Here is a 136,345-nt window from a genome sequence, read left to right as displayed (position 1 = left end):
ATACCTAAACCACACAAAGACCCAACAAAGAAAGAAAGTTGCTCTCCATTTAGTTTAATGTTAGCTATTGGGTTGCTGTATATTGCTTTTACTGTTTTTAGTTATGGGCCTTGAATTCCTATTCTTTCCAGGACTTTTATCATGAAGGGGTGTTGAATTTTGTCAAATGCTTTCTCAGCATCTAATGAAATGATCATGTGGTTTTGTTCTTTTAGTTTGTTTATATAATGGATCATGTTGATGGTTTTCCGTACATTAAACCATCCCTGCATGCCTGGGATGAAGCCTACGTGATCATGGTGGATGATTGTTTTGATGTGCTCTTGGATTCGGTTTGCCAGAACTTTATTGAGTATTTTTGCGGCGATATTCATAAGGGAAATTGGTCTGAAGTTCTCTTTCTTTGTTGGGCCTTTTTGTGGTTTAGGTATAAGAGCAATTGTGGCTTCATAGAAGGAATTCAGTAGTGCTCCAACTGTTTCAATTTTGTGGAATAGTTTGGATAGTATTGGTATGAGGTCTTCTATGAAGGTCTGATACAATTCTGTACTAAACCTGTCTGGACCTGGGCTCTTTTTGGTTGGCAGACATTTAATGACTGCATCTATTTCATTAGGACTTATGGGGTTGTTTAAATGGTTTATCTGTTCCTGATTTAACTTCGGTACCTGGTATCTGTCTAGGAAATTGTCCATTTCCTGCAGATTTTCAAATTTTGTTGAATATAGGCTTTTGTAGTAAGATCTGATGATTTTTTGAATGTCCTCTGATTCTGTAGTTATGTCTCCCTTTTCATTTCTGATTTTGTTAATTTCGACACACTCTCTGTGTCCTCTCATTAGTCTGGCTAAGGTTTTACCTATCTTGTTGATTTTCTCAATGAACCAACTTTTGTTTCTGTTGATTCTTTCTATGGTCCTTTTAGTTTCTACTTGGTTGAGTTCAGCTCTGACTTTGATTATTTCCTGCCTTCTACTCCTGCTGGGTGTATTTTCTTCTTTTTGTTCTAGAGCTTTTAGTTGTGCTGTCAAGCAGGTGACACATGCTCTCTCCTGTTTCTTTCTGCAGGCACTCAGAACTATGTGTTTTCCTCTTAGCACAGCTTTCATTGTGTCCAATAATTTTGGGTATGTTCTACCTTCATTTTCATTAAATTCTAAGAAATATTTAATTTCATTGATAAGTGGTTATTAGCCAAATGCTTGAATTACCCTAGATGCACAGAACACATGAAACTCAAGACAGATGATCAAAATGTGAATGCTTCACTCCTACTTTAAAAGGGGAACAAGAATACCCTTGGCAGGGAATAGGGAGGCAAAGATTAAAACAGAGGCACAAGGAACACCCATTCAGAGCCTGCCCCACATGTGGCCCATACATATAAAGCCACCCAATTAGACGAGATGGATGAAGCAAAGAACTGCAGGCCAACAGGAACCAGATGTAGATCCCTCCTGAGAGACACAGCCAGAATACAGCAAATACATAGGCGAATGCTAGCAGCAAACCACTGAACTGAGAATGGGATCCCCACTGAAGGAATCAGTGAAAGGACTGAAAGAGCTTGAACGGGCTGGAGACCCCATGTGAACAATAATGCCAAGCAACCAGAGCTTCCAGGGACTAAGCCACTACCCAAAGACTATACAAAGACTGACCCTGGACTCTAACCTCATACATAGCAATGAAAAATAGCCTAGTAAGAGCCCCAGTGGAAGGGGAAGCCCTTGGTCCTGCTAAGACTGAACCCCCAGTGAACATGATTGTTGGGGGGAGGGCGGTAATGGGGGAGGATGGGGAGGGTAACACCCATATAGAAGGGGAGGGGGAGGTTTTAGGGGGATGTTGGCCTGGAAACTGGGAAATGAAATAACATTGGAAATGTAAATAAGATATACTCAAGTTAATAAAGAAAAAAAGGGGAAAAAATGGAGTTCAGAGCTAAACAAAGAATTCACAGCTGAGGAATGCCCAATGGCTGAGAAACACCTAATGAAATGTTCAACATCTTTACTCATAAGGGAAATGCAAATCAAAACAACCGTGACATTTCACCTTAAACCAGTGAGAATGGCTAAGATCAAAAACTCAGGGGACAGCAAATGCTGGCAAGGATGTGGAGAAAGAGGAACACTCTTCCATTGTTGGTGGGATTGCAGACTGGTACAACCATTCTGCAAATCAGTCTGGAGGTTCCTCAGAAAATTGGACATTGAACTGCCTGAGGATCCAGCTATACCTCTCTTGGGCATATACCCAAAAGATGCCCCCACATAGAACAAAGACACATGCTCCACTATATTCATAACAGCCTTATTTATAATAGCCAGAAGCTGGAAAGAACCCAGATGCCGTTCAACAGAGGAATGGATACAGAAAATGTGGTACATTTACACAATGGAATATTACTCAGCTATCAAAAACAATGACCTTATGAAATTCATAGGCAAATGGATGGAACTGGAAAATATCATCCTGAGTGAGGTAACCCAATCACAGAAAAACACACATGGTATGCACTCATTGATAAGTGGCTATTAGCCCAAATGCTTGAAAGGCCCTAGATGCCAGAACACATGAAACTCAAGAGGAATGACCAAAATGTGAATGCTTCACTCCTTCTTTAAAAGGGGAACAAGAATACCCTTGGCAGGGAATATGGAGGCAAAATTTAAAACAGAGGCACAAGGAACACCCATTCAGAGGCTGCCCCACATGTGGTCCATACTAATACAGCCACCAAACTAGATAGGATGGATGAAGCAAAGAAGTGCAGGCCGACAGGAACTGGATGTAGATCTCTCCTGAGAGACACAGCCAGAATACAGCAAATACATAGGCGAATGCCAGCAGCAAACCACTGAACTGAGAACGTGATCCCCATTGAAGGAATCAGCGAAAGGACTGAAAGAGCTTGAAGGGGCTGGAGACCCCATGTGAACAACAATGCCAACCAACTGGAGCTTCCAGGGACTAAGCCACTATCCAAAGACTATACATGGACTGACCCTGGGCTTCAACCTCATAGGTAGCAATGAATAGCCTAGTAAGAGCTCCAAAGGAAGGGGAATCCCTTGGTCTGCCATGACTGAACCCCCAGTGAACTTGATTATTGTGGGGAGGGTGCTAATGGGGGAAGGATCGGGGGAAGCCCATATAGAAGGGGAGGGGAGGATTTAGGGGGATGTTGGCCCAGAAACCCGGAGGGGGAATCACAATCAAAATGTAAATAAGGAATACTCAAGTTAATAAAGATAAAATAAAAAAAACAAAAACAAAACAACAACAAAAAAAAAAACCCGCCAACTTCTGTCTCCAGCACCCATGTGGGCGGCTCAGAGCCTGTCCAGGATTCCTAAGGAATCCTGCACCATCTCCTGGTTTTTATGAGGCTACACCTACGCACAGGCACATAGTCATGCCTAACTTTTTAAAGATGACTTTGTTTCTTGTAAATGTGAACACTATCCAGCTCTCTCTTGTCTATATTTCCTGTTTTTCAGCTCCACATACCACTTTCTCCATCTGAATATAAGCCTCCAGCTTCCCAAGGAGGAACCCTGATGCTACCCCACCTTCTTGCCTCTCCCTTCCCTCCTGGCTTCATCTCAATCTGTCCCCAAACCACTTCTGTGCAATTCTTCCTTGAGTCCCTCCTCCCTCTCCCCACAGCATGGAAGGGTTTTATTTGGCACCATTTCTGACTTTTTCAGATAACCTGGATTTGTTCATTAAAACATATATATATATATATATATATATGTATATATATATATATATATGATAATAGATTGTTAGTGTCAGGGGGAAGTATTCAGAACATATTTTAAGGTTGAATGGAAAAAGGCATGCAAACATCATTATCCAATTTGCCAAAGAAAGAATATTGGCAAAGGAAAAGGTATAAGTGAATAAATGAATAAGTATACACATATGGACAAAACGGAGAGGGGTTCTATAATCAATTTTATGGGTTGTTTTGTGTGTTTTTCCCCAGAATTTTCTCCTATGGCTATATAATCTTTTGCATATGATAAGAACTAGAAACGAAGCTGGGAATTGTGGTACAACCTAAAAATCCTAGTATTCAAAAGACTGAGGCAGAAGGATCACAAGTTGAAGGTCTGTTCAGGCAGCATAGTGAACTACATCTCAAAATAATTTAAAATGGGGCAGGGAGAATTGTTCAGTTGTTAAAGTACGTGCCACGCAAGTATAAGGAACTGAGTCCTTGGTCCCAGCACACACATAAACCACCAGGTGTCACACATAGGTCTGGAATTGTAGAACTTGGTAGAGTAGACAGGAGGATCCTGGGAGCTCCCTAGTCAGTCAACCCAGCAAGACTGGTAAGTTCTACTTTCAGTTAAAGACTCCACTTCATGAAGTATAATAGAGAGTGAGAAAGACACTCAAGGTTGACCTCTGACCTTGACATGCACATGAATACAACATGCATGCTTAGCCACACATTTGCACACACACACACACACACACACACACACACACACACACACACTACACACAGAGAAGAAAAACACCTAAGGAATGTTATTGGTGACTTGTCCCATTAAGCTTGTGCTCCTATTGCTTTCTAAAGGTGACAGGGTTTCCACCATACTTCCTCTTACCAGACAGGACTTTCCAGTCCCAGGTTCTGCCTTCTCTCTTTTTCTCTCTCATCTCACAATGTGGAAATATCCTTGACTATGCTATTCATGAGGGCTCCTTCCACAGGTCTCTAGGAAATAAAAATTATTTCTGCATACTTCAACCACCATTTTCTGTGTACTTAATACAGATGCAATCTAAGTATTAATCCTACTCCTTTCCTGAGAAAACTACTCGGGAGCACAACATCACCATTCATACTTCCTCATAACCCTATCCCTCTGCTAATCTTCTCCTATGGCCCCATGGAATCACCCTCCCCTGGTCACATGGTAATTAAGACCTTTACCTATGTGTTTGCCTACATTCCATTTCTCCTTTACAAAGTGTACCCTATTCTTGTTCCCACTTCACTCTCAGTTTAAGTCCTTCTCTGTACTTAGCTGAAGGAGCCCCCTTGCAGTCCCCAAGACTACTACTACAGAAAACAAGCTGATCCCTTCCAGGTGACTGACATTTCCTGAATACAGAAGCTGGAGTTATTTGCTGTGGCATCACCTGACATCAGGTTAAGGGTAAACAATCCTGGATTCCACTGGACTGAACCTGTGACAAAAGCCTCTCCATTTTTATAACCCTGACAGTTGACACCTTTGTCGCTGGCTTTCAAGAACCCTGCCTTATGGGCACCAAAATGGCCACTCTCCTCAAGGTCTTTTCCTTTCTAGACACACCCTCCAGGCTTAGAGTCACTCTCCAGTCTGTTTCAACCCAGCTCACAGGCTCTCATCTCTCACCAATCACCTCTTACAAGTTTCCTCTCGTCTCCGTGTTTAATATTCTATTTCTCACTCTCAGAACTTGCCAGCCTTCTCCAGATAGATTGTAATTGCCTGAGCAAGGACTTAATTTGCTTTCTCTCATATACCTGGATGAGTGATAAATGTTTATAGATCAAATATATTGGTTCAATACTTTCTGGGCTGAAATTCATTAAACTGTTTTCACATTTAAAAAAAAAAGAATAGGGTAATAGTGGGGTTTAGTCCATCACTCAAGGAGATGAATAGCAGGAAAGATTTTGAGCTAAATAGAAAAGAAGATATTCCATAAGAAAATAATTGAACAATTTTTTCCTAATCTAGAGGATACTATAGAGTTTAAACGCAGACATAGTAACTAAACCCAAGATTACAAAAGACATAGATAATTCCATACTAGCAAAACCAAGGAAGTGAAGCAAGTACACAAACACACACACACACACACACACACACACACACACACACACACACGTGTGTGTGTGCATGCCCTTCATCAACATAACAGGAATTAATAACTATTTGCCATTAATGCCTCTCAATATCAGTGGGTTAAATTAACTAATAAAAAGAAACAGGTTAACAGAATGTATACTTTAAGGAAATTCACCACTTTGCTTGAATCAAGAAACACTCTTTAGAAACAGAGATAGATACTACCTCAGAGAAAAGAGCTAGAAAATGTCTTTGCAAGGAAATGGACACTAAAAACAAGCTGGAGTATCCATTCTAATATCTAATAAAATAGACTTTCAACCAAAAGTAGTCAAAAGATATGAGGAAATAGACTTCACATTCATCAAAGGAAAAAAATTCACTAAGACACTATTTCTTTTTTGTTGTTATTGTTTTTTATTGGATGTTTTGTATATTACATTTCAAATGTTATCCCCTTTCCCAGCTTCCCCTCTTGAACTCCCTCTCTAATCCCCCATTCCCCTGTTTCTATGAAGGTGATCCCCCTCCCACCAATCAACTGTCACCTCCCTGCCCTTGCATTTCCCTGCACTGGGGAGATGGAGTCCACACAGAACCAAGGGCTTCTCCTCCTATTGATGACAGACAATGCCAAGTTCTGCTACATATGCATCTGGAGCCAAGGGTCCTCCATGTATACTCTTTGGTTGGCAGTTTAGTCCCTGGGAGTTCTAGGGGATCTGACAGGTTGATATTGTTGTTCTTCCATATGGAGTTGCAAAAATCTCAGCTCCTTCAATCCTTTGTCTAACTTCTCCATTGTTGTGCTTAGTCCAATGGTTGTCTGTTAGCCTCCAAATCTGTATTTATCAGGCTTTGGCAGAGCCTCTCATGAGACAGCTACAACAGGCTCCTGTCACCAAGCCCTTCTTGAAATTTGCAATAGTGTCTTGGTTGCGTGTTTGTATATGGGATGGATCCTCAGGTGGTACAGTTTCTGGATGGCCTTTCATTCAGTCTCTGCTCCACACTTTGTCCCCATATTTCCTTTAGACAGGAGCCTTTCTGGGTTAAGAATTTGGAGATGAGTGTTTGGTCCCATGCCCCAACCAGGAACCTTGCCTAGCCTCTAAATATGGCCTCTAAAGATTCTCCTTCCCCTTTGTGGGGCACTTCACCTAAACTTATCCCTGTTGAGGCTTGGGAGCCTATTGCTTTGCTGACATCTGGGACCTGCTGGTGGATACCACCAGTTCCCCATCCCCTATTGCTACACAACTCTGTTCAAATTCCTGATCCTTTGTATATCAATCCCACCTCCTCCCATACCTAAACCTGTCCCACTTTTCCTACTCCCCCTCCATTCTTTCTCCCAAGTCCCCTACACCCTCTACCTCCTGTGAATAATTTGTTCCCCCTTCTAAGAAGGACTGAAGCATCCACATTTTGGTCTTCCTTCTTCTTGAATGAACTGTAAATTGTATCTTGTGTATTGTGGGCTTTGAAGACAATTTTTCAATTATGGATATCTATGCCCCAAAGCAAACACAAAGCATATGTATAAAGGAAACAGTAGGAGAACTTAAATCACATATGAAACCCATGCAATAAAAGTAGAAGACTTCTGTATGGTATTGGTACAGAGACAGGCAGGTAGATCAGTGGAATAGAATTGAAGACCCAGAAATGAACCCACACACCTATGGTCACTTGAATTTCGACGAAGAAGCTAAAACCATACAATGGGGAAAAAAGAGTATTTTCAACAAATGGTGCTTGTTCAACTGGAGGTCAGCATGTAGAAGAATGCAAATCAATCCATTCTTTTTTTAAAGGCTGGAAAAAAGTCATCTTTAACTGATTTGTGTACATTGCACATTTCATACATTGTATTAATATAGAAATACATATTCCCTCTAAAAGATTTATGTTTACAGAAAAAACAACCAAAAAATGCAACCCTGACACATGTCACACTCAAGGATGCTGAGATGCATGAATCAGCTTCACACTGCTGCTGTTTCCTCAGGAGACTTGCTTCCAGAATAACAACAGAGAGGGTTGCTGATCCCAGATGACTTTGGATCATCCAGCCTTTAAAATCAATCCATTCTTATCACCCGGTACAAAACTTAAGTCCAAGTGGCTCAAGGACCTCCACATCAAACCAGACACACTCAAACTAATCTTTAAAAAAAGTGGGGAAGATTTTTTGATCACATGGAGCATAGGGGAAATTTTCCTGAACAAAACACCAATGACTCATGCTCTAAGATCACGAATCAACAAATGGGACCTCATAAAACTGCAGGGTTTTTGTAAAGCAAAGACACTGTCATTAGGACAAAATGGCACCAACTAATTGGGAAAAGATCTTTACCAGTCCTACATCCAATAGAGGGCTAATATCCAAAATATACAAAGAACCCAAGAACTTAGACTCCAGAGAGCCAAATAACCCTATTAAAAAATGGGCTACAGAGCTAAACAAAACATTCTCAGCTGAGGATTTTCGAATGGCCAAAAAGTACCTAAAGAAATGTTCAATGTCCTTAGGCATCAGGGAAATGCAAGTCAAAACAACCCTGAGATTTCATCTCACACCAGTGAGAATGGCCAAGATCGAAAATTCAGGTGACACCAAATGCTGGTGAGGATGTGGAGAAAGAAGAAGACTTCTCCATTGTTGCTAAAATTGCAGACTGGTACAACCACTCTGGAAATCAGTCTGGAGGGTTCTCAGAAAATTGGACATTCTACTACCTGAGGACCCAGCTATATTTCTCTTGGGCATATACCCAAAAGATGCTCCAACATACAACAACGACACATGCTCCACTATGTTCATAGCAGCCTTATTTATAATAGCCAGAAACTGGAAAGAACCAAGATGCCCTTCAACAGGAGAATGGATTCAAAAAACGTGGTACATCTACACAATGGAGTACTACTCAGCTATAAAAAACAATGACTTCATGAAATTCATAGGCAAATGGATTCAAATAGAAAATATCATCCTGAGTGACTTAACACAACTACAAAAAAACCACATAATATGCACTCACTAATAAGTGGACATTTGCCCAAAAGGTCAAATTACCCAAGACACACTTCATAGACCACATGAAGCTCAAGAAGGTTGACCAAAGTAAGGACTCTTACTCCTTCTTAATAGGGGAAACAAACATATTCATAGGAGGGGATATGGAGGCAAAGTTTGAAGCAGAGACTGAAGGAACAACCATTCAGAGCCTGACCCACATGTGGCATATATATATATATATATATATATATACAGCCACCAAAACTAGATAAGATTGATAAAGCTAAGAAGTGCATGCTGACGGGAGCCTGATATAGATATCTCCTGAGAGACACAGCCAGAGCATGTCTAATACAGAGGCGAATGCTAGCAGCAAACCATTGAACTGAGAACAGGACCTCCATTACAGGAACTAGAGAAAGGATTGAAAGAGTTGAAGGGGCTTGAAAACCCATAGAGCAACAATGCCAACCAACCAGAGCACCCAGGGACTAATCCACTACCCAAAGACTATACATGGACTGACCCATGGCTCCAGCTGTATATGTAGCAGAGGATGGCCTTCTTGGGCACAAATGGAAAGAGAAGCCCTTGGTCCTCCAAATTTGGACACCCAATGTAGTGGAATGGTGGGGGGGCAAGAAGGAGGAGTGGATGAGGAAGGGAATACCATTATAAATGAAGGGGGGATGCGATAGGGGGTTTATATCTGGGAAAGGGAATAATATTTTGAATATAAATAAAAAATATTCTATAAAAAAGAAATTTAATTAATTATTTTTTTAAAAAAATAGAAGATTTTAACAACCTGTGCTCACCAATGGACAGGTCATCAAAACAGAAACTAAACACAAACACAGTGAAACTAAGAGAAGTTAAGGATGAATTGAATTGAACAAATATCTAAAGACCAAAACAATCTTTGCCTTTTTCTTATTATCTTCCATAACCTTCTCAAGTTCTGTGAATATAATCAGTCAAAAATAAGCCTAAACAGATAAAAATTGACTGAAATAAAACCTTGCATTTTATCAGGTCACCAGGGACTAAGGCTGGACTTCAGTAAAAGAAAAGCCAAATAATTATAGAATCAGAAAAACTCTGTACATAATGACAACTTGGTCAGTGAAGAAAGGAAAAAAAGTCTTTGTAAATTTGAATGAAAATTAATGCACAACACACCAAAATATATGAGACACAATGAAAGCATGGCTAAGAGGAAAATTCAGATCACTGAGGGTCTTCATAAAGAAATTGGAGAGCTCATATACTATCTCTAGTGAGAAGTCTGGTGTAATTCTGATAGGTCTGCCTTTATATGTTACTTGACCTTTTTCCCTTACTGCTTTTAATATTGATTCGTTGTTTTGTGCATTTGGTGTTTTCACTATTATATGATGGGAGGAGTTTCTTTTCTGGTCCAATCTATTTGGAGTTCTATAGGCTTCTTGTGTGTTTATGGGGATCTCTTTCTTTAGGTTAGGGAAGTTTTCTTCTATGCTTTTGTTGAAGATATTTACTGGTCCTTTGAGCTGGGTGTCTTCACACTCTTCTATACCTATTATCCTTAGGTTTGATCTTCACGTTCTGTCCTGGATTTCCTGTATGTTTTGGGCCAGTATTTTTTCCGTTTTACATTATCTTTAACAGTTGTGTCAATAATTTCTATGTAATCTTCTGCTCCTGAGATTCTCTCCTCTATCTCTTGCATTCTGTTGGTGATGCTTGTATCTATGGCTCCTTGTCTCTTCCTTTGGTTTTCTATATCCAGGGTTGTCTCCCTTTGTGCTTTCTTCATTGCTTCTATTTCCATTTTTAATTCCTTCAACTGTTTGATTGTGTTTTCCTGTAATTCTTTCAGGAAGTTTTGCATTTCCTCTCTATAGGCTTCTGCTTGTTTATTTGTGTTTTCCTGCATTTCTCTAAGGGAGTTCTTTATGTCTTTCTTGAAGTCCTCCAGCATCATGATCAAATATGATTTTAAATCTAGATTTTACTTTTCTGGGGTGTTTGGCTATTCAGTGTTTGCTTTGGTGGGAGAATTGGGCTCTGATGATGCCATGTAGTCTTGGTTTCTGTTGCTTGGGTTCCTGCGTTTGCCTCTCACCATCAGGTTGTCTCTGGTGTTACCTTGTTCTGCTATTTCTGACAGTGGCTAGACCATCCTACATGCCTGTGTGTCAGGAGTGCTGTAGACCTGTTTTCCTGTTTTCTTTCAGCCAGTTATGGGAACAGAGTGTTCTGCTTTCCAGCGTGTAGTCTTTCTTGTCTACTGATCTTCAGCTGTTCCTATGGGCATCTGTCCTGAATCCACCAGGCAGGTCACTTGAAGCAGAAAAGTTGGTCTTACCTCTGGTCTCAGGCCTGGAGTCGCTCCTCAGAGCCGGGTTTCAGCTCTCCATGAGGGCAGCAACCAGAAGGGCCTGCCCTGCCTTTGCTCGGGACCCTGTGCAGCTTAAAAAATTCTTTAATTAATATTATTACATACTATGTCAGCTACTTTTCTATTGTTATGATAAACACTGTAACAAGGCAATTTATAAACTAAAGCATTTGATTTTGGGATTCATGGTTTGAAGTGGAAACTTCTAGTTTCTTTGGAAAATTAGTTACACCTAATGATGTTCTGCTGAGGCACACAGGTGAAAGGATGTCTTGCTAAATCAAACATGTGAAAGGCTGTTTTCCTGAAGCAGACACAGGTGAAAGGATGTTTTGATATAGCAAACACATGAAAGGACACTTGATAAAGGAGTATAAATATAACTCCTGCCCCAGACTCTGGGAGATGAGTACAGAGCTGTTTGGTCTGTCTCACTACTCTTTGCAAACAACACTCATGTATCACTTAGCCTTACATAGTATCGACAAGCTCAACTTGTGGTAATGCTGCCATTGAGAGACACTTGCCCAAGAACTGCTGGTGAGGTTCCTATGGCAACTAGCTGTGAAAGCATCCTTGCCTTGGGCTGGTTAGCAAGCCTGGCAGTTTCTTCAAGGTTGTACTACAGCTATCTGGTGCCGGCTTGCTGAAAGAATTTGACTGTAGCTGCTGGTTCATGCCTGGTGTCTGCCTGCCTAGAGGACTAGTCTTCAGCTGCTGAATCATATTTGATGTTTGCTACAGGACTGAATTGCTGCCAATGACCAAGCTCACCTCCAAAGAACTACTGCTGAACAGGTCCACTTCCCCCTTATCCTAATAACTTTTCTCTTCCACTACCTCTGCTGGGTGATGAACTAGATGGGAGGATGAACCCTTATTAAAAGTAAGTTGCAAAATATGCTTACAGTCATTTCAGAAGGTTATAGTCTACCATCATAATAGTCCATGACAGCAGACAGTTAAGGATGGTATTTGAGCAGTAGCTGAGGGCTCATATTTGATCCCAAAACATGAAGTTGGAGCAGAGCTAAACTGGGAATGGTGTGATGCACTTCCTCTAAGGCCACATCTCTTCCAAAACTACACACCCTCATTCTTCCCAAATACATTCACCAACCAGAGGCCAAGGACTGAAATATATGAGCCTATGGGGGCCATTCTCATTCAAATAACCATACAGACAGATATATATATATATATATATATATATATATATACAATCTGCCTGATCCCATTGTGTGTGTGTGTGTGTGTGTGTGTGTGTGTGTGTGTGTGTGTGTGTGTGTTATGACTGACTGCTTGTAATGGCTTTTGTCTTATGTAAGAAGAAGTTTCTTTGATGAGGAGGCAAAAGCTGCACTTATCTGCAAGTGTAAGTGTATAAAATAAAATGCAGTTTGAAATCAGACAGATTTACAAAAGTTGTAGCAATAAGTTCTCCTTTAGGGCCCATTGACACACCAAACATTGATAGTCTCATAAGTGTATAATACCAGGCATGAATATTTTTTCTATTGAATGGAACTTAAGTCCATTAAGTTATCACAAGAATGTAAGTGTCATTATTAAATTCTGAGGGACATATAGAAGATAGCAATAAAACTATAGAATACCATAGGGTTGGGTAGGTGGTTCAGTGGTTAAGATATAATAAATCATTTTTTAAAAAGACTAGAGAATACCCTTTTTCCAGCTGGATGCAGACTTACTTGGGATAGTAAACAAGAACAAGAAATTTTTCAGCATCTGTAAGTCTTGCTAGTAGGAGAAAGGCCAGTGATCAAAGAAAGCAGTGATGTTTCTATAACTAGGTTTGGTCTGAGTCTCTTGGTTATGTAGCTTACAAATATAATTACAGGGTCTTGGTATGCACTTAGAGAAAACAATGTTGTAAAATGAAAGTAAATGACACTATTGTGAAAGAAAGAGAGAAAGAAAGAAAGAAAGAAAGGAAGGAAGAAAGAAAGATGGCCTACTAGGAAGATGAACAAGGTTTTGTAGACAAAAACAAGAACAAGTCTGCCACATTGTAACTGAAAACGGCTGCCAACCAGCAAAAAAAAAAAACTGGCTGAAATATACTTTTCTTGCTTAAACTTTATAAAACAATAATAAAAGAAATGTTGTGACACCGCCCGAACCTGAAGGGACCGAACGGATAAACAGTTCTCTGCACCCAAATCCCGTGGGAGGGAGAGCTAAACCTTCAGAGGCAGACACGCCTGGAAAACCAGAAGAGACTGCACTCTGCCCACATCTCTGACTCCAGAGGAAAACACCAAACACCATCTGGAATCCTGCTGCACGGAAGCTCCTGGAAAGGGTGGCACAGATCTTCCTGGTTGCTACCCACGCAGAGAGCTAGTAGGCAGCACCCCACGAGCAAACTTGAGCCTCAGGACCACAGTTAAGACAAATCTTCCTGCTCCAAGCGACCTGGCTGGGGAACTCAGGACACACAGAGGAAAAATTCTTCTAGGACCAGACACTTCCGGTATTTAGCTGGAGTCCCAAACCAACGGATCCCTGCCCACAGCAGCTCTCTGCTCCCAAACCCTGTGGGAGAGAGCCCTCACCGCCTGGACAGGTGGGCACTCCTAAGACTGCAGAGCGGAAGAGACCACCAACACTGCCCACCCCTGCCCACACCCCTGGTCCAAGAGGAAACTGTGTTCGGCCTCTGGGTTCCCTTGGATAAGGGCACAGGAGCAGCGGGTCCCCTGCATCTGAGACACTGCCAGAACCTGAAGGGGCCGACCAGATAAACAGTTCTATGCACCGAAATCCCGTGGGAGGGAGAGCTAAACCTTCAGAGAGGCAGACAAGCCTAGGAAATCAGAAGAGACTGCACACATTACTGATTCCAGAGGAAAACACCAAACGCCATCTGAGACCCTGGTGCACAGAAGCTCCCGGAAAGGACGGCGCAGATCTTCCTGGTTGCTGCTGCCGAGGAGAGCTCATAAGCAACACCCACGAGAAAACTTGAGCCTCAGGACCACAGGTAAGACCAACTTTTCTGCTGCAAGCGACCTGCCTGGTGAACTCAAGACACAGGCCCACAGGAACAGCTGAAGACCTGTAGACAGGAAAAAATACACGCCCGAAAGCAGAACACTCTGTCCCCATAACTGGCTGAAAGAAAACAGGAAAACAGGTCTACAGCACTCCTGACACACAGGCTTATAGGACAGTCTAGCCACTGTCAGAAATAGCAGAACAAAGTAACACTAGAGATAATCTGATGGCGAGAGGCAAGCGCAGGAACCCAAGCAACAGAAACCAAGACTACATGGCATCATCGGAGCCCAATTCTCCCACCCATGCAAACACGAAATATCCAAACACACCAGAAAAGCAAGATCTAGTTTCAAAATCATATTTGATCATGATGCTGGAAGACGTCAAGAAAGACATGAAGAACTCCCTTACAGAAATGCAGGAAAACATAAATAAACAAGTAGAAGCCCATAGAGAGGAATCACAAAAATCCCTGAAAGAACTCCAGGAAAACACAATCAAGCAGTTGAAGGAATTAAAAATGGAAATAGAAGCAATGAAGAAAGAACACAGGGAAACAACCCTGGATATAGAAAACCAAAGGAAGAGACAAGGAGCCGTAGATACAAGTATCATCAACAGAATACAAGAGATAGAAGAGAGAATCTCAGGAGCAGAAGATTTCATAGAAATCATCGACTCAACTGTCAAAGATAATGTAAAGCAGAAAAAGCTACTGGTCCAAAACATACAGGAAATCCAGGACTCAATGAGAAGATCAAACCTAAGGATAATAGGTATAGAAGACAGTGAAGACTCCCAGCTCAAAGGACCAGCAAATATCTTCAACAAAAGCATAGAAGAAAACTTCCCTAACCTAAAGAAAGAGATACCCATAAGCATACAAGAAGCCTACAGAACTCCAAATAGATTGGACCAGAAAAGAAACTCCTCCCATAACATAATAGTCAAAACACCAAATGCACAAAATGAAGAAAGAATATTAAAAGCAGTAAGGGAAGAAGGTCAAGTAACATATAAAGGCAGACCTATCAGAATCACACCAGACTTTTCGCCAGAAACTATGAAAGCCAGAAGATCCTGGACAGATGTCATACAGACCCTAAGAGAACACAAATGCCAGCCCAGGTTACTATAACCTGCAAAACTCTCAATTAACATAGATGGAGAAACCAAGATATTCCCTGACAAGACCAAATTTACACAATATCTTTCTACAAATCCAGCCGTACAAAGGATAATAAATGGTAAAGTCCACCACCAGGAAGCAAGCTACACCCTAGAAAAAGAAAGAAACTAATCTTTTTGCAGCAAAACAAAGAGAAGAGAAGCACACAAACATAACCTCACCTCCAAATATGAAGATAACAGGAAGCAACAATCACTCTTGCTTAATGTCTCTCAACATCAATGGACTCAATTACCCAATAAAAAGGCACAGATTAAAAAACTAGATACATAATTAGGACCCAGCATTCTGCTGCCTACAGGAAACACACCTCAGAGACAAAGACAGACACTACCTCAGAGTGAAAGGCTGGAAAACAACTTTCCAAGCAAATGGCCAGAAGAAGCAAGCTGGAGTAGCCATTCTAATATCAAATAAAATCAATTTTCAACTAAAAGTCATCAAAAAAGATAAGGAAGGATGCTTTGTATTCATGAAAGGAAACATCCACCAAGATGAACTCTCAATCCTAACTATCTATGCCCCAAATACAAGGGCACCTACATACGTAAAAGAAACCTTACTAAAGCTCAAAACACACATTGCACCTCACACAATAATAGTAGGAGATTTCAACACCCCACTCTCATCAATGGTCAGATCATGGAAACAGAAATTAAACAGAGACGTAGTAGACAGACTAAGAGAAGTCATGAGCCAAATGGACATAACAGATATTTATAGAACATTCTATCCTAAAGCAAAAGGATATACCATCTTCTCAACTCCTCATGATACTTTCTCCAAAATTGACCATATAATTGGTCAAAAAATGGGCCTCAACAGGTACAGAAAGATAGAAATAATCCCATGCATGCTATCAGACCACCACGACCTAAAGCTGGTCTTCAATAACAATAAGGGAAGAATGCCCACATATACGTGGAAATTGAACAATGCTCTACTCAATGATAACCTGGTCAAGGGAGAAATAAAGAAAGAAATTAAAGACTTTTTAGAATTTAATGAAAATGAAGGTACAACATACCCAAACTTATTGGACACAATGAAAGCTGTGCTAAGAGGAAAACTCATAGCTCTGAGTGCCTGCAGAGAGGAACAGGAGAGAGCATATGTCAGCAGCTTGACAGCACACCTAAAAGGTCTAGAACAAAAAGAAGCAAATACACCCAGGAGGAGTAGAAGGCAGGAAATAATCAAACTCAGAACTGAAATCAACCAAGTAAAATCAAAAAAGACCATAGAAAGAATCAACAGAAACAAAAGTTGGTTCTTTGAGAAAGTCAACAAGATAGATTAACCCTTAGCCAGACTAACGAGAGGACACAGACAGTGTGTCCAAATTAGCAAAATCAGAAATGAAAAGGGAGACACAACTACAGATTCAGAGGACATTCAAAAAATCATTAGATCCTACTACAAAGCCTATATTCAAGAAAACTTGAAAATCTGCAGGAAATGGACAATTTCCTACACAGATACCAGGTACCGAAGTTAAATCAGGAACAGATAAACCAGTTAAACAACCTCATAACTCCTAAGGAAATAGAAGCAGTCATTAAAGGTCTCCCAACCAAAAAGAGCCCAGGTCCAGACGGGTTTAGTGCAGAATTCTATCAAACCTTCATAGAAGACCTCATACCAACATTATCCAAACTATTCCACAAAATTGAAACAAATGGAGCACTACCGAATTCCTTCTATGAAGCCACAATTACTCTTATACCTAAACCACAAAAAGGCCCAACAAAGAAAGAGAACTTCAGACCAATTTCCCTTATGAATATCGACATAAAAATACTCAATAAAATTCTGGCAAACCGAATCCAAGAGCACATCAAAACAATCATCCACCATGATCAAGTAGGCTTCATCCCAGGCATGCAGGGATGGTTTAATATACGGAAAACCATCAACGTGATTCATTATATAAACAAACTGAAAGAACAAAACTACATGATCATTTCATTAGATGCTGAGAAAGCATTTGACAAAATTCAACACCCCTTCATGATAAAAGTCCTGGAAAGAATAGGAATTCAAGGCCCATACGTAAACATAGTAAAAGCCATATACAGCAAACCAGTTGCTAACATTAAACTAAATGGAGAGAAACTTGAAGCAATCCCACTAAAATCAGGGACTAGACAAGGCTGCCCACTCTCTCCCTACTTATTCAATATAGTTCTTGAAGTTCTAGCCAGAGCAATCAGACAACAAAAGGAGGTCAAGGGGATACAGATCAGAAAAGAAGTCAAAATATCACTATTTGCAGATGATATGATAGTATATTTATGTGATCCCAAAAGTTCCACCAGAGAACTACTAAAGCTGATAAACAACTTCAGCAAAGTGGCTGGGTATAAAATTAACTCAAATAAATCAGTAGCCTTCCTCTACACAAAAGAGAAACAAGCCGAGAAAGAAATTAGGGAAACGACACCCTTCATAAAAGTCCCAAATAATATAAAATACCTCAGTGTGAGTTTAACCAAGCAAGTAAAAGATGTGTACAATAAGAATTTCAAGACACTGAAGAAAGAAATTGAAGAAGACCTCAGAAGATGGAAAGATCTCCCATGCTCATGGATTAACTTAGTAAAAATGGCCATTTTACCAAAAGCGATCTACGGATTCAATGCGATCCTCATCAAAATACCAGTCTGCAATCCCACCAACAATGGAGGAGTGTTCCTCTTTCTCCACATCCTCGCCAGCATTTGCTGTCACCTGAGTTTTTGATCTTAGTTAGCCATTCTCACTGGTGTGAAGTGACATCTCAGGCTTGTTTTGATTTGCATTTCCCTTATGACTAAAGATGTTGAACATTTCTGTAGATGTTTCTCAGCCATTCGGCATTCCTCAGCTGTGAATTCTTTGTTTAGCTCTGAACCCCATTTTTCATTAGGGTTATTTGTCTCCCTCCAGTCTAACTTCTTGAGTTCTTTGTATATTTTGGATATAAGCCTTCTATCAGTTGTAGGATTGGTAAAGAACTTTTCCCAATCTTTTGCTTACCATTTTGTCCTAACAACAGTGTCCTTTGCTTACAGAAGCTTTGCAGTTTTATGAGATCCCATTTGTCGATCCTTGATCTTAGAGCATAAGCCATTGGTGTTTTGTTCAAGAAATTTTCTCCAGTGCCTATGTGTTCGAGATGCTTCCCCACCTTTTCTTCTATTAGATTGAGAGTATCTGGTTTGATGTGGAGGTCCTTGATCCACTTGGACTTAAGCTTTGTACAGGGTGATAAGCATGGATTGATCTGCATTCTTCTACATGTTGACCTCCAGTTGAACCAGCACCATTTGCTGAAAATGCTATTGTTTTTGCATTGGATGGTTTTGGCTCCTTTGTCCAAAATCAAGTGACCATATGTGTGTGGGTTCATTTCTGGGTCTTCAGTTCTAATCCACTGTCCCTCTACCAATACCATACAGTTTTTATCACTATTGCTCTGTAATACTGCTTGAGTTCAGAGTTGAGTTCTGATTCCCCCAGAAGTCCTTTTGCTGTTGAGGATAGTTTTAGCTATCCTGGGGTTTTTGTTATTCCAGATGAATTTGCAAATTGTTCTGTCTAGCTCTCTGAAGAATTGAATTGGTATTTTGATGGGGATTGCATTGATTATGTAGATGGCTTTTCGTAAAATGGCCATTTTTACTATATTAATCCTGCCAATCCATGAGCATGGGAGATCTTTCCATCTTCTGAGGACTTCGTCAATTTCTTTCTTCAGAGTCTTGAAGTTCTTATTGTACAAATCTTTTACTTGCTTGGTTCAAGTCACACCAAGGTACTTTATATTATTTGGGTCTATTATGAAGGGTGTCGTTTCCTTAATTTCTTTCTCGGTTTGTTTCTCTTTTGTGTAGAGGAAGGCTGTTGATTTATTTGAGTTAATTTTATACCCAGCCCCTTTGCTGAAGTTGTTTATCAGCTTTAGTAGTTCTCTGGTGGAACTTTTGGGATCACTTAAATATATTATCATATCATCTGCAAATAGTGATATTTTGACTTCTTCTTTTCCGATCTGTATCCCCTTGACCTCCTTTTGTTGTCTGATTGCTCTGGCTAGAACTTCAAGAACTATATTGAATAAGTAGGGAGAGAGTGGGTAGCCTTGTCCCTTATTTTAGTGGGATTGCTTCAACTTTGTCTCCATTTAGTTTAATATTAGCTACTGGTTAGCTATATATGGCTTTTACTATGTTTAGGTATGGGCCTTGAATCCAATTCTTTCCAGGACTTTTATCATGAAGGGGTGTTGAATTTTGTCAAATGATTTCTCAGCATCTAACGAAATGATCATATGGTTTTTATCTTTCAGTTTGTTTTATAGTGGATTACGTTGATGGTTTTCCATACATTAAACCATCCCTGCATCCCTGGAATGATACCTGCTTGATCATGATGGAGGATTGTTTTGATATGCTCTTGGATTCGGTGTGCAGGAATTTTACTGAGTATTTTTGCGTCGATATTCATAAGGGAAATTGGTCTGAAGTTCTCTTTCTTTGTTGGGTCTTTGTGAAGTTTTGGTATAAGAGTAATTGTGGCTTCATAGAAGGAATTCCTTAGTGCTCCATCTGTTTCAAACTTGTGAAATAGTTTGGATAATATTGCTATGAATGTCTGATTGAATTCTGCACTGAACCCATCTGGACGTGGGCTCATTTTGGTTGGGAGAGTTTTAATGATTGCTTCTATTTCACTAGGAGATATGGGGTGGTTTAAATGGTTTATCTGTTCCTGTTTTAACTTTGGTACCTGGTATCTATCTAGGAAATTGTCCATTTCCTCCAAATTTTCAGGTTTTGTTGAATATAGGCATTTGTAGTAGTATCTGATGATTTTTTTAATTTCCTCTGATTCTGTAGTTATATCTCCCTTTTCATTTCTGATTTTGTTAATTTGGAAACACTCTCTGTGTCCTCTGGTTAGTCTTGTTAAGGGTTTATCTATATTGTTGATTTTCTCAAAGAACCAACTTTTGGTTCTGTTGATTCTTTGTATAGTCCTTTTTATTTGTACTTGGTTGATTTCAGCTCTGATTTTGATTATTTCCTGCCTTCTACTCCTGGGTGTATTTGCTTCTTTTTGTCTAGAGCTGTTAGGTGTACTGTCAAGCTGCTCACATATGTTCTCTCCTGTTTCATTCTGCAGACACTCAGAGCTATGAGTTTTGCTCTTAGCACAGCTTTCATTGTGTCCAATAAGTTTGGATATGTTGTACCTTCATTTTCATTAAATTCTAAGAAGTCTTTAATTTCTTTCTTTATTTCTTCCTTGACCAGGTTATCACTGAGTGGAGCATTGTTCAACTTCCTTATATCTGTGGGCGTTCTTTCTTTATTGTTATTGAAGACAAGCTTTGGCCTGTACTAGTCTGATAGGATGCATGGGATTATTTCTAAGTTTCTGTATCTGCTGAGGCCTGTTTTTTGCCTGATTATATGGCAATTTTGGAGAAAGTACAATGAGGTGGTTAGAAGAAGGTATATCCTTTTGTTTTAGGATAGAATGTTCTATAAATATCTGTTAAGTCCATTTGGTTCATGACTTCCCTTAGTCTGTCTATGTCTCTGTTTTCTTTCTGTTTCCATGATCTGTCCATTGATGAGGGTGGGGTGTTGAAATCTCCTACTATTATTGTGGGAGGTGCAATGTGGGCTTTGAGCTTTAGTAGGATTTCTATTATATATGTAGGTGCCCTTGCATTTGGAGCATAGATATTTAGGATTGAGAGTTCATCTTGGTGGATTTTTCCTTTGATGAATATGAACTGTCCTTCCTTATCTTTTTTAATGACTTTTGGTTGAAAATCTATTTTCTTCGATATTGGAATGGCTACTCCAGCTTTCTTCTTCAGACCATTTCCTTGGAAATTTTTTTCCAGCCTTTTACTCTGAGGTAGTGTCTGTCTTTGTCTCTGAGGTGTGTTTGCTGTAGGCAGCAGAATGCTGGGTCCTCATTGAGTATCCAGGTTGTTAATCTGTGTCTTTTTATGGGGGAATTGAGTCCATTGATATTGAGAGATATTACGGAATAGTGATTGTTGCTTCCTTTTATATTCATATTTGGATATGAGGTTATGTTTGTGGGTTATGTTTGCTTTTCTTCTCTTTGTTTTGTTGCCAAGACGATTAGTTTCTTGTTTTTTCTGGGGTGCAGCTTGCCTTCTTATGTTGGGTGTTACCATTTATTATCCTTTGTAGGGCTGGATTTGTAGAAATATATTGTATAAATTTGGTTTTGTCATGGAATATCTTGGTTTCTCCATCTTTGTTAATTGAGAGTTTTGCTGGATACAGTAACCTGGGCTGGCACTTGTGTTCTCTTAGGGTCTGTATGACATCTGTCCCGGATTTTCTGGCTTTCATAGTCTCTGGTGACATATCTGTTGTAATTCTGATAGGTCTGCCTTTATATGTTACTTGACATTTTTCACTTACTGCTTTTAATATTGTTTTGTTGTTTTGTGCATTTGGTGTTTTCACTATTATGTTATGGGAGGAGTTTCTTTTCTGGTCCTATCTATTTGGAGTTTTACATGCTTCTTGTATGTTTATGGGCATCTCTTTCTTTAGGTTAAGGAAGTTTTCTTCTATGCTTTTGTTGAAGATAATTACTGGTCCTTTGACCTGGGTGTCTTCACACTCTTCTATACCTATTATCCTTAGGTTTGATCTTCACGTTCTGTCCTGGATTTCCTGTATGTTTTGGGCCAGTATTTTTTTTCTGTTTTACATTATCTTTAACAGTTGTGTCAATAATTTCTATGTAATCTTCTGCTCCTGAGATTCTCTCCTCTATCTCTTGCATTCTGTTGGTGATGTTTGTATCTATGACTCCTTGTCTCTTCCTTTGTGGTTGTCTCCCTTTGTGCTTTCTTTATTGCTTCTATTTCCATTTTAAATTCCTTCACCTATTTGATTGTGTTTTCCTGTAATTCTTTCAGGGATTTTGCATTTCCTCGCTATAGGCTTCTGCTTGTTTATTTGTGTTTTCCTGCATTTCTCTAAGGGAGTTCTTTATGTCTTTCTTGAAGTCCTCCAGCATCATGATCAAATATGATTTTGAATCTAGATCCTGTTTTTCTGGTGTGTTTGGATATTCAGTTTTTGCTTTGGTGGAAGAATTGAGCCCCGATGATTCCATGTAGTCTTGGTTTCTGTTGCTTGAGTTCCTGCGCTTGCTTCTCACCATCAGGTTCTCTCTGGTGTTACCTTGTTCTGCTATTTCTGACAGTGGCTAGACCATCCTACAGGCCTGTTTGTCAGGAGTGCTGTAGACCTGTTTTCTTTCAGCCAGTTATGGGAACAGAGTATTCTGCTTTCAGGCGTGTAGTCTTTCCTGTCTACTGGTCTTCAGCTGTTCCTGTGTGGTGTCTGTCCTGAGTCCCCCAGGCAGGTCACTTGGAGCAGAAAAGTTGGTCTTACCTCTTGTCCCGGGCCTGAAGTTGCTCCTCGGGGGCAGCATTTCAGCTATCCATGAGGACAGCAACCAGGATGGCCTGCCCTGCCTTTTATTGGGTCCCTGTGCACAGGGGTCCCAGATGGCATTAGGCACTTTCCTCTAGAGTCAGAAATATGGGCAGAGTGTAGTCTCTTCTGGCTTTCCAGGCACATCTGCCCCTCTTAATGTTTAGGTCTCCCTCCCATGGAATTATTGTGCAGGGAACTGTTTGACTGGATCCCTTCAGATCCATACAGTGTCTGGACCATAGGGGACCTGCAGCTTGAGTGCTCCTGTCTTCCTGTTCCCAGAGGCCCTATACAGTTTCCCCTTGGGCCAGGGATGTGGGCAAGTGTGGCCAGTACTGGCGGTCTTCCTGCCCTGCAGTCTCAGGAGTGCCCACCTGCCTGAGTGATGAGCTTTCTCTCCCATGGGGTTTGGGAGCAGGGATCTATGGGCTGGGATCAGTGAGGTTCGGCCTCCAGCTAGAAACTGGAAGTGTCCGGTCCCAGAGGAATTTTGCCTCTGTGTGTCCTGAGTCCACCAGGCAGGTCACTTGGAGCACAAAAGTTGGTCTTATATCTGGTCCCGGGCCTGATGTTGTTCCTCAGGGGCTACGTTTCAGCTCTTCCTGAGGGCAGCAACCAGAGGACCTGCCCTGCCTTTTCTTGGGTCCCTGGGCACAGGGGTCTCAGATGGTGCTAGGTGTTTTCCTCTAGAGTCAGAAATGTGGGCAGAGTGTAGTCTCTTCTTGCTTCCCAGGCATGTCTGCCCTTCTGAAGGTTTAGCTCTCCCCCTCCTCATGGGATTTGGGTGCAGGGAACTGTTTGACCGGGTCCCTTCAGATACGGACAGTGTTGGACCACAGGGAACCTGCAGCTTGAATGCCCCTATCTTCCTCATGAGTTCATTTCTTTCTGAGTAAAGACTACTTTTCTGAGAAGTATGTAAGGTATAAAAGAAAAAAATTAATTAAAAATTAGAGCTTATTTTATCCATAAGAGTCTTCATTTTGATGACTCCACATTTCCTCCTCAAACCCCTGACCTGCTGGAGCTGAACTGTGACAACAACAAAAAGCAAAATTCAGAGGAGTTTGTTTCAAGTACATCCTTTATAGTACATCATAAAGGAAGGAAAGACAGGCACCCAAAGCAGAACCTGGAAGCAAAAACTGAAGATGTCCTGGGGGAATGTTGCTTTCTAGCTTACTTTCAGACTTAGGTCTGTTAAACCTCCCAAGACAAGCTGCACACAAATGGCACTACTCACAATGGACTGGAGCCTCCCACATCTGAATCATTAATAATAAATATGACACATCAAGTTGCCTATATATCAGTCTTTTGAAGGAACTTTTTCAGTTGAAGTTTTCTCTTTCCAGATGACTCTAGGTTGTGTCAAGTAAACAAACAAACAAACCCAAAGCCATTCAGCTGGGTTATGATGATCAAACACACACACAAACACATGCATACACGCACAGGCACACGCACACCTTTAATCCCAGCAGATCTCTCTCAGTTAGAGATCAGGCTAGTCTACAGACTGAGTTCCATGACAGCTGAGCTACACAGAGAAATGCTGCTTCAAAAACAAAAACAAAAAAACAAAAACAAAAAAAAAACTAAGCAATTCAATTTTTCAATCCATTAATAATTTCAAAGACCAAAATCTTCATTTCATTATTTCTTTTTTTTAGATGTAACATCTTATATTTTTTCCTCCATCTTTATTAAATTGGATATTTCTTATTTACATTTCAATTGTTATTCCCTTTCCTGGTTTCCAGGTCAACATCCCCCTAGCCCTCCCCCTCACCTTCTATATAGGTGTTCCCCTCCCCATCATCCCCCCCATTACTGCCCTCCCCTCAACAATCTCATTCACTGAGGGTTCAGTCTTGGCAGGACTAAGAGCTTCCCCTTCCACTGGTGCCCTCACCAGGCTATTCATTGCTACCTATGTAGTTGGAGCGCAGGGTCAGTCCATGTATAGTCTTTGGGTAGTGGCTTAGTCCCCGGAAGCTCCGGTTGGTTGGCATTGTTGTTCATATGGGATCTCAAGCCCCTTCAAGCTCTTTCAGTCCTTTCTCTGAATCCTTCTCATAATTTCTTTGTATTAAATTTTTGTTATTGTTGAGCCTTTATGTCATCGATTTTATTAATGAAATGGCTTTGATTATGCCTTATAATTTGTCACTTTCAACTGTCATCTTGTTTTTCTAAGGCCTTCAGCTCCATTATTAAGTTATTAATTTGAGATGTCTCAAAGGTGATGGTGCAGGTGCTTAATCTTATAAACTATTTTAGGACTACCTCTACTGTCTCATTGATTTTCTTTTATGTATTGTGGGTTTTTTGCTCAGTTGATGGCATGTATTAATATATATTGTGGTTTGTTTCCATGAAATTTTAGGAGTTGTTAAGTTTTTGTTTCTTCTTATTAATATCATTCAGTAGTCTATTGTTTAATTTCAATATGTTTCCATATTTCTGTACTTTCTATTGCTGAAGATATCCAGCTTTATTCTTTTGTGGTCAGATAGAATGCTGATTATTGCTCCAATTTCTCTCTATTTGTTGATACTTTATGTCTTATATGTTGTTGATTTTGGGAAAAGACCCATGGACTACCAGGAACAATGTATATTCTTTCGCGTTTGAGTCCATTGTTCTGAAGATGTCTATTAGATCCATTTGGCTCATGATGTTATTAAATGCCAATATTTTATTTATATATTTTCCAAATTATGATTTCAATGCAAAATAACTGAAATTCAACTCGATTTCTTTTTTTTTTAATATTTATTTATTATACGTAAGTACACTGTAGCTGTCTTCAGACACACCAGAAGAGGGCATCAGATCTCATTACAGATGATTGTGAGCCACCATGTGGTTGCTGGGAATTGAACTCAGGACCTCTGGAAGAACAGCCAGTGCTCCTAACCGCTGAGCCATCTCTCCAGCCCTCAACTCGATGTCTTAAAGGCAAGCAAGTTAATGTCAAAATGTGAACATTTTGATCAGTTAATGCATCTAGTTTTTAAAAACTGAACATAGGCTCATGACATCAGTTTGGAAAGACTCATGAGGCGTGTTCTCAACAATCTACTACTGTAAATTTTTCTCCTAACCATCCAGAATGAATATCTTTTTTTTTTTTTTTTGGTTCTTTTTTTCGGAGCTGGGGACTGAACCCAGGGCCTTGCCCTTCCTAGGCAAGCGCTCTACCACTGAGCTAAATCCCCAACCCCCAGAATGAATATCTTTACATCTGGGTTTATTCCAGTGTTAGCTACAATTTGTCTCATATTTCTGACCAGTAGGTAGGTAGGTAGATAGACAGACAGACAGACAGACAGACAGACAGACAGACAGACGGACGGACGGATGGATAGACAGATAGACAGACAGACACATACATACATACATACATACATACATACATACATACATACATACATACATAGAGAAAGAGAATTTCTGTTCCTTGAATATGCTTCATCCATCTATAATTGAAGAGAAATCTATCCTTTTGTTCTCCATTTAGAGTCAATGTGTGTGTGTGTGTGTGTGTGTGTGTGTGTGTGTGTGTGTGATGCTTGTGCACATGTGGGCTTGCTTTACAGATGCCTTACATAAATGACAAGATACCTTCTTCAACTGTTTTTCTACCTTATTTTTTGAGACAGTGTCTCTCACTGAATCTGGAACTTGCTGCTGTGTCTACTCCTGGAATTATACTGTTTCTTTCTACTAATTCTAGAGTTATAGACATAGATGGACAATCAGATCAGGCCTTTTTACATGAATGGTAGGAACTCATAATCAGATCCTCATATTTATATATAGAATTGTATAATGTTATTATGAGATTGGCCCAGGCAAAATCTCATATTTGTCAGGAAAATAGTTATATAAAAATTCTATGCTATAAAACAGCTTGATTAACTTTTTAAAAATTATTTTATTTCTTTATATTCTAGCCATGGCCCCTCCTTCTAACTCCCTTCCACATTTCCTCATCACATTCCTACTCACCTTTGCCTCCAAGAGGGTGTTCGTGCAGCTTTCTTCCCTGGGGCCTCAAGTCTCTCATGGATTAGGAGCATCTTCTCCCACAAAGTCCAGACAAGGCAGTCCTCTGCTATACATGTTCTGTGACCCTAGGACCAACCTATGTATGCTGCCTGGTTGTTGGTTCAGTCTCTGGAATTTCCCAGGGGTTCAGGCTAGTTGAGACCTCTAGTCTTTCTATTGGGTTGCCCTTTCCTCAGCTTCTTCAATCCTTCCCCTAATTCAATCATAGGGGTCTCCAACTTCAGTCCAATTGTTGGTGTAAGCATTTGCATCTGTCTCAGTCATGTGCTGGTAGGGCCCCTTAGAAGACAGCCATGCTAGACTCCTTACTGTTGCACATCACAGTATCTGTATTAGTGTCAGGCTTCGGTGTTCCCCCATGAGATGGATCCCAAGTTGGGCTGGTCACTGGACAGCCTTTATTTCAGTCTCTTCTCTATTTTTGACCCTACAGTTCTTTTAGACAGTGTATTAGTCAGGGTTCTCTATAGTCAGAGAACTTAAAGGTAGTCTTTATATAGTAAGGGAATTTGTTATGATGACTTAGAGTTTGTAGTTCAACTTCCCAACAATGGTCAACTGTGAGTGAAAGTCCAAGGATCTAGCAGTTGCTCAGTCCCACAAGACAAGCAGGTGAAGAGAGAATCTTCCTTCTTTCAATGTTCTTATGTAGGTCTCCAGCAGAAGGTGTGGCCTAGATTAAAGGTGTGTAGCACCATGATTGGATATGGGACTTGCTTTGTCCTCAATAACCTTGAACTCAGAAATTTCCTTGCCTTAGTCTCCTGAAATTCATAGCCACTATGCCTCAAGATCTGGATCACAGGTGAGCCTTCCAATTCTGGATTGTAATTCATTCCAGATATGTCAAGTTGACAACCAGGAATAGCCATTATAATCCAGTCCTTATCAACTTGACCCAAATAATATCTCATGTCCATGTAAAACAATAGCAAGGTCATGAATATGCCTGACATAATATAACTATTCTTCATACAATCACAAACACCTTTGCAATGGGGCAAAGTTCCCTTGGGAACATTCTTTTAGTATCTCAACTTAAATACTAATTGATGTTAAAAAAAATTGGAAGAAAGGACAAATAGCTATACAAATGTTTTCTTAACAAAATAAAACAGAAGCACTCATATATTATTTTTAAAATCCTTGTTTCTGCAGCTGGTCATGAAGCTTTAGATGGAATTTTTAACTACCTTCCATTACTGCCCATTCTATATTTTCTCTACCTCTGCAAGCACCTCAGCAGGTCTTGGCTCTTTTCCTGGAAGAATGACCCATACCTTCATTCCTGATGGGTCTGTGTCCTTTGTCATCCTGCTTGGATTAGGCTGTTGCAGTTTCCCATTGACTTTAATCACAGGACCCAGTAATACTAAAAGACACCCTAAGGTATCTCCTGCACTCCAGACATAATCCTTCTTACCTCCTTTGTGGAGAGGTAATCTAATTTCCCATGGCAATCTAGATCTATCACCCCTCCTAAAACTGTTATTCCTTTCTTAGCCTGTTGGTTTAAGGGCATTAGGCCCAAAATGACCAGAGGGAAGTCTGAGTTTCCAGTTCAATTGAAAGCTTGTTGTGGCTCCTGGTAGGGGCACTCCTCTGGAACCAAAACTTCTAGGCCAGAAGAAATTTCTAGGGTTGTGGGGACAGGAAGCAAAATTTTTCCTAGAGGATCACTAGGAGTGACAGTAAGTAGAACTATTCCCTTTTTCACCCCTTGATTCCTAAACCAGTGGATCCTAGCTATGGGGGAAACTGTACCATATATTGGACACCTTCTGAAGAACTCTGCCCCAGCCCTCCATGCTGCTGCCACCTAATTGTCACTGTAACTGCGTCTTCAAATGGTCATTCCATCTTTCAATCAGACCAGCAGCTTCAGGATGATATAGAACATGGCAAGACCAGTGGATTCCATGACTGTTGGCCCACCGTCGCTTTTCTCTGGCTGTAAAATGGGTTCCTTGGTCAGAAGCAATACTGTATGGAATACCACAACAATGGATAAGGCATTCTGTAAGCCCATGGATGGTGGTTTTGGCAGAAGCATTATGTGTAGGAAATGCAAATTCATAACCAGAATAAGTATCTACTTCAGGAAGAACAAAACGTTGTCCTTTCCACAGAGGAAGTGGTTCAATGTAGTTAACCTGCCACGACTTTGCTGGCTGGTCACCTCGAGGAATGGTGCCGTATCTGGGGCTCAGTGTTGGTCTCAGCTGTTGACAGATCTGGCATTCAGCGGCAGCTGTGGCCAGATCAGCATTGGTGAGTGAAAGTCCATGTTGTTGAGTCCAAGCATAACCCCCATACCAATCACCGTGGCCACCTTGTTGATGTGTCCATTGAGCAATCCCAGGGCTGGCTGGGGAAAGAGACTGACTATCCCCAGAATGGATCATTTTATCCAGTTAATTATTGAACTCCTCCTCAGCTGAAGTCACCTTTTGATGGGCATTTACATGGGACACAAATGTCTTCACATCCTTTGGTTACGTGGAGAGATTTACCCACCTATTTCTTCCCCAGATGTCTTTCTCACCAATTTTCCAATCATGATCTTTCCAAGTCCCGAACCATCCAGCCAATCCATTGGCTACAGCCTATGAGTTAGTGCACAATTGTACATCTGGCCATTTCTTCTTCACACAAACTAATACCGTGGGTACTGCCTGAAGTTCTGTCCACTGTGAAGATTTTCCTTCACCTGTGTCTTTCACAGTTGTCCCACAAAGGGGTTGTAATACCACAGCTGTCCACTTCTGGGTGGTGCCTGTATAAAATGCAGAGCTGTCAGTAAACCAGGTCCTAGTCTTCTCTTCTTCAGTCAACCATAATTAACACCCCATGTGGCTATAGGCACATGCTTGGGAGCAGAGGACATTGTAACAGGAGCAGAAACCATAGGCATTTGAGCAACTTCTTCATGTAACTTGCTTGTGCCTTCAGAACCTGCTCAGTCACAATCACTATACACCACTTCCATTTGATAACAGACTGATGCTGTGCATGTCCTACTTTATGACTTGCAGGATCTGATAACACCCAGCTTCTGATGGCCAGTTCAGGTCACATAGTAACTTGGTGTCCTATTGTAAAACGTTCAGCTTCCATTAAGGTCCAATAGCAGGCCAAAAGCTGTTTTTCAAAGGGAAAATAATTGTCTGAAGAGGATGGTAGAGCTTTGCTCCAAAATCCCAAAAGTCTCTCTGTGATTCACCTACAGGGGACTGCCAGAGGTTCCAAATAGCATCTCTATCTGGACCAACTCCTCAAATACCATCAGGTCTTCTCAATCATATGGTCCAAGTGGTAAAGCAGCCTGAACAGCAGTCTGGAATTATTGAAGAACCTTTTCCTGTTCCAGGCCCTACACAAAGCTAGCAGCTTTCCAAGTCACTTGGTAAATGGGCATGAATAACACACCCAAATGAGGAATGTGCTGTCTCCAGAATCCAAATAGACCCACTAAATGTGTTTCTTTTGTGGTGGTATGAGGGGCCAGGTTCAATAACCTATCTTTCACCTTAGAAGGAATATCTGTGCAGGCCCCATACCATGGGACTCCTAAGAATTTCACTGAGGTGAAATTCCTTGAATTCTGCTTCGATTTATCTCCCATTCTCGGATACCCATATATGTTACCAATGAATCCAAAGTGGTTTCTACTTCCTACTCACTTGGTCCAATCAGCATAATGTCATCAATCTACTGCACCAATGTGATATTTTGTGGAAGAGACAGATGATCAAGATCTCTTCTAAGTTATGACACAGGGCAAGAGAGTTAATATATCCTTGAGGCAAAACCGTAAAGGTATACTGCTGGCCTTGCCAGTTGAAAGCAAACTGCTTCTGGTGGTCCTTATGGACAGGTACTGAGAAGGCATTTGCTAGATCAATAGCTATATATCAGATACCAGATGTGTTAATTTACACAAGTAACAAAACTACATCTGGTACACTGCAACTGCAGTCACACTTACTACCTGATACAGTTTTTGATAGTCAACTGTCATTCTCCATGATCCACCTGTTTTCTTCACTGGCCAGATAAGAGAGTTAAAGAGATATGTGGTGGGAACCACCACCCCTGCATCTTCCAAGTCCTTGATGGTGGCAGTAATTTCTACAATTCCTCCTGGAATACAATACTGGTTTTGATTCACTATTTTCTTTGGCAGAAGCAACTCTAAAGGCTTCCATTTAGCCTCTCCAACATAATAGTCCTCACTCCATAGGTCAGGGAACCAATGTGAAAATTCTGCCAATTTCTAAGTATATCTATCCCAATTATACATTCTGGAACTGGGGAAGTGACCACAGGATATGTTCAGGGACCTACTGGACCTACTGTGAGTCAGACATCATTCAAAACTTTATTAATCACATGTCCTCCATAAGCCCCACTTTAACGGGAAGGCCACAGTGTGTCTTGGGATCTCCTGGGATCAGCATCTATTCAGAAGCAGTATCTAATAAATCCTAGAAAGTCTCATTATTTCCTTTCCCCCAGTGTAAAAGGGCATATGTCCCTCTGGGGAAGCACTGGAGAAAGGCTAACAGCAAAACTTTTAGGATCTCATCAAGATCCTTTCTCAGGGGAACCTGGCTACCCTTTCATTCAAGGTATTCTGGGTCTGCAAACTGGCTCAAGCCTGGAAATTGATTCACTGACCTAGACTGCCTTTTGCCACCATCCAATGTTGCCTTTCTTTCATTTGTTTGAAATTTTTTCTGCTTATACAGATCAAACAGATATGCAGTAAATTTCCTGTCTATTTCATGCTTGGAAACACCATGACTGATTAGCCAGTACCAAAGGTCCAAACAAGTTATACCATTATAAATTTCACCTCTCCTATGCGACCATTATGGGCTATGCCATTAAAATGTTGCTTTGTCTATGCTGTCCATTATAACAACTTTGATCACCTTGTCTCTGGTGATTCAATGCTTCCACCTGGCCCTTGTTACCTTGGGGCCCATTTAAACCCATTGTATTGAGCAGCAGCATCTCCAACCCTAAGGTCCGACATAAGGTAAAGGGCAAGAACAAATTCTTCAAATGTGCTGGTGCCCCTCTCACCAGTTTGTGTCTTATAGGACTTTTGACGGGCATATCTTCTGGGCCTTCCCATTGTGGAGGATTAGGTTTTACACAACTTATCCACTGTAACATTGCAATTTCCCTGAGCCTTAAAATCCCTTCATCAACACTAAGCCAAGGGATATCAGGTATCTCTAAGTCCTTTTCAGTAGGCCATCTTTTGATAAACACTTCAACCAACCATTCAAACAAACTTCTGACACCTTTTTAAACTGTGCAAGCTTCCATATTAAACCTAGAATCTCCACTCAGAGGGCCCATGTCAATAACTCAGACTAATATAGTTTCATGTTATCTCATACCCTTAAAATCCATTCCCACACATATTCCTGAGAATTCTGCTTGAATGAATTAGAAAACTCATTAAGCTCCTTAGTAATATAGCATATTTCTTTGTGGATTACACTTTTTACCTCCCCTTTAGGGGCCTGTTTTACCTTGAGTCTGGTTATAGGTCTAGAAGAAATTATTGCTGGGCCTTGAGGAACATCAGTATTGTATTGTCTGGCATTTTCTTCAGAGAAAGTCACAGCTGCTTTATCAGACTCTGGGGGATTAGTTACCTCATGTGAAAAAGGCATTGTTTCAAGGGGTGGGGCTGAGGGTACTACTTCCTCAGGTGGGGTAAACCCTTGAGAATCTGAAGGTTCAAAGTTCTCAGCTTCAAGAGGGTCCTCCAACATAAGCCCATCTCAGGTTATAGGATCCCATTCTTTGCTAATTGATGCCCTTACTTAAACGACTGACACCCTCTGAAGCTGAGACTTGAATTTTCACTGTAATTCAGTCAACCCTATAATGAGGAATTCAGTTTAATTTTCTGTAGCTCAGTTCTATGGATGCTGCAGAGAAGATTCTCTTCAAGGGCACATTTAGGAACCTTTAGATTATTTATTTGCATCTGGAACTGTTCAATTTTATATAGCTCATTCTTTTCCTTCATCAATTTCTCCCAAGAAACTAAGAGCAACAAGCCAGCAAAATCATTTTCTGATTTTTCCCCTAACATATAGAAAATTTTGTACACCAGATTACATAATTCATCACCAGTTACAACTGATGAATCAAGAGAATCAAAAGCATTAGCTTCTTTGAGTTTGAAATATAGTTTCCATCACGGGCCTTCAATATTCTCCAAGTCTCCAGGAGAGAATCTGGAGAGGTCTTAATAGTTGAAGGGACTTGCAAATTATTAAACAAGCTCCAGATTCTTATTTTCACTTTTATTAGATATTTTCTTTATCTACATTTCAAATAATAGCCCCCTTCCATGTTTCCTCTCCAGAAACACCCTATCCCATACCCCAACACACAACCTCCATGAGAGTGCTCCCCCCCCACCTCCCCACAGTGTCATTCCCCTATACTGGGGCATCTAGCCTTCACAGGATCAAGGGCCTCTCTTCTCATTGATGTCCAACAAGACCCATCCTCTGCTACATATGCAGCTGAAGACCTGGGTTGTTCCATGTGTACTCTTTGGTTGGTGGTTCAGTCCCTGGGAGCTCTGTGGTGTCTGGTTGGTTGATATTGTTTTTCTTCCTATGGGGTTGCAAACCCCCTCAACTACCTCAGTCCTTTCTCTACCTCCTCCATTGAGGACCCAGTTCTCAGCCCAATGGTTGGCTGTGAGCATCTGCCTCTGTATTTGTCAGGCTCTAGCAGAGCCACTCAGGAGACAGCTATATCATGCTCCTGTCAGCACATACCGCTTGGCATCCCCAATAGTGACTGGGTTTGATGACTGCATATGGGATGGATCCCCATGTGTGGCAATCTCTAGATGGCCTTTCCTTGAATCTCTGCTCCACAGTTTGTTTCCTGTGAAATTGTGTTTCACCTCTGAAAAGGACTGAAGCATTCAGATTCTTAAAAGATTCATCCTTATAATTCTGCTCTATTTCTGGGTCAGAAATTTTGACTGTGGGTTGGTAACCCCATCCCTCCACTTGAAGCCCTGTCTATCTACTGGAGGTGGACTCTTTGTTTCCTCTCCCCACTATTGAACATTTTGGCTAAGGTCACCCCCATTGAATCCTGAGAGTGTCTCACCTCCCAGGCCTCTTGTACTTTCTAGAGGGTCCCCCTCACCTCCCACACCTAGAGGCTTCATATTTTCATTTATTCTCCTGGCCCTCTTGGCTTCTCTTCTGTTCCTTGCCCCATTTCTGTTCTTATTCCTCTTTTCCCCTCCCCACCCAGAGCCCTCCCTCCCTCTGCCTCCCATGATAATTTTGTTTTCCCTTCTAAGTGAGATTGAAGTATCCTCATTTGGGGCTGGCCTCCTGCTTGTTAAACTTATGATCTGTGGGCTGTACCCTAGATATTCTGTATATTTGGCTAATATCCACTTATATACCATGCATGTACTTTTGGGTCTGGGCTACCTGACTCAGGATGATATTTTCTAGTTCCATCCATTTGCCTACTAAATTCATGATGTTCTCAGTTTTAATAGCTGAATAGTATTCCATTGTGTAAATGAACCACATTTTCTGTATCAATTCCTCTATTGAAGGACATCTGGGTTGTTTTCAGCTTCTAGTTACTACAAATAAGGCTGTATGTACATAGTGGAGCATATGTTCTTGTGGTATGGTAGAGCATCTTTTGAGTATATGTCAAGGAGTAGTATAGCTGGGTCTTCAGGTAGAACTATTTCCAATTTTCTGAGGAACCACTAGATTGATTTCAGAGTGGTTGTACCAGCTTGTAATCCTACCAGCAATGGAGGAGTGTTCCTCTTTCTCTGTATCCTCACCAGCATGTGATGTCGTTTGAGTTTTTGATCTTAGCCATTCTTACTGGTGTGAGGTGGAATCTCAGGGTCATTTTGATTTGCATTTCCCTGATGACTAAGGACTTTGAACATTTCTTTAAGTGTTTCTCAGCCATTCAAGATTCTTCTGTTGTAAATTCTTGGCTTATCTCTATTCCCCATTTTCAATTGGGTTATTTCATTTTTTGGAGGTTAAATTCTTGACTTCTTTATATATTTTGGATATTAGCCCTCTGTTGGATGTAGAGTTAGTGGAATTTTTTCCCCAATCTTTAGGATGCTGATTTGTCCTATTGGTAGTATCTTTTTACCTTACAGAAGCTTTCCAATTTCATGAAGTCCCATTTATCAAGTGCTGATCTTAGAGCCTGAGCTATTGGTGTTCTGTTCAGAACAGTTCCTCCTGTACCAATGAGTTTGAGGCTATTTCCCGCTTTCTTTTCTATTAGATTCAGTATATGTGGTTTTATGTAGAGGTCCTTGATCCAATTTAGGGGAGGGGATCTCATTTTTCCCATCAATAAAAGAAACAGTTACCCTTAGTATATTTCTAAACAAGTCACCAATCTATGACAAATTTAAAGGATCTGCCCAATTCCCATAAGGTCTATGTAAAAATAGAAGAGAAAATTAGAATCAATGTGTCTAAGTACAGATTTGTGACCACAGATGGATGAATTGGAACAATTACATGGTAGCTCATAACCATCTGCAACTTTAGTTCCCAGGATTTCAACTCTCTATTCTGGCTTCAGTGTCCACTGCATGCTTGAGATGCAAAAACATACCTGCAGACAAACCATTCATACAGATTAAATAAATAAATAAATATTTTGAAATACTGTAATGATGAGAAGATTAAAACATAAAGGTGTTATACCATAAAGAAATACTCCCAGCAAAGCCTGCCCTCTTGGGTTGCCCCTATCTCTGTCTGCCAGAGATCCTGACATCCTGTAGTTTCTCTCCCTTTCTCTGTGATTCCCACCATTCAAGATATATCAGGGATCTGGAGAGATGGCTCAGTGGTTAAGAGCATTAATTACTCTTCCAGATGTTCTGAGTTCAATTCCCAGCAACCACATGGTGACTCACAACCATTTGTAATGGGATTCATTGCCCTTTTCTGGTATGTCTGAAGACAGTGACAGTGTACTCACATACATAAAATAAATAAATAAATCTTTTGCTTTAAAGAAAAAAAAAGACACATCAGAGTCCAGGTGCTTGGTAAAAACATAAACATTACCTTCTCTACTTCCTCAGCACAAACCAGTTGACACTGCCAGCAAGAACCTGTAACAAGCTCCTTGAAGAAACACTTCAAAAGCATCAGACTATAGATGACAACCAGAGCAGGTGAGACAGAAAACGCAGCACCAAACATCATACAGATAAAGGAAATACATGTTCTAAGCCTGCCAAGAATCAGTCCCATCCTAAACATTATAAATTCCCCCTACTGAAAAAAAAAGATGAATTGAACAACAACAAAGACACAAACAAAAACTAACTCTGCTTTTGCAATTCCTAAAGCATTAACAGAAACGTAAAACTGAAATATCATGCTTCCTCGAAAAAATTATATAATAATGGCCCCTACAGAAAATGACCTGGACAAAAGTCTCAAAATATTCAAAAGAATCATGATATCTATGGTCAGATAACGAAAAGAATAGAAAGACAAAAATGATGGGTAAGAAAGTCTCCCCAAGTACAGAAAATAAAGTAGTTTGGCTTTTTAAAGAAAAGTCAAACAGAAACCATGTAGAAAATGAAAATGTAATAGAATAACTTAAAATGTCAGTGGAAAGCCTCAACAGCAGAATTTTTCATATTGAAAAGTGTGAGAGTTGAGAATAGAAGATAAAGACAAGGAATTGGACCACTCAGTAAAGGTAATTAAGGTTTTTTTTTTAATTTGATTGGAATATTTGAGAGATTGGAACCAACATGAAAAGGCATCCCCTCAGAATTATGGGTATAGAAGAAAAATACTGTAATTAAGATAGAGAACATCTTCAGTAAAATATAGGAAAAATACTCAAACCTGGAGAAAGAAATGTCCAACCACATGCAAGAGGCCTACAGAATACCAAATAGACAAAATGAGAAAAGAAATGCTGTATGACATATTATAATTAAAATGTTAAAAAATGAGTAAAGGAATAATATTGAAAGCTTCAAAAGAAAAGGTCAAGCAATCTATTCATGCAGTCAACAAAGAAGAAGATGGCGGATAAATAGCACTAAACAGGAATAAATAGCACTAAAGGTGTTTGAACAGTTAATAAAAATCCTTATTTCATATTTATTTAAAATTGCATTTAATACATTTAAGTATATGCATATACATATCTATATAGTTTAAATGAAATTATGATACTTGATGTAATAATGACACATACACACGAATGTCATAGATTTTTAACCAAAATCCCAGTACAGATATGAGAAACCTCCTTTTGAGCTGCTAGTCATGGGAAACGAAGAGATTCCCAAAACAACATTATTGACAGAAAACTTTAATGCCAGAGCAGTCTGGAAAAATGTATGCCACACTAGAAATACCACAACTGGCAACTCAGAATATTATACCCAGGAAAACTGCCCATTAGTATAGAAGAAAGAAAAATATTCATGACGAAGGAATTTGTAATCAATAATTCAGATGTACAGAGAAATCTGAAAGGAATACTTCAGTCTGAAGGACAAACATACCCAAGAGGCCCGAAGGAATAAATAAACAATTGCACAACAGCTAGAACAAAGAAGTCTAACAAAACATCACAAAGTAATACACATTGCTCATTAATAACTTTTCATCTTAATGGTCTCTATTACAAATAAAGAAACACAGATTAGGAGGTTGCATTAAAAAACAAAGTCTAGGACACAGAACCCAGGAGCAGTCTGGGACAGGATCTCTCTGGTTTCTGCCTGCACCCAGAGCTGACCTGGTCCCATAGCTCACTGTATCCAAATCCCATGGGAGAAAGAGGTGGACTCTCAAAACTGCTGACAATCCTGAAAGCTCAGGGGAGACCACCACTTCTCACATTCTTGGCTGAGGAAGAACCCGACTAGAGCCCTCTGTGCTTTCTGCCTGTGTGCAAAGCTGAAAACCAGTCTCCAGGTCCTCTGACACACTTAAGAGCAGAGGTAAGATCACCACTTCTGCTCCAAGGGACATGCCTGGAGCCCTCAGGACACAGGAACCCAGGAGCAGTCTAGGACAGAATACTTCCGGCTTCCACCTGCACCTGGAGCTGACACTGTGATACAACTCTCTGTACCCAGATCCCAATGGGAGAAAGTCAGTCTCCAGGAGTGCTGACACACAGGCTTAAAGGAGGGTCAAGCCACAGTCAGAGACAGCAAGAATAGCTAATGCCAGAGACAACCAGATGTCGAGAGGCAAGCACAGGAATCTAAGCAACAGAAACCAAAACTACATGGCATCATCAGAGCCCAGTTCTCCCAACAGAGCAAATACTGGATATCCAAATACACTGGAAAAGCAAGATTTAGATTTAAAATCACGTCTTATGATGATGATAGACCACTTTAAGAAGGACATAAATAACTCCCTTAAAGAAATACAGGACAACACAGGTAAACAAGTAGAAGCTCTTAAAGAGGAAAGACAAAAATCCCTTAAACAATTATAGGAAAACACAAACAAACAGGTGAAGAAATTGAACAAAAACATCCAGGATCTAAAAATGCAAATAGAAACAATAAAGAAGTCACAAAGAGAGACAACCCTGGATATAGAAAACCTAGGAACGAGATCAGGAGTCGTAGACATAAGCATCACCAACAGAATACAAGAAATAAAAGAGAATCTCAGGAGCAGAAGATACCATAGAAAACACTAACACAGCCATCAAAGAAAATGTAAACTGCAAAAAGTTCTTAACCCAAAACATCCAGGAAATCCAGGACACAATGAGAAATCAAACCTAAGGATGATAGGTATAAAAGAGAGCAAAGACCCCAATTTAAACGGCCAGTAAATATTGTTAACAAAACTATAGAAGAAAACTTCCCTAACCTAAAGAAAGAGATGCCCATAAACATACAAGAAGCCTATAGAACTCCAAATAGATTGGACCAGAAAAGAAACTCCTCCCATCACATAATAGTCAAAACACCAAATGCACAAAGCAAAGAAAGAATATTAAAAGCAGTAAGGGAAAAAGGCCAAGTAACATATAAAGGCAGACCTATCAGAATTACACCAGACATCTCACCAGAGAGTATGAAAGCCAGAAGATCCTGGGCAAATATCATACAGACCCTAAGAAATGCCAGCCCCGGCTACTGTATCCAGAAAAACTCTCAATTAACATAGATGGAGAAACCAAGATATTCCATGATGAAACCAAATTTACACAATATCTCTGGTTCTTTTTTTTTTTTTCGGAGCTGGGGACCGAACCCAGGGCCTTGCGCTTCCTAGGTAAGCGCTCTACCACTGAGCTAAGTCCCCAGCCCCCAATATCTCTGTACAAATCCAGCCCTACAAAGGATAATAGATGGAAAACTCCAACACAAGCAGGGAGGAAACTACCCCTTAGAAAAAGCAAGAAAGTAATCTCCTTGCAACAAAATTAAAAAAAAGGGGGCGTGGGGGACACAACCATAATTCCACCTCTAACAACAACAACAGCAACAACAAAAACTAAAAAAACAGGAAACAACAATCACTATTCCTTAATATCCCTTAACATGAATAGACTCAATTCCCCAATAAAAAGACATAGACTAACAGACTGGATACATAGAGAGGACCCAGCATTTTGCTACATACATGAAACACAGTGACAAAGACAGACACTGCCTCAGAATAAAAGGCTGGAAAACAGTTTTTCAAGCAAATGGTCCCAAGAAACAAGCTGGAGTAGCCATTCTAATATCCAATAAAATCAACTTTCAACAAAAAGCTGCCAAAAAAGATAAAGAAGGTGTACTGGCTGGTTTTGTGTGTCAACTTGACACATGCTGAAGTTATCACAGAGAAAGGAGCTTCAGTTGAGGAAATGCCTCCATGAGACCCAGCTGTAAGGCATTTTCTCAAGTAGTGATCGAAGAGGGGAGGACCCATTGTGGGTGGTGCCATCGCTGGACTGGTAGTCTTGGGTTCTATAAGAAAGCAAGCTGAGCAAGGCAAAGGAAGCAAGCCAGTAAGTAACATCCCTCCATGGCCTCTGCATCAGCTCCTGCTTCCTGACCTGCTTGAGTTCTAGTCCTGACTTCCTTTGGTGATGAACAGCAATGTGGAAGTGTAAGCTGAATAAACCCTTTCCTCCCCAATTTGCTTATTGGTCATGATGTTTGTGCAGGACTAGAAACCCTGACTAAGACAGAAGAACACTTCATATTCATCAAAGCAAAATCCACCAAGATACTCTCAATCCTGAATATCTATGCTCCAAGAGCAAAGGCACCTACATTCATAAAAGGAACCTTTTAAAAGCTCAAGGCACACATTGCACCTCACATGATAATAATGGGAGACTTCAACAGCCCACGCTCACCAAGGAACAGATCATGGAAACAGAAACTAAACATAGACACCAAGAAACCAACAGAAGTTATCAAGCAGAGGAATTTAACGGATATCTATAGAACATTTTATTCTAAAATGAAAGAATATACATTCTTCTCAGCACCTCATGGTACCCTCCCCAAAATTGACCTTATAATCAGAAACAAAATAAACCTCAACAGATACAAGAAGATTGAAATAATCCCATGCATCCTATCATGGACAGACCCTTGGCTCCAGCTGTATATGTAACAGAGGATGCCCTTGTTGGGCACCAATGGGAAGAGAAGCCTTTGCTCCTGCCAAGGCTGGACACCCCCCTCAGTGTAGGGGAATTTCAGGGATGGGAGGCAGGAAGAGGGGTGGTTGGAGAGGAGGAACTCCATAGAAGAAGGCAGAGGGGCAATGGGATAGGAGGCTTATAAACTGCATTTGAAATGTAAATTTTAAAAATCCAATTAAAAAATTATCACTTAAAAACAAAAACAACAGAGAGCTCACATGTACATGAAGCTGAACAATGCTCTACTCAGTGACAACTTGGTCAAAGCAGAAATAGAGAAAGACACAAAAGTCTTCTCAGAATTTAATGAAAATGAAGGTACAAGATACCCAAACTTATGGGACACAATGAAAGTAGTGCTAAAAGGAAAAGGCATAGCTGTGAGTGCCTCCAAAAAGAAACTGGAGAGAGCATATGTCAACACCTTGACAGCACACCTGAAAGCTCTAGAAGGAAAAGAAGCAAATTCACCCAAGAGCTGTAGTCAGCAGAAAATAATCTAATGCAGGGCTGAAATCAACCAAATAGAAACAAGAAGAACTATATAAAAAATCAACAAAACCAGGAGCTGGTTTTTTTGAGAAAATCAACAAGATAGATAAACCCTTAGCCAGACTAACCAGAGGGCACAGAATATCCATATTAACAAAATCAGAAATGAAAAGGGAGACATAACAACAGAATCTGAGGAAAATTTTAAAAAAAAAATCATTAGATCCTACTACAAAATCCTATAGTCAAATGGAAAATCTGAAGGAAATGGACAATATTCTAGACAGATAAGAGGCACCAAAGTTAAATCAGGAACAGATAAACCATCTAAACCACCATATAACTCCTAAGGAAATAGAAGCAGTCATTAAAGGCTCCCAACCAATAAAAGCCCAGGACCAGATGAGTTTAGTGCAGAATTCTATCAGACCCTCATAGAAGAGCTCATACCAATACTGTCCAAACTATTCCACAAAATAGAAACAGACAGAACACTACTCAATTCCTTCTATGAAGCCACAACTATGCTTATACCCTAACCACACAAAGACCCAACAAAGAAAAAAAGAGAACTTCAGACCAATTTCCCTTATGAATATTGATGCAAAAATGCTCAATAAAATTCTCACAAACCAAATCCAAGAACACATCAAAACAATCATCCATCATGATCAAGTAGGCTTCATCCCAGGGATGCAGGAATGGTTCAATATATGGAAATCCATCAACGTAATCTACCATATAAACAAACTCAAAGGAAAAAACCATATGATTATCTCATTAGATGCTGAGGAAGCATTTGACAATATTCAACACTCCTTCATTTGAAATGTAAATAAAAAATCTTTCTCAGCAATCCACGGAACTCTCCCTCAAATCAACCTCCATAGTAAAACAATGCAAATCTCAATAAATATAGGTTAATTGAAACAACCAGAATTTTGTCTTTCTTAGTGTTCTATTGCTGTGAAAAGACACCATAAACATGGCAACATATATGAAGAAAAGCATTTACTGGGGCTAGAGAAACAGGGTCTCAAACAACCAAAAACTACGACAAAGAAGAGGAAGTGCAGGAAGAAGAGGAAAGAACTGAAACGGAAACAACCTAAATATCCTTCCAGGAATGATGGATAACCAAAATGTGGTACATATATAAAATGGAACCGTATTTAGCTGTAAAGAAAAGCGAAATATTGAAATTTTCAGGTAAATGGACAGAACTAAAAGATATTATATTAAATAAGATAACCCAGACCCAAAAGGGACATATGCCATAATGTTCTCTCTCCTCTCTAGCTCCTACCTCCAAATAATGTGATATAGATGTGAATAGATTACCTGATGCAACTTTAGAAACAAGGAAAATAAAAAGAAACCGTAAGAGGAGAGTGCCTCTGGAGAGGAAAATAGCAGGAAAGAGTTAATATAAAGGGGAAAATAACAAATTGAGGACTTTCACTGAAGGGGAAGAAGGGAGGTCAACATAGAAGATGAAGGGAATAGCTCTAAGAATGGTTGAACAAGCCATAAAATCTTTATTTCAGATTTATCTAAAGGTACACATAATATATATGGTTTAAATAAAATTATGCCACTTGATATGATAAACACACACACACACACACACACACACACACACACACACACACACACAAAGTCATAGACTATCAACAAAATCCCAGTACCAGATATAAGAAACCTCCTTTTGAGTTGTTATCAGAGGAAACTAAGAGACTCCCAAAGCACTATAGTCTGCCATCGATTACCTACCAGAACGTAAGTCTACCAAATAATATAAAGTACCTCGGTGTGACTTTAACCAAGCAAGTAAAAGATCTGTACAATAAGAACTTCAAGACTCTGAAGAAAGAAATTGAAGAAGACCTCAGAAGATGGAAAGACCTCCCATGCTCATGGATTGGCAGGAATAATATAGTAAAAATGGCCATTTTACCAAAAGCGATCTACAGATTCAATGCAATCCCCATCAAAATACCAATCCAATTCTTCAAAGAGTTAGACAGAACAATTTGCAAATTCAACTGGAATAACAAAAATCCCAGGATAGCTAAAACTATCCTCAACAATAAAAGGACTTCAGGGGGAATCACTATCCCTGAACTCAAGCAGTATTACAGAGCAATAGTGATAAAAACTGCATGGTATTGGTACAGAGACAGACAGATAGACCAATGGAACAGAATTGAAGACCCAGAAATGAACCCACACACCTATGGTCACTTGATTTTTGAGAAAGGAGCCAAAACCATCAAATGGAAAAAAGATAGCATTTTCAGGAAATGGTGCTGGTTCAACTGGAGGTCAACATGTAGAAGAATGCAGATCGATCCATGCTTATCACCCTGTACAAAGCTTAACTCCAAGTGGATCGAGGACCTCCACATCAAACCAGATACACTCAAACTAATAGAAGAAAAACTAGGGAAACATCTGGAACACATGGGCACCGGAAAAAAATTCCTGAACAAAACACCAATGGCTTATGCTCTAAGATCAAGAATCAACAAATGGGATCTCATAAAACTGCAAAGCTTCTGTAAGGCAAAGGACACTGTGATTAGGACAAAACGGCAACCAACAGATTGGGAAAAGATCTTTACCAATCCTACAACAGATAGAGGCCTTATATCCAAAATATACAAAGAACTCAAGAAGTTAGACCGCAGGGAGACAAATAACCCTATTAAAAAATGGGGTTCAGAGCTAAACAAAGAATTCACAGCTGAGGAATGCCGAATGGCTGAGAAACACCTAAAGAAATGTTCAACATCTTTAGTCATAAGGGAAATGCAAATCAAAACAACCCTGAGATTTCACCTCACACCAGTGAGAATGGCTAAGGTCAAAAACTCAGGTGACAGCACATGCTGGCAAGGATGCGGAGAAAGAGGAACACTCCTACATTGTTGGTGGAATTGCAGACTGGTACAACCATTCTGGAAATCAGTCTGGAGGTTCCTCAGAAAATAGGACATTGAACTGCCTGAGGATCCAGCTATACCTCTCTTGGGCATATACCCAAAAGATGCCCCAACATATAAAAAAGACACGTGCTCCACTATGTTCATAGCAGCCTTATTTATAATAGCCAGAAGCTGGAAAGAACCCAGATGCCCTTCAACAGAGGAATGGATACAGAAAATGTGGTACATCTACACAATGGAATATTACTCAGCTATCAAAAACAATGACTTTATGAAAATCGTAGGCAAATGGTTGGAACTGGAAAATATCATCCTGAGTGAGCTAACCCAATCACAGAAAAACACACATGGTATGCACTCATTGATAAGTGGCTATTAGCCCAAATGCTTGAATTACCCTAGATGCCTAGAACAAATGAAACTCAAGACAGATGATCAAAATGTGAATGCTTCACTCCTTCTTTAAAAGGGGAACAAGAATACCCTTGGCAGGGAAGAGAGAGGCAAAGATTAAAACAGACACAGAAGGAACACCCATTCAGAGCCTGCCCCACATGTGGCCCACACATAGATAGCCATCCAATTAGACAAGATAGATGAAACAAAGAAGTGCAGGCCGACAGGAGCCGGATGTAGATCGCTCCAGAGAGACACAGCCAGAATACAGCAAATACAGAGGCGAATGCCAGCAGCAAACCACTGAACTAAGAATAGGACCCCCGTTGAAGGAATCAGAGAAAGAACTGGAAGAGCTTGAAGGGGCTCAAGACCCCATATGTACAACAATGCCAAGCAACCAGAGCTTCCAGGGACTAAGCCACTACCTACAGACTATACATGGACTGACCCTGGACTCTGACCTCATAGGTAGCAATGAATATTCTAGTAAAATCACCAGTGGAAGGGGAAGCCCTGGGTCCTGCTAAGACTGAACCCCCAGTGAACTAGATTGTTGGGGGGAGGGCGTCAATGGGGGGAGGATGGGGAGAGGAACACCCATAAAGAAAGGGAGGGGAGGGATTAGGGGGATGTTTGCCCGGAAACCGGGAAAGGGAATAACACTCGAAAAGTATATAAGAAATACTCACGTTAATAAAAAAAAATAAAAAAAAGAACATAAGTCTATGTTGCTGGATTCCATGTACTTCAGAGACTGATTTCAAGGAATAGAACTGGATCTGATCTAAACCCTACCACCCTGAGGACTACCTTCCATAGACCGAGAAGTTGCTAGGCAAGATATCAAAGGAGGAAAGGATACAGTAGTTGTACTTTGCTGCATCCCCCATGAATCACTACAATGGGCATCATTAAAAGATAAATGTGGCCAGGTATGGTGATGTACACCTGTCATCCCAGCACTGGGGAGATGGAAGCAGGCACATGTCCATTAGTTTGAGGCCAGCCTGATCTAGAGAACAGTTCCAGGACAGCAGGGCCCAGAGAAACCTTGTCTCAAAATTTAAAAAAAGGAAAGAAGGAACACACACACACACACACACACACAGAGAGAGAGAGAGAGAGAGAGAGAGAGACATAGAGAAAGAGAGACAGACAGACACACACAGAGAGACAGACAGACAGACAGACAGACACACACACACACACACACACACAGAGCTGGGGAGGAGGATATTCATAAAGTAGTGCCTCTCGTATCTTTGACGTGCCCAGGTATCTGACTGGACTTAAGGTTATTCAACAGGACAAACATCATACCTGGCACAGTAAACTTAGCCAACCACCTGGGGATACTACTGTTATGCATCTTAGAGGAAGACCTGCTACTACCAAGTTCCTAAGCCTTATCCTTTTATCTACAGATAAGTGTAGCTCTCAAGTCTCACCCAAAAAAATCCTTTTTTTCTTCAGCAGAGACCACTACAGAAAGTCACAACTACTCAAAATCCAGAGAACAAGTAACTGTAGGGTGTCCAGGTACAGTTGTTACATCTACAAAACAACCTCTGCATCTCAGGCTTAGGGAACATCAAAGAGGAGGGGCCACAAAGGTTGTAAGAGCCAGAGAACCAGAGTCTATAGTGAAATCATATCTTCAACATGTGACAGGGAAGCCACATCTATGAAATCTCAACAATATGGTGTCTTAAACAAGACCTTAACGGTGAAAACACATTAGTATACCAAAAATGATGGTGGAAATTGCACAGGGTCCTAACCCTAGATGAAGAGCTATAGACAAATAACAATGTCTGAGAAAGCTAATCTTTTCCCCCTAAATGGTGATCCAATCCCAAGTGATCAACATTAAAAATATACATACAAGGAACACCACATGTACTCATCATATTGTATTTACATGTTTATTTGTGTGTGTGTGTATGTGTGTGTGTGTGCAAAACAATAGTAATTAAAGAATAAGGGTACATGGATTTGAAAGGGAATAGCGAGACATGGAAGGGGTTGAAAGAAGAAGGGGGATAATATAATAACCTTTCAGTTACATTAAAAATAAAATATATTCAAACAAATCAAGGCATGAATATTTTTCAAGAGAACATGAAAATCAGCTGAATCAAACAAGGAAGTAAATTCATGGTATGAAAATAGAATTCAGTTAAGAGAAATACATATTATAACCCAACCAAAAGTGATAATGGAATTAAAAAGAAAGCTCAACAGTGAAATAAAAAGTTGAGTGAAACCTGATACACAAGAGGTATTCTGGTACTAGAAACCTAGCTAATTATTGAAGAAAAATTCACCAAACCAGTATAATCCTTAGCAACAATCTATAAACATTTGTTCTTCTACATACAGATAAACATAGCCTTCACCCCTCAATAAGAAAACTTCTCTTTGCAACAAAGAGAGACTGTTAAAGAAAACACAACCAAGCAATATGCAGAGCTGAGGAACATAGTCCCAAAGGTTACATCTACAAAATACTCTTACACCTAAGTCTCAGAAAACATTGTGAAAGACGGACAGAAAAATTATAAGAACCATATGATCAGGGACTTGGCAGTGAGATTGTGTCTCCTAGTAACATCAAAGTCTACATCCATAAAGCCTCACCAACATGACCACCCAAACATAAGCTGATCAAGGAGGATACCAACAAACATGACAGACTTCACGGGGAAAAGCCTGCAAGGTCTCAGCCCTACACACACACAAAAGCAAAACCTACAGGTGACTGAGTATGAGTAGTAGTCCTCCCTAGAGAAGAGAACAATTGGTTGCCCAGGGCTAATCAGTCAGATCTGAAAACATACATAAAATAGCATGGGCTCGACAGATTGTATCTGAAGAGATTGTCTATGTGTACATGTTTGTGTGTATGTGTGTATGTGTGTATGTGCAATAAATGCTTACAATATGTACATAAATATATATATACATATGTGTGTGTTTGTAAAACAATAGTAATTAAAGAATAAGGGTACATGGATTTGAAAGCGAATAGGAAGACATGGAAAGGGTTGCAAGACAAAGGAGGGGGGTAATATAATAACATTTCAATTATACTAAAAATAAAATGTATTCAAGTCAAGGGATGAGTAATTTTCAAGAGAGCATGGAAAAAATATATATGCATATACATATACATATACATATACATATACATATACATATACATATACATATACATATACACCCATGAATTTGAAGGAGATCAGGGAGGGGTAAATGGCAGGGTTTGGAGCAGTGGTTCTCAACCTTCCTAATGCTGCTACCCTTTACTACAGTTCCTCATGTTATAGTGAGCACCCAACCACAAAATTATTTTCATTTCATAAATATAAATTTGGCTCTGCTATGAACTGTAATGTAAATATCTAATTTTTGCAATGGTCTAAGGTGGCCCCTGTGAAAGGTTCATTCAACCGCCAAAGACGTCACAACCCATTGGTTTAAAGAGAGGAAAAGGAAGGGAGGAAGGGTATGATAAAAATATAATCTTTAAAAATAAACAAAAACAAATTAAAGAATTTCAGTGGAAAGCCTTATTGATAGAATACTTCCTCAGGAAGAAAGATTATCAGGGTCTAGGGATGGAAATATTGCTTGGTTGTCAAAAGAGCGCCCTTGCATAGACTGGAGCTTGGCTCCTAGCATCCATCATCACCTGGCTCACAATCTCTTTATATACTTGAATCCTCTAAATCTGGCAGCTCAAAACCACCTGTAACTCCAGTTCCAGGGGATCTGACACCCTCTTTTAGCCTTCACTGTTACGAGGCATGTAAATAGTACGCATACAGACAAAACTCCCCTGCATACAGAATGAATTTGTAGTCATATAAATTTTGTAAATATTACATTCCCTTTATTGTCTATGAAATGCCCACTGTACGTGTAGGAAAACAAGGACTTTTGGTACCAATGTCAAAATGTGTCTGTTTTCTTTGTTTTTACTTTGGCACTATCAGAATTATACATCTTAGCTATCTTTCTAACTCATCAAATGTTGATCTTGTTTACTTCTTTTCTTTGCTTTGAATTTCCTTCTTGGCAAAACAAGTTGACCATTTTTTATATATTCATTGACTATTTGTACTGGTTTTGAGAAATTTCTGATTAGAACTTTCACCCAGTCACTGAGTCTCTCTCTCTCTCTCTCTCTCTCTCTCTCTCTCTCTCTCTCTCTCTCTCTCTCTCTCGCCCTCTCCCTCTCCCTCTCCCTCTCCCTCTCCCTTCCATTTATTTCAATTCAGAACATATTCTAAAGGCTGAAGTAAAAATTGGTAATTTTATGACTCCTCAATCATAAGACATGTGTCTTTTGTGTGAGCTACTTGGCTGTTAGTAGTTTGAAAAAGGACATCTCAAGCGTAACCTCATTTCCTAATATACCTTTTCACTTTCTGGTCACTGAGTAAGTTTATTTGAAATGGTTCTATGTTTTCTTTCTATTTCTTTTTTTTTAAAGCCAACTTTGTTGAAGGAAGGATATATTTTACCTTAGGGCTTCAAGTCTATCATCAAGGAAAATTATCAGCCAGGGTTCTCGAGAGTAACAAAACTTATAGAGTGAATCTTCCCATATGTATAGAAAGGGGGTTTACTGGAATGACTTGCAGACTGCAGTCCAGTTCATCCAACAATGGCTGTCTATGGATGGAAAGTCTGAGAATCTTGTAGTTTCTCAGTCCACAACCTGATGTCTCAGCTGGTCTTCAGTATCTGTTGGAATCCCTAAAGAACTAAGAGTCTAATGCCAGGGAAGGAATGTACATGCTAGCAAGGTAAGGAAGGGCAAGCAGACAAGAGCAAAAGCTTCTTCTTACAGGTCTAGTAAAACATGTGACCAGGATTAGAGGTTTAAGAGCTCGTGTCTTCCTGCCTCAAGATTTGGATCAAAGGCCTGTGACTTCCTTCCTCACAGGTTCATATCTGAAGTAGATTCACCCACTTCAAAGCAAGCAAAAATCTTCTCACAGGTATGCCCTCCATTTCTGGATTTTAGTTCATTACCGATGTAGTCAAGTTCACAACCAAAAAACAAACATTAAAGAACTCAAGAAGAAATTTGGAGGTAATAACTGAAGCAGAGATCATGGGGAAATACTGCTTGTTCACCTTCCCTTTTTTATACAATCTGCCTAAGGGTGCAGACTACAGTACACTGGAACACACACACACACACACACACACACACACACACACACACACACACACACACACATCATTCATTAAGCCAGAAAATGTCCTACAGTCTTGCCTATAGGCCAATCTAATGGAGGTATTTCTCAGTTGAGGTTTCCTCCTCTCACATGACCCAGCTTATATCAAGTCGACAAAAGGCTAACCAGTATAGGAGTCAAATCCTTTGCTTACAAGTTTTTTCTATTGACATTATTAATTCATATATGTAGCGTTCTGCTCTTGGCTTGGTTTATAGTAACAATGTTCAGTACCCAGAGGTAATCCAAGTAAAGCTTATAAGAACAGGCATTATTTACAAAAGCGTACGTATTTATCAAACATGTTTTAAATTTTTATTTCGTCAGACAAAGTCTTAACACGCTGTACAGGTTTCTTTCAAACCTGGAGTTCAATCAACATTTTAAATCTTAACTTTCAAAAAATATAGGTGCGAAAGTCCATTTGCCTCATCTCAAATTCTTAAGTTATCACTCTTTATTGGCAATGTCCTTTTATTGACCGGGTAACCTTCCTGTTTGGGGTCATGGATTTTCCTTTCCCTGCACTGAGTCTGGGATGTCCAGAGCCAATCTGTAGGACTGTCTTATGTGAAACAGAATCCCGCTGAGTACACGACGAAGCGAGTGCCTGCACTAAATCCCAGAGGGCGTTGTGCTTAAATGCAAGGATCCCACGGGTTTACGCCAAAGGGAAGGCCTGGGTTACGATTGGGTGTTGATCTTATCTATCATTTTTATTTGCCTGGGATGGGAAAGGTCGTTGATCCTGCTACTCACGAATAAGAAGGCGGGTCCAGCATCTTTCGCCAATCAGAGCCGCTGTTACTTCCTTGCTGGAACTGTCAAATGAGGAACACGGATGTTCTGAAGTTTCTGCCCCTGGCTCCATTTTTGAATCCCGTGTAGCTTTTGTGAGGTGTAGTGACAGCTGGTTTCAGTCAGTGCTGCCTATTTTGTCAGCAGGCCCTTCCGAAGGACCTCTGCATGCGTCCGAAGCTGGAAATGGTGAGTGCGTGGTGGCTTCTGAAGTCGTGGGCCGCGGCCTGGACGCAGCCTGGCGCAGCTTGGCGCCGCCGACCCGACGTTCCCCTGGCGCTGTGCTGCAGTCTGAGGTGGAGGCTGGCACCGGAGGACCCGGGAGTCGGAGCTCTTCCTGTCCTGTCGCTGTGAAACTGCTTTCTCTCGGTCCCCAGGTTATCATGGGGAATCCGCGCGATGGACATGCACCCGGCAGACTTTGCAGCGCGGACGGGTTGGTGATGCGGAGTCTGGTCAGTGCTGTGAAGGGACTTGGGTGGTGAGCGTTGCTGCTAGTCTGACCTTGCATTTGAGTTTGGCCTACTTTGTTGTTTGCTGCGATCTCCTTGGGTTTGTATTAGTTTTGCTCTAGGCTACTTCTCCAAAGAGAAAGGATATGCAGTGTGCGTTTGTTGTTGTTGTTGTTGTTGGTGGTGGTGGTGGTGGTGGTGGTGGTGGTGGTGGTGGTGGTGGTGGTGGTGGTGGTGGTGGTTTAGTTTGGTGGGTTGGTTTGTTTGTTTTTCAGACAGGGTTTCTCAGTAGCCTTGGCTATCCTGGAACTCACTTCAAACTCAGACTGTTTGTTTTCTTTCTTGTAACTCATTGCCTAGACCAGGCCTACCTTGAACTCAAGAGATCCACCTGCTTCTGTTTCCTGAAAATTGCAATTTAGATGCGTGCACCATCATGCCCTACAAGGTGGGCTCCTTAATTAGTATTTACCAAGATTACTGCCTTTTGGAAAAATATTAACGTCTTCAGTTGTTTCCTTTGCCTTTGTATAAGTGGTTTTTCTAGACAGTGTAGTTTGTGACTATTGGGAAGCTGTTGAGAGGGTCCAGCTGAGAGAAAAACATATATCTCTTCTATCTTCTGGATAAAATATTTTTTGTTTGAGAGTCGGTTTGAGTGTGCAAAACATTTAAAAATTTATTAGTGTTGTTCATGTGTGGTGAGGCAATCTTTGGGCTCCCATGCCATAGCATACTGTGTAGGTCAAAGGACTCCCTTGTGGGGTTGAAGTTGGTTCTCCTGGGTTCAGGGTTCAAACACAGGTCACAAAGCTCACTAGACGGCTGCTTTTACCTGCTGACCCATTTCTTTGCCCTCATTTATTTTTACTTTTATTTTAAAACTGGGTTTCGTGTGTTCCTGACTATCACGTAGCTGTAGATGACCTTGAACTAGTGATCCTCCCGCCTTCAGGTTTTCAAGTTTGGAATTTCAAGGCCTGAGTCAGCACTTGGTTTGATGTGGTGCTGGGGATAAGACAGAGGGAAGGAGTTCCTGCATATTAAGTAAACACTCTACTAAGTGAGCCACATCCTCATCCATGCTGTACAACCTTCCTCAGATTCTGACAGGAAGATCCTAAGATTTTCTGAGTTTCCTGAGTAGCATGTGTGTCATTGACTGCTTAGTGGCAAACATGGAACACATATTAATGAGATTATTGGGATATTTTTTATTTTGAGACAGAGTTTTTACTATGTAGCCTTTGCTGGCCTGGAACGTGCTATATAGATGAGGCTATCCTTGAACTGACAGAGATCAGCCTGCCCCTGCCTCCTAAGTCCCCTTCAGCATTCTTAGAACATTCGATGGAGGTTTTCCGTCAGTTCATGCCCTATGATTCTACAGCAGAAAAACAGAAGACCACTGTTACTGTGGCCTTCACTAGGATTAAAGGCATGCGCCACCACATCCAACCTTGAAATATAAAATTTCAAGTATATTATTACCATGATTCTCTGAATTTCTTTGGTGTCTTTGGAATGCCTCCTTTCTCATCTCTCATTTCATTAATGTGTGTCTTTTTTTGTTTTATTTGGCTAAGGGTTTATCAATTATGTTTATCTTTTCAAACACCAACGTGTGTGTGTGTGTGTGTGTGTGTGTGTGTGTGTGTGTGTGTGTGTGTATGCATTTTGCCTACCAGAAAGGATATATAACATGTTTTCCAAATGCTCACAGAGGTTAGAAGAAAGCATTAGATCCCTGGAAAATGGCCTTAGAGATGGTTAGGATCCACTATGTAGGTCTTGGGAACTAAATTCAGATCCAATGCAAAAGGCACACATACTTCTCTGAGCCATCATTCCACTTCAGTGAGTTTTATTTTGTTTTTTACTTTTGTTTCATTCATGTCAGCCTTGATCTTCATTATTTCTTCCACTTAGTGATTTGGACTTTGGGATCTTGTTTTCTCAAAGCCTTAAGGTGCTGCTATAGGTCGTTCATCTGAAATCCATCTAATTTATTTTGGAAAAAGATATTTTGGGGTGTGTGTGTGTGTGTGCTTTCATGTTCTTATGCGCGTTCGCATGTACGCTTGGGTTTCTGCAGAAGTCAGAAGAAAGTGTTGGATCCGCTAAAGCTGGACTCACATGCAGGTATGAGCCACCTCACCAGGTAGGAGCTGAGAACCAAACTCGAGTCCTCTAGAAGAGCCACAAGTGGCCTAACTGAAGAGCCATCTCTCCGTCTTCCTGTCTGACTTTTCTGTCAAAGTACAAAATCATATTTTATAGGAAAAGCTTGAAGAATAATACTGCCCTAGCTTCCACGGTGATGCATTCTCCCTAGCCCCCTAAGACGGATGTGTAACTCTCATCCCGGTGTGCATGGCTAAAAAGGATTCGTCAGTCTCCAAGGCAACAGCAAATCCTTCTCAAAAACCTTGAGTTGCAAGGCACAGTGTCAGAAATTTCATCCCTATAGCACCGAGCTCTGGAAATAGGAGCTGGGGTGCAGGAGAATGAGTGGAAGGTATGAACCCTAAGGTTCAAGGACTGGGAGGAGATGGTTCTACCTTACACTGTGGAGTTCTCTTCACTTTTGGGGAGCAGGGTGGGAAGGGGACATCTGGGCTTCTAATAGCTGGTGGGATCAGGTCTGAGCAGAAAGAAGCCCCTAATCCCACACTTGCACCTTGTAGACCTATAGGACTCTAATGATTGAGGACAAGTCAGAGATCCAGATTTTCTTTAGAGGTACTTAAGGTCTGAGTGGAAGGCAAATGACATGGTCAGGTGGTCAGGGACCAATACAAGAGTCCTTTGGGTCAAAGGTAGCACAGAATGATACCCTGACCTCCCTGCCACATGAGATAAAAGTCCCAGGTTTCCAGTAATGCAGGTTTCTGAGTCAGAAAGCATAGGTTGGAGGAGGTCATGGTGGAGTCACTAAGGTAGAAATCGCTGATAGAGAATGATGGGTAATAACTCACTGTGATTTGGCTGAAAGTCAGGGTATTCTAGATCCATTACGGAAAGGTGAGGGATCAAAGGTGAAAGGTTGGACATCAGAACCCCTGCTTCTCACCTGAACATGTCCTGTCACATAGGAAGGACCAGCGTAGAACAGGGTATCAAAATGTGGTTAACATTGTCCTGGTAGTCTTCCATGTCACCTGTGAGGCCCAGGGAAACCCCTCTAATCAGCAGGATATCCTGGAGGCACAAGGAGGGAGCGTCCCAGGCTTCTGAGCCCCAACATCAGAGGACACCACCACTCTTCCAGGGTGAGCTGCTAGTGATGTGGGTGTGCATCCTGATCAACACAGAAGACACCAGTGTCAAAGTAGATCATTTTCAGTGGATTGTTCTCTGAGACACTCCCCTCCACCCCCAGCTCTCCCACCCCCCACCCCCGCCAATGCAGAATAAGGAGCTAAGAGGGCCATTGCAAGGCAGGACTTGGGGGTGGAGAGGACCCCCCTTGTCTGAATTTTAATGTAGGAAATTAGAGTTATAAATGTTGCTGTTACTACTGTCCTCATTGAATTTTATGTGTTTTCTCACATTATGCCTTCATTTTCATTCAATTCAAGGAAGGTATTTGATCTCTTATTTCTTAAGTAACACATCCATCATTCAGTAGTATGTTATTTAATCTCTATGGATTTTCTGGAATTCCTGTTGCTGTCAGACTCATTGCATTGTAATTGGATAGAATACAAGACATTGTTTTACGTTTTCCATATTTTTGTGTCTATACATAACAGTCTATTAAGAGACTTCCCATTGCTTGCATTAAATGTGTGTCTTACGTTTGAGTGGAATATTCTCTGTATGTTTACTTGGTTTATTTGTTTTATGGTGTCATTTATTTATTTGCTTATTTATCTATCTACCTTTTGAGACTCAGTCACTAGACATACACAACAAACAGAGGTAGACCCAATTTCGTAAAAGACATCCAACTAGATCTAAAATTTCAACTGTGACTGGCCTGCAACTTGGCATGTAGACCAGGATGCCCTGAAACTCATGGAGATCAACTAGCCTCTCCCTTCTGCGTGCTGAGATTAAAGGCATGCCTGACGTCATAATGTCATTGAATTAGAGATTTTCTGTTTATTTTCTATCTAGTTTATTTGTTGACTGGTGAATCACTGAGTATTATTAAATTTCAATTAAACTGTGACTTTTATATGTCGTTGTTCTTTGATGGGATTCTACTAGATGTGTCTTGTCAAGCTAGACAAGGAAACAGCAAAAGACCAAAGTATGATACCTACCAAAGTCCAGCTTGTTGAACCACTGAGTTTTATTGGGATTATTATTCAAATATAAGTGAAGAGTTACTTATGGGGTGAGAAATGAATCAAAGATAGCTGTATCACCAAAGCCAACCACACACTATGGGTAACATTTTAGGAAAGCTAGACACCTGGAGAATCCTATACAGCCTGCAGACACCTCAACAAGGTGGACACTGTCCTTTTCAGCTAGTTGACCCTCTTCCAAGGAGGTTGGCCAGTCTCTCTTTTTTTTTTTTTTCCCCCAAGTCACTCTGCTGGTCTGAGCCTTTTCTAGGCAGCTCACTTTCTAGAAGTGTCTCTCTTCCTGAGACAGCAATTCATGATGTAGGTCTAACTGTCCTTGAATTCACTGTGTAGGTTAGGATGCCCTTGATCCACCTGCCTCGCCCTCCCAACTGCCAGAATTAAAGGTGTGCACCACTATGCCTAACCATTAATAGCTCTTACTGTTAAAATCAAATTGCTACCTTATCATCAAAAATGCATTTCATCTTAAGTAAAAGAAGAGTAGCTGGTATTCCAAGCAAGTGGAACAAAGAAGGCATAGCTATTCTTTATCTGACAGAATAGGCTTCAAACCAAACTAGTCAAAAGAGATAAAGAGTGTCACTTCATCTCTTTATAGAAATAATCCACCGAGAGGAAATTACAACAATAAACACACACAACAAACACAGGTGCACCCAATTTTGTAAAAGACATGCAACTATATCTAAAATTACAGAAGAAGCCCAATACATCCCCAGCACCCTGGCGCTAGCCAATGATGTACACTCATCCGGAAGACCCTGCTATCCACTACCCAAAAGGTTTAAATAATCTGTTCCCCCCTCTCCCAATTAAATGATCTGTCTTGCTGAAGCCTGCCTCCTGAGAGTTGATTCTCACTCTCTCACTCGATGCCTGAGGTCTCATCGCCCCCAGCCCTCACCCCTAGCCGTTCCTGCCTCACTTTTCCTCTCAGGCTTGATCACACTGTTAGGGGTGGTGGAACAGAGCGGGAGCTGCACTGACTTATAAATGGAGTCCTTGTTGTGACCCGTGGAGTGTTAAGTCCTGCTAGAGGGCATTCCTCACTAGTGCAGTTCCTTTTATATCCCTAGTCATTCCTCCCTGCTTGTGAGGGTTTGAATATACATGTGGTGGCCTACGGGAAGTGGCCCTATTGGTAGCCTTGGGCTTGTTGGAGGAAGTGAGTGTCTGCATAGATGGGCTTTGAGGACTCTTAGTGCTCAAGCTCCACCCAGGGCCAGCAAGAGCTTCCTGCAGGCTGCCTGAGGAAGCCTGTCTCTCCTGGTTGCCTTCATATCAAGATGTAAAACTCTTAGCTCCTTCTCCAGCACCATGTCTGCCTACAGGCTGCCATGCGTCTCGCTGTGACGATAACGGACTGAATCGCTGAAACCGTAAGCCAGCACCAATTACATGTTTGCCTTCATAGGAGTTGCCTTCAACTCTCTTCACAGCAATAAAACCCTAAGATACTAAAAAAAAAAAAAAAAAAAGGAAGCCCAATAATATGATAACGGATGACTTCAGTAGCCTACTCTCACCATGTGACTCATCTGGACAAAAACTAAACAAAGAAAAATTGGAATTAATAAATCAATGGACTTAATAGATGTGAAGCAGAACAATCCATCCAAACACTGAAAAATAGACAATCTTCTCAAGAGCCTATGAAACTTTCTCCAAAGTCACCCACACAAAGAGAGTCTCTATAAACATCAGGAAATTGCATTCTAAATAGGGAATAAAAGTCCACTTTTGTTATCAGCAGTAGAACTAAGTACACAGACTCATGGAAACTAAACAAAACACTACTGAATGATAATTAAAGGAACAAATGAAGAAGGAAATATTTTAAACTTCTAAAATTGGGTGAGAAAGAAAACACAGTGTGATTAGTTTGTGGGATAAAATGAAGGCAGGTCTCAGGAAAGTTTATAGTATTGGTTGTCCACATTAAAAAAAAAAAAAACAAAAACAGTTGATCCTTTTGATAGGTTGCCAAATTGATATGTTAATGATATGTCTGAAGTCCTTGGGAAAAAAAGAAAATAAATAAGAGGAAGAATGTCATTTTCACAATTTTACCCCTGGAGCCAGTCTTCCTTTTTCTCTCTCCGTTTTGATAATTTATTTTGAGACCTTGTAGCTCAGGCTGGCCTCAAACTAATGATCCTCCTGCTTAGTCTCAGGATTCTTGATATGGCAGGTTTGCATTGTCATACTTGACTTAACCTCCTCTAATTATAGGGTGATTCGTAGCAAAGCTTAAAACGTAACACACAGACTGTTTTTATCATGCTCATCAATTTTTTCTTGTAGCAAGGCCTCACTCCTTATTGAGAAGTATAAGCTCACAGAAGCGTAGCCAACACGTACAAGGAGAGACGTGAAAGGAGCATTAGAAAGGATCAGAAAGTGCATGAGTCGCAAATGTGGGTTCAGCAAGTGTCTTGGCCAGTTTCATCGTATAGTATCAAATAAATCAAAGTCTTTCCCAAACCCTTTATTCAATAGTCTTCCTAAAGTATAATCCAAACTGTGGTCTTGGACAGAGTCACATCGCTTTATACATATATTTCATACCTAGTTTATGCAAAAATGATTCCATTCCTGTTTCTGTACTGATTCCATATTTCCCTTAGTAAAATAAATTCACTATCTTCTTTTGCAACACCTCCAAGCACAAAGTATCCGCTGTGTCTTTATCTGCTAAATTTAAAGCATCCCAAATGAAGGGATGGATCCTAGTTCATTTTTATGGTCTTTGTGTCAGTATCAAACCCTGTATCTGACTCAGACACCTGAATCCTCAAGACTGCTCCTGGCATGTACTTCTGGTGACTCTCAAGGTCCCAACTGATGAAAGAGTATGGGTGGCATTGCTAGTGGGCCCAAGGTAGCTTGATTCAAAGCTAAGCCATAGTACAGGTTTAAAATGTTCTGTAAAGAAAGACAGCAGGCCACTGAATTAGGGTACTTATAGTGCTATAAATAGCAATCCCCCACACCTTGGTCTCATGTGTCTGAATGCTTGGCCCATAGGGAGTGGTACTGTTAGGGTGTGTGACCTTGTTGGAAGAAGCGTGTCACTGAAAAGACAGACTTTGAGGTCTCATATATGCTCAAGGTGTGACCAAAGTGACATACGTTCTCCTTCTGCCGCCTGCAGATCAAGCTACCTCTCAGCTCCTCCAGCACCATGTCTGCCTGCATGCTGCCATGTTTCCCACTAAAACAATAATATACTAAACCTCTGAACTGTAAGGCAGTCCCAATTAAATGTTATCATGGTTTCTTTACAACAATAAAACTCTAAGACAGTTCTCAAGGGCAACAGTTACTATCTGGGGCTCTGAGAGGAAGGATTTGGCTGCTAAGGGTGGAGCATTTGCTAAGCATTCTGTGTTTTGATTGATAGGTACATCTGGTAAGCCTTGCTCACTGCATGTGTTATTTCCCATCATGTATCTAATTTTAATCATATGCCTTACTCAAAGACAAAATGATGAAAGATTCTCCTTAAATATTTGAGAACACAGTTCCCCTTATGGTACATGCGTCTGAAAGTAGCCCATTACTTTAGACCATTTTCAGTTGTTACCAGATGTGTTCCAAAACGTAGTTGAATTAGATACGGGAAATTAGTAAGTTGTTACTGGCGGGACTAAGAGACTGCCTCTTTTAAAAGGCTGAAACCTGATAGCTGATATGGTCCAAGGTTGCCTACAGATGACTGTTCAAAAAAGAATATCTACAGGGTAGTTAGTTGCATTGTTCAGAGACGACTGGGTGCAAAGCCCAAGGAAAGTCTCATCACAAAGATGTCCTGTGCCTGCGTTCCTCACTATTGTCACAGTGCCTAGAATTAATGTCACAGCAATTACAGCTGCTTTCTTAATACCTCATGTCTAAAATTTCCTCTAATAAAATTCTTCGTGCAAGTCAGAAAATGCTTCTACACCCAGTGAGTGGGTTCTCTAATAGTGATTCGGTGTAGTCACTATAGTTTTTCAAGTTAACCTTTACATAAACACTTCCTGGTGTCTTCAGAAGCTCCGGTCCTAGGTGGTTCTGTATCCTGTCAGCCATGCAGTTAAAACTGACCATCCTAATTAATATGTGCCCTGTTTTAGGAGCCAGTGACCTTTGAGGACGTGGCTGTGAACTTCACCTCAGGAGAGTGGACTATGTTGGATTCCAGTCAAAAGAAGCTCTACAGAGATGTGATGAAGGAGACCTTTCTGAACCTGATCTCCATAGGTAACAACACACTCTGCTTCCTATGCTCATTCATTCAGACAACTATTTCCTGCTTCTGTCTGTAGTGGTTTATGGCTTGAAAGGGAACATATACTTATTTTAATGTGCCTGGTCAGGTCATAAGATTTAGAATGTAATATATTTTTATAATGTTAATTATACCATAATGATTTCTTTGGGTTTATTTTCTAGAGAAAACACAAGAAGAAAATTTTGAAGAGGACTACCAAAATCTCAGGTGAAATCTGGGGTAATTTAAACTCAAGAAAGAGTACTTTACATCAAACATTTGGGAATGATAGGACAGCTGGGAACCTAGTAAATTATCCAAATATATCTAAGTATAAATTCATTCTAACATAAATGTTTATAAAACTGCATTGGGTGTGATCGTTCAGAATTTGAGTATGCCATCTCTGTAATTTCTGAATGTCACCAAAATGCTGCATAACAATTAGCTATATAAGAGATTTTCCCCCCAGCGGTGCATTACCTAAAAAGCTGCCTTCATACTCACAAGTATTTGTTATATTTTTTTAATGACCTTTTCTTAAGTCTTTATATATAAGAGCTGGTTTGTTTTCTTGTTGTTATCTTGGTTTATAAAATTATTTGCTTTTCATGTGTGCTTGGTTTGCATGTATCTGTGTGCCACATTCATGTAGAGTTCCCTTGGAGGCCAGAAGAGGGCCTAAGATTCTCTGTCCCTGGATTGCAGTTACAGACAATTGTGAGCCACTGTGTGGGTGCTGAGAATCAAAGATAGGTTCTCTGGTAGAGCTATTAGTCCTCTTCACTGCTGAGTCAGTGAGTCCTCATTTTAGAGCTGTTTTTAATTTGCTTTTGACTGCTGAGATAAACACCAGGACCACACAACTGTCCATACAACTTAGGAGGAAAGAGATTATTTTGGTTCCTATCCTGACTTCCAGCTCACAGCCCCTCTTCATAGGATATCTGGGCAGAGATCTGGGAACTAGACCTGAAACAGAGATTATGGAAAAACATTACTGACTGGGTTACTCCTAAATTAAGACTTACTCAGCTTCATTTCTTATAGAACTTAAAGAACACAGGCCCATCTGGTCAGGAGCAGCAACACCCAGGGTGATGCCCTCACATATCAACTATTAATCAAGAAAATAACTACCACAGACTTGCTTACAAACCAATCTGATAGAACTGTTTTCTCAATAGAGGTTCCCTCTTCTCAGATGACCATATCTTGTGTCAAATTGACCAAAAAAAAAAAAAAAAAAAACCCTAACCAGCACAATTGATTCCTTGTTTGTCCTCATGATCTCATGTTAATATCAAAATATAAATCGTAGCATAACTTTAGGAATTTCACAGTCTTAAAGCGGGGAGGGCCGTACACATTAAATATTCAGTGCCTCAAATCCAAAAGTTCTCTGCTATGGGCTCCTGTAAATCAAATATAAAGTTATGCATTTCTGATTTAAAAAGTGAAGAAGAAGGGCACATTTACAATTAGATCAAAGTAAATCCGAAATTCAGCAATGCTAATCTAATTCTGTAGCTACGTGTATTTCATCTGGGCTTCACTCATGATCTTCTGGCCTCCTAAGGGCTTGGGTAACACATTTCTGAGTCTGCCATACACAGCACACATTCATCACTTGACTATAGGCGCATGCTGGCTCCAGCCCATAACTATTGCTCTTCTTGGAAATTACCAATGGTACTGTCATTAATTTTGACAGTATGAGAGCTGCAAGAACAAAGGGGTCATGGAGAAGCTGAGTCAGGGTACCATGAAAGGCCAGAATATGCCATTGCTGAAGCTGAAACCTGAGTTACAGGGAAAACACCGGGATCGAAGGGTTTATTGAGAACAGATGAGATTTTGTGCCAAGTGCCAAGGTTGGAGTTCCTAAAGAAAGGCCAGAAAGTGAATGGTGAAGGGGTAACCCTAGCATATTAGAGAGGACAGTACCATTGCATAACCATGCCAAAATTAATACCACCTGGCAGAATCTTACACATTGCCATGTTTTGCTGCCAGTTTGAAGTGTAGCCTTAGTCCCCTGTGGTCTCTGGGCTGATCGAAATCTCTTAAAGATTTCATCTCAATGATGTTGTTGTTTATCATAGCAGTTCTTCACCCCCAGCTGACCAGAAAGCATAGATTCTTAATACAAAATATCTTATGAACCACTCTTAGAGTCTTTGAGGCACTCTTAAACATCCCTTTGAGAGTTTGATTGGATGTTATAACATGGGAGGATAGCTTATATACCCTTAACTGAAGACTGGTGTTCCTCTCCTCAGGCAAGGCCATCCTCTTTGACAAAGTACACAGCTTCAGGAGAGAGATACTTGGAACTGTAAGGGAACAAAGAGGCCATATCAACCATATCAATCAGTAATCAATGGGAGTGACATAAGTCGAGCCATATGACCTTTACACTCTCAGACATCCCTGTGAAACTTGACAAGGCAGACTTCCATTGTCTACATTACTCTTAACATTCTTACATTCCAAGTTGCCAAAACAAATCATTAAACTCTAAGCATTCATTGACTTTTCCAATGGAAAGTTCTAAACACTTTCACTTTCTTTTCAAAAACAATATGGTTAGTCTATAACAATACCCTGTGGGCCTGGTCCCATTTCTGCTTTAGTTTGCTTTCTTGTCCTGTGATTAAATCCCACAATCAAAAGCGACCAGGGAGGAAAATGGTTTCTTTCGGTTTATACTTCATGTCACACTCTGTCTCCATGGGAACCAGGTCAGGAGCTTAAGCTGGGCAAGGTCTGGAAGCAGGAACTCAAGTAGAAACCATGGAAGAGCACTATTCACTAATTTGCTCTGCAATTTTTTTGTACAACCCATACCTACTTGCTCAGAGGAGAGACCAATCAGAGTAAGCTTGGCCCTCCCACATAACTTAGTAACTCAAGAAAGCACCCTGTAGAGTTACCTACAGGACAATCTGATAGAGACATTTTTTTTTTAAATTAAAGTTCCAGCTTCTCGGTTGGTCCTATCTTATACCATGTTGGTAAAAATCTAATCAATATATGTTATGTATTTCAAATGCCTAAGTAGAGTAGTACTTCCTAATTTTATGTGATATTCTTTTATGCTAACACTAGCACCTTGGTTGAATATTTTCTCTTTTTAAGGTCATAAATTATTTAAGTTTATGTGTATGTGCAGGTTCAGGTGAATGCATGCTACATATCTGAGAATGATATATGGAACCAGAAGAGGGCTATAGGTCCCTTGAAGGTTGAGTCATATGCCACTGCAAACCCACCCATAGCGATGATGAACTTTGGTCTTCTGGAAGAGGAAGAGGTGCTCTTAACTACTGAGCTATTGCTCCAGAGTCTTCGTAATTCTTATAAAGTCAAAGTTGAACGTCTATTTATTTACTCATGACAGGATCTTTATATGTGGCCCAGACTTGTTTTAAATTTGAAGGTTTTCTGCTCTTGCCTCTGGAGTACTATAACTGTAGTGGACCACTGGGGTCAGTCACCAACACTTTGTTTGCCAAATCAAAAACATACCAGTATCAATACCTTCCCATGTACCACAGGATTCAGTTATTCAAAATACCTTCTCATGCACTAAAAAGATCACATTGGAGCGAAATCTTACTAATCTAAGCATTGTGAAAAAGCCTTTGTTTTCTCCAGTGTCCATGATGCTCTTCTTGTTTTGTTTGTTTTTTGTGTTTTGTTTTTTCCAGAACTCAGGTGGTTGAGAAAGATGGTGAATGTGAACACGGTAGTCAGTGTGAACAAACTCAGGCACAGATTCCAAAGCATATTGTTACTGAGGACATGCCTCCTGCAATAACACTATGTGAAAGCAGTTTGGATACAAGAAAAGTCATCGGTAATTCACCCTTGGATGTGCACCTCAGTAATCAAACTCAAGAGAAACCATTTGAGTGTAAGGAACTGGTGGAGAAGGCTTTTAAACATGAGAAATGTTGGGAAGATATGGGTCATTCTGAGTCATTTCAGGTGCATGGAAGTTCTAGTGAGAACTCATGTGAAAATCAGCAATGCAATGTAACTTGTGGGAGTCTCCATTGTGATCAACATCAAGAGAAAACTCACAATGGAAATAATCACAACGAGACCACCTTTATGAAATGTACATATGACCAGATAGATGAAACAACCCATAGTGAAGTAAAGCCATTTGTGTGTAAGCAGTGTGGAGAAGCCTTTGTTAATTCCAGTCACCTTATCAGTCATGAACGAATTCACATAGTAGAAAAGTGTTATATTTGCAAACAATGTGGAAAAACATTTAGGTATTTGTCATGCTTCCAAAAACATGAAAGAATTCACAGTGGAGAGAGGCCTTTTGTGTGTGAGCAATGTGGAAAAGGATTTATTCAGTTGAAATACCTTCTCATGCACCAGAGGATTCATGGAGAGAATTCTTATGAATGTAAACATTGTGAAAAAGTTTTCACTATTTCCAGTGCCCATAATCTTCATGAAAACATTGAAGGTGGAGAGAAACCTTATTCATGTACACATTGTGGAAAAGCTTTCACTAGTCCCAATGACTATAACAGTTGTGAAAGAATTCATACCGGAGAGAATCCCTTCGTATGTAAGAAATGTGGGAAAGCCTTCAAACGTTTGGGTCATTTTATGAATCATGAAAGAATTCACACTGGAGAGAAGCCTTATGCCTGTAAACATTGTGGAAAAGCCTTCACCAGTTCCAGTGACAGAAACAGTCATGAAAGAATACACACTGGAGAGAAACCCTTTGTATGTAAAACATGTGGGAAAGCCTTCAGTCGTTCTGATTATCTTATCAATCATAAAAGGATTCATACTGGGGAGAAGCCTTATCCGTGTAAGTATTGTGGAAAAGCCTTTGCCACTTCAAGTGACAGAAACAGTCATGAAAGAATCCATACTGGTGAGAGATCCTTTCTGTGTAAAAAATGTGGGAAAGTATTCATTCTTTCTGGTGATCTTATCAAGCACGAAAGGATTCACACTGGAGAGAAGCCTTATGCATGCAAACACTGTGGAAAAGCTTTTACTACTTCAAGTGCCCGTAATAGTCACGAAAGAATTCATACTGGAGAAAAGCCTTATACATGTAAGCATTGCACAAAAACTTTTACCACTTCCAGTACCCGTAACAGTCATGAAAAAACTCACACTGCGGAGAAGCATTTCGCATGTAATCTTTGTGTGAAAACCTTCAACAGTCAGAGTTCCTATTACACTCATAAAAAAATTCACTCTATGAAAGAGAAACTTTATGTATGTAAGCACTGTGGGAAAGAATTCACTTACTGTGGTAATTTCCTCAAGCATGAAAGAATTCACACTATTGAGACATTGTCCATGTAAGCAATATGTCCTACACCCCATTAGAAACCTATATAAAATCTCAGAGCAACAAAACTTATATAACTGTAAACAGCGTGACATTCTGTGTGGCCAATTTGCCTTTATTGTGAGGTACAAAGAAAGATTTTGGAAGGGCCGTGAGATGGCTTAACTAGTAATGGTTCTTAAGGATAGCCTGGTTTTCACCCTGAAACTCACATGGTAGAAATAGAGAATCGGTTCCCAAAAGTTGTCTTCTGAGTTCCATATGCACAACATTGAATGCATGTGCGTATATGCACCATGAAGTAAATAAATGTAGTGCTAAACAAGAAAAAATGAAAACATCTTGAAGGGGAAACAAACATGAGCAGCAGAATCTAATTTTAGCCCTAATATAAAGCATATGTGGGATGAAATCCTGTCCCCATACATATTTTCATATCTTTCTGTTTTTCTTACAGGTCGGGTAGAGGGATAGCAAAATATAGTATCTAATACAGGACATTTGAATACCACTTAGGACTTTTAAAGTGGACCTGTTCAAACCAAATGTAAATTTTAAAGTAAAAATAAAGCTATGTGAATGTTTTCATGTAGTTAAGTTGTATAAAGAGAATTTGAGTTTGTGTATTTTAGAAATAACCAGAAAGAAGTACAATAAAATTTTAGCATTTTGATCTGTGGTTCATTCCCACAAAAGACTTTTATTTTTGCTTTTTTTGTTTGTAATATTGGAGTTAAGATTTGCTTAATTTAAAAAAAAAGAGTTTCTTAATAACATTGGCATAATTTTTTGGTCACTTGAAAGACATGCTACCAAGAAACTGTGTCAAACAATATCAGGCATTTGAAGAGATGGATTGCAGCCTGGAGAAATGGTTTATAGAAGTGACTAACTGTGTTTGCTACTCTTCTCGGAGGCTGTACTTTAATAACCAACATATGTGTTAAGTGACTTTCAACTACCTATAGCTTCAATTCCAAGGGGCCTGAACACATGTCTGGTCTGTGCATACACAAATAATCTGAAAAGAAAAATAAAAGAAATTGGTGATTCAGTGTTCCCTTACATAGCAGATTCTGTTTTCAAAAGACCTATTATTTCATTGGTAATTAGCTTTATATGTAAAAATGTTTTTCCTGTGTGATATAGTTTTTTCTAATTCGATATCTTATTTGTGTGTGTTCAGTGTGTGTATATGCACATAAATTCAAGTGTCTGGGATCTGAGGAGGGTGTAGACTCAGTTTTGGTGCCCTAAGGTGAATGCTAGGAACCAAAGTCCAGCCCCTGTATTTAAATAAGTTCTGTGGCCCTCTTTTTAAAATGTTCCATTAAATTCAATGATTATATTTTTAAACACAGTTCCAACTGATTTTTTTTTTTTGGAGTTTCCTGTGTTTCTATAATAAACTTTAGGACTTTATATCCCCAGTTCCTTTCATCTCTCTGTCCTTTCAACCCTTCTCAATAGACCCATTCTTTAATGTATGAGTATGAGTATCTACATGGGAATTGGCAGGGCATTTTAACATTACCATATATCAAGAAAGTAATATGGACCTGCTTATATGTGGGTGGCCTCCCCAACCACAGGTTCTTGACGAGATTTCAAGAATCAAGGCTAAAGAGATGACTATGCATCTAAGAGTACTTACTAATCTTCCAAAGGCTCCTAGTTCACTTTCCAGTATTAACACTTAGTGTTTTACAGTGACCCATAACTTCCAAGAATCAAGGACTCTTCAACTACAAATATATAACACATCCAAAGACACATGAAATAAGATTGAGTTCCTGTTTGTGTAGCTAGTGAAAAGTCCAAGAACCTAAGGGCAGCTGTCATAATGGTTTTTAATTAATTAAGTTACTTTGCATCCTGACTGCAGTTTCCCCTCCCTCCTCCCAGCCCTTCCACCCCCCCTTTCCCCCTCCATCAACACCTCCCTTTCTCTTAAAGATGAGGACTCCCATGCGTATCCATCAGCCTTGGCATATCAAGTTGCAGCAAAACCACGTACATTTTCTAATGAGGCTAGACAAGGTACCCAATAGGGGGAAAGGGTCCCAAAGACAGGCAACACTGAGAGACAGTCCCTGCTTCCCATGTTAGAAGTGCCACATGAAGACCAAGCTGCACACCTGTTACCTATGTGCAGAGGGCCTAGATCAGCCCCAGGCAGGCTCATAACTTTCATTTCAGTATTTTACAATATGTGCATTACCTGGCTTTATCTCACCGAATACACAGCTAATCTCTTCCCAGCAAGTTGCATAGCAAGCTCTTGTAGCTTGAAGGCCATCTAAAGGGAAAAAGCTTTTAGCTCATCTCTAGCTTGACTTCGCAATGTCCTGTGACCAAAATGGATACTGTCTTCAGTTATAAAACTTTCATTATTCACTTATCCATGTTTGAGGTGTCATAGCAAGGACAACACTTGATTGACAGTTCCCATAACATATTTACGTATGTCTGCTTCATACCTGGAGTGCCCTGCTAAGAGCTGCATAAAAAGAATAACACTTCAATTTTTAATATTTTGATGAACTTCCTCACATATTTCCTGGCATGTGCCAGCTTACCACCACATATACCAACCTACTTTACCACCAACACAAGTGTAAACTGTAAGAGTTCCTGTTTTCCCATGTCATTGTTAACATTTTTGTCTAAATAGCCATGTGACTAGGAAGATGAAATCACACAATGTTTAATTTGCATTTCCTTGTTGGCTAAAAATTTTGAAAAATTTCTGAGTATGTATTAGCCATTTAACTCTGTATGTGTCAGTACTCTGTTCAGTTCCATAGAATATGTAAATCACTTGCTTTATTCCTAGATGTTCATAAACATGTATATTGCAAACACTAATCCAGCCTACTTTGCTGGGAAAGTTTACTGGCATTTTGTAGGTTGCCTTTTCATTTAATGAGCTTTTCTGTTTTGTTGATTTGGGAATATGGAAACCATTTCTTTTTAGAAGGGACACTAGAGAGGTGATAACATATCCTGTAAGATTGGAATCCCCTTCAGAAAAGCTCCCTATAGGGAACGATGTGTGTGTGTGTGTGTGTGTGTGTGTGTGTGTGTGTGTGTGTGTGTGTGTGTGTCTGTGTGTCTGTGTGTGTGTGTGTCTGTGTGTCTGTGTCTGTGTGTGTGTCTGTGTGTCTGTGTCTGTGTGTGTGTATGTATGTATGTATGTATGTAAAAATGTGTATATAGATATATATGTATATATACATATATACATATATATCGTTAAACACATTCCCTGATCTCATCTAATAGTTGCAGAATTTTGAGTATAACATGGAGAGTTGATACAGTTGGAATTTATTTTTTCTCCCAAAGTAGGAGACAAAGGTCTTGTTTCCTTCTACCAGAAGATAACCAATGTTCCTATAATAAATAGTATATTAAAGAGAAAATCTTTTCTCAGATGTATGTGTTTGGCTTTTTGTAAAAAAAATTGAGTTAGTGTACTTGTGCAGACTTTGATCTCGAGATCTCCCTCCTCCTTCTCTTCCTCCTCCTCCTCCTCCTTCTCCTCCTCCTCCTCCTCCTCCTCCTCTTTCTTCTTCTCTGAAAGTTTTTTAATGGTATTAGTCTTCCACATCACTGAGACTGCAGAATCGTTACTCTTTTTGTTATTTTCCAATGTCCACTTCAATTTTGGTCAGCATGAATTTAGACCTTTGCAGACCCTCTGAACATTGTTCTGTTTTTATGTTCCTTACTGATCAAGCTAAGATATCATGCACTAGTTTGGACTGTTCAGAGGAGATGCATTATTATTGTTCCTGATCGTAATGTGAATGCCTTCAGTTTTTTTCACCTAGCACAAAATTGGCGATAATTTAGTCATATAGACTTTATCCAATTGTTTCTATCCCTTCACTTTCCAAGGTTTTTGTCATGCATTGAAATTGAATTTTCTTAAACCCTTTTGTGTATGTGTGTGCAGTTATTACCATGATTGTGTAGTCTCTGTTCCTGACAACATTTAATTTATGTCTTTATTCTTTAATGTACTTACAACCATCTCTCCATGCCTAGAATGGTTATGGTTCTTGAATTTTTGTTTTGTTTTTAAGAACTTTGGCATGTATGTTAATCAAAGAAATTGGACTTTAACTCTCTTTTCTACTGTGTCTTTGTTAGGATTTGGAATCAAGATAATAACTAGCTTCATGGAAAAGGGGTATTTGGAATCCTTTCATTTTTGTATTACAGAATAACTTAAGCAGTTTTGGTATTTTATGTCTACTAGAATTTTGAAATTATTGTACTTTACATTGATTTAGCTCTAATAAGTCCTATATGTCTTAGGTTTTTTATACCTTTGTCTTCAGGTTTTACTGCTCTGAACAGACACCATGACCAAGGTAACTCGTATAAGGACAACATTTAACTGGGGCTGGCTTACAGGTTCAGAGATTCAGTCCATTATCATCCAGGTAGGAGCATGGCAGTGTCCAGGTAGGCATGGTGCAGGAGGAGAAGAGAGTTCTACACCTTCATCTGAAGGCCACTAGGAGAAGACTGGCTTCCAGGCAGCTAGGAGGAGAGTCTCAAAACCCACCCCCCTCAGTGAAACACTTCCTCCAACAAGGCCACACCTACTACAACAAGGTTATACCTTCTAATAGTTTTACTCACTGGGTCAAGCATATCCAAACCACCACAGCCAATGAATTTGTCCATTTCATATCATTTTTCCTGTTTAGTAGAATAAAATCTTTTAAAGTCTGTTGTCACAAGCCTGAAGTTACTTTTGACTATTGCAATGTCTTTATTTTCTCTAATTTTATTACTTCATGTCTGTTTTCTTCATTAATTTAAAAGGGTTCGCCCATCTTGTTTATCTTTCAAAGAACCAACTCTATTTCCCTGATTCATTCTTTTATTGTCTTTTTTTTCCTGCCTGTTATTCATTATTTTTCCCATTCAGTGATAGTCAGTTTGAGTTCTTGGTTTTTTATGCCATAAAGTATACCATTAGGCTGTTTATTTAATGTCTGATTCTTTTGAAAAACTTATTTGCTTATGTCCATTTATGTATTTTGAATGTAAGTACCTGTGTGTGTGTGTGTGTGTGTGTGTGTGAGAGAGAGAGAGAGAGAGAGAGAGAGAGAGAGAGAGAGAGAGAGAGAGACAGTAGCTAAGAAGGTCAGAAGAGGACATAAGCCCTTTGAGCCGGAATTATGTGCAGTTGTGAGCTACTCCACATGGATGCCAGGTAGCATAGAAGAGCACCAAGTCATTTACCCCTGAGCCCTCTCCTGCTACTATTTGAATTTTTTCCTTCTCTTTGATTTTTGTTTCTTTTAGTTTTTTTAACTTAATCACTTTACATCCAACTCAAGGCCCCTCTCCTGGTCCCCCTCTCTCAGAATCTTTTCCCTCAGCCTCCCTCCCCTATTCATTTGAACAGGTGGGGGGCTCCCTGGGTATCACCTCACCCTGACATATCAAGTATCTGTGAGGCTGGGCACTTTCTCTTCCACTGAGGCCAGACAAGGCAGCCCAGCTCGAAGAACATATCCCACACTGTTGCCTAACAGCTTTTGGCATAGCCCCTGTTCAAGTGGTTCAGGACCTACATGAAGACCAAGCTGCAATCAGCTACATATGTGCAGGGAGGCCTAGGTCCAGCCCATGCATGTTCTTTGGTTGGTGATTCAGAGAGCCCCAAGGGTCCAGGTTAGTTGACTCTCTTGGTCTTCCTGTATAGTTCCATCCTTTTTGCCTGCAAAATTCATGATGTTTAAGTTTTTAACTGCTGAATAACATTCCTTCTGTAGATGTACCACATTTTCTTTATCCATTCTTCAGCCGAGGAACATCTGGATTGTTTCCTGTTTCTATCTATTATGAGTAAAGCTGTGCACATAGTTGAGCAAGTGTCCTTGTGGGATGTTGGAGCATCTTTTGGAGCTATGCCTAAGAGTGGTATAGCTGAGTCTTGAGGTCGAACTATTCCTAGTTTTCTGAGAAACCCCAAAATTGATTTCCAAAGTGGTTGTAAAAGTTTGCACCCCAACCAGCAATGGATGAGTGTTCCCCTTGCTCTACATCCTCACCACCACGTATGAGCTCTTGAGGTTTTGATCTTTGCCATTCTGATAGGTGTAAGATAGAACCTCAGAGTCGTTTTGGTTTGCATTTCCTTGATGACTAAGGACTTTTTGGATTTTAAATGTTGTCACTTAGAGCTATAAATTCCCCTGTTAATTCTGCCTTCATTGTATTTATTATAATGAGGACACCAGATCTCATTACAGATGGTTGTGAGCTACCATGTGGTTGCTGGGAATTGAACTCAGGTCCTCTGGAAGAGTAGTCGGGTGCTCTTAACCGCTGAGCCACCTCTCCAGCCCCTTCTGCCTTCATTGTAATACATAGATTTCCATGTTATATGCTAATTTTCTTTCAGCCAAATAACTCATAGATTTCTTCAATGATCCATTCATCAAATAATAGTTTATTTCATCTCCATAGGTTTTTTTTTATGTTTCCTATAATATCTATTGCTATCTATCGCACTCTTTTTTATGGTGATCAGATAGAATACAAGGAATTGTTTCAGTTTTTCTGTGTGTGTTGATATTTGCTTGTGTCCTCATAAATGAACTTTTATAGTATTTTCCATGAGCTATTGAGTAAAGTATTATTTTGTTGTGTTTGTTTGTTGTTTTGTATTTGACTATTAGATCCATTTGGTCTATGGTGCTATTTAATTATAGTTGTTCTGGTGTGTGTGTGTGTGTGTGTGTGTGTGTGTGTGTGTGTGTGTGTGTAGTTCTAATGATGACACTGTGATTTTAAATTCATTATTGTTGCATTAGTTAATAAACGAATATATCTAGTAGTATTTGTTTTATGAATTTGAGTGAGCTTTTGCTTCCATATGTATGAGGGGGATGTAGAGTGAATCTAGGGGAAGAAGAAGTGGGATGGAGAACAAAGTGCCATGGACTCCTGTGACTGCTCAAGAAATTTTGATCCAACTGTGCACTGCAAGTGATCTCAGATAAACCAGTAAGACAGAACAAAGGACCCTCTCCTACAAAGTCACAGTCAAGTGAATTGAGCGGTACAGAGTGTGTAATGCCCACTTTGGCCTTTTTTACATAACCACACCCTTATTAGCAGAAAAGTTGTGACTAAGTTATTGTACTAGATAATCAAAGTTAAATTTGCATCCTGATGCTGGCTTCCAGAGTCTGAAATCTTGGCATCTTTGTGAACTCATCTCTGTTTCCCCTTTTCCTGATTCCAGTTCTGACATACTACATATAATTATAATTACTTTTTGATGAATTGTTCTTTGGACAGAATGAAGTGAGTTTCTTTATCTCCTTTGGTAATATTTTGTTTCCTGTTTTGTCAGATGTTGAAATAGTGAACTTTACTTGCTTTGTACTTTGATTTTCATTGAAGATCTTTTTCCATTTTTTTCCCACCCTAAGATAACCTGTATCCTCCATGACCCAGTGTACTTTTAGGAGGTAGTAAAGGGGGGATCTTCTTTTCTAATCCAGTCTGCTAGTCTGTTTGTTTTCTTAAGTAATAATCAAATTATTAGATTTATTATTCAGAGTGTGTGGGGGCTGATTTGGGGCATTCTGTTATTAGTTTTGTCCTCTTTGCTTTGCAATAGTCTTATCCTTGTATATTTCCCCCCTGGAGCCTGTTGGGTATACTTAACTTTTTCTTCAGTGTGAATTTTTTCTTGTAGTAGGTTCGGTCAGGCTTACTTCTTGGTCATCAATTCTTTTGGGGTTGTTTTCCAAAGAACAGCTTCCCTTTTCCCTCTGAGAATGAGGACAGTGTTTCCAGTTACATTAGGGTGGATTGTCAGTTATTTCCTTAATAATTTAAAATACTTCTTCCCAATTCCATCAAGCTTTTAAGGTCCCTTGAGAAATCAGCAACTAATAAGACTGAACTTCATTCATGGTGTTTTCCATACCCTTCCTTCTTTCCTTAGTGTTTTAACTGTGCTATGTATGTTGTAGGGTGTTGCTTTGTTTTTGTTTTTGTTTTCTGGCCTGCTCCTCAGTGTTCTGTGAGTTTCTTGTATCTTGAGGGGACTCTTCCTAGATTTTGAAACTGTCTTTTCTAACGTTATTCAAATTAATTCCTATTTCTTTGCAGTAAAGTTCTTCTCATCTTATGTATATAATATACAATTTGCTTTTTTTTGTGGAATGCCAAAGAAGATGTTACATGTTCTTTTCACATTCACCTTTTAATTCCTCACTTACCTCAACTGAATGACTCAATTCCTCTACCTTGTATTCAAACCCCAAAATTCTTCCCTCCGTGAAGGGAAGAACTATACAGTTTGAGTCCAGTGAACTTCTTTTTCCCATCATCTTTTGATTTTGGTTTTCCTTCATTATGCTGTCTCTTTATTGATCTCTATTTTCATATCTTACTTGAATCCTTTTTTTCATCCAGTGGCTGTGTTCCCTTAGAAAACTCTCTAACTTGTCTGAACTCTCTAACTTGTCTGAATGATCTGTAATCATTCTTTTTATTTGTGTGTCTGAACTTTCATCTACGTCATTTTGTTGAAGACAATTTCTGTAGGATGAATAATTTTGGGATAAGACAAGTTTTATTTCTTATTTATGTTTCTGGTATTGTGGGATTGAGATCTGCCCATCCTGGGTTATATTGTTGACTCCTATATTTATTGTTGTCTTTTTAATTCAGTTACATCTACATTTGGTGAGAGTACATAAAAGAGTTCAGCAAAGACTTTGCTGTAATAGGATTGAAGTGTTAGTTACTCTTAGACTATTCTCCAGGGTAGCAGGCTGATTTTCCAGATTTTTATTGAAAGTTAAACACTGGCTGCAACTACAGTCAGGATCAAATTTTCACAGGATCCACTGTGAAAATTAAGTGCGAGACAGCCACAAAACAACCATTACTTAAGTATAAATTTTTGAGGTGAGTAAAGAGCCACCCAAAAGTACTGTGTGTGTTAACGGTTTAGTGAATGAGAAAATGAAAAGAATAATGAAATTAGTGTGGATATTGATCAGATTAGTTGGTATATACAAAGTAAAGGAGAGGAACATACATAGAAGTAGGAATTGAAAGAGTAAAGAAAGCAGGCTGAGGTAAAGATGTGGGAATTTAAGCGAGACTAGAAATAATTTTAAGGATTTTAATAATAATAAAGGACAGGGGCGTCTCTCAGAGGACTTGAAAAAAGCTGAGAAATTTTTGGTTGTGAGCCTTTAATGGCTGAGCCATCTTTCCAGCCCAGCTGTACTTCAGATCAGTGGTGATTAAAATGCATGGTATGGGTACAAAGACAGGCAGGTTGATTAATAGAATAGAATCAAAGACAATAAACCCGCATCTATGGACTCTTGATTTTTGACAAAAAGAGCCAAACCCATACAGTGAAAAAAAGAAAGTGTCTTCAACACATGGTGCTGGTTTAAGTGGTGGTCTGCAGGTAGAATACAAAATGATCCATATTTATCACCCTATACAAACCTCAAGTCCAAGTGGATGAAGAACCTCAACATAAAACTAGATCCACGGAATCTAATAGAAGAGAAAGTGGGAAATAACCTGGAATGCATTGTTACAGGAGAAAATTCACTGAACAGAACACCAATGGCTCAGCCTGCAAGATCAACCATTAATAAATAAGACCTCTTGAAACTTCAAAGTGTCTGTAAGGCAAAGGGCACTGTCAACAGGGCAAAACAGCAGCCTACAGACGGGGAAAAGATCTCCACTAACCCTACGTCTGATAGAGGGCTAATATCCAAAATATATAAAGAACTCAAGAAGTTAGACCCCAAGAAAGCTAATAACCCAGTTTAAAAATTGGGGTACAAAGCTAAAAAGAATTCTCAACGGAGGAAGCGCTAATGGTCGAGAAACGCTTAAAGAAATGTTCAAAGTCCTTAGTCACCAGGGAAACGTAAGTCAAAACAACTCTGCGGTTCCATTTTACACCCATCAGAACGGGTAAAATCAAAAACTCAAGAGAGTGAATATGCTGGCAAGGATGTGGAGCAAGGGAACACTACTTCACTGCTGGTCAGAGTGCAAACTTGTACTACCGCCGTGGAAATCAAGTTGGCAGTCTATCAGAAAACTGGAATAGTTGTATCTCGAGGCCCACCCAGCTCTACCACTCCTAACCAAAATAAATCTTCCAGTTCACAAACACTATTTCCAGGGTTTTGGTAAATGCATCTCTAATCTTGACCACCACAGAAGTTCTTCATGTTGAAGATAAGTTCTGAGCTCAGCATTCTCTGCATGTTATAAAACCCAAACGCTGCAGACAAGCAGGGCAATGACAACCTGTGTTACAAGCCCAAAGAAGCGCTGGTGAGATGAGTTGGTTGGAAAAATGCCTGATTATCCTTCATGAGGACCTGTGTTTGGATCTCCAGAACCCACATAAAAAGCCGGTCAAGCCTCTATCTCTAAAGCTGGAGATAGGGATGTCATCGGCTTTGTCCTAATGTCACTGGATCTGGAATGTTCAAAAAATAAGTAGTGTGGATATGTGGAAAAGGTACGAGGAACTCACTGACTACACAAGGAACTAAATGCGTGCTCTAAAAATCCCGAAGTATAATTCTCTTTAAATAGAATGATAGAGCCCAATATATTCCTGATTTATTCCAGTGGGGAAGCCAGAGTTAAGGAGGTTCTATTAATTTGCCAGGTGAGCTACATTTGAACGTGAATGATGCGCTGATAAGAGTTGAGGAGGCGGGTCGGTATCGTTCACCAATCAGGGACGCTGTTACTTTCCTGCATGAACTGTCCAATGAGGGACATGGATAGTCAGAGGGTGCCGCCATTGCCGCCCTGTTTGAGTCCTGTGTACTTGCAGGGAGCCTGGTGGTGGCTTGGCCTGGCTCTCTGAGCCTTCTGCTTACTGAAGGCTCTTTAGGAAGAACACTGCTCACGTTTGAATCAGGAAATGGTGAGTGTGCCCTGGGTTCCTGGAGTCGTGCGTGACATGTTGGTGACGCTACGGAGGCTTTGTCCCAGTGTGGTGCCGCCGCCCTGATGTTCGCCTGATCCTGTTCTGCAGTCCGAGGTGGAGTCTTGTCACCAGCGCCCTCTCACCCACGTGCGTTTTAATTGCTTGCAGAGCAGGTTGCGGAGAGCCTGGGGTCTTGTCCCCTCGGTCCGACCCTCCCCCTGCCCCGCTTCTGAGGTAGTGTCATCCAGCCCCCTGTGCTCCCGAGCGAGACTGCGCCTCTCCAGACATAGCATCTCTGGCGAGTTGGTGTGGGTGTGATGCTCTGTAGCGTTCAGACTGTTGTAGGGAGACTTTGATAAGCGCTGTTATCTCTCTCTCCCTCTCCCTCTCCCTCTCCCTCTCCCTCTCCCTCCCCCTCTCCCTCTCCCTCTCCCTCTCCCTCTCCCTCTCGCCCTCCCTCTCCCTCTCGCCCTCCGTCACTCTCATTCTTTCTTTCTTTTTTTAAGTAGTGGGCATCGAACCTCAGTCTTTGTTCAAACCTTTCACCAATGAACTGTAAACCTATCCCGCATTCTGGTTTTTTGCTGTTAGTGTTAATGTGGGAGGATTTGTTTGCTCCCTCTGGTCCAAGAGTGGGAGAAAATACCCAGGCTTGCAAGGAAGAGAGGATTTTCAATTTGCTTCAAAATTGTTTGGATTCACCAACCAATTTGGCAATTGTCTAGGCCAAGGTGGATTTTGCGGAAAATGTTTCTTTTCTTGCATTGCTAGCTCTGCAAAAAGCATGAGATGAGGTGAATAATTTAATTTTAAAAACAAACAAGAACGTGGTGGTTTCTTTAGCTGTGGACTTGAACAGAAAGGATGGAGGGTTATATCTGTTTCCGTCTCATTGCTACAGATATTCGTAAGTTGTGTATCCTCTAGATTTAATTTTAGCTTGTTGTATGTGGCTTAGAATTTAACCATTTCTTTTATATTCTGCGTTTTCTTTTTGGGGATATTTTTTTCAAAACATTATCAAATAATCTGCTTTTTTCCCCCCTGTTCTTGTAACCTCCTCTAATTTATGACTTTATTCACTTGTCTCTTCCCTCGTTTTTTGTTATTTTAGCTAGAGTTTTGCCTATTTTTTTCCCTACTGCTACCCGAGTTTTTCCTGTATTACTGTTTTTTAAAAGAACCATTCCTGAGATTGACATTGACGGTGTGTATTCTTTGGATCAATTTCATTAATTTCTCGCCTTATTCTTTTGGACTCTTGCTGTCTTTGCTTCTCTATGTGGCTTGTTCTTGTTTTCCTAAGACCTGTGTTTGAGTCATTAAGTTGTTTATTTGTTGTGTCTCTGAGTTCTCAGTGTGTCTAGAGGAAGCTGGAGTAACTTTTTTGTTTCTTCTAAATTAAAGATGAACTTAGAAGGAAACCAGAGGAAAATTTAATGGAGTTTGAGGTTGAGAGGGGAAAGGCAGAAAACAGTGCAGGCAAGCTTTAAATGCTGCCATTTTTCATCAGATAGGAGAGAAAACAAAACAGAAAGATGCCTTTTAAGTTCAACATGGATCAGAGAAACAGTGAGGAAGCCCAGGTAAGTTAAGGAAAGCATACTTTGTAAGTGTTGAACTTGGATCTGAGTTCAGAGGGAACCTGATTTACAGGGTCTTGTTTCATAGCACTGAGGGATTACTCCAGAGATACCAGGTTAGAAATAAAATGGACACAGCTTACTGAGAAAGGAAAGGCACTCCTAAGAATAACAGTTGACTGGTGAACTGAGGAAGGAGCCCCCAAAGTCCGAGAAAATGTGGTCCAGGACATGTGAGACATTTGCAAAACATCTGCCTCTCCCTAGTTTGTATACCGGGAGCTTTTCTTGAGCTGTTCTTTTCCTTAGTAAAAGAAAGGGTTTAAGATCTTCCTTTGCTGACTGGCTTCTTTCTGATGTTAAATCTTCAGATAGCTTTTTTTTACTCCTATGTTGCATTTGTATGTAAACATTTGTAGCTATGAGCTTACCTCTTGCTACTGTCTTGTTTTACCACTTTTATTGAAAATAGATTTTTCCCTCCTCACTATATATTCTGAGTGTGGTTTCTTCACCCTTTACCCCTCACAGTTCCTCCCCATCTCCCCTCCTAACTGGATCCACTGCCTTTCTGAATCTCATTAGAAAACAAACAGGTCTCAAGAGGATAATGATAAAATATAAGATAAAACAAAAATTGACACACCTTATTTGGACAAAACAAACAGAAGGAAAAGAGCCCAAGAGAAGGCACAAGAATCAGGGACCCACTCAGGGATCCCAATTAAAAAGTGGAAACCATAATATGTGCAAACCTGTGCAGGCCCTGGGCATGCTGCCTCAGTCTCTGTAAGTTCATACTCAGGTTGATTTTAGATGGCCTTGTTTTCTTGATGTTCTCCAACCCCTCTGGCTCTTATGCTCTTTCTGCTTCCTCTTCCAAAGGCTTCCCTGAGCTCTGAGGGAAGGATTTAATAGAGACATCTCATTTAGGGGTGGGCGCTCCAAGGCCTTTCATTCTCTGTATCTGTTCCCATAGGCTCCAGAACGAAGCTACTCTGATGATGGCTAAGCAAGGCAGTGATCATGTTTTCCTTTCTAGGTCTGTGATACCTCCTCACCAAGGATGATTTTTTTTTTTTTAAGTTCCATCCATTTACCTCTGACTTTCCTTTTTACTTAATGGTTGAGTAATACTCCACTGTGTCGATGTACGTTATTTTGTTTGTTTTTATTCATTCTTCTCTTGAGGTACATCTAGATTGTTCCCAGTTTCTGGGTATCAAAAGAGCAGTAATGAAAACAGTTTGGGGGGGGGGGGGATGGGGAGGGGAACACCCATATAGAGGGGGAGGGGTTAGGGGGGATGTTTGCCCGGAAACTGGGAAAGGGAGTAACATTCAAAATGTAAATAAGAAATACTCAAGTTAAAAAGAAGAAGAAGAAGAAGAAGAAGAAGAAGAAGAAGAAGAAGAAGAAGAAGAAGAAGAAGAAGAAGAAGAAGAAGAAGAAGAAGAAGAGGAGGAGGAAGAGGAGGAGGAGGAGGAGGAGGAGGAAGAGGAGGAGGAGAATCAGGAATGTCTTTAAAAAAAAAAAAAAAGAAAGAAAACAGTTTAGCAAGTGTCCTTATATAAGTGGAGGGTCCTTTGGGTATATGCCAAGGGAAGAAGCACCCATGTGCATGGTTGCACTCCCACCAGCGAAGGATGGTTGAGTGTTCCTTTTACTCCACATTTCACTAGCATGACCTGTCACTTGTTTTATTATCTTAGCCATTCTGAGAGGTAAAAGTTGGAATATCCAAAGTAGTTTGATTTACATTTCCATGGTGGCTAAGAATGTTGAATATTTCATTGTGTTTTAGCCATTCAAGTTTCCTCTTTTGAGTATTCTCTAGATGTGTACTCCATTTTTCACTTGGGTTATTTATTTTCTTGATATCTAGTGGGTCTTTTCTTTGGTTGGTTTGTTGGTTTTAGTTTTCTTGTTTTGGTTTTAGTTCTTTTATATATTGTGGTTATTCGTTCTCTATTGGATGTAGAGTCAGTAAGAATTTTTCACATACCGTATGATAGAATACTAGTTTACTAAACGATGGTGTCCTGTGCTGTACAGAAGCTTCTCAGTATCATAAGGTTCCATTTATCAATTGTTGCTCTTAGTGCCTGTGTTGATGGTGTTCTGTTCAGAAACTTTTTCTTATGCTAATGCCTTCAAGGCTATTTCCCCCATTTTCTTCTGTCAGGTTCAATGTATCTGGCTTTATGTTGATGACTTTGATCCATTTAGAGTTGAGTTTTGTGCAGGGTGATGAGTACGAGTGTGCTGGAATTCTTTTATATGCAGCTATCTTTCTTGACCAGCACGATTTGCTGAAGGTGCTTTTTTTTCCTATTCTGTATTTCTGGCTTCTACATAAGAAAAAAAAAAGTCCGTAGGTGTGGTGGGTTGAATAGGTACAGCCCCATAGACTCACAGCCTTGTTGGAGTAGGTGTGGCCTTGTTGGAGGAAATGTGTCACTTGGGGGCTGGGGGGACAGGCTGTGAAGTCTGTGCTCAAGCTATACTCAGTGTGGCACACAGTCTCCTGCTGCCTGAGGATCAAGATGTAGAACTCTCAGCTCCTATAGGACCGTGTCTGCCTGCATGGTGACATGCTTCTTTCTTGTTATGATGATAATAGACTAAACCTCTGAAGCCAGCCCCAATTAAAAGTTTTCCTTCATAAGAATTGCTGTGGTCATGCTGTCACTTCACAGCAGTGAAACCCAAACTAAGATAATAGGCGCGTGTGTTAATGTCTGGGTCTTCAGTGCGATTTCATTGATCTTTGTGTTTTGTACAACACCAGGCTGTTTTTGTTACTAGAACTCTATAGTACAACTTGAAATTGGGGAAGGTGATAGCTCCTTGCAGCTTCTTTATTCGTCAGGATTGTTTTAACTATCCTGGGTTTTTTTATGTTTCTAAATGAAGCTGAAAATTGTTCTTTGAAGATCTGTAAATCATTGTGTGAAATTTTGATGGGGATTGCATTGAATCTTTAAATTAATTTTGATAAGATGATCGTTTTTACTATATTAACCTATGTAACATATATCTGTAAATCTATAGTATAGATTATACACACACACACACACACACACACACACACACACACACACACGAGAGCTACTGATTTTTGTGACTGGATTTTGTATCCAGCTATTTTGCTAAAGGTGCTTATCAACTGTAGGAGTTCCCTGGTGGAAATTTTAGGATTATTTTGTATACTGCTATATTGCCTGCAAATTAATGAGACTTTGACATCTTTCTTTCCAGTTTGTATCCCCCTTGATCGCCTTAAGTTTTCTTGTTACTCTAGCTAAAACTTAAAAATACATATGTACAATTGTATGACGTCATAACTGCCATGGCCAGCTACCAGACGGGCAGAGTTACCCAGGAGCTGCAGGACAGGTACCTGGACCACCCCCAGGTGGCTACTATCCTGGACCTCCTCATTGTGGGGGCCAGTATGGCAGTGGATTTCCCCCCTGGTGGTGGTTACGGAGCTCCTGCCTCTGGAGGACCCCATGGGTACCCCAGTGCTGAAGGAACCCCTTCTGGAACTCCAGGCAGACCATATGGCCGTGTACCTCCAGGAGGCCCCTATGTTCAGCTACCTCCAAGTCCCTATGGTACCCAGCCGCCTGGACCTTATGGACAAAGTGCTGTCCCCCCCAATGTCGATCCTGAGGCCTACTCCTGGTTCCAGTCAGTGGATGCTGACCACCATGGCTATATCTCACTCAAGGAGTTGAAGCAGGCCCTGGTCAACTCCAACTGGTCCTCATTCAATGACGAGATGTGGCTCATGAAGATTAACGTGTTTGACAAGACCAAGGCTGGCCGCATTGATGCCGACATCTTCTCAGCCTAATGGAAATCCCTCCAGCTGTGGAGGAACCTCTTTCAGCAGTGTGACCCAGACCACTCGGGATCCCTCAGCTCCACAGAGCTGCAGCAAGCGCTGTCCCAGATGGGCTACAACCTGAGCCCTCAGTTCACGAAGCTCCTGGTTTCCCGATACTGCACGCGTTCTGCCATTCCCGCCATGCAGCGGGACTGCTTCATCAAGGTGTGTACCCAGCTGCAGGTGTTGACTGAGGCCTTCCGGGAGAAGGATATCGCAGTACAGGGCAACATCCGGCTCAGCTTTGAGGACTTTGTCACCATGACGGCTTCAAGGATGCTATGACCCAGCCTGCCTAAAGGGTGTGGAGCACACCAGGGGATGTGGGCCTCTCCTTTCCTCCTCTCCTAGCAAAAAGTGTTTCCTAGCCTGAGCTAGAAAGGACAGAGGTTGGCTATCCTGGGCTGTGGAGTGGCATGGCCTTGGAGTAGGGGCCCTAGAGTAGCAATGGAGTTAGCGTCTGGTTAGCCGTCCTGGCCTCTGGCTTTTCCCCTCTTCTCCCTGATGCCAGTGCTAAGTGCCCCTTGGCTGGCCTACCTGTCATCTCTCACCGAGACCACCAGGTCAGAAGAGCCCAGTTTCTGCACAGTGGAGTCAGACTGAGCGGGAGGGAGATTTGCTGGGACCAGAGCGTGGGATTCCCCGGCTCCCTCAATCCTTGTATATTAACATTAATTTTCCTGAGGCTTTGCCTGCGCAAGAAGCTTGGGCATTCTGCCATCTCGGCCATATCTGATGAGGCTCATGACCTCCAAAACTCTGACCCCTTACTGGCCTACCACGTTCCACTCAGCTTCTCTCCCCAGGGGCATTGTCACATCCTTCTGCTAATGTTGATTCTAATTTACTTTTTTTTTCCTTCCCATTTAGGGCCAAAAGTCCAGGAAACTGTAAGCGTCAATAAAAGAAAGACTGCAGTCCCATGCCCCCCCCCCCCAAAAAAAAACATATATAGATATGAAGAGAGTGCACAACCCTGTCTTGTTCCTGTTTTAGTGGAGTTGCTTTGAGTTTCTTTCCATTTAATTTGATGCTGGCTATGGGCTTGCTATAAACTGCTTTTGTTATGTTGAGGTATGTCACTCGTATCCCTAATCTCTCCAGGCTTTTTATTATGAAGGGACATTGGATTTTGTCAAAGGCGTTTTCCGCAGCTAATGAGATGATCGTGTTTTTGTTTTGTTTCGTTTTTTCTTTCAGTTTCTTTATATGGTGGCATACATGTGTTTTATGTATGTTGAACCATCCCTGCATCTCTGGAATGGAGTCTACTTGATCATAGTAGATGATCTTTGTGATGTGTCCTTCAATTCAGTTTGCAGTTATTTTGTTGAATTTTTGCATGTATATTTATAAGTGAAAGTGATACATAATTTTCTTTATTGGGTCTTTATAAAGTTTAGATATCGTGGTAACTGTTGCATGGTAAAAAGAATTAGTCAGTGTTCCTTCTGTTTCTATTTTGTGGAATAATTAGAGGATAATTGACATTAATTCTGCTTTTAAAGTCTGGTAGAATTCTTTACAAAGCCACCAAAGTCTGGGGGTGGTTATTGTTGTTGTTTTTTGTTTAGTATGTCCTTATGATTTCTGGATTTCTTCAGTGTCTGTTATGTCCTTGTTTTCATATCTAACTTTGTTAATTTGGATCATCTCTCTGGTTTTTATTTAATTTGGTTGTTTTTCAGTCTTACTGATTTTTCTCAAAGAACCAACTCCATTGTTTCTTTGTACTTTTGTTTGCTTGTTTGTTTGTTTGTTTGTTTGTCTTTTTGTGTGTATGTGTGCTGATAAGTTATTAGTATGAAATCTATTCAAGTTTTTAATATAGGCACTTAGTACTATGAACTTGCCTCTTAGACCCCTAATATGTCCCATAAGTTCGGGTATATTGTGAATTCAATTTCATTCAATTCTAGAATGTCTTTAATTTCTATTTTGATTCATTTTTTCAGTCAATAGAGATTGTTCAGTTTCCATGAGTTTATAACCTTTCACTTGTTTCTGTTGTTGATACCCAGCATTAATACAAGGTGGTCAGTTAGGAGAGACAGTTATTTCAGTTTTCTTGTACCTTTTGAAACTTGCTTTGTGTCAAGTATGTGGTCAGTTTGGGAAACCGTTACATGAGGTGCTGAGAAGGTATATTCTTGTGTATGGGTGTAATTTTCCATATCTATCTGTTAAGTCCATTTAGCTTAAAACTTCATTTAGCTCCCGTGTTTTCTCTATTTAGTTTTCATCTCTCTCATCTGTTGGCAAGAATGAGGTATTAAAGTCTCCCACTTTCAGTGTGTGAGGTTCACCATGTGATTTAAATTGTAAATGTGATTCTTTTACAAATCCGTTGTGGTAAAAATTAATGAGGATCGTTTGCTATCAGTTCCTGAGAGCTGGATCTGCTCACTCTAGCTGCAACTCTGCCACAAGGTCTGCAAGCTGCCCTCTCCCCGCTTTTTTCCTTTTAGTCCCCTAGGCGGTAGTTACCATGCCTGGCACACACACACATACACACATGAGGTTCTGTGGGCCCTGCACATTCTCACTCCTTGTGGGCAACAGAACCAGATCTGTATGCTCCAACTGCCTCTCACACATTTCTTACACACTGTCCTCTTTAGCCCCGTTGAAATCAAAGTTCCAGAAATTTGTAATTTAGCAATTAGATTTACATGTTAAATTCTCAATCCACAATTCATCCACACAATAAATTCACTGCCAATTAATAAATATATAAACTGCCACCTAGACAATATAAAATCGATCTAACCTAAATCTGAACCATCTTCCTCTGTAGACTCCATTTTGATCCCTTTCCTTCCTCCTCTCTCCTCCCTTACAAAAATTTTGTCCCCGCCCCACTCTCTACTGTCCAATCATGTATCACCTTGACATCAGCCTACACAAACCTGTGTCCTTTGTGTTTGGGACATAGATGTTAAGAATTGACATGTCCTCTGGTGGATTTTTTTCCCTCTTCGATTAGTATGTAAAGTCCTTAGTTATCTCTTCTAATTCGTTTTGGTTTGGAGTTAATTTTGTCAGATATTAAAATGGCTACACTGGCTTGGTTCTCGGTCCATTATCTTGGAATGTCTTGGTCCATCCATTTAACCAAAAATGGTGTATATTCTCCATGTTAAATTGTGTTTCCTGAATGTAACAGAAATATAGATCCTGTTTTCAAACCCAATCTGTTAGCCAGTCTCTTGTTATTGGGGAATTACAAACTTTGATGTTGAGAGATACCAAATAGTAGTATTTGTTGTCCTGTTATTTTGTGTGTGTGTGTGTGTGTGTGTGTGTGTGTGTGTGTGTGTGTGTGTGTGTGTGTGCGCTTGTGTGCGTGCGTGCATGCGTGCTGGTCTGGGATCTATTCCCTGTGTTTTCTTGGATATGATAACTTCTTGATCTTGGAGTCTCTGTACACCTGGATTTGTAAATAGATATTGCTTAAATTTGGTTTTATCATGCAAGCTCTTCCTTTCACCATCTATTGTGATTGAAAGTTTTGCTGAATATAGCAGCCTTTCTGTCTAACTTTAGAGGTTCCAGTGGAAAGGTAGGTGTTATTCTAATAGGTCTGCCTTAATATTCTATTTGGTCTTTTTCCCTGAAAGCTTTTAATATTCTTTCTTTGTTGTTTGTTTTATATGTTAAGAAATTCCCAAGGTGAATGTCTTTTCTGATCCAGTCTATTGAGTATTCTTTACACTGAAAATGTTCTTCTGTGGTTTTGTTGAAAATACTTTCTGTGCCTTTGACATGGTTTCTTCTGCTTTCTCTATTCCTGTTAGGTTTCTGGATGTTTGATCTAGAAGTTTTTTAGATTTAACATTTTCTTTGTCTGAGATCTCCATTTCTTCTATTATGTGTCCAATGCCTGACATTCTTTCTTTCATCTCTTGTAGTCTGTTGGTGAGTCTTCCTCTGAGTTTTTTTTTCCCCCCTTCGGAGCTGAAGACCGAACCCAGGGCCTTGAGCTTGCTAGGCAAGCACTCTACCACTGAGCTAAATCCCCAACCCCTCCTCTGAGTTTCTTATTCGAGGTCCTAAACCTTTCGTTTCCAGATAGTATCACCATCATCATCATCATTATTATGCCTTTTCTTTATTGATTCTCTTTCCATTTTCAGGTCTTGAACTGTTTTATTCATTTCTTTTCGCTGTGTTTTCTAGATTTCTTTCAGGGATTCTTTTTTTTTTCTCTTTGAGGCCAACTATCGTGTTCATAAGGGGTATTTTAAGTCTTTTTCTTGTGCTTCAACTATGTTGCAATACTTGGGGTCTTCTATGGTAGGGTTGCTGGGCTCTAGTGCAGACATTGGCCTGGCTATTATTGTTTTATGTTGTCATCTAGGTGTCTAGGTTTGGAAAGATTGTAATTCTAGGTGCTGATATTTGGTCATCTTTGTTGGGTCAGTGTTTTGTTCCTTGGTTTCTGTTGTCATCTCTGGTTCTTAGGATAATGTGGTGGCTGTGTTGCCGGATACTATGGTCACTAGAGATTCCAGGTAAAATGCGTTTCTAGGTATTGTGAGCTGACAGTAGTAACAGGATACAAGTTAGGATAGGGGGCTAAAGGGCCCAAAGGAGGGAGGAAAGCAGGGTGTTCCACTAGGATCTGCTTTGTCTCCTGGGAATGGGAGCACAGAATAAGGAGAGGCCGCAGCGGGTCTGCTACAGAGCTGGGGATAATGGGAGATTGGACTTGGAGGAATCGAGGAAAAGGTAAAGGTCTACATTTAGCCTACCTCTTTTGCTGGCTGGAGTGGCCCACTGGTTAATGGAGAATGCCTTTTGGATATGGGAGCTGGGTTAAAGCAATGAGTGAGGTAAAGGAATTTTGGAGAGGAAGATCTGTGTGATCCCTTGGAGAAGGAGACAGAGAGGAAGGGGAAGCTGCAACGGATAGTCTGCTGCAGAGCTTGGAATGAGAAGGGAGACGATTGGATTTAGAAAAACAAAGACAGAAATGAAGATATGCAGTTAGCCTGCCTGCTTCCCTAGCGGGAGTGGCCAGTGGGTTTCCAGGAAAGCCTGCTGGGTTTAGTTGCTGGGATAGAGCAATGAGTTGGAAGAAAGAACTTTGGAGAAAAAGATGCATTGGAGTTGCAAGGGAAGTGTGATGATTTACATAGGCTTGACCCAGGGAGTGGCACTATTAGAAGGTGTGGCCTTGTTGGAGGAAGTGTGTCACTGTGGGGGCAGGCTTGGAGGCCCTCCTCCTGGCTGCCTGAGGATGCTCAGTCTGTTCCTGGCTTCCTTTCTTCGAGTGAAGATGTAGAACTCAACTCCCCTCCTGCACTATGCCTGCCTGGATGCTGCCATGCTGCCATGCTCCCACCTTGATCATAATGGACTGAACCTCTGAATCTGTAAGCCAGCCTCAATTAAATGTTGTCCTTTATAAAACTTATATTGGTCATGGTGTCTCTTCACTGCAATAAGACCTTAACTAAGACAGAAGTTGGTACCAGGAGTCCAGTATTGCTGTTAAAGGCCTGATCATGCTTTTGTTTGGAAGAATGTGGACTTTGGGACTTTGGCTTTGGAAAGCAGTGGAATGCTTTAAATGGCGATTAATGGGCTATCTTATTAGGACTGCGGAAGTCTTTGTTACTGAGAGTGATTTGAATTGTGCAAGCCTGGCCCAAGAGGTTTCAGAGGAAAAAAATCAATATGTGCTGTTAAGACTGCTGTGTGGTATTTTGGTGAAGAATGTGGCTGCTTTTTGTCCTTGTGGAGGAAGAGTCTGCCTGAGGCTAAGGTGAAAAGACTCAGATTAATTACGTTGACAAAGGAAGTCTCAGAAAGACCCACCATACATTTTGTTCTCTAGTTAAGTCTCATGAAGAACATTTTAATAAAAAGAAGGGACCTTGAGAAATGAAAAATACAAAATATATGGTTGAGTATTAAAGGGACACCTGGAAGTGAAATGGAACCGAATCCTGTGTTCAAAAATATTAAATTGAATTAAGGAAGTAATGACCTTGGGGCAAGATCCGAGCTAAGTTACCTGTGATTGGCTCCAAGCAACCTAGTACAAGCCTTTAATCCCAGGAGACAGACATACAGATCTCTACGTTCAAGGTCAATCTACAGAGTAAGATCCAGGACAGCCAAGTTTGGCATTTAAGAGGTGAAGGAGACAATTGATGCTGGTTAGCTAGAGCTAAGAAAGATCAGTATCACAAAGGTGAAATCTGGGAAGTGTTTTTTGAGAGCTGTGTTCCAGAGATGCCAAGGTTGTACCTCGTGCTGTGGCTGGACTTGGTAGTGTGTCAGAATCACCCAGGTGATACTGGTTTGGGGTCATGAAGAACAGCTGAGGCTGGGCACCATGAGTGGCCATGGAAGGCCATTGGTGAAGGTGCACCCTCAGTTGCAATTGATGGCCCAGGACTGAAGGGGTCAGGCAAAGGACTTGAGGCTTGGCACCATGAAGAGAGCCTATAAGAGGCTAATGGTGAAGCCCAAATGCAACAAAAGACCCCAATGTATTGAAGATGCCGGTACCATGGGATGGTCACCAAGAACAACAGCAACGGTGTAGTGTGGATCAACCTGAAGTTAAACTACTACAGAGGGCAGAGCTGGAGAAGTGAAGCCAGCCAGGATCATGTGTGGATCCCAGACATTGAAACAAGCTGTAACATTGAAGTTGCCTTGGACACCCAAAGATGTTAAAGATGCCAGAGCTGCTGGTTATCTGCTGAGGAAAACTGCTAACAGGGAGTGGAACCAGCTCAGGAAAAAGAAGTTTGTTGTAGTCAACAAAGATGAAAAAGGAGTTGAAGAGCTGAAGACCACTTTGACATCAGACATGGAGATGGCAGAATTCAGAGTTTGCCCTGCAGGTTGCCTGTCTTAATTCAGGGAGAAGAGACTTTGAACTTTAGACTTTTAACATTATTGATACTGCTATAGACTATGGGGGCTTTAGAAGTTGAACTAAATGTATTTTTTTATTATGCTAAGTTTAGATATGGCCTCCATAGACTGATGTGCTTAAACAAGCCTATGGAGGCCGGGGTGTGGAATGTGATGGTTTGCATATGCTTGGCCCAGGGAGTGACACTATTAGAATGTGTGGCCTTGTTGAAGCAAGTGTGTCACTGTGGGTGTGGGCTTGAAGACCCTCCTCCTAGCTGCCCAGAAATGTTCTGTCCCTGGTTTCCTTCAGGTGAAGATGTAGAATTCAGCTCCTCCTGCACCATGCCTACCTTGATGATAATGGACTGAACCTCTAAACCTGTAAGGCAGCCCCAATTAAATGTTGTCCTTTATAAAACTTACATTGGTCATGGTGTCTGTTCACAGCAATAAGACCCTAACTAAGACAAGAAGGGAGGCTGCATTAGGTGGTCTGCTATATATCTGGGTATAAGATTAGGATATTGGTTTTGGAGGAGCAGAAAGAGAGGTGAAAATCTGGATTAGATGTCTTCCTTTCCTAGTTGGAGTGGCCAGCATGTTCCCAGGGAATGCCTGTTGGGGTTGGTGGCTGGGATAAAGCAGTGAGTTGCGGGGAGGGTGTTTGGGGAGGAAAGTTGTGTGTAATCCACTGGACATGGGCTCCAGCCACCAGCTCTACCTACAGAACACTGGGTCTAACACACTCAGCCCCTCCAAATGCAGGTGACCCACCAAGCTCTGGATTGAAAACCCACCAATCGGGGTTGGGGATTTAGCTCAGCGGTAGAGCGCTCGCCTAGCATGCGCAAGGCCCTGGGTTCGGTCCCCAGCTCCGGAAAAAAAAAAAAAAAAAAAAAAAAAGAAAGAAAGAAAACCCACCAATCCCTACCCTGGAATTATCTTCCTATAAGGTTTCACCCCTAAGAAATGCTATATAAACCCTGTCTTCTATTCAGTTCTCTACTATTTCTTACCTGAACAGAACACCCTCCTGAGTTTTTCCCTCCCAATAAAAACATCTCTCATATGAGGTTTGTTGTGCAGTGTGACTTTGTGGTATTTCTTGCCTCCAGACTGACAGGAAGCCCTTCCCCTCAGAGATGTAACGTTTGCTTTATGGAAGCCCACCACTCCTACCCCAATACCAAGCCTCCTTACCCCACCCTCAACCCCAACAGTCCACTGGGGAAACCTTTCCCCCTCAGAATTAGGATTTCTAATTATTTGAGTGCCCTGGAAGTTCAAGAAACTTACAATTTTGGTTCATTTTGGTTTTTTGGTTTTCGAGACAGGGTTTCTCTGTGTAGCCTTGACAGTCCTGTTGGATTCAGGGAGAAGTCTAGAACCCTTGCTTCAGAGACCAGAAGCTTAAAATGAAAGCTTTATTTTCTGTGTTCTGGGAGGTAACCAGCTAAGGATTTGAACCATGTCAGAGAAACAAGAACATTTTTAAGGGCAAAAAACCACACAGGTTGGATGAGGTATAATCTTGGTCAATGACAGGTAATGTACAAGGATATTTCCATTGTGGTTTCACCCCAGCTTAGAGCCAATCTATATAAGTGCATTAACATTTGTGGTTTGGACTTATCTGGGCCACCTATGCCTGGGAACATGAACTTAGTTTGAGTCCAGGAGCAAGATGGATAAGCTGTCTAGAGATGGCTGGACCCAAACATCCGTCTTCTTAGAGTAACACAATGTACATATGCAAATCTAAAACTTGACAATAAATATGAAAAAGAAGTCAGTATAACTCTCCAAAAGTTCATGAATGTTATGCCCAGTTCACGGGAACCCCAGGAGACCACCAGAAATCTTGACACCGATGTAAACACAAGAGTCTTTATTGTGTGAGTCCAGACAGGGAATGCCAGGGATTAACTCAGAGTCAGAGACAGGTTACCTTGTGTTTCTTCACAACTCTTTACTAACTGAATCCAAACATAGCAAATTGGATAAAATGTTGGAGAAACAATTAGAATGTCTAATTATTTGAGTGCCGAGGAAGTTCAAGGAGCCTATAATTTTGTTTTTGTTTTTTTGTTTTGTTTTGTTTTGTTTTTTGTTTTTTTGAGACAGTTTTTTCTGTGTAAAATAAGGAATATGGGAGGGAGGGAGGGAAGGAAGGAAGGAAGGAAGGAAAGAAGGAAGGAAGGAAGGAAGGAAGGAAGGAAGGAAGGAAGGAAGGAAGGAAGGAAAAGAGGGAAAGAAATTAGAAACATAATGATAGAGACCTTTTTGGTAAGATTAAGAGACCAAACTAAAAGTCCTTGGCATGTAATTGGGTATGAATGTGTTTCCTGAAGGAACAACAGACTTTTGAGTCCAGGTCTGTAGAATGTATGTACCAAATTTCATAATGAAACACATTGTTTCCTGTAGTTTCTGTGTTCTAAAAAGAAATTACACTTCAGAGATTTTATTAATAACTAATTTGCTAAGAATTCCTATCAAAATGAATGACTAGTGGTTGTGTATTTCAGGAAGATGAAGAAAATTGGTGAAATGTATCACTAACCCTAGGCATAAATTTTTGTAACGTATTTTTAATAAGGGTTCAACCTCTCCTTTGGTCTATTACCCAGCAGAGCAAAGGTAGTGGAAGAAAAAAGTTATTAGGATATGGAGGAAGTGGACCTGTTTAGTAATAAAAATAGTTTTGGTGGTTTTTTGGTTGTTCTTTTATTTTGGAGGGGGGGGTTGGGGTTTTTTGGGCGGTTTTGGTTTTTTGTTTGTTTGTTTGTTTGTTTTGTAATTTAGTCCCTTAGCAACGACCAAGTATGACCTAGTAACTATAGACCAGTCCTCTAGGCAGGTATACACATTTACCTTATGAGGCATTTGTCCCTGTATGTGACTTTGTACTCTGCATTTTAAAATATTTTTCTCATACTTACTGTTTGTGCGTGCACTTGCACACAGGTATGAGTGTGTATATGTTTGTGAGTATGCACAACCAGTGTGCATGATTGGGTCAGAGAACCTTTAGCCCAGCAGAGATGCTCATTGTTCTTCTTGTATCATTGTCTATTGACATTCGTCAATAAAAATTATAATATTCATATACAGCATAGGAAATTACCCATGATTAATCTTCTTTAGAATTAAATGAAAGTTGGTCTGAAAACTGATTCTGACCCATAGAGTTCTTTTAGAACCTAGTATACCCTTCTTGAAGATGCCTTTAGTGAAATTATAAGTGTGTTTATTGACCTAAATAATAGAGTTTGGTTTTGATTTGGTTTGGTTTGATTATTTGCTGGCTGCACACACACATACACACTCACACACACATACATATATATGACACATGCATACTCATATATAATCTATTATATGGGAAGGATTTTAAACTCTATTCAAAGAGTTTTCTCCTCTATTATGACCTTGTATTACTTGTACTTTTCCGATTATGGTATTGGCCTCATAGGGTGAATTATTATCCAACCTAGGACCACTTGCCCAGAAGTAGTAATGCCTACAATGGGTTGGTCCCATAAAATGCAGGGCTATGCTACCATCTACTGGAGCACAGAAAGTGGGCCTCAGGAGGAACCTTCAGAAGTTAGTTCTCTTCTTTGACCTTTATTAGTCAAGTGATGCAATTCAGGCCGCCAAGCTTGGCAGCAAGCTTTCCTGTCTAGCCTTGGTGTAACACACTTTGGCAGCAGATATTTCATGTTATCTGTGTTTATATACTTTTTTATTTTATGAGAGTTTTATGCATAATAAAATAATGATCATATCGGCCTTCCATTTTCTGCCTCAAACTTCCTGAATGTCCTTCCTAACATGCTCCTCTCCCAACTTCATATCTTTTTCCTTCCTTATAAGCCATTAAGCTCAATTAGTACTGCCCATATGTACGTTGGTATAGTACCATCCACTGGAGCATAGGAAACTGCCAGTGGCTACACTCTAAAAGAAGAGTGCTTCTCCATTCTCCAGCAGCTAGCCACTGCCACCAGCTTCTTAATAAAGGTGGGAACTTGGAGAGAATTTCCTAATGCCAGAATTTTGGCTGGCTTGATCTTGTGCAGGTAACTATAGCTGTTGTGAATTCACAAGTGCTATCCATCTCATGTTCAGAAGTCAGCATTTTATAGCATTCCTGTCCACCCCCTGGCTCTTAAATTCTTTCCACCTCTTTGTGATGTTCCCTGAGCCTTGGAGTGGGTGGAGGTAGAGCTGATAAAAATGTTTTTAGGACTGACATTCACAGTCTTTTGAGGGGAGGGACAAGGTTTTACTATATAGCTCTTCAGGTCCTAGAATTTGCTATGTAGATAAGGCTGACCTTGAATTCACAGAGATCCACCCCTGCCTCTTGAGTATGAGATTAAAGGCAAGCACCACTGTGCCTGGCACATTCTCAGTCTTGATAAGAGTTCAGATTTCAGTGTGTCTTTGATCAGAGAAAATCTCTTAGTCTGTCAGAAATAGGCAAAAAGTTGGAAAGATACTAGGAGTATTTAAAATACTATATTGTTGTTATAATGTATTGCATGACAGTGATTCCCCTTTACCATTAAACTGGTTGTTTCTCTTCCAATGAGTGTCCTCAGGCTTCATTATTAACTGTTATTGACAAATAGACATTTCTACTAACTATACAGGCTCCCTAGAGCTGGTGTCTACTCTGATGGATTCCAAATTAATAAAGATGCAGTTAGCATCAGAACTATGTGGCAGTGTGAGAGTTAGAATGAATAGTAAATGTGTAGTTTACTATTTATAAATACTAAAATGCAATGCCAACCATGATGTATAGAGAATATATGAAGAACAAATCATGAAGTGAAGGAATCAAGTCACGCTATGTTCCCAGTGTTTTTCTACCATGAGTCTTGTAAATGTGTGTGGATTATTTTAGGAACCAGTGACCTTTGAGGATGTGGCTGTGAACTTCACCTTAGGAGAGTGGGCTTTGTTGGATTCTTATCAAAAAGAGCTCTACAGAGATGTGATGAAGGAAACCTTTAGCAACCTGATCTCCATAGGTAAAAAGTACAGCATGATAACTTTTCTTTGTTTGTTCAGAAAAATAACTCTTGTTCATCTGTTTACTTGCATAATTTGAAATACTGAAAGATGTTGGTGAATACTGTATGCCTTGTTACATTATACCGTAGGGTAGTGGAGGGGGGGCTAAAATGTAATGATTTTTAATGTAAAGTTGAATAATTCTTTCCTTGGGTTTACCTTTCAGGGAAAACCGAGGAAGAAAATATTGAAGATTACCAAAATATTAGGAGAAATCTGAGGTAATGTATAATCAAAATTAAATACTTGAAAGTAATAGAAAATCTGAGACTCGAGTAAATAATCCAAGTTTATATCTAGATGTGAACTGCATTGAACTTGACCATTCAGAATTGGGGGAATCTCAGCTCTGTAATGGAATGTTACACAATGTCTTGCAACTTTAAGGTGTATGAAATATTTTCCAGTTCTCTCATTATACAGAAACTTTCCTTTGAGTACAAAATTATTTACTGTACTCTTACCAAGTTACCTTTAGACTTTGAATATAAAATATGTGTGTATGGGATATATTGTAACCCACCTTAAATAAAATCCATGAAAAATATTCAGGTATGTTAATCCCATAAAGCCTGACCCTCCCCATTTTGCATAATGAACATTCAATTTTGGTAACTTTGGAGAAGACCATGTTTGCCAAATATGAGCCAGCCATGAAATAAGGATAAGTAAAGAACACAGTGTAAAATGAGCAAATAAACCACTGTGTATCTGCAGTGTTTTCACCATTCTTTTTGTAAATGTACATGGATTCCTTTAGAAGACAGCAATGATATTAGAGAAACTAAGATCGTATGATGTTCTCAGGGCCTGTGGCTAGGTGTTCAGTCCTTTCAAGTTTATAAACTGTTGTGGCAGTAAAGACAACACTCTTTTTCCCCTTAGTATGAGGTCTTCCTATGTGGCTCAAGTTAACTTCAAACCTGCAGTTCCCTGCCTTTACCTTCTAAATATTGCAATAAGAAGTGGGACACAATACCCAGCCTCCAACACTTCTCTGGGCTAGCCATAAGACTATAGTAGTATTCTTTTTTCTTTTTTTTCCAGCACTCACGTGGTTGAAGGATTCTATGAATTTGAACGTGGTATTCAGTATAAAGAAACCCACCAGCACATTCAAGAGCATGCTGTTCATAAGTACATGCCTCCGGGAATTGTAGTATATGAAAACATTGCATGTGAAAATGGTGTCATTGATCTTTCACAGTCAGATGTGCACCCCAGAGTTCTAACTGTAGAGAAATCAGATGAGCGTCAGAAATGTACAGAAAAACCTGTTCAGCATAAGAAATGTTGGAAAGATTTCGTATATTCTGAGTCCTTTCTTACCCATGAGAAGCCTTCCAGAGAGAAACCCTATGGAAATGAACAATTTAATGACCCCTGCGGGAGTCTCACTTCTTATCAAGGTTATGAGACAACACATAATGGAGATAATCTCCGTGAATACAAGCAACTTGAAACAGCTCTCATGACATGCAGTTATGTTCAGTCATATGAAAGAATCCAAAGTGGAGATAAACCATTTGTGTGTAAGCAGTGTGGTGAAGCCTTTGTTAATTCCAGTCACCTTATCAAACATTATAAAATTCATACTAGAGAGAAGACATTTGCATGTAAATATTGTGGGAAAGCTTTCATTCATCCAAGAGCCTGTTATAACCATGAACGAACTCACACTGGAGACAGACCTTATGTATGTAAACAATGTGGGAAAGCATGTATTCATTCTTACCACCTTCTCCAACATGAAAGAAGTCACACCCGAGAAAAACTTTATGCGTGTAAGCAGTGTGGGAAAGTATTCGGACGTTCTTCATACCTTCGCAAACATGAAAGAATTCATACTGGAGAGAAACCTTATTTATGTAAGCACTGTGGAAAAGCCTTTAGTGATCCCACAACCCGTAACAATCATGAGAGAACACATACTGGAGAGAAGCACTATGTTTGTAAGCAGTGTGGAAAAGCCTTCATTCGTTCCTCTCAGCTTCTGATCCATGAACGAATTCACACTGGAGAGAAACCTTACTCCTGTAAGCATTGTGGGAAAGCCTTCACCTATTCCAGCGCCTGTTACATTCATGAGAGAATTCACACTGGAGAGAAACCCTATGTTTGTAAGCAGTGTGGGAAAGCATTTACATGTTCCACATACCTTCACAAGCATGAAAGAATTCACACTGGAGAGAAACCTTATTCATGTAAGCAGTGTGGGAAAGCCTTCATCCAACATAGGGCTTGTTACAATCATGAGAGAATTCACACTGGAGAGAAACCCTATGTGTGTGTGCAATGTGGGCATGCATTCACTTTTTCAAAATCCCTTCAAATACATGAAAGAAACCACACTGGAGAGAAACCATATGTATGTAAGCAGTGTGGGAAAGCCTTCACATGTTCTACATATCTTCACCAACATGAAAGAACTCACAGTGAAAAGAAATCCAATGGATAGAACTTTTACCAATGTAGATCATTTGAGAGTCTTTGTATCCAGCTTGCTGTTGCTGCAAGGAAGGAAGGCTGTGGGGAAATCAAGAGAATATGAGCAACTGTGTCATTTTTACTCACATATGCAAATATACATAGGATAAAACCTGTCGTAGCAAGTTTGTCGGTGCTTGCCTTTTATTCCAACACTAGGGCAAGGGAAGTTTAGAGAATTACAACATTCAGTAAACCTTATGCTACATGGAGGGTCTGAGTACTGCTTGAGAAATTTAAGAAGTACCATTTCTACTCAAATAAAATTGTCCACTGTACAAAATAAAAGAAAGTTGTGTTTTAAATGAGTCATTACATTTCCATGTAGTTCAATAGTATAAGCAGGAAATGTGAAGGGACTGTTACTGAAGTACAGTAAAAACTAGAGCTGACTCTTCTGTTCCGTCTTACGAATATACTCAAAAATAACTTTAGATTTTAAGTATGGTCTGGCAGGTAAAGTAACTTTGGCGTTATTTCACCTGCCTCATTTCTTCGATGGCGGGAAAACTGGGGCAGGACGAGAACTTGAGCCCACAGCTCGAAACCCCAGGACGCTGCAGGGCACAACAGTAGCAACTGTATAAAGAAACTACTTGAATTTTGTTCATAAACGTCTGTTCGGTAAATTAATTGAATTTCAATTTAATGGCTGCTGTTTTTTTTAAAGCAATGCAGTTTCTTTTGTTAGAAGGCTGTATTGGATTTGTTAAATTCAAATGTATTTGTAATCATCCAGTATATTTAATTTTTAGGTACATTTCGAGTAATCATGTTTGCTGTAGAGCTACATTGCAGTTTCCTTACATTTATGTGCATACTTGGATTTTCTCAAAGTAACATTCTTACATAGATTTTATATTTTGTAGTTTTAATGTATACTTTCTTCCAACAAGTTTTTGGTGTTTTATTTAATTTGTAGGACTGTATCTGTGTGTGTGTGTGTGTGTGTGTGTGTGTGTGTGTGTGTGTGTGTATACACGCATGTGCGTGCACGTGCCACAGCACAGGTATGGAGAACATTCAAGAGTTTCTTTCCTGCCAGACTTCCCCTTAGCAAGCACCTTTACTCACTGAGCCTTGTTATCAGTCCCAAAAATGATTTTTGTCCTGTTATTTTCTTTTGTTTTTTGAGATACAGTCTCTCCAGGAACTCAACTATGGAGACCAGACTGGCCTTGAATTGCAGAGATCTGCCTGCCTGTCTGCCTCCTAAGCGCTGAGATTAGAAAAGTGTGTGCCACTATGCCTGGCTGATTTTTATGCATTCTTCTCCTTTTACATTCTTTAACTGTTTTCTAGTGAGTAGATCAAAGAATGTTCACTTTCCCATTAACTCAGAAGAGACCTTCAGTTACCCTTTCATATTAAATGTTGTTTAAAGGGTCTGGAGAGATGGCTCAGTGGTTAAGAGTGCAGACTGCTCTTCCACAGGTCCTGAGTTCAATTCCCAGCAACCATATGCTGGCTCACAACCATCTGTAAAGAGAGCTGATGCCCTCTTCTGGTGTGTCTGAAGACAGTGACGGTGTACTCATAAGTGTAAAATAAAGAAATAATTCTCTTTTAAAAAAATGTTTAAAATTGAATTATCTTTATAAGTTAAAACCCATTGTCATGTTGGAAGACTTTGAAACCAATGTATAACGTGTAATTTTTACTTTATGTTGCTCAACTGTTACTGCAAGTTTGTCATTGCTCACTAAAACTACCATATTGGTACAAGTAGTTTTCTGGTCAAAACTGAGTCAGACCATACCATTTAGTCCAACACAATGTAATGAATCCTACCAATCTTTTCTAGTAAGATTAATCTTGATGTTATTCTTCATTAGATGCAATTTCTAACCTGCCTGGTGCTTGTTTTAAATGAGTTGATTACATTTTAATGTAGTGTGATGTTTCTGTTAAAAATACTTTGTGATTGAATATAGTTCTGTCTTTTATAATTAGTCTCACACAGAAGATTGTGATTCAAAGGAAGTAGAAATTCATCAGTACAAGTGAATCTCAGTTTTAAAAGGTGGTGGTGTTTTCATGATTCAGATTATGTTTACATTTTCAGACAGATCTCGAAGGTGTCACTGTTTTTAATCTCTCCTAGTTATTGAGGGGAATTACTTACTTTTGCAAGTGTCACTTTTTTGGACATTCAGACCCAATTGTGTGGGCTTGTTTTTCCCTGTTTTGTTTGATGTCAACTCAGTATTTCATTAAAATATACTGAACTCTGTTTTCCATTAATACCAGTGCTTTTCTTAGATACCGTAAGATTGCATCGTGATAAATCCTGGTAAATGCAGAAAACATGAATAAGATGTATATTTAATGCATTCAAACTGGGGAACACTAACTCTTAGCCTACAGTGTTATATTGCCTTCATTAGTGTAAAGTTCGTTAAAAACATCAAATCATGTATTTTGTATTAGACCATTTGGGTGTCGTGGGCTATGTAGTGCTTGCTACTTTGTGTATATGTAGACATATGTCCACAGTGCATCACTAGTGCTACTCCTGATTGTGATACTAGAAAATAGAATTTATCATCGCTGCGAGCATAGGATATGTCCTTCACTTTGCTCTTTTGCTTTCCTGTTGTCATGTTATTGTAAAAGTTTGTTTATATCATAAGGCAGGTAAGTCAGTTATGCCAATGAAAATACATGACTCCAGTCAGATTTTTTAAATCTGCTAATGTCCTTTATTATTGTAAAGCAAGGTATATGTATATATGAGGTTTCTAGTACATTCCTAGTGATGGACAGAGACAGTACCATTGTTTGAAACAAATTTATGATTCTCAGGAAGTGTATTAGACTACTTTCACTTGTCAGCATGGTAGATTAGGAACTTTCAGAATTAGCATACAATATAGAGGTATTCTTTGTGCTCTACACTGTTAGGGGAAAACTTGCTATTGCAAAGTCTGGTGTTGATACTTTGGTGGGGAAAAAAAGTAAAGTCGTATGCAAACATCAAACAGATACTTATGAGATGGGAATAAAGCTAGTTGGAATTCAGTTTTTGTGGGCGGTGAGGGCACATGCTTTCAGTCTCAGCACTTAGGAGGCAGAGGAGGGAGGATCTCTGAGTTCAAGGCCAGCCTGGTCTACAGGGTTTCAGGACAGTCAAACTGTTTCAGAGAAACCCTGTATCAAAAAAACAAAAAAAATAAATGTAGGCCAGGTGGTGGTGGCAGAGAAAATGCCATAGCTACTCCTTGTCTCAAAAAAAAACAACAGGTACAAAAGCAAAACAGTTTTAGAGCGCTTATCAAACGCTTTTTCACCTTGGCTTTGATAACCACCACTCCCAAAATAAGAGCAGAAAGCAAGGATCAAAGTAAGGGTTGTAATGAAATGAAACTTTGTAAATAGGATTTACTCCGAGTATTGTACTTCGTTTCATCAAGTAAATTCTGGTTTTGTTATTTAAAATAACACAGACATTTTTAAAAGACAGCTGTGTACCTCATCTCATCCTTTCATTTCTGTTGGTCTCTGTTGTCTAGGCCTTTGGAAAAGTATTTTATGTACAATAATCCGGGTAATAGAATTCCATAAAACAATATGTCTGTAAATGTTGAATACCACAATAGAAAGTAATTCTAGTTTTTGAGAGTTGCTATGAGGAGGAAATAAATAACTTTCATATATTTACTGAGTATTTGGAGCTCTTTGCTTAGAATCATATTCATCTTATCAGACTCTTTTGGGGTTCTTTGAATTCTTGGTGTGTGTGTGTGTGTGTGTGTGGTGGTGGTGGTGGTGGTGTGGAGGGAGTTAGTTTATATGCACTACATGCATGCAACAGCCCACAGAAAGAGGCATGGGAGGCTCTGGAACTTGCAGGTGGTTAACCATATGTACTAAGAATTGAACCTGAGTCCTCTGCAAGTGCTCCTAACCCTTGACCTGATTCTCCAGCCTCGTATTTAGTTTTTGTTGTTATTGTTGTTTAACATGTGAATGTAATTGTTTGCATACATATTAACCCTCTCTTGGCAATACATACCAATCCTCTATCAACAAAGATTTGCTTCTGTAGGCTTTTTAGAAAATTGGTCCTTTTCATGTACTGCAACTTTTTAATGAAATTATCCCAAGTAGGGGTTGTTTGCATATGTATCTGCAAGATTTAACAGAAAAGAAACATGTTACTTGCTGCATTTTCCAGGTTGTAAAAGATTTGCTCATCTGGGGAATAGTTCTGGGCTGAATTAGTGGATCAAATGCAAAATATTGTCATCTGTCTAGACCAAAGTGGGACAGGCTAGACTCCCCTGGCCCCCTCCAGCACCAAGGTTAGGAGTCTAAATAGAGTCTCTATTCTGGACTTTTTTTAACATACTTTTTTTTAAGATTTATTCATTTATTATATATAAGTACACTGTAACTGTCTTCAGACACACCAGAAGAAGGCATCGGATCTCTTTACAGATGGTTGTGAGCCACCATGTGGTTGCTGGGAATTGAACTCAGGACCTCTGGAAGAGTAGTCAGGTGCTCTTAACCGCTGAGCCATCTCTCCAGCCCCTGGATTTTTTTTTTTTAATGTATTTGCATGTACCTACTTTGAACTGTTGTCCTTCTGTTTCCTGTAACTGTTTTGGAGTTTCAGAACTTATTAATTTTTTAAAGCAAGATAAGAGTTTCTATCTTCTAAGCATAGATACCTAGTAAAGGAGTACTGGTTTGTGGAATAGGTTTCTGCCACCACATGGATTTCCATCTGTTCTGTCCCATTGATGTGCATGTCTGCATTTCTTGCAGTGTGCTATTTGCTCAGTGCCTTTAATTTTCTACGCTTCTCTTGATTTCATATAGCTTTCAGATTTCTTAAATTTCCGTGAAGAACTTGTAATTTTTATATCAATTGCATGGAATCTGTAGATTGCTGATAGGCTTAAATTTTCACAACACCAATTCTGCCAGTCCATAAACACGAGAAGTCTGACATCTCGTAGTGTTGTCCTTAACATTTTTTTTTAAATTTTTATGTTTTTAACTTTGCTTTGGGATTTTTCTAGCAAGGTTTGTTTTTCTTGATGTTTTTGGTTTTAGTTTGGTTGAGACAGGGTTTCTCTGTATAGCCCAGGTTGTCCTAGAACTCACTGTAGACCAGGCTGGTCTGGAACTCAGAGAGATCTGTCTGCCTCTGCCTCCCTAGTGCTGGGATGAAAGGCATGCACCACCACTGCTGAGCTGTGTGTCTGCATCTTTTGTGTCTTCTGGAAGTGCTACCAGTGCTCTTATTGTGGTCCTTGGGGTCAAGTTCAGGTTTCGAAGTAGGAGCCTTCACTCACTGAACCATCTCTCTGGCCTCCCTTTCAAAGCTTGATCTACTATCTCTAAAAAGAAATGGATAATTTTATTTTATTTTTTTTTTAAGGAGAAATCCTTCACTTGCTGAGCCATCCAATCAGCCCTAATTTTTTTCAGTTAAGACATTTTAGGTGGACACAAGTTAGCTGCAGTTGGGTGGGAGAATGCCATCAAGCAAAATTAGCTATAAGCAGCACTAGTTTTAAATATGGCAACATAAGCCACTGATATACACGAGAACAGAACTAAGATGCACAAACACATTTGACAGAAAAGATTGCAAAGACTTTTCTATATAGTATACATGATCAGAAGCCGTGGATTCATAGGGCAACAGCATATGGTAGGGCATTTGATAGCAAGTGGGTGCAGTGTCACTTCTGCAGCTGGTAAGGCATTTATCCAGCTCTGGAAGCTGGAAACATGACCTTTTCACAGTATCACCCTTACCACCAGGACCAAGAACAAACTTCTATTAATTTTCTCATGACAACCACAATTGAAGTATTATTGTGAAAAACGCGTTTTAAAGGAGTTATAGGAGAAAATGCAACAAGTATTAGGGACTGAGTAAAATAATTGTAGGGAGACCTGGTTTTTACCATAGAACTCAAGTTAAAAAGATAAAATTAGAACCCAGTTCTAGGGGAGGTGGAGACAGACCATGGGACTCTGAACAGCCATCCTAGCCTGTTTTATGAGTTTTGAGCCAGTGAAAGATTGTCACAACAACAAAATGTGGACAGCACCTAAGTTGTCTTTTGGCTTCTGTGTGCGTGCACATGTGCACATTTGATATAATTGAGTCCTGGGATAGGAGAGATGGCTTAGCTGTAAGGAACATTTGCTAAACTCAGCTCCCAGTGCCCAAGTTGAGTGACTGACAATAGCCTATCAGTCCAACTCCAGCAGATCAAATGCCCTCTTCTAGATTCTGTGGGAACTCACAGATAATTGCATATACCCTCACAAACGCACATGAAAATAAGTCTTTTTTTTTTTTAATTTAGCTCTGGTCCTTATCAAATGGAAGAAACAGTCAATATCTTCAAGACAAATGTAAAAAACAAAACCCAAAATCAACCCACCAGTTTAGGTAAGAGGCTCTGAGTTACATAAAGAAATATATTGACATATTAAATCTTATCCCATTTCCCAATTTTCCCTTCAGAAACCCGCTATCCCACACCCTGTCCCCTGCTTCTATGAGATTGCTCCCTCCCTCCCTCCTCTCCTCCCTGACATTCCCCTGTACTGGGGCATCCAGCCTTCACAGGACCAAGGGCCTTTCCTCCTACTGATGCCATCCTCTGCTACATATGCCGATAGAGCCATAGGTTCTCTTGGGATGGTGGTTTAGTCCCTGGGAGCTCTGGGGGCTCTGGTTGGTTGATACTATTTTCTTCCTATGGGGTTGCAAACCCCTTCAGCTTCATCAGTCCTTTCTCTAACTCCTCCCAAGTCCAAGTGGGGCTTGGACCTCCACTTAAAACCAGATACACTGAAACTAATAGAAGAGAAAGTGGGCAAGAGCCTCGAATACATGGGCACAGGGGGAAATTACCTGAACAGAACACCAATGGCTTATGCTCTAAAATCAAGAGTTGACAAATAGGACCCCATAAAATTGCAAAGCTTCTATAAGGCAAAGGACACTGTCAATAGGACAAAATGGCAACCAGCAGATTGGGAAAAGATCTTTACCAATCCTACATCTGATAGAGGACTAAATTCCGATATAGACAAAGAACTCAAGACACCAGAGAATCAAATAACCCTTTTAAAAATGGGTTACAGAACTAAACAGAATTCTCAACTGAGGAATATTGAATGGCCAAGAAACACCTAAAGAAATGTTCAACATCCTTAGTCATCAGGGAAATGCAAATTAAAACAACTCTTGAGATTCCACCTCACACCAGTCAGAATAGCTAAGATCAAAAATTCAAGTGACAGCAGGTGCTGGTGAGTATATGGAGAAAGAGGAACACTTTTCCATTGTTGGTAGGATTACAAACTGGTGCACCACTCTGGGAATCAGTCTGGTAGTTCCTCAGGAAATTGGACATAGTACTACCTGAGGACCCAGCTATACCACTCCTGGGAATATACCCAAATGATAAATCTTTCTTTAAAAAAAAAAATCTGAGACAGAAATAAGTACAAAGGAAAGACAAAGTCACTTGCCTTTAAGATTGAAAAACAAACGTAAAATAAAAGACTGGGATGCATATTGTATTCATTGCAAAGGTGTTAAATATAAGAGCATATTAATGCAATTCAGTCACCAGACCAATTGCAAAAACGTTCGTGGGCCAGTGAGATGGTTCAGTGGGTTAAAATACTACACAAACTCGAACTCTATCCCCAGGATTCAGAGTAAATAAAGTGGCCTGAGATGTGTGGTAGTGGCACATACCTTTAATCCCAGTACTTAGAAGGCAGAGGCAAGCAGATCTCTTAAGTTTGAGGCCAGCCTGCTCTACAAAGGGAGTCCAGGACAGCCAGGTCTACACGGAGAAACCCTGTTTTGAAAAGATGAAGAAGAGACCTGACTCCAAGCAGTTGTTCTTGGACCTCCCCCCTCACAGTGGTGTGTATAGTTGCCCACATGTGAACACACAATTTGCTTTCAAAATCAGTAATCATGAGGGCTTGAGTCTGCCTAACAAAATTAAATTTTGCAAACTCAGATCCCAATGCTATGTATTGCCCATCTATTGTTCTCTCTTGGTTTATTGATTAATCCTGACTGAGTGGTTAGATTGAAGGTCACCATTTATGTCAACTCCATTTCACAATGAGGCACTGAGAAAATATCTAGAAGCAGTGGACATAGATCAGTGAAATGACCTTGGGGATTCCCGGCCTGTATACAAGCATCATACTATGGGCAGGATTGCTGAAGTGAACAAACTTTGAGATTTTTTTTTTAAACTTGCATTTTTTTTTCCTGCCAGTATCTGAAAACAATAGAGTCCATCTTCATCCTTTACTTCTGTCAACTCTTCAAGAGGCTCCAAGCCTTAGGTTCAGACTGCTTTTGTATCATCTATCTCTTGTTTTGTGTACTTTTTTAGCAGTCTCTCCAGCCTGTACATAGCACTGTTGTACTTTCTATGCCCTCACTGTATAAGTCAATCTAATAAATCTCTTAATGTGCTGTATACATTCCTTTGGTTGCATTCTTTTAGAGACATTGACTCCTCCGTGGGTTAATATGATTACGAGCAGAAACACTTTGCATGTAATTGTAGCAATTGGATGGTACTGAGCCCTTATTACTAATATTTTGTACCAATAACATCTTATTGGCTAAGTCAAATAAATAGTCCCCTAGTTTTGCTTTGTTTCATTCTGTTTTACACTGCTCAAGAACATCAGAAGGCATGGGCAGGGGAAGCTGCAAAATGTTGTCCTTGGGGCATGGCATGGTTGTTGTATACATGAACTCAAAATAGTTGTTACTTATACAAATGCAAAATCAAACCAGCTATAAATTCCATCATAGTTTGGGAAGGAGCTCCCTATGGTTGAAGAGCTGTTGGAAGTTGATGGATTAGGGGAAAGGAGTCATTTTCTTTAGGAGAGTGTCTACTGATCAGAACCCGAAGCCCCAGTAGATGACACCACAGCCATGTACCTACTAGTTATACTCAGTTAAGAATAAATACGAAGGATGGCATGAAGTATAGAGATGTGCTGGAGCATCCAGAGGGAGTCAGTTGGGGAATTCTCCAACTGTGAGGGACAGATATGATCAAGATACATTATATACATATATGAATTTTTCAAAGAAAAAAATAGAAATTAATAAATATAAAATAATAAAAAATTAAAATTTTCCTATGATACGATTCTCATGAATCTCCTCCTCTGAGACATGTCCCTGGGACTTGTCTGGTCATTTGAGATCTGGTTCTCAGTATGTAGATTGAGTACACAAAATACTCTTCCCATAGGAAAGCCAAAGGTTGTACTCTTCATGCAGTGTAGACAATGAAGAATTATAAACTTGATAACTAATTTGTTAATCCCTTACATGTTAGTTATTAGACATTTTACTCTTCCCATTCTCATGATGGGTTGCAGTAGGATTTGACCATCATGTAACGGCAGTGGGAGGTGAGACTAGATAAGGTTAATGATACTTCTTTCTACTTAAGTGTAATTTCAAAAATCTTTTTAAAATTATACTATTCCTTCTTCAAAACATATGCTGAAATAGAAATATATGGATATGATACCTGCAGACAGGAAAACAGACTTTGGTATTCTTTTTTTTTTTTGTATTGTTTTTGTTTTTATTTTTTCCATTTTTTCTTTATTAACTTGAGTATTTCTTATTTACAATTTGATTGTCATTCCCTTTCCTGGTTTCGGGCCAACATCCCCCTAACCCCTCACCCTCCTCTTCTATATGGGTGTTCCCCTCCCAATCCTCCCCCCATTACCACCCTCCCCCCAATAATCACATTCACTGGGGGTTCAATCTTAGCAGGACCAAGGGCTTCCCCTTCCACTGGTGCTCTTACTAGGCTATTCATTGCTACCTATGAGGTTAGAGTCCAGGGTCAGTCCATGTATAGTCTTTGGGTAGTGGCTTAGTCCCTGGAAGCTCTGGTTGCTTGGCATTGTTGTTCATATGGGGTCTTGAGCCCCTTCAAGCTCTTCCAGTCCTTTCTCTGATTCCTTCAACGGGGGTCACGTTCTCAGTTCAGTGGTTTGCTGCTGGCATTCGCCTCTGTATTTGCTGTATTCTAGCTGTGTCTCTCAGGAGAGATCTACATCCGGTTCCTGTCAGCCTGCACTTCCTTCCTCCATCTTGTCTCATTGGGTGGTTGTATATGTATGGGCCACATGTGGGGCAGGCTCTGAATGGGTGTTCCTTCTGCGTCTGTTTTAATCTTTGCCTCCTATTCCCTGCCAAGGGTATTCTTGTTCCCCTTTTAAAGAAGGAGTGAAGCATTCGCATTTTGATCATCCAACTTGAGTTTCATGTGTTCTGTGCATCTAGGGTAATTCAAACATTAAGGCTAATAGCCACCTACCAATGAGTGCATACCATGTGTGTTTTCCTGTGATTGGGTTACCTCACTCAGGATATTTTCCAGTTCCCTCCATTGGCCAATGAATTTCATAAAGTCATTTTTTTTTTGATAGCTGATCCATTGTGTAGATGTGCCACATTTTCTATATCCATTCCTCTGTTGAAGGGCATCTGGGTTCTTTCCAGCTTCTGGCTATTATAAATAAGGCTGCTATGAACATAGTAGACCACGTATATTTTTGATATGTTGGGGCATCTTTTGGGTATATGCCCAAGAGAGGTATAGCTGGGTCCTCAGGTAGTTCAATGTCCAATTTTCTGAGGAACCTCCAGACTGATTACCAGGATGTTTGTACCAGTCTGCAATCCCACCAACAATGGGGGAGTGTTCCTCTTTCTCCACATCCTCACCAGCATTTGTTGTCACCTGAGTTTTTGATCTTAGCCATTCTCACTGGATTGAGGTGAAATCTCAGGGTTGTTCTGATTTGCATTTCCCTTATGACTAAAGATGTTGAACATTTCTTTAGGTGTTTCTCAGCCATTCGGCATTCCTCAGCTGTGAATTATTTGTTTAGTTCTGAACCCCATTTTTTAATAGGGTTATTTGTCTCCCTGCGGTCTAACTTCTTGAGTTCTTTGTATATTTTGAATATAGGCCCTCTATCTGTTGTAGGATTGGTAAAGATCTTTTCCCAATCTGTTGGTGGCCATTTTATCCTAACCACAGTGTCCTTTGCCTTACAAAAGCTTTGAAGTTTTATGAGATCCCGTTTGTGGATTCTTGACCTTAGAGCATAAGCCATTGGTGTTTTGTTCAGGAAATTTTCTCCAGTGCCCATGTGTTCGAGATGCTTCCCCACTTTTTCTTCTATTAGTTTGAGTGTATCTAGTTTGATGTGGAGGTCCTTGCTCCACTTGGACTTAAGCTTTGTACAGGGTGATAAGCATGGATCGATCTGTATTCTTCTACATGTTGACCTCCAGTTGAACCAGCACCATTTGCTGAAAATGCTATCTTTCTTCCATTAGATGGTTTTGGCTCCTTTGTCAAAAATCAAGTGACCATAGCTGTGTGGGTTCATTTCTGGGTCTTCAATTATATTCCACTGGTCTATCTGTCTGTCTCTGTACCAATACCATGCAGTTTTTATCACTATTGCTCTGTAATACTACTTGAGTTCAGTGATAGTGATTCCCCCTCAAGTTCTTGTATTGTTGAGGATAGCTTTAGCTATCCTGGGTTTTTTGTTATTCCAGATGAATTTGCAAATTGTTCTGTCTAACTCTTTGAAGAATTGGATTGGTATTTTGATGGGGATTGCATTGAATCTGTAGATTGCTTTTGGTAAAATGGCCATTTTTACTATTTTAATCCTGCCAATCCATGAGCATGGGAGATCTTTCCATCTTCTGAGGTCTTCTTCAATTTCTTTCTTCAGAGGCTTGAAGTTCTTTTTGTACAGATCTTGTACTTGCTTGGTTAAAGTCACACCGAGGTACTTTATATTATTTGGGACTATTATGAAGGGTGTGGTTTCCCTAATTTCTTTCTCAGCTTGTTTCTCTTTTGAGTAGAGGAAGGCTACTGATTTATTTGAATTAATTTTATACCCAGCCACATTGCTGAAGTTCTTTATCAGCTTTAGTAGTTCTCTGGTGGAACTTTTGGGATCACATAAATATACTATCGTATCATCTGCAAATAGTGATATTTTGACTTCTTCTTTTCTAATCTGTATCCCCTTGATCTCCTTTTGTTGTCTGATTGCTCTGGCTAGAACTTCAAGAACTATATTGAATAAGTAGGGAGAGAGTGGGCAGCCTTGTCTAGTCCCTGATTTTAGTGGGATTGCTTCATGTTTCTCTACATTTAGTTTAATGTTAGCAACGGGTTTGCTGTATATGGCTTTTACTATGTTTAGGTATGGGCCTTGAATTCCTATTCTTTTCAAGACTTTTATCATGAAGGGCTGTTGAATTTTGTCAAATGTGTTCTCAGCATCTAAAAAATGATCGTGTGGTTTTGTTCTTTCAGTTTGTTTATATAATGGATCACGTTGATGGTTTTCCGTATATTAAACCATCCCTGCATGCCTGGGATGAAGCCTACTTGATCATGGTGGATGATTGTTTTGATGTGCCCTTAGATTCGGTTTGCCAGAATTTTATTGAGTATTTTTCCGTCGATATTCATAAGGCAAATTGGTCTGAAGTTCTCTTTCTTTGTGGGTCCTTGTGTGGTTTAGGTATTAGAGTATTTCTGGCTTCATAGAAGGAATTTGATAGTGCTCCATCTGTTTCAATTTTGTGGAATAGTTTAGATAGTATTGGTATGAGGTCTTCTATGAAGGTCTGATAGAATTCTGCACTAAACCCGTCTGGACCTCGGCTCTTTTTGGTTGGCAGACCTTTAATGACTGCTACTATTTCCTTAGGAGTTATGGGGTTGTTTAAATGGTTTATCTGTTCCTGATTTAATTTCGGTACCTGGTATCTCTCTAGGAAATTGTCCATTTCCTACAGATTTTCAAGTTTTCTTGAATATAGGCTTTTGTAGTAGGATCTGAAAATTTTTTGAATTTCCTCTGATTCTGTAGTTATGTCTCCCTTTTCATTTCTGATTTTGTTAATTTGGACATACTCTCTGCGTCCTCTCATTAGTCTGGCTAAGGGTTTATTTCTCTTGTTGATTTTCTCAAAGAACCAACTTTTGGTTCTGTTGATTCTTTCTATGGTCCTTTTCGTTTTTACTTGGTTTATTTCAGCTCTGAGTTTGATTATTTCCTGCCTTCTACTCCTCCTCGGTGTATTTGCTTCTTTTTGTTCTAGAGCTTTTAGGTGTGCTGTCAAGCTGCTGACACATGCTCTCTCCTGTTTCTTTCTGCAGGCACTCAGAGCTATGAGTTTTCCTCTCAGCACAGCTTTCATTGTGTCCCATAAGTTTGGGTATGTTGTACCTTATTCTTCATTAAATTCTAAGAAGTCTTTAATTTCTTTCTTTATTTCTTCCTTGACCAGGTAACCGTTGAGTAGAGCATTGTTCAACTTCCATGTATATGTGGGCGTTCTTCCCTTATTATTATTGAAGACTAGCTTTAGGCCGTGGTCATCTGATAGGACGCATGGGATTATTTCTATCTTTCTATATCTGTTGAGTCCTGTTTTTTGACCAATTATATGGTCAATTTTGGAGAAAGTACCATGAGGTGATGAGAAGAGTGTATATCCTTTTGCTTTAGGATAGAATGTTCTATAAATATCTGCTAAGTCCATTTGGTTCATGACTTCTCTTAGTCTGTCTACGTCTCTGTTTAATATCTGTTTCCATGTCCTGTCCATTGATGAGAGTGGGGTGTTGAAATCTACTATTATTGTGTGAGGTGCAATGTGGGTTTTGAGTTTTAGTAAGGTTTCTTTTACATATGTAGTTGCCCTTGTATTTGGAACATAGATATTTAGGATTGAGAGTTCATCTTGGTGGATTTTTCCTTTGATGAATATGAAGTGTCTTTCTTATCTTTTTTACTGACTTTTAGTTGAAAATTGATTTTATTCAATATTAGAATGGCTACTCCAGCTTGCTTCTTCTGACCATTTGCTTAGAAATTTGTTTTCCATCCGTTCACTCTGAGGTAGTGTCTGTCTTTGTCTCTGAGATGTGTTTCCTGTAGGCAGCAGAAGGCAGGGTCCTCATTGCGTATCCAGTTTGTTAATCTATGTCTTTTTATTAGGAAGTTGAGACCATTGATGCTGAGAGATATTAATGAATAGTGATTACTGCTTCCTGTTATATTCATATTTGGAGGTGAGGTTATTTTTGTGTGCTTTTCTTCTCTTTGTTTGTTGCCAAGATGATGAGTTTCTTGCTTTTTCTAGGGGGTAGCTTGCCTCCTTATGTTGGGCTTTACCATTTATTATCCTTTGTAGCACTGGATTTGTAGAAAGATATTGTGTAAATTTGGTTTTGTCATGGAATATCTTGGTTTCTCCATCTATGTTAATTGAGAGTTTTGCAGGATACAGTAACCTGGGCTGGCATTTGTGTTCTCTTAAGGTCTGTATGACATCTGTGCAGGATCTTCTGGCTTTCATAGTCTCTGGTGAGAAATCTGGTGTGATTCTGATAGGTCTGCCTTTATATGTTACTTGACCTTTTTCCCTTACTGCTTTTAATATTGTCTCTTTATTTTCTGCAGTTGGTATTTTGACTATTATGTGAAGGGAGGAGTTTCTTTCCTGGTCCAATCTATTTGGAATTCTGTAGGCTTCTTGTATGTTTATGAGTATCTCTTTCTTTAGGTTAGGGAAGTTTTCTCCTATGATTTTGTTGAAGATATTTACTGGTCCTTTGAGCTAGGAGTCTTCACTCTCTTCTATACCTATTATCCTTAGGTTTGATATTCTCATTGAGTCCTGGATTTACTGTATGTTTTGGACCAGTAGCTTTTTCCATTTTACATTATCTTTGACAGTTGTGTCGATGATTTCTATGGAATCTTCTGCTCCTGAGATTCTCTCTTCTATCTCTTGTATTCTTTTGGTAATGCTTGTATTTATGTCCTTGTCTCTTCCTTTGGTTTTCTATATCCAAGGTTGTTTCCCTGTGTTCTTTCTTCATTGCTTCTATTCCCATTTTTAATTCCTTCAACTGTTTGATTGTGTTTTCCTGGAATTCTTTCAGGGATTTTTGTGATTCCTCTCTATAGGCTTCTACTTGTTTATTTATGTTTTCCTGCGTTTCTCTAAGGGAGTTCTTCATGTCTTTCTTGAAGTCCTCCAGCATCATGATCAAATATGATTTTAAATCTAGATCTTGCTTTTCTGGTGTGTTTGGATATTCAGTCTTTGCTTTGGTGGGAGAATTTGGTTCCGATGATGTCATGTAGTCTTGGTTTCTGTTGCTTGGGTTCCTGTGCTTGCCTCTCGCCATCAGATTATCTCTGGTGTTACTTTGTTCTGCTATTTCTGGCAGTGGCTAGACTGTCCTATAAGCCTGTGTATCAGGAGTGCTGTAGACCTGTTTTCCTGTTTTCTTTCAGCCAGTTATGGGAAAAGAGTGTTCTGCTTTCGGGCGTGTATTTTTTTCCTGTGTACAGGTTTTCAGTTGTTCCTGTGGGCCTGTGTCCTGAGTTCACCAGGCAGGTCACTTGGAGCAGAAAATTTGGTCTTACCTGTGGTCCCGAGGCTCAAGTTTGCTTGTGGGGTGTTGCTTATGAGCTCTCCGTCAGGGCAGCAACCAGGAGGACCTGCGCCGCCCTTTCCAGGAGCCCCCATGCACCAGGGTCCCAGATGGCGTTTCGTGATTTCCTCTGGAGTCAGAAATGTGGGCAGAGTGTAGTCTCTTCTGGCTTCCCAGGCATGTTTGCCTCTCTGAAGGTTTAGCTCTCCCTCACATGGGATTTGGGTGCAGAGAACTGTTGATCCGGTCCCTTCAGGTTCCGGCGGTGTCTGTGGCGCAGGGGACCTGCTACTCCAGCGCCCCTATCTACAGGTTCCTAGAGGCCGTATACAGTTTCCTTTTGGGCCAGGGATGTGGGCAGGGATGGGCAGTGTTGGTGGTCTCTTCCGCTCTGCAGTCTCAGGAGTGCCCACCTGTCCAGGCGGTGAGTTCTCTCTCCAATGGGGTTTGGGAGCAGTGGGATGCGGGGCGGGGATCAGCGAGGTTGGGAATCCAGCTAAAACTGGAAGTGTCCGGTCCTAGAGGAATTTTGCCTCTGTGTGTCCTGAGACCACCAGTCAGATCACTTGGAGCAGAAAAGTTGGTCTTACCTGCGGTCCCACGGCTCAAGTTTGCTCGTGGGTGTTGCTTTTGAGCTATCAGCAAGGGCAGCCAGACTTTGGTATTCTTTTGATCATTAAGATTCTCAACTACCTTCATTAATTAACTATACCAATTTTTTGTATCGTATACCTTTTGCCAAAATAGGATGTCCCTGACAATTATAACTTTTGTCTGGGGAAGTTAATCTGAAATACCATGCAACATTGTAGGAGAGATGGCTCAGAGGTTAAGAGCACTGACTGCTCTTCCAGAGGGCCTGAGTTCAATTCCCAGCAACCACATGGTGGCTCACAATTATCTGTCATGGGATTTGATGCCCTTTTCTGTTGTGTCTGAAGACAGCAACAGTGTATACATAAAATAAATAAATCTTAAAAAAAAAAAAGAACGAAATTCAGTTTCTGGCTCTTTCTTAACTCCAGCTGGAATTCTCAGGGTCCCCATTTGCTCTGCTCCATAAGAACATCTGCATCTCCCACCCACCCAAGCCTGAGGATCCTGCAGATCATCATCTTCACTGTGTCTCTGCCCCCATAACGGCTCAAGAGACTGAACTACCAACCAAAAGACCATGCCTGGGACAGACCTAGGCCCTCTGCATATATGCTAACAGTTGTGCAGCTTGGTCTTTCTGTAGGACTCCTAATAGCAGGAGCAGGGGTTGTCTGAGTTCATTGCCTGCCTTCGGAACCTCATCCTCTAACTGGGCTGCCTCAATAGGAGATGAGTCTGATCTTACTACAACTTGATATGACAAGGCCCGTTGATATTCATGGAAGACCACACCTTTTCTGGGGAGAAAGGGAAGCTGGGTGAACAGAGGTGGGGAGGTGAGAGGGAGGGAATGGGAGGAGAGAAGGGAAAGGATGGGAAGCTGTTGATAAGGTGGTAAATAATTTTAAAAATCATCCTGATCTAGGTAACCCAGTCCCATAAACACAATGGTGGTATGTATTGACTTGTAAGTGGATATTAATGTTAAGTAAATAATCAAGCTATAGTTTATGAACCCAGAATGGTTAAAGGTTAAAGGGTTCTGGTAGAAGGTAGGGCACATGGACCTTCCAGGGAAGGGGCAATAGAATATTGTGGGTGAATTGGGAAAGGACAGGAATAGGAGCAGGAAGGATTAGGTGGTGGGGTGGGAAAGAGTATGGGGAGAGACAACTGGGACTGGGGACCATGGGTAGGGTGTGGAAACCTAATGTAGTGAAAACTTCTAGGAATCTGAGGGTGAGGATTCCTAATAATTGAGGATACAGAGCCTGAACAGGCTACCTTTCGTAGCCAGGCACGGCTATTGTGGGACTGGGCTGCATTCAGTTAAGTTGCAGGGTGCACTGGTCCGTAAAGACACCTAAGTAACCCAGGCAGATATTAGGACAGAATGTCACTCTCTGAAAACTTGCAGGAGGACCCCATTGCTGAGGATAACATCTGCACAGCTCATTGAATGTAGAGAGGTAAAGCTGGTATCAGTATGGAGCCTTCACCCCTATGTTCTAGTCCCATTGGTAAGAGATCCTGCTTTTTCCTGTGGCCTGAGACACTACATACTCACAAACGTAGATTTATTGGGTCAAACTTCACAGTCACTACTCTTTTCAGCATTGTTCCTATGGTGGCACCAGGAGGGAAAGAAATAAAAATCTACTCCACCAAAGAAAAAACACTGACTCTAAAAAACTTAAGTCTTTACTCTTGCACAAATACCTCTGAATAGTCCTGCTGTAGATTTGTTACTGAACTAGGTGTTGCATGATCGGCAACCACTTTACAGTGGACTCTAGAATTTCTACACAAAACCCAAATACTTTCCCTCCTGTTTTATCTGCCTCCATATACATTTAACCCATCTTTAACTTTAAACAAAACTTTCAACAGCCATAAAAATCTTTAATTGAACATTCTAGGTTCCTTGTCCATTCCATCTACTCATCATGGCCATCATCATCATTGTCACCACCACCACCATCATCATCATCATCATCATCATCATCATCATCATCATCCATCATCACGGTCGCCATCATCATTATTCAAACCGTCTCTCATTATGTATCGCTACCTTTTCTGGAACATATGAGAGCAGGTGGGCCTACATGTCACAAAGATCTCCTTGCCTGTTTCCTGAACACTGGGATTAAAGGTCTGCACCACTAGGCCTTATACTCTTCACGTCCACTTTTAAAGCCTTAAGCTTTGAGTTGATCTAACATTAATCCATGTTCTTTCCTCACCAATTCCCAATCTATTTCTAAATGTAACAACTCTTATCTAGCATATATTAGCCTACTTAACTGACCCCTGATGTTAAAAGTTAAAGAAATCATTTTTTTTAGCTATTATAGTTAGCTGTTGTGTCATATTTGCAACTAATATTTTTCTCTTGGAGTGGTGCTGAGGATCACAACTGGAGACCTGAGAATGTGGAATCAGTATTTAGCTACTGACCTACACTGTCCACTGAGGAAGAAAATAAAGTACCACTTTCTACAGACTCGCTCCCTTTGAATACTACAAGAATATAACAGGTATGGAGAAAATATTTAACCCACAAATAAACTGAGCTGTGGGATCCCCAATGAATAAACAAAAGAAACATGACTATATGACACAGGATGGTCACTTTGCAAAGTATCACATCCAAAGTAAATGATTCCAAAAATCATTTACCAGGACCAACCTGACGCCATCTTAAGATTAGAAACCATCTTGTTACAAGGTCAGAATAAGTTCCTTTCTATTTACTGCAAAACTCCAGGTGGCTGAGCTTTAACCCATTCCTGGAGTGTGACATGTTCCACATAATGTCATCTAACTGTAGCCTGAACTCTGCCCTGATAAGATGTTCTTCCCAAGAATCTTGAGATATTCTGCCAAGATGACCTGTCAAATAACCCTATCTGCTGCCTGCTTCCATGATTCCCTTGTCAGGTCCTTACATTCCCAATTTCCTCTGGAAGTCCCAGTCTGCACCTTTTGCTCCTATATGAGGAGGCCTAAAATGTTCATCCACACTGCCCTCTCAATCCCTGCTTTGAAGAGTTATTCTGGTGCACAGAAAAGTAGAGCTTGCTTAGTTCATTTCATTTGAGTAATGGTCTTTACTCTCCATCAGTAGGATTAACAGAATGAATTAGATGAAATCTCAAAAACCCTATATATAGCTAGTTACAGTTCAAACAACAGGCATGGTAGATGAGAAAGGAGAGAGGGAGAGAGAAAAAAACACTCTAAAAAAAAAGGAGAACAAACAAGTTAGGCACCAAGTCTTGGAACAACAGCATTGTTGTTGCCAAGACAACAAAGTTCAACAAACTCTTAGCCAAACTAAGAAAAAAGAAAGAACACTTAAATTCTCTATAGGTGAAAAGTAGAACAGACACCAACAAAATTCAGAAAATCACTAAGAAATACCTTATAACCTTATATTCCAATGAATTGGAAACTCTTAAAAGAATCTATTAATTTCTAGATACATGGGACTCATCAAATTTAACTGACAGATGAAACAACTTAAACACATCTATAACAATCAACATTGAAACTGTAATATAAAAACCTGCAAGGAAGGGTAGGCATAGAAGACCCTCATTCCTTCTGAATCCTATGAGAATTCTATGCTATTCAAACTATCCCATAAAACATAAGTGGTAGGATAATACGAATCCTATTTATAAACCCAGTATTACTTTGATTTGAAACTGGATGAAGACTTAAGAAAAAAATTACAGGACAGTCTACTGCTCTGGATGGTACTATATAAAAAACCTTTAGTGAGCATTATAGTGCATGGGCGATAACCCCAAGAAGTTCAACTAAATTCAAGAATAAGACAAGGATGCACAATTTCTTTCATTGCTAGTTCAATTTAGTGTGCGATAACTTAGGTGGAGTAATTATAAAGAGAAAGAAATCAAAATGACTATAAGCAGGAGATTGGAGAGATTGCTAAGGATTAAGGACTGCTCTTCCAGAGGTCCTGAGTTAATTCCCAGCAACCACATGGTGGCTCACAACCATCTGTAATGGGATCTGATGCCCTTTTCTGGTGTGTCTGAAACAGCTACAGTGTCCTCATATAAATAAAAATAAATAGATCTTTAAACAGGAAGAAGTGAAAATATCCTTATTTGCAAAAATTTGATCAACAACACAGAAATTCTAAAAACTCCACCAGAAATATCTGACAAGCACCACTCTTAGAAGCATAAAACCATAGCTAAAAATAATTAAAGACAACAGTACAAGATGGAAAGAATCACCATAGTTATGGATTAGCAGAATTAATGTAAGAAGAGAAGTAATGAACATATTCCATACTGTTGGGAGCGATACCCTTAAAACCCTCCAATATTGATGTTAATAGTATAGTTAAAGTTAAGTATGACTAGGTTCACGGAAAATCCCTGCCAGCTGCAGAAGACTAATACAAATCTGGTGGTCAGGATACCCAGTGATATGACACACCTGTGACCTTTCTGAGAAACCAACACCCTGCTGACATCAGCTGATCACAAGAGCTCTGTGTCCTTGACTTGCATAGATGCTTCCCACTTCCCCCCTCCCTCTGTTACCCCTGCTATGGTATAAATTCAGCCTTGGGGAAAAAAAATAAAATTGTCACCTTGATCACACTCTTGTCTTGGTGTCCTTCTTCGTGTCTCTTGTCCCCCATTCTCTCCTAGGTGGTCCCCAACCTCCGCTGACTACCTTGCAGGCGGGGGCACCATACAATCAGTTCAAAATACTAAAGGTATTGTTCATAGGGGGAAAATACTCAAAAATGCATACGGAAGCACAAAGGACAATAGATAACCAAAGCAATTCTGATAGGTTGACAGACAGACAGACAATGTTGGTGCTATCACCATATCAGATTTTGAGTTATTCCACAGAGACAGTAGCAAAAGTGTAGGATACTGGTACAAATATCGACATGTAAATAAATGCAGTAGAATACCTAGTTGTAAACAAATCTGTGCAACTAGCCCCTCATTTTTATCCAAGATACCATTCACAATAATACAGAACTCCACAATAATACAGAACTCCACGAACTGCTGCTACCTTTGTGTAGTAAGTTTGTGCTATCATTCTGGAGACAAATGAAGTACAGTTTGCCTCTGAGAAAATCATATCTACAAATTTACTTTATTAACCCTTAGTTTAATATTTGTTTTTGTTGTTGTTGTTGTTGCTCTATTGGCAGCAATGGGGATTAAAGTCAAGGCTCAACATGTTGAGGATGTGTTTAAAAACTGATCTTTCAGGGGTGGGGGGAACATCCTCATGAAGACGAGGGATGCAGGGGAGGTGTGGGATGTGGAACAGTCAGAGGGTGGACAAGGACGGAGAATAAAATCTGGACTGTAAAAAAAGATTAAAGACTGTTTAAAAGAACCGATCTTTCATTTGCATCACATAAATATTTAGTTTTCTCACTACCTTATGTTACTAACTGAATTATCAACAAATTAGTTTTCTCATAACTCTTATACAAAGAATGCCTCTATTTCATATGTGCAGTTCAGGTTCCTTATGACTATGATAGAAAAATAATATCTAACACAAGTGGTGCTATTTCTGGCCATCACTCAGCTTATGCCAGGAAACCTCAACTTTTTGTCTTAATTCGCATGAGATCAAGATTGTAAGTCGTCTATGTAAATAGATTTGTCTATTTCTCCTAGGCTAAGAAAGATGACTTGCCAAGGTCTGACTTGGTATGTTTGTTTGTTTTGATGTCAGTTGAAAAGCAAAGAATGGCTGGATGTGATGCTTTATACCTCCAGTCCCAGAACTAGGGATGCAGGAGCAGGACAACTGTAAGCTCAAGGGCAGCTAGGTCAGTCAATAGTGAGTTGTCTTGAACACACACACAGGTCAGTGGAGGAAGGAGTAGAGAGAGATAGAGACCCACAGACACCATTAGAGAACTTTGGCATACATCTCTAAAGGAGATGTCTACCCCACCCACCCCTGAGTTCAGGGAACCCCAAGGAAAAGGCAGAGTATAAAATCAAGAAGAAATGGAAGTCACCAGAACAAGCTCATGTGAACTCACAAAAGCAGCAAGCACAGGTCCTAGGTTGGCCTGCATCAGGTCTTACGTGTATACTTTACAGCTCCCAGCTTAGTATATTTATTGGACTCCTGAGAGCAAAGAAATGGGCCTCTATTTCTGAGGAGCTGATTGTCCGGCTTTGATGTGATGATTTTGCCCTTTTGTTATCTCTTAGAAAACTGTTCTTTTCTAATGAGAAGGGAGTGGATCCAGAGGAGAGGGGAAGTGAGAGTAGAGGGAGGGGAACTGCAATTAGGGTATATTCTATGAGAAAATAATCTATTTTTAATAAAAGGGTGTAAAAAAGGCAAGGAGAACTGCGTCTTTTAAAGTTGGCTTTCTTCTTGGGTAACAACATGCTTGCTAAATTGTACCTTCTGATGACTACGAATATCAGCAGTGATCTCTGTTATGATGATTATGTCCACATGGACAAAACTGGTACTATATAGATTACACACAATGAATACTTTATTTAAAAATCTCCATGTTTTTAACCAACTTTACACCAAGTGACTGAAGCCTTAACAGTGCAGGCTATGGGGTAATAATGTTCACTAGTTTGGATGTATTCAACACACATCTCATTTACATTTTTCTTTACCATAACTGATTTGAATGTTGTTTTATAAGACTTGTGAAGCTAAAAGATACTGATGGAAGACAGAATCCAATATATTTTATGAACGCCTATAAGAAGTCAGTCTTATGAAACTTCCTATGTAGACTAGGTGGGCCTTAAGCTCAGAGATCTGCCAAGTTTGGGATGAAAGGAGTGTGCCAACACATCCTGCAATGAACATTTTTGAGATGAGGTTAACTTGTGAACGTGATTTACATCTTCTCACTACAGTCTTCCACGTAAGAAAATTATTTAAGATGATATAATTATATTCAACCCCTCAGTACTGCTCAACAATAACAAAACCAAACTATACTGAATGGTGACCAGTTTGTGTGGGTTTATGACTGTGAGTGCCAGTCTCCTGGGAAGTCAGATGTCTTGCATCTTGCAGAGTCGGGGTTGGATGTGGCTCTGAGCTGCTGGACACAGGTTCTGGGAACTAAACTCAGATCCTATGCAACATCAGTACATGCTCTTAACAGTTGAAACATTTTCAACAGTGTAACATTTTCAATACTATAAAATATTCCTTATAATTAGTTACAGTGCTTAAAAACTATAAAGAAAAATCTTATTTGGCATTGGTGGCAGGGTTCAGCAGGCACTCCAGCCTATCAAAGTAACAACTCTTAAAGGCTGTCTTCTGACCTCCACTCTTATTCATCTGCACTAACCACTAATACATCACATGTATCACACACACACACACACACACACACACACACACACACACACACACACACACACAAATAACAAAACCCCAAAATTCTGTTATTTGGAGAAAATAGACATCACACTGGGTGGTGGTAGCGCATGCCTGTGATACAGCACTCGGGAGGCAGAAGCAGGCAGATTCCAAGTTTGAGGCCAGCCTGGTATACAGAGCATATGCCAGGAGAGCCAGGGATACACTGTATTAAAAAACAACAAAAAAGGAACACTGATACATTTTCAATCTCACATCAAATACAGCTACTCAAAAACTACTTAAAGGGCTGGTGAAAAGCATACACATCAAAAGCTTGACAACCTGAGTACTATCCTCAGGTCTCATGTGTTAAGGAGACTGTTCCCGGACACCCAAATGTACACTGGGGACCCACAAACCTAAAGACACATGTGGGGAGTAACCAACTGCAACTTCAGAAAGTGTCTGCAAATATAGCCTGCTAGACTGTAAATGCTTTTCAATCAATGAACTCAATACAGCTCTCCAGCAAAGGGTAACGCATCTCCTCATGACTTACCACCCGTTAGAGATACCAGTTTACCTGGCCGAAACGCAATTGATTTGGCAAAAGTTCCATTATCACAATTCAAAGAGTTGATGTTTTTGCTCCTTCAAATGTGAGCTTAAGTTTACTCTCTCATCTCAGATTTTTATACATCAGGGATGACAGTCATGGGCAATCATAAATTATTCACTAAGTTATACTTTCAATGAAAAAAGAAGTATGATACAGTCAAGAAGTCTTGAGTAAGAATAGGCAAGTATTATAAACATTAAACATGAGTAACATGTACTTAATTTTTTGTGATCATTTCAGGAATATTTTATTTGCATATGTTAATTTGCTTAAGGTATTTACACTCACGTTTGCAAAATCCAATTGTATAAGAAAATTTAGAATTTTTACCTCTTCACAACATTTTTTTTCTGAGTTTCATGTAGCTCGGGCTGACCTAAAAGTAGCTATGTTAAACTAGCGCCCCACCCCACCCCCACCTTTTTTGAGGCAGGGTCTCAGTATCCCTGACTGGCCTGGAATCCAGACAGACCTGCCTAACTCTTTCCTCCTTCCAAGTGGTAAAATAAAAGGTGTGTGCCGGCACACCTGGACCTCTCATGTTTTAACAGTGACAACTTAATTTGGTTGTAAATGGTCTTTTCTCAAGTCTCACAAATTGTATTCAAAACCCCTATATTTAGTGTTATACTTTTCTAGCCTCTGTCCCCAGTGTTGGAATAAAAGGTATACACTATGGTGCCTGATGCAAGGGCAGGTATGCATCTATATACACTTGCACTTATGGGGAAAATTACACTTACAAGTTTTATCCAGTATATCTTCATTCTTTTAAAGGCTTATTATCTTATGTATTTTGCCTGTAGTGTGTATACACAATGTTCAGAGCCCAGAAGAGGGTGTCAGATCACGAGGAACTGGAGTTACTGATGGCTGTGAGTCACCACATGGGTGCTGTGACTTCAAGCCAGGTCCTCTCTTTGCAATCACAGCAAGTAAACAACTATTGAGCCATCCTTCAAGCCCCGTCTATCCATTAGTTTGTTGGAAAAAGTATACATAGAAAATTACAAAATATAAAACTTATTTAAGAATTGTCATTCATAAAAAAAGCACGTTAAATGCTGGTGGGCTGGCTCAGAAGGGTCGTTCGGGTTAAGGAGATTAAGGATCTGAGCTCCATCATCAGGACTCACATAAAGGAAATATGAGAACTGAATCCAGAAAGCTGTCTGGGGCTCCCCATGTGTACACTGAGGCGAGTGTATTCTTAACCCAAACCTCATACAAATAAACAAATGATAAATAAATAAATATTCTCAACAGTAAGTTGACTAGTTACACAGCTTACAGAGGTATGAGTTCTACCCAGTGGGTTTCTTCCCATTGTGAGATCTTTCATGCCTTTGAAGGTATAAGAAACATGTAAAAGCTTTCCCACACTGGTTACACTCATAAAATTTCTCTCTAGTAGTATGAGTTCTTTCATGAATTTGAAGGGATTTGGAAAAGGTGAATGCCTGCCCACACTCTACTCATACATATGGTTTCTCTCTAGTGTGAATTTTTTCATGCTTGTAATAAGCACTAGAATGGGTGAAGGCTTTCCCACAATATTTACATGTATAGGGCTTCTCTCCAGTGTGAATTCTTGCATGTTTTCGAAGGTATGAGGGAAGTGTAAATCCTTTCCCACACTGCTTGCAAACATACTTTTTCTCTGCAGTGTGAATTCTTTCATGGCTGTAACAGTTGCCCGCAGTGATAAAAGCTTTCCCGCAATGTTTACATGCATAACGTTTCTTTTCACTGTGAATTCTTTCATGTTTGAGAAAGTTTGAGGACCGTCTAAATGTTTTGCCACATTGATCACATGTGTAACATTTTTCTCCAGTGTGAAGTCTTTCATGTTTTCGAAGGTATGAGGGAAGTGTAAATCCTTTCCCACACTGCTTGCAAACATATGTTTTCTCTGTAGTGTGAATTCTTTCATGGCTGTAACAGTTGCCCTCAGTGATAAAAGCTTTCCCGCAATGTTTACATGCATAACGTTTTTCACTGTGAATTCTTTCATGTTTGTGAAGGTTTGAGGACCGTCTAAATGCTTTGCCACATTGATCACATGTGTAACGTTTTTCTCGAGTGTGACGTCTTTCATGCTGAAGAAGTTGGTAAGAGTGGATGCATGCTTTCCCACAATGTTTACATATGAAACTACGTTCTCTTTTGTGAGTTTTTTCATGATTATGACGGGCCGTGGAATACAGGAAAGTTTCACCACAATGTCTACATGAGTATGTTTTCTCTCTTGTGTGAATTCTCTGATGTTTGGTCAGGTGACTGGAATTAATAAAGGCTTCTCCACACTGCTTACAAGCAAATGGTTTTTCTCCAGTATGGATCCTTTCATATATTTGAATATAACTTTCTCCCGTTAAGGTTTTCTCAAATTGTTTATACTTGTGTAGCTCATCTCCAGTGTGAGTTCTCTCATAATCTTGATGAGAAGTGGGAATCCTGTAAGATTCATTGGTGTGTTTATTTTCACAAATGTTCTCTGTAGCATGAACCCTCTCAAGTGTCTGGAAGGATTCAGAATAAATAACATCTTTCCAACATTTTTCATGTTTAATAGCCTTTTCCCTGAGTTCTTGGCATCCGTATGGTTTCTCTTCATTTTGACCTCTAAGGAGCGCATCTGAGGATGAGTGACCATTGATGTCTTTTATATTCACACTGCTTTCATAGGCTGTGATTGCAGGACGACTCTCCCCATTAGCAATATGCTCTGTCTTCTGTTGGTGGGTCTTTCCACACTGACTACCATGTTCACAGTCACAGAATTTCTCAACCACCTGAATTCTGAGAGAGAGAGAGAGAGAGAGAGAGAGAGAGAGAGAGAGAGAGAGAGACAGAGACAGAGAGAACAGACAGAGAGAGACAGAGAGAACAGACAGAGAGAGAGAGAGAAGCATTATTTCTCTTTAAATAAGCTAGGTAGGTACTACATGATGGATTTTGTGGCCTCTACCTGTTATTGCAGTATTCAGGAGACAGAAAGTATTCAGGAAGTAAGCAATTGAGTGTAAACTAGGCCTGTCCCAAGACAAGTAAGAAGGCACTGAGTTTATTACAATTTATGAACATAAAAGAACTAAACACTCGGCAAGAAGTGCTAAGGACAGCACACAATCACAAAAGGTTCTGTAGGCTTATTTTGATAAACACTGTCTATGACAGTGAACAAAGGTGAACTTTCCTAATGCAATATAATGCAGATCATATATCAAATTCTAAATGGTTGAACATCCTTTGTAAAATTTACTGAAGATGGATTTTGATTTAAACTCCAAACTTACCTTTCTTCACACACAAACCTCATATTCATAAAGCCCAAAGCTAACAGTACATCAAATACATTTCTACACAAAAGGCAGTTTTGTATAATGAACCACTGGAAAATAGCTAAAGGTGAATTCTTTCTGCTATTACTCCCTCAAAAGTTCAGTAAGAGGTGTAGGCCACAAAATCCACATAAGGACTACATGAGAGTTAGGATCATCCTTGTGGAATTCTCAAGCCCAGTAATGGTTGACAAAAAAACTTTGAAGTTAAGTCAATTTACATTTTGATCCACTTGGATCACTTTCTTATTTCTCTGACTTGTCCTTCTCAAATATCTGATGCAAATTGCCTTTCTGTATGTATAAATTACCTCCGATTTCTCTGGACCATTGGGTAATTCACATCCATACTTTCTTCCTCTGTCTTTCCTAAAAATGAACAGTAAGAAATCATTACATTATTCATCCTTTTATACAAGTCATAACTTACTTTTTTCTGGTATAATGTTATATTTACCACCATGTTCCCATTCAACATTTCAAGTCATAAAATTATACAGATGACTAAGAAACAGGTTTTCTCCACATGAATAAGAAAAGAAATTATATTGGTGGTGGTGGTAGTTGTTTTTGTTGTTGTTCTTACCTATGGAGATCAGGTTCATAAAGGTCTCCATCATCACATCTCTGTAGAGCTTCTTTTGGTAGGAATCCAGCAGAGCCCATTCTCCTAGACTGAAGTTCACAGACACATCCTCAAAGGTCACTGGCTCCTAAAATTATCCATAGATATTATTAAAATGAAGTTATTAGAAGAATGGTGGAAAAAACTGCAAATATATCAGTGACTTGATATGTTTCCTTCATGCTTTCTTAGTATAGTCACTGTATATCATAGCCACTATAAGTTTATTAATTATCCTCTCATCTTGTCACACAGTTCTAAGGATACTGTATGTCTATATAGTAAAGGAAAAATGTATCACATGCTTTGTGGTGATGTTGATTTCAAACTACTCTTTGTACCTTCCAGCACAAGTTTCTACAACTTAGAACCAAGAATAAACATCAGCTCTGCTGAGCATGCACAATTATTAATGTCTGTCAGTAAACTTCATCTACTTCTAAAGCCAAGACATTTCACATAAAATGAATACAACCAGCTCAATTCTTTAAAGAGGAGCTCACTGCTACTCACAAGTTTGTAACAAGATAAAACAGTATTTTGTAAACTATTATCCTTGTCATTAAATACTGAAACGTGGTCTTTATGATACAAAACCCAAAGAAGGTTCACATGAAAAACCTATCATTGGTCTCAAAGATGAAAGGAAACATCAACTGACAAAATTTGCCACCTAGTGGTCACTTGATCACATTCTCTCATGATGTATTCAACATGAGTGGCATCATTAAGAAAACTGATATTATAAAATGATCTTATAAAAGTATTAATGCAAAACAGGTGGGTTTTCATAGACCAACCTTGATTTAATAGTAAGTAAGACTTACAAATGACAATTCTCTGTCCTCAATTACAAATAATATGCGTTTTAAAAGAAATGTCAGTGGACAATGACACCACAGGGAGGAAAAAAATTATATCATGGCTGTGTGAAATCATGTAATTCCCACAAAACTTTTAGACTGTTAACAAGAATACTCATCAAACCTGTATGTCATAATAAATGTTTGCTACCATTAAAAGCACTAGAAATAAGAAAATGATAGTTTGATTCAGATGACTGAATTCAAGACCTTAAATTCAAGACCTGCCTAGACTGGAGAGCAAATACTAGAAAAAAAAAAAAAAAGACACATTTTGAAACAATACTACTTAGGGTACTACACATAAAGACAAGATGAACAGAACAGAGAACAGTAGATTTCAGTGACATGAAATTCAAACAGAACTGCTCCTTTCTGAAGGGAATACAGGGACAAAGAGTGGAGCAGAGACTGAAGGAAAAGCCATCCAGAGACTGCCCCACCGCAGGATCCAACGTATCTGGAGTCACCAAACCCACTCTCTATTGCTGATGCCAAGAAGTGCATGCTGACAGGAGCCTGATATAGCTGTCCCCTGAGAGGCTCTTCCAGATCCTGACCAATACAATGCGGATGCTTGCAGCCAATCAACAGACTGAGCACGGGACACTAATGGAGGAGTTAGGGGAAGGCTTGAAGGAACTGAAGGGGTTTGCAACCCCATTGGAAGAACAAGATCAACCAACCAGACCTCCCAGAGCTTCCAGGGACTAAACCACCAACCAAAGAGTACAGATGGAGAGATCCATGGCTCCACCTGCATAGCAGAGGATGGCCTTATCTGGAATCAGTGGGAGGAGAGACCCTTGGTCCTGTGAAGACTTGATGCCCCAGCACAGGGGAATTCTAGGATGGTGAGGTGGAAGTGGATGGGTGAGGAAGCACCCTCATAAAAGCAAGGGTAGGGGGGATGCAATAGGGGGTTTTCAGAATGAAAACTGGGAAGGGGGATAACATTTGATATATAAATAAATAAAATAACCAATAAAAATGTAAAAAAATTAAATTTAAACAGAAATTCATTAATAAGAGAGAAAACATTGATCAACAATGAATCTGATTGCTATATAAAGTGACTATTCCATTGGCAACAAGCAAGGTTTATAAGAAATGGGGAAGATGAAATAGTACCCCATGTTTCTCTATTTCTCATCAGAGGAATCTCAAATGGCTGAGCAACACTTAATATCCTTAGCCATCAGGGAAATGCAAATCAAAACAGCTGTGACATCCCATCTTACAACACAAGTGGCAGCCCATGATGGGAAGGATGTAGAGCAAGGGGAACACGCCTCCATTGCTGGTGGGAGTACAGATTTGTACAACTGCTCTGGAAACCAATTTGATAGTTTCTCAGAAAATTGGAAACAGTTTTACCTCAAAACTCAGCTAAACCACTCCTAGACAAATACACAAAGGAGACTCCAGTCTACCACAAGGGTATTTACTCAACTAAGTTTATAGCAGCTTTATACCTAACAAAGAGAAACTTGAAACAACCTAAATGTCCCTCAACCAGAGAATGGATAAGCAAATGGATGGAACTAGAAAAAGAAAATCACCCTGAGGGAGGCAACCCACACCCACAAAGACAAACACAGTGTGTATTCACTTTTAAGTGGACATTAGCTATTCAAAGTCAACCATGCTGCAATCCTTAGCATAGAGAAGCTAAATAACAAGGAGAGCCTAAGGGGTGTAGGGAGACAGAGATACAAAGAGAAAACAATAGATGTTGCAGGTGGATTGAGGAAGGTGGTGATGGGAATACAAGGGTGATATTAGCTTGGGGCAGGGGAAGAATACTGGGAGAAAGCACTGGAATTGTGGGGCATTTCAGAGGCAAGGCAGAATCCTAGTGCAATGGAAACTCCATGGACTCTATGAGGGTGATCTTAGCAAAGACTACTAGTAAGAGGCAACATGGTAGCTGAACCAACCATCTTTTTTTTTTTCATTTTTTCCATCTTTATTAACTTATTTACATTTTGATTGTTATTCCCCTTCCCGGTTTCCAGGCCAACATCCCCCTAACCCCTACCTACCCTTCTATATGGGTATTCCCCTCCCCATCCTTCCCCCATTACCGCCCCCCCCCCAACAATCACGTTCACTGGGGGTTCGTCTTGGCAGGACCAAGGGCTTCCCCTTCCACTGGTGCTCTTACTAGGATATTCATTGCTACTTATGAGGTTGGAGCGCAGGGTCAGTCCATGTATAGTCTTTAGGTAGTGGCTTAGTCCCTGGAAGCTCTGGTTGGTTGGCATTGTTGTTCATATGGGGTCTCAAGCCCCTTCAAGCTCTTTCAGTCCTTTCTAAGATTCCTTCAACGGGGACCCCCATTCTCAGTTCAGTGATTTGCTGCTGGCATTCGCCTATGTATTTGCTGTATTCTGGCTGTGTCTCTCAGAAGAGATCTATATCCGTGAACCAACCATCTTAAACCTTTGATCTACACTTGGTCCTGCATGCAAGATATGCTGGGACTAGAACCTAGCATAACTGTCATGAGAGAGATCAGAGAGACTTCATCTAGCAATTTATGGAAGCAAATGCAAAGTCCAAAAGCCAAATATTAGGCAGACCTCGGGGAGTCCTTCGAAGGAGGAGAAGGAAGGACTGGAGGAGCCAAAGGGGTCAAAGACATCACAAGAACAGTCCACAGAATCAACTGAGGACTCACGGTGGCTTCCAGAGATCAGGGAGCTTATATGGGTCCGACCTAGGCTCTCTGCACACGTTATGATTGTGTAGTTTGATGTTCATGAGGTATTCCTGGCAGTGGGAACGGGGGCTGTCTGATTCTTTTGTCTGCTTTTGGGAGCTGTTTTCTCCTATTGGATTGCCTCATTCAGCCTTAATATGAAAGTATGTGCCTGGTCTTATTATAACTTGTGGTGCTAAAGTCTGGTCAATGTTCTGTGGGAGGCCTGATCCTTTCTGAAGTGGGTGGGGGAATCTGAGGGAGAGGAGAGGTTGGTGGGAGACTGGGAGAAAGTAGGGAGGGGAAAATGCAGTCGTGATATATGAGAGAATCCTTTTTAAAAAGGAAGTAGAATCATGTGGTATAGGTAGTAATCTCAAAGTACGATGTGGAGTGCATGGTGATCAGGGCTACTGGACAAAATCCCAGCAGACCAATATCACAAACCACAATTCTCCAGCATTCTTTCAACTGCATGATGATTTTCACAATATGTAATGGGAGTTTCTGTATGCTGTTTTCCTTTGGGGTATTTTGTATAGACTTTAGTAGAAGATGTGAATGTATACACTGGCAGTCTCTTTAAACGACATAATTCTTTGGAAAAAATCTTGGCCTACTTCTACACAAGGATCCCTCTTTGTGTGCTCTCACCTCCGACCCCCTGCCTCCCACCCGTTTACACCAAGAATAGAGAAGTTAAAGATTTTTTAACTGAAAGATGGTTCCAGGAACACATAGGCACACCCGTTCCAAGGGTGAAAGCACACAATTGATAGAAACAAGGCACCCAGACCTGAGGCCTCAGCACTGAGGGCAAGAGTACAGTTGATAAGTACAGAATAGTGTCCTCGATTGATTCCCTAGGCGCATGAGTTACAGGATGAATGGCAAGATCTGATATGCTCCATGAGAAGCAGACTATATCAAGAAGCCACACTGGCTCGATCCCACGCTGCCGTCCACGTACAGGAGCAGGCACTGAAGGAATAGGATGCTACAGCATACTGGAAAACCAGGAAGATATGAGAACCTGCTCTTTGGGGAGCCTATGAGAAGTACAGGCCCATAGGAAACGCATTAGGAAACAGCTAGCCCTTACTATGCTATATGGCCACGCACTGCCCCCTGAGGGATGAGAATAGCTTTTATAAGCTTGTTTCTCAGCATCTCAGCACTCAAGTGTCCGGCAGCCCTGACCACAGAGGCTGAGGGTGTTGATGGCAGAAACAGCACAGAGCACCAGGACCTTACTGAACCTTAGAAAACAGGGACTTAGATGTTTGCTGAACTCACTGCTTTGGCTTCAAAGAAAAATACTGCTCATTACGTCTTTCGTTCTGGATGCTAAAAAATGGGGCTAAAATAGGTTCAAAACAATCTGTAAAAAGATGATACCTCTCTTAGAATCATTAATTCTGCTTTCAAAATTACCTGTGCTTAAGCTACTATGCAAATGTAGAATTTAAAAAGGGTGCCCTTCTTATGTTTCAATAAACACACGAGCTATCCTGACTCCCCTCAGAATGTTATCAGTCTCCTTCCCTCACTGGCTCCTTACCTTCTCTTTGGGGCCTGAACCCTGCAGGAGCTGGACTCCAGAATGCGTAATTACGAAATAGTGATGCAGACACAGACAGAAGGAACACTGAAATCCAACTTAGACTATGTGTATAGCCAGCTTTTTCCCACCCTTGTCTAACAGCTAGATTTTGTCTAAATAAATTAAAAAAAAAAAAAAAAACCCTGGGCGGTCTGAAAGCTGGTTAACTAACCTTTGTATTTATGCAATTAACTTCTTGTGAGAGAGAACAAGTTCTCAGACAGAATATACAAAGACATGTAATACACAAAAATTAAAGGACAGTGGGAGTATCTGCAGTGCATGCAAATTACACATCAAAGGACAAGTGTACACAAAATGTCACAAGTAAAGACATGGCTGAAAATATCCGCTAAAAATAAAACATAGGAAGCAAGATCCACAGCCCTGGGTGAGGAACTTAACAAGTAAAATGTGTAGTTATGAAAACTACTGAATACCAATAGTTTACACATAACACCGATTACCCAATTCTCATCACTCTTATTTCCTATAATATAAACCTTAATGCAATCTATACCGGGTCACATTTCTCTAATGACAAAGAATATACTTTGGGCTTATTCTTAGTGTTATGACTACTGTTTTATTTTAAACATCTCTAAAGTCCTGTTGAAAATGTCCTAACACTGTATCAACTAACTCAAATTGAGAGATAAATTAATCTTAACTGCAGACATTAGCAAGTGTGAGTCATGCCAAAGAAAAGAACTTAGAATGTTTTTGCTTGTGATAACCAGTCACTCTTTGAAAGTTCTAAGTTAAAGCTGTAATAACAGTATACAGATTGAGTACAGTGGCATACATCTTTACTCCCAGCGCTTAAGAAGCAGAGGCAGGCAGACTCCTCCAACAGGATGAGTTCCAGGCCTAGTCAGGGTTACACAGTGAAACACAGTCTCAAAACCCCCAAACAGCAAAGCACTGCATAGTGAAAAATTACAAGGATAAACCCAGAAAGTGGGAAGAGTAGGGATGAGTCACTCCACCATCACAAACACTCACGGCATCAGTTACTCGTCTTAATGGAGACACACAGCATATTTACACTGCTAGTGGAACAGATCTTTAAAGTGTTTTTATTAGCATATAAAACTATATAAAAGCTATAAAACAACACAGATCACAATGAAGTTTCCATACATGTAAATTACAGACTTTCACCATGTTCGCTGTCTTCATTAGACCCATGTTCTACCCTAACGGTTACATTTTACTTTTTGCCTGCTACTTTGAAGTCTTTTATTTTCTTCCAGATTCCACATACGGAATAAAGCATATCTTACAAATTCTTTCTGACTCTAGTTTAGTATGTTTATAGTACAATCTTTAGTTCAATCTATTTTAGTACAATATGTTTTACATTTTTGTGGCTGCATAATACAGTACATAATTTAATACAGTAAGTGCACATACACATACGTATATACCATCATATATACACAGATAAGTCTGTGAAGTGTAGCTCACACACACTAGAATTTAACAAATCATGCATGATGTTCAGCTAGGCCAATTGTATAATAGTGCTATTCTGAGATGGGATGTGCATCTGCAGGTGAGTAGAGAAACAATGCAACAGAGCTCAGACAAAAGCCAATAATCAAAACACTGACACATCAGGCTGGACTGATCTTGAGGCTTTTCCCCTCCTGGCTACATTTCATAATAATCCCTTAGGTCCTATGGAGGCTGTTGGGGGACAAAAGTCATCAAGTTAAAAGTTATGAAGGAGATGAGTTCAAATCCCAGCAACCACATGGTGGCTCCCAACCATTTGTAATGAGATCTGATGGCCTCTTCTGGTGTGTCTGAAGACAGCTACAGTGTACTTATGTATAACAAATCTTTTTTTTTAAAGTTATGGAGGTAACCGACAGCTTTCTGACTGAATTTGAGGCCCACTCCACAGGAGTCATAAAATGTCAATATATCTCTACACAGTAACATCCTACTCCACACTCAGTTCTAGGTAGGTTACATAAACTAATAATTAACAAGAAAACCTGAGGGTTAAACTGTAACAGATAAAATGGATGTATGCTACTCAATAGAAAAAGAATCCATTCTGTTCTTCTCCTTTGTTTGGAGACAGAGTATGACTCCGTAGCCCTGGTTCACCTAGAACCCTCTAGCCTAGACCAACTGGATCATGTTGGCTTTGAGCTTAGAGATTGCCTCTGCCTCCTAAATGCTAGGATTGGCCACCATGCCCAGAAGTAAGAATCCTTTTCAGCAATCCAGGCAACCTCTTCTACTGTAACATACAAAAAAGGCAGATGGGGCTGGTGGCTTAGCCAGTTAAAGTGCCTGCCACCTGCGTGATAGCCTGAGTGGATATCTGGGCTCCACATGGTATGAGAAAACAGATACCTACAAGCTGTCCTGGGACTTCCACAACTGTACCATACCAGCATCTCCCCCAGTCCCCACCATGTATACACAGAAATAAATAAATACAATTAGTCTATTGAAACACAAATTTTATAAAGATGCCAATACCTGTAGTACTACAGAGATGGCTTAAAGACTGATCAGTGCGTGTGAATGTGTGCCGAGAAATTATCCTGCATTATCTCATGTTTAGAAAACCAATGAAAAAAGGGGGTTTCCTCTATTATTTCATAATACAAAGACAGTAGAAATGTGTTCTATTATGTGAGCCTGAACAAGATATGCCACACTGTAAAGAGGGAGCGGGGGTTTCCAAACAACACAGACCACTGTCATTGCTTTTGGTCACCAATCACAACTACGCTTTAAATGGAACCACCGAAGGAACCACAGACTCTGGCCGCAGGGCATAACAAATCCTGCTGCTCTCTAGCTTTCAAGATTCCAGAAGGTGCGATGCAGGCTGCTGAGGTGAGAAAAGGCATAAACAGTCTTACTGACCCCGTGCTGGACCCTCCGTGTGGCAATACTGATCTGCCAGGCAAGAGCCACAAATGTTACAAGGGTAGCTAACCACTTTAAAAGTGTATTTTAAGGCCTCCTCCACAGGACAGAATTCCATGTCTGGGACTATAATAAAGGTCAAAAGACAACGGCTGAGGAGTTCGTAGGCCCAAGGACAGTGCCTGATTTTGTTCTTTTGCTAAACTGTTACACTGCCAGTGTGCCTTACACATATTTATATTTAGCCTCAGATCTGGCCACTAGCACTCAACCTAGATCACAGATGCTTCTTTCTACAATGGGCAGTGTTAAGTCTCAAATCCTGGAACAAAAGGATGAAGTGCCTACTTAACATGTCAATGCAGGTACTGACTGTCAGGTTCTCCCAGCATCCCTCAGCACCTATCCATTATGGGCCTTCTTGGCTGGCATATTGCCCCCTACTCTGAACTCTCCAGCCCAAGGCTGTTATTCTCTATGTAATTAAACCATTTTGGTCACTCACCTTTGTACCTCTGCCCTCCTGGCTGCTGCATCCAGTTCCCCTCTCTCCCCTCTCCTTTCCCCTCCTCCTTTCTCCTCACAGGGCTCAGGGTCCTCTCCACTGTGGACTCTCCAAAATGTCTCTGCCTCTGGCTATGCTCTCCCTGTTAGCTACAATAAACTTTCTCCTCCACCATACCTAGGAGCAACTTCAGGTCCTTCCTTTCTCTTTCTTTTTTACATTCTAGGAGCAGTCAACAAAGAGATGTATAAAAGGTCAAAAGAAATGCTGACAATAAAAGACAAAGTGCTCAGTTGTAAATGGGACATCTATACCTAACCCCCAGCTGCGTCCACCACAGCTCAAGGAGCATCTCGGGAGAGGAGGCAAAAGGAGCTTAAGAACCAGAGAAGACAGAAAAATACTGCGAAATGCTGGGCATGAAAGAGTTCTGTGATATGCTGTCTTCTGGACATGGCAGGGTTATTGTACTTAGGAGCTCACAACAGCTGTGGGGAGAGGTACAGTCCAGGCCCACAACTTACTAAGTAATTACTGGCAATTAACAGTATTTTTGGAGAATAGTTCTGTTTAGAAGAAGTAGCCACTGGTAAGGTTCCCTTTCCAAACATCCATGCACATACTCGCAACACTTACTGGGGAATAATAATAATGATGATGATGATGATGAAGCTGGAAGAGAGGCTATTGGAAATATATAGGACTTTGAACGAGAAATAGGGATTGATTTTCGAGACTAAAGAGAAATTTTTAAAAAGAACCCAGAAGGATCACAGGAGTAAGCTAAAGCAGGTCGAGTGGGAGTACAAGGGCGGGCAAACAGAACTCTCCACCCACTCCCCCCGCGTTGGAGTCTGAGCAGCACTAACCAGTCAGCGCTGAAACGTCTGCAGCAGCTCAAATTCGTGACCCGGACTCATCCTGACAAGACCTGAACTACAGTAAAACAGCTTCACGGCGACAGGACAGGGCCCCAGACTCCCTGCTGCCTTCTCTGCTCACAATTCAAGAGCAGGTGGTAAGACAGAACCGGAGACAGACTCCTCATCACACTCAGCTGCACAGCGCCAGGGGAACGTCAGGGCGGCAGCGCCACAGTACGCCAAAGTCACCGCAGTGTCACAAACCTGCCACAAACGATTCAAGGAGCCCAGGGCACACTCACCATCTTCTGCTTCCGATGCATCCAGGTGTCCTCCCTAAACGAAAACACAGTCAACAAGGTCGATGGAGCACACCTCTCAAGGGCTTCTCGGGACTCAAACATGGCGGCAACGGCCGCACCTTCCGAATATCCAGGCTTCTCATTGGACCGTTGATCCTAAGTCGTAACAGCTTTCCTGATTGGCGACTGATAAGCGGGGCTGCGGGACCCGGTTGGGTTGGAGAATAGAGAGCATCCTTTCCCTGGAAGGTTACAGTCAAATGGACAGGTGTCAGTTCCTTGTTCTGGGATAAACCTGTTTTCCTTCTGGGATAAACCTGGCCCAATCTGGAGTAACCAAGTATTTGAGAAAAATACGGTCAGGGTTTTGGGAGCAGCTTTCCTGGCGGTGTATATAGTGGACCACAGTGGAGTTTTCCACTTAAAAATACTGCAACAAGATTGATGGGGTAGTGTGGAGATTCAGTACTTCAGAATCAAAATACATGATTACAGGGTAGGAGAGATCCCTAAAATCAGTCTGGACACGGGATCAGAAGAGGGACCTGACATGTAAATTCCAGGATGATGCAGGTGAAATAAACTGAACCTTCTGTAAGGCTGATATATTGATATCAGTTCTATTGATATAGAACACCAGGAATTGGAAAGGGTTTAGACTGTTACAAGTCCATTACGTTGGGGGAGTTTTTACCTGACCTAACAACTATATGACTACTGTGAAAATCATTTGGAATATGCAATAGAACAGTAGTTTCCTTTGGAATGTACAGACCACTAATTTTGTAACCATCCAAAAAGACAAGAACACTATTAGAAGGCCTACTCAAGACCTTTCCTCCTTGATAACCTGTCCACCTAATGTTTCCACCAAGGCAAGAAAATTAAAATACTCCAACAAGGATACAATTACTCAATGTGAGAGGTACATGTATCTGTTTGTGTAGTTACATTGTAGCAATAGTATACAAAAGATGCAAGAGGTATGAAAGGGAACTCTTAGAGTTCTTCAAAAGAAAAAAAGGGGGGGGGTTCTATACCCGAGAAAGCCTAGTTCACAAGTGCAAACATCCCCAAGACTCCGAATCATAGTAGCTGCTGTCAGAGACCCCCAGAGTCATTATTGATGAGTCAGAGACACTATTCCAACAGTATAACTCTTAGAGGTCCTTAGGACATCTCTCGTTTCTTCTATCATGAAATCTTTCTTTCAATATTTTAATATTCATAAGAGGAACCGTGTAATCCCCATTCATATTAATGTTTTACCTAAAGAAAGCTACCACATACTTTCACTCATATGTGGAAACAACAATCTGGAAACAAAAACAAAAAAAAAAAGACAAAACAAAAGTAGTAGAGGGACTATTAAAGAAGAACATGAGGATTTCAGAGGCTACAAGAAAGAGAGGAAATAATAAAGCAGTCATTGGGAGGTCAGATATGATCAATCCATAATATATATCACATATATATGTGACAATATGTCACAAGGAAAGCCATGAATAGGTTTAAAAATATGGATTAATAATTTGGCTAATTAGATTTTGAGGAATTTTTAATTTTTTCTCTCTGTGTGTGTGCGTGTGTGTGTGTGCGTGTGTGTGTGTATGTGTGTGTGACAAGATCCTACTGTGTGTATACCCTACCTGGACGGGAACTTAGTATGTGAATCAAACTGTCTTCCTACTTGTGAAGATTGTCTTGTTTCAAATCCCAAGGGATTGGACTATAGTTATGCAGCACCATATCTAGCCTGGAGTACACAGCTCACCAGAAACAGAGGAGAGAACTGGGTCCTGAAAGTTGTTCTGATATCCAAACACTCAAAGTGACACACATGCACGATTGCACACACACACACACACACACACACACACACACACACACGCTCTCTCTCTCTCTCTCTCTCTCACACACACACACACACACACTCAAACACACACAAAAAAATGCAACAATCCTAAAATATACTATCTACAGTCTACGCCAATGAAAGTATAAATTATCAAATCCTGAAAGAAAGTTTGATAAATTACTATATCCAGAAAAACCAATGAAAAGAAGAAATTATAAATGCAATGTTTAACACCTGTTGTGGATGCTTAATGGAACAAATTAAAAGTGTTTGGCACCTAAGTAGTTGCTAACGCACTACTTACAGAAGGAATAAAAATACTGAGTATCAAGGTCTGTAATGTGCATGTATGAAACCCTCACAGTGGAATGCATTGTTCTACAGGGTTTATACATGATAATGAAAAGGAAAACTAACATTTTAAAGATTTATTAAGACTAATAATATAAACTTTCTGACACATCTTATCAGAACAAATGATTAGTAATAGGTCTGATTTTCATGCCTATAATAACAGTATTCAGGAAGATGAGAAATGAAGATGCTAAGCCTGGCCATTCCAAATTGAAGGATCTCAGTGTTGGAATGTCCTAATATTGTTAAAATGTGGTGAAACATTTATTGCTGTAAGACCTTTTACAGTGACTCATTATGCAAAAA

At 40.2% G+C, this 136,345-nt stretch overlaps 3 protein-coding genes and 1 pseudogene across 9 annotated transcripts; 3 read left to right on the top strand and 1 right to left on the bottom strand.

The window, feature by feature from the left end:
• Window positions 1-50,448: 50,448 nt before the first annotated feature.
• Window positions 50,449-65,740, top strand: Zfp239l1 (zinc finger protein 239 like 1). 6 transcript variants are annotated; one of them, XM_063262860.1, is made up of 6 exons: window positions 50,682-50,861; window positions 51,050-51,127; window positions 59,565-59,691; window positions 59,884-59,929; window positions 63,415-64,802; window positions 65,503-65,740. In XM_063262860.1, exons 1-6 carry the CDS (start codon window positions 50,841-50,843, stop codon window positions 65,517-65,519), a joined length of 1,677 nt encoding a protein of 558 aa, XP_063118930.1. In that variant the 5' UTR covers window positions 50,682-50,840; the 3' UTR covers window positions 65,520-65,740. The 6 variants fall into 6 exon arrangements, with proteins under 6 accessions (XP_038935989.1, XP_063118931.1, XP_063118930.1 ...); XM_039080061.2 differs by lacking the exon at window positions 65,503-65,740 and having other exon boundaries at window positions 50,449-50,861; window positions 59,884-59,941; window positions 63,415-63,489; XM_063262861.1 differs by lacking the exon at window positions 51,050-51,127 and having other exon boundaries at window positions 50,675-50,861.
• Window positions 65,741-66,944: 1,204 nt separating this feature from the next.
• Zfp81 (zinc finger protein 81) lies at window positions 66,945-99,614 on the top strand. Of its 2 annotated transcripts, none has more exons than XM_039080057.2 (4): window positions 66,945-76,023; window positions 93,302-93,428; window positions 93,638-93,692; window positions 94,519-99,614. In XM_039080057.2, the coding sequence occupies exons 1-4, from the start codon at window positions 76,021-76,023 to the stop codon at window positions 95,927-95,929; spliced, it is 1,596 nt and encodes a 531-aa protein (XP_038935985.1). In that variant the 5' UTR covers window positions 66,945-76,020; the 3' UTR covers window positions 95,930-99,614. The 2 variants fall into 2 exon arrangements, with proteins under 2 accessions (XP_038935985.1, XP_063120565.1); XM_063264495.1 differs by having other exon boundaries at window positions 66,945-76,260.
• Pef1-ps1 (penta-EF hand domain containing 1, pseudogene 1) lies at window positions 76,267-89,168 on the top strand (annotated as a pseudogene).
• Window positions 99,615-118,641: 19,027 nt separating the features above from the next.
• Window positions 118,642-134,064, bottom strand: Zfp955b (zinc finger protein 955B). Its single transcript, XM_039080056.2, has 4 exons — window positions 133,828-134,064; window positions 124,051-124,177; window positions 123,776-123,833; window positions 118,642-122,922 (listed from the first exon to the last, which is right to left on the bottom strand). The coding sequence occupies exons 1-4, from the start codon at window positions 133,927-133,929 to the stop codon at window positions 121,596-121,598; spliced, it is 1,614 nt and encodes a 537-aa protein (XP_038935984.1). The 5' UTR covers window positions 133,930-134,064; the 3' UTR covers window positions 118,642-121,595.
• Window positions 134,065-136,345: the final 2,281 nt, after the last annotated feature.

This window comes from Rattus norvegicus, chromosome 7 (genome assembly GCF_036323735.1).
Source record: "Rattus norvegicus strain BN/NHsdMcwi chromosome 7, GRCr8, whole genome shotgun sequence".
Lineage (NCBI taxonomy): Eukaryota > Metazoa > Chordata > Mammalia > Rodentia > Muridae > Rattus > Rattus norvegicus.
The sequence above is the reverse complement of the archived record's forward strand: the minus strand, read 5'-3'. Positions and strand labels throughout refer to the sequence as shown.

Coding starts and splice junctions, on each gene's coding strand:
- Zfp955b (XM_039080056.2), bottom strand. CDS start 133,929: ATGTTTGAGTCCCGAGAAGCCCTTGAGAGGTGTGCTCCATCGACCTTG. Junction 124,178..133,827: donor TGCATCGGAAGCAGAAGATG/GTGAGTGTGCCC, acceptor GGATAATTTTAG/GAGCCAGTGACCTTTGAGGA. Junction 123,834..124,050: donor TATGAACCTGATCTCCATAG/GTAAGAACAACA, acceptor GTTCATTTTTAG/GAAAGACAGAGGAAGAAAGT.
- Zfp239l1 (XM_006241114.5), top strand. CDS start 50,841: ATGCGTCCGAAGCTGGAAATG. Junction 50,862..51,049: donor TGCGTCCGAAGCTGGAAATG/GTGAGTGCGTGG, acceptor CTCGGTCCCCAG/GTTATCATGGGGAATCCGCG. Junction 51,128..59,564: donor GGTTGGTGATGCGGAGTCTG/GTCAGTGCTGTG, acceptor GCCCTGTTTTAG/GAGCCAGTGACCTTTGAGGA.
- Zfp81 (XM_039080057.2), top strand. Junction 93,429..93,637: donor TAGCAACCTGATCTCCATAG/GTAAAAAGTACA, acceptor TTTACCTTTCAG/GGAAAACCGAGGAAGAAAAT. Junction 93,693..94,518: donor AATATTAGGAGAAATCTGAG/GTAATGTATAAT, acceptor TTTTTTTTCCAG/CACTCACGTGGTTGAAGGAT.